At 37.8% G+C, this 144,179-nt stretch overlaps 3 protein-coding genes across 4 annotated transcripts; 1 reads left to right on the forward strand and 2 right to left on the reverse strand.

The window, feature by feature from the left end:
• Positions 1-9,758: 9,758 nt before the first annotated feature.
• PLEKHB2 (pleckstrin homology domain containing B2) lies at positions 9,759-31,880 on the reverse strand. Its single transcript, XM_081328665.1, has 8 exons — positions 31,752-31,880; positions 28,037-28,082; positions 25,571-25,723; positions 22,364-22,466; positions 18,492-18,531; positions 15,189-15,278; positions 14,496-14,598; positions 9,759-11,672 (listed from the first exon to the last, which is right to left on the reverse strand). The coding sequence occupies exons 2-8, from the start codon at positions 28,071-28,073 to the stop codon at positions 11,536-11,538; spliced, it is 663 nt and encodes a 220-aa protein (XP_081184791.1). The 5' UTR covers positions 28,074-28,082; positions 31,752-31,880; the 3' UTR covers positions 9,759-11,535.
• A 3,543-nt stretch (positions 31,881-35,423) lies between these two features.
• Positions 35,424-55,492, forward strand: FAM168B (family with sequence similarity 168 member B). The gene is made up of 7 exons (XM_081329813.1): positions 35,424-35,709; positions 41,772-41,852; positions 42,476-42,559; positions 48,916-49,058; positions 49,536-49,713; positions 50,741-50,868; positions 50,973-55,492. The coding sequence occupies exons 2-6, from the start codon at positions 41,783-41,785 to the stop codon at positions 50,851-50,853; spliced, it is 588 nt and encodes a 195-aa protein (XP_081185939.1). The 5' UTR covers positions 35,424-35,709; positions 41,772-41,782; the 3' UTR covers positions 50,854-50,868; positions 50,973-55,492.
• A 3,144-nt stretch (positions 55,493-58,636) lies between these two features.
• Positions 58,637-96,377, reverse strand: ARHGEF4 (Rho guanine nucleotide exchange factor 4). Of its 2 annotated transcripts, XM_081330131.1 has the most exons (10): positions 96,270-96,377; positions 76,202-76,381; positions 74,727-74,921; positions 71,685-71,864; positions 69,885-70,117; positions 68,991-69,120; positions 66,831-66,962; positions 63,426-63,669; positions 61,954-62,035; positions 58,637-60,309 (listed from the first exon to the last, which is right to left on the reverse strand). In XM_081330131.1, exons 2-10 carry the CDS (start codon positions 76,325-76,327, stop codon positions 60,162-60,164), a joined length of 1,470 nt encoding a protein of 489 aa, XP_081186257.1. In that variant the 5' UTR covers positions 76,328-76,381; positions 96,270-96,377; the 3' UTR covers positions 58,637-60,161. The 2 variants fall into 2 exon arrangements, with proteins under 2 accessions (XP_081186257.1, XP_081186256.1); XM_081330130.1 differs by lacking the exon at positions 58,637-60,309 and having other exon boundaries at positions 61,871-62,035.
• Between the last annotated feature and the right edge of the window lie 47,802 nt (positions 96,378-144,179).

Here is a 144,179-nt window from a genome sequence, read left to right on the forward strand (position 1 = left end):
CAAACGTCGGCAGGTCTCCGGACCTCCGCGCCCTGCCTGCCTGCTTCTTTCCGCAGCGGAAAGAAGCAGGCAAGCAGGGCGCGGAGGTCCGGAGACCTGCCGACGTTTGGGGAGGTTTGCGCGCGCACCTCCCCAAACCTCCCCAAACTTCGGCAGGTCTCTGGACGGCGGTGGCTTGGGAGAGGTGCGCGCGATCCCGGAAGCACCAAAGCCTCGGCCGCGCACAAGTCCTCGGTAAGTTTTTTTGTTGACTGGAGTATAAGCCGAAGTGGAATTTTTCAGCCCAAAAAGTGGGCTGAAAAATTCGGCTTATACTCAAGTATATACGGTATATTGTAAATATATACATACAAAATAGAAATCTTATAGCAGGGGTGTCAAACTCAATTTCATTGAGGGCCGCATCAGCATTGCGGTTGCCCTCAGGGGGCCGGGTGGGTGTGGCCTGGGTGGGCGTGGCCTACTGGGTGGGCATGGCCAGCTTTACATCGTTCGCCTCAAGGCTGCCTATGGGGGCCTGGGCAGGAGTGGGACAGATCTGAGGGTCTCTGGCAGGAGGAGGGTCTCTGGGCCAGGGCCAAGGCAGCGGGGGCCGTTCCCTCACTGTTTCCAGGATGGCTTCGCGGGCCGCATGAAACCACTTCGCGGGCCGGATCTGGCCCCCAGGCCTTGTGTTTGACATGTCTGTCTTATAGCATTAAATGCTGTAGTAATTCCAGCCATGCTCAAGTTTTACCCTTAAGGAAATGCCTCTATTTCTGTAATTTAATACCATATATCAAAGTATGTGTTTTATGTTTAACATATGCATTATATTAGCATCTCATACTTCCTTTAAGAGATCAAGGATATATATGGTGTTTTCTCTTGCATTCTCATATATATGATCAAGATAACATAGGAAGGGGACTTCCGGTTAGGCATCACAGGTTGATGGACGCAGGAAGATGGGGTTCTGTCTTCCATGTTCGATTTTGGCCCGCTGGGGACCCTAAAAAGGGTCGAACATTGCCCCAGAGGGAGCCACGAAGGATGGGACCCTTGTCAATAACAAAGGGGCAGAGGCCCTTCCGCTGGATCTGAGGAAGCCCTCCAAACTGGTGGGGGAAAGACTGGCTACATTCGTGTGGCCAGTCAGAAGCTGCTGACAACTGAAGATAAGCACTAACTAGCAATTTTTGAACAACCTGGATGGAACAGGGTGAGACTTTATCCTCTTTTTATGACCTTAATACTACTTTCCTGGAAAAAAGAATGCCCAAGGCAAAGTATCCTCCCCAATGAGAGAGGGAAGGGAAGTTTTTGCCCTGCTCCCTCACGAAAAGAAAAGCGGTGAATTAATTGCTTTGGGGGAAAATAGAGAAAACTGCAAGATCAATTGGAATTAATACAGATATATAGCTTTGAAAATTGGGGACTAAAAGTACCTTTGAGACTTTTTTTTAGAAAAGATATTTGAAAGTCTGTAAAATAGGCTTGGATTTGGAAAGCTGGAAGATAGTATCAATGACATCTAGTGGTTAATCATGGCACTACAATTTATTATGCTTAAAGGAAACTTGAAGCTTGAAGCCCAGACTTAGATAAGACTCTTTGTTGTTTTTGGAAACTTTCACTTTTACAGACTGCAGTTGGGAAAGGGGAAAAAAACTCTTGGGCTGCTTATCTGTGTTGGGGAGCCTATTGGACTATAAAGACTACATACAAAAACAAAATGGGTGTTCCATACTTAGCTGCAAATGGTAAAAAACCATCTTTAACACTTGTCTCCGAAGCCCCCAGCTTAATATACCAACAAATAAATGTTAATGAATCTCAGAAAGAAATTCTTTCTATGTTGAAATCAATCCAAGAGACAATTATTTTATTTCATGAGACTAAAAATAATGCAAATTAGATAAAAGAACAATTTTCTAACCTAAACTAACAAATCCAGACAATGAATACAAAGAAGGAACTAGTAATCCAGAAAACAGCAGGAAAATCAGAAGAAACAGATCCAAAGATGAAAGACCTAAAGGAAGGAATTAACAGACAGATACAGACAAATGAATAATTAGAAGATGCAGTGATAACAATGGAAATTAAAAATATATCTTACTTGTCAAGATCTCAGAACACATTTGAGGATAAGGAAGAAGAGCTGATTGAACGGATGATAAAGCTGTTAGGAGAAATGCTGAATATTGACAAACAAGAAATGAAAAGAAAAACTGAAGAAGGACGGAGGCTGTTTAATGAATATAAATGGGTTGAGCGTTCTTCCAAAAATACTTTGATCAAATTCTCTTCCTCATTCCAAACAATATATACAAAAACAGAGAAAGAATTACTTGATGATTCAAATGTACTAACTTGGAAAGTTATTAGGAAAAGGAGGAAAGCTAGAGTAAGACTGAATAAAATAGAGGTTTTAACCTATGAGATGGGATATTATACTATTAAACAAATGTTTGAATATGGTTAAGAAAATAGATAACTGTTAGAAATATAAGTATTATTATAATTAGAAGGATAGGATTTGTAACTAGAATATTATATTTTGTTATGAGATGGGAAATATGAAAATTTTAAAAGGGTGTGAATAAGGGAAGGTTTTGGTTACCCAAATATAATTTATTATGAGGAAATTATAAACGATAGAGTTATTTTGAACATTGATGGGAAATTAAAATTTTTAAAAAGGGTCTTGGTGGAGCAGTGGGCTAATGCCTCCTTACGTAACACCAGCTGCCTGCAATTATTGCAGGTTCGCATCCCACCAGGCTCAAGGTTGACTCAGCCTTCCATCCTTCCAAGGTAGGTAAAATGAGGACCCAGATTGTTGGGGGCAATTAAGCTGACTTTATAATAATGCCGCTGGGGTGTGTGTGAAAGCCCTAATAAGCAGGCATATACATAGAATGAAGGCTACTGCTAAGCTTGTAAGCCGCCCTGAGTCTTCGGAGAAGGGCGGGATATAAATGGAATTAAACTAAAATAAAAAAAATAAAAAGCGGGAAAAACAGAATATTGATTGAACAAATGGATTTAAGTGCAAATACAATTGAGATATGTTCTGGCTAAAAGGATATTATAAATTGACACTATTGATATTATGTATAACACCAGAAAAATGTGATGAAGATGTCTATATTTAATCATACATGTATTAACAGTAACAAGAATTGTATTTACCCAGTGTGGAAAAATGCATACCACCAGAAGAAGAGAGGACCAAGGAAGCACTGGATGGTGCAGTATTGGAGCTAGACTGAGAAAGTTAATATGTACCAATGAACTACCCATAGACCCAGACAACACGTTGTTTATTAAGTACTCATGATTGTAAAATTAGAAAAATAACAAAATATTTGTATATAAAAAGATAACATAGGAAGGGTGTTCTATAAACAGTGTCATAGAACTTGTGGATATCTACCATTCTTGGTGGAGGTGAAATTCAGTATCAATGTTTCCTCCTTCCTCTGCACAGGTTTTTGAGATTGGGAAATGTTGATATTTGAAAGGCCCAAGAGTAGAATGATGGAGAGGAGGCAAGGTCAATACTCTATCCTAAGTTGTTGGCATTCTGCCATTGTTCAAAATTACTAAATTTAAGCCATCTTAAAAGCTGCTATTCCAAAGTATTCCGTGTGTGTCTGACACACACACCTCTTCAAAGAAACACCATATCCTACTCCCCTCTTTCCAATTTGTGCTTTGCTAACAAGGTGCTTTGCTATGTCAAACCACATGCAGAATTAAAATCATCAATCAGGATTGTTTGTAAGGAATCCAGCATTAACTCAGGTTGGCATACTGTAGATTATTGAAAACTCTGGCCTTCTTAGTCTGAATCCTCTACTTTACTCTTTTCTCATCCCCTTTGGCATTCTGGAAATCCTCTATTTCTGCTATTTAACTGTAGCCACTACCTAATTACTGGTAGTTCTTGACTTAGACCACAATTAGGCCCAAAATTTATGTTGCTAAGCAAGACAATTGTTAAGTGAATTTTGCCCAATTTTATGACCTTTCTTGCCACAGTTGTTAAGTGAATCACTGTAATTAAGTTAATAATGTTAAGTGATTTCTGGTTTCTCCATTGACTTTGCTTGTCAGAAGATAACAAAAGGTTGACCCTGGGACACTGCAATCATCATAAATACATGCCACTTGCCAAGCATCCAAATTTGATCATGTGACCATGAGGATGTTGCAAGGGTGGTAAGTACATAAGTCATATGTTTTTAGTGCCGTCGTTAACTTCAAATGGTAACTAAATGGATGGTTGTAAGTTGAATTTAATTTGCTGGTCTCATCTTGATAATAGCTTAAGTAAAATTCAGGCAACTTTCTTTCCCTTGTTTATCACATGTGTGTTCATTTCACCTAAAATAATTTTCATAATTATTAACTCTAAATTACGGTACATTGGTTTTGGCATCAATCTACAAAAATTAGAATTATAGGAAGGTATTTTACTTTATTGCTTAGTGAAAGCTTTCCTCATTTGTGCTGAATATGTGAAATGCATCTCTAATATTGTTACATTGCTTGATTTTGGCTGCCATCTTGTGGTTCTCCTGTGCAGGAAAAGGACTGCTGATTCAATATTGGATAGAGTTTGGTTCAAGAATGACATAAAACATTTCAAAACAGGAACATTTTCTTTCACCTCTTTTTGACAAACAGAATATGTTACATATAGGATCAAAATATAGTTTTAAGACTGTGATTATTTTTATTACAGTTGAACTGTAATAAACTTATGTAAGTTAGATATGTTATCTAACTTATATTTTTATATGGTGTGGTCTTAAGATATTTTAATTAGATCAATACTACAAAAATGTATTGCAGTAGTCCTTGATTTACAAGTTCGTTTAGTCATTCAAAGTTACAACGTAACTCATAAAAAGTGACTTATGACCATTTTTCACACTTATGACATTTGCAGCATACCCATGGTCACATAATAAAAATTCAGGTGCTTGGCAACTGACTTATATTTATGAGTCTTGCAGTGTCCTGGGGTCAGGGGATCCCCTTTTACAACCTTCTAACCAGCAAAGTCAATGAGGAAGCCAGATTCACTTAACAACTGTCTAATTTAACAACCGCACTGATTCACTTAACAACTGTGGCAAGAAAGGTCGTAAAGTATGGCAAAAACAAATGTCTCACTTAGCAACAGAAATTTTGGGCTCAATTGTGGTCGTAAGTCAAGGACTGCCTGTATTGTAATTTCTCACCATCTTTGTCCCTGATCATTGTTTTTAGCTCATTTGATTGTTTTGTTTTTTTCTGTTTTCTATACAGCCCAGAGTTCATTAACTTAATTCAAGTTAAAAAAAAATCCACTGGATACTTTTATCACTATTGATAAAATTAGAAGTGATATCCTGTCTCATAGTCAACATTTATTTTTTTGTCCTATTACAAAGGGATCCAAAATTCTGCTATTTAAGAAAATAAATATTTAGATAGCTCTTCTGATCTTGGAAAAGGCAGGATCTTCCTTATTAAAACCTAAGCTAAGCTCATATAATTGGAAATAGATTCAGTGTCTTGCATGCATTTAACTGATGCTTTTATCTTTGCCTCTTCCTATCTCTCTTAATACTTGCAAAACTGTAAATCTTGCTTTGGGGCAACAGTAAATGGAAGTAATGCCAAATAATATTTTGTTGATTTTCAGCTATCTCCCTTAAGCCCTGTTTTAAAGGCCAAAGTATAAATTTTGTTTACTGACATTTGCAAACCCTCAAATGTCAATATCTTGTATATAGTAGGGAAAGGTGGGAATAATAATAATAATTTAATTTGTATACCGCCCTTCTCCCGAAGGACTCAGGGCGGTGAACAGGGCAATACATAATAAAAAACAGGATACAAAAATTAAAAAGTAATTAAACCATTATGCCCGTAATAATTAATACATATTAAAATTAAAACTATTTATAAAAACCCAACCCCATCCCGTCAGACCAGGCCAGCTTGTTCGAAAAAGGTTTTGAGATCGCGCCGGAAGGAGCGAAGGTCGGGGGCCATCCAGAGCTCAACCGGTAAGCGGTTCCAAAGGTCTGGCGCGCCCACAGAGAACGCTCTCCACCTGGGGGCCACCAATCGGCATTCTTTGATCGGCGGCACCCTGAGGAGGCCCTCTCTGTGGGAGCGCACTGGACGGAGGGAAGTTGACGCTGGCCGCAGGTGTTGCCGTAGGTAATCCGAACCCATGCCATGAAGGGCTTTGTAAGTCATCACTAACACCTTGAACCTCACCCGGAGAGCAACCGGTAGCCAATGCAGCTCGCGGAGCAAAGGTGTAACATGGGAGTATCGGGAAACCCCCAAGACAACTCGCGCGGCTGCATTCTGCACCAGTTGAAGTCTCCGGGTGGACCTCAAGGGCAGCCCCATGTAGAGAGCATTACAGTAGTCTAGACGAGAAGTCACGAGCGCATGAGTGACTGTGCGCAAGGCATCCCGGTCTAGATAGGGCCGCAACTGGTGCACCAGGCGAACCTGGGCAAAGGCCCCCCTAGTCACAGCTCCAATATGCTCTTCCAAAGAGAGCTGTGAATCTAGAAGGACCCCCAAGTTGCGAGCCCTATCTACGGGGGGTAATAGCTCACTCCCCATGGCCAAAGATGGAATAATCGGAATTTCCCGGGATGCCGGCACGAACAGCCACTCAGTCTTGTCAGGGTTGAGTCGAAGCCTGTTCCTCCCCATCCAGACCCGGACCGCCTCCAGGCAGCGGGACATCACGTCGAGGGCATCACTGGGGTGGTTTGGGGTCGAAATAAAATGCTGGGTATCATCAGCATATTGATGATACCCAACTCCGAAACCACGAATGATCTCACCCAGCGGCTTCATATAGATGTTGAACAGGAGAGGGAAGAAGCCATATTGAATTCAGAAAGTAGAACATTCCAACAGTGTAAGCTTTTGAAAGCTCTGCTGTCCCCAGAACAGAGAGAATTATTTTTCTATCCAGTTAAATTCTTTGGCTGGAAATTTTGAGCTTTATCGTTGCCTATTGGTAGAATGCCAGTGGTTTTATTTTTCCCTCTCTCTATTCTTCTGAATCTGCATTGACTCCCACCTTCCTACAGCCTGTGATCTGAAGGAATCCCAGAGAAGAGTTGCTTCATGACTATATCTTTGTATAAAACCAATTCAAGTATATGAAGCCAGGGAAGGTAAAGATGTCTGCAGTGTGATTGTACAATAGTGACAAAATATTCATATAATTTGCCTGTTAGTGTCTTGTTTTTATGTAAATTTACTGGCTGCCAAATTTCAGCGGATTCTGGGTTGTGTACAAAACTAGGATAAAAATAAAAAAACACTAAAAATATTAAATCAGAGCCCAGCCTAAAATGATTTAATAAAAAAATAAAATCAGCAAATTTATTTTGAACCCAGGCCTGGGACCACCACCAAGTTTTCAAAGCTTTCCAGTACCCCAGGAGAGAAGCCACCAACCATATCTCTGGGGGATGCTGTTTCAGAGAGTGGGAACTGGAATAGAAAAGGATCGCTTCCAAGGTCCCATAAGATGGCAATATTTAATGGAGGCGACCTGGAGCTCACCCACTCTGCCGAATACATGGGCTGGGCAGAGATGATTGGAGACAAGCAATCTCTCAGATATCCAAGCCCGATGCTAAACAGGGCACTGTAGGTAATAACATCGCACTCTGAATTGCACTCAGAGGCCAAACGGCAACCAATGCAGCTCATGTAGTTGTAGCTTCTGGGTTATCTTCAAGGGCTGTCCTATGTAGAGTGCATTGGCGTAACCCAATTATAAGATGATCAGGGCAGAGTAATTATATCACTGTTATAACACACTTCCAATTAAGTGCAAGAACACGTCAAACATGTGACCATCTTCTTCTGTTTTGTATTTTGTTTTGCAAGCAGTTTATTTTCTATCACAGTAAGTAAGACATTTAAAAAAACTGTAGAATTTTTTTCCCAATAGCTCACTACCACAATTTGCTCTTTACTCAGTTATTTAAATTGGGGCTGGAGACAATTGCCAATATATTCCTCTTATATTGAATAAAACCAAGGTTCTATTGAAAATGGATGCTCCAGTTGTATGCTAAAAAAAAAAACCAGCCAGATACCCACACAAGACTGAAGGAGGAAAAAATGATTTTCTTCTGTCTCTGACTTGATGCTCTTTCGTGTTTCCAAATGCATCTTAAAGTGAAAAAATAATTGTTGAAGCCTGAAAACTGAGATAGCAAGAACATCACAACTTTCTGGTCTCTGGAAAACATCTTACATGTCTTACTCATGAAAGCAATCTCTATCTTCCTCTATTTTCTATTTTTTGGAAGCAACTTATCAGATTTTGCCCCATATTGAAAAGAAGCAGGTAAAGACAAAGTCCTAAAATGAGTAACTTTGCCTCTTGCTCCCTCTTTATCTTTGAATGTGTCCATAAGTGGTTTCTATGCATAGAAAGTCTTCTTTCCCCAATAACTGTTTTGAAACCTAAATTGTATTTCCATATTATAGTTTGGGGAGTCTGTTTTTCAACCACTATGTACTCAGACATTTCAAGAAGAATTGCAAAATTATCTGTCATCTCCCAATTTCTTGTCCCCACTTCACTTAAATGGACTTTATTTTTTCAAAATCCAGATTTCTCACAGCAGCCAACATTCAGAATCAAAACAAAACAAATCCTGCATACATATGTTCATTATATTTTTCCCTCCTTCCAACCATCACACACACACACACACACACACACACCTTTTCAGCATTGAGTAGCCCTAAGCCTTTTGGCATATGGAAATAGCACTTCGTTCACTGTAAGTTCCCTTGCATAAACTCAGTGTCTGACCTGCCCCAAGAATTCTATAGATCAGTGGTTCTCAATTTGTGGTCCACAGACCCCCCAGGGACTGTAATGTTTTAATAAGAGAATCCACAAAGGCTTGAAGAAATGTTATGATTTAAATCTTGAGTTAAATCTTGGGGGTCCATGGTCACAAAAGGTATTTAAAGGGGGTCTGTGGTGAAGAAGAGGTTGAAAATCACTTCTAGAGATCAGGAGTCCCCAGTCCTGGGCTGCAGCCCACTACTAGGCAGAGGCCTATTCGGAATTGGGACACGTGAGTGGCTGGTTGGAGCGGTCACACAGGGCTCAACTTGCGTGAGCAGCGAGCTGGCAGGCACTTGTACGTGTGTGTGCCAGCTCGCCACTCGCGCTACCCAGTTCCCCTCTCTCCCCTCCAGCCGGGCTGCCAAGCCGCAAAGTTTGGGGACCGCTGCTATAGATGATACACAGGACTGTTTTCCTTCCTTCTATATTTAACTAAAATCCAACAGTAATTCATCTGATTTATCCACTGCAATTTAAAATCCTGTTAGAAAATTTTTTATATATATGTATTTGTAATTATTTATTTTATAAATAACTCTAAGCAGCTAACATACTTATTATTATTCTCTCTCCCCATCTTCCTTGAAACAACTCCTCTGTGAGGTGATTTGGGCTGAGAATGACTGGCCTAAAGCCGGCTTTTATGCTTAAGGTGAGACTAGAAGTCATAGTTACCTGGTTTCTAGCCTTGTGCCTTAACCATTAGATCAAACTATTAGTTCTAACTTCAAAGAATTCTGCTTAATAGAGTATAAATGTTCCAATAAAAGACTACTTTTATTGTTTTATCATGTGATAATCTTTGGTGCCTAACTTAATTATCAGGAAACACCAGGAATATGTACAATTTAAACTTGCCAGCAGTTCAAAGACTAAATTTATTTATTTTTTTCAAAGTACAAATACGGTACATAGAAATAGGGGATTCAGAGAAAACTATGAAAGACATAAAAGGTACACTTGACAAGTTACATAAAAGAGCAAAAGCTAGTATTAACTTTCACTATATAATCAATTTCTTAAATCTTAAATGCTTTCAATGTAACCTATATATTCCAAAGTAACTTATAAATTATTTAAATACGTATCATTTATTATCTTCAATTTACAGTGTGATCACATGAAATGTCCTGGACTGGATCTATTCATTAAAACAATAAAAATATCTTAGCAGAGATATTATTCATTTCTTTAAAAGAAAGCTTCCAAGTTCAACAATGATGAATGACACCCATATCTCGCATTAAATTTTGTTGTTGCATATATACCTAAGGCAAAAAGTAACCGCATATGCTTAATGGAAAGCTTACAGAAACCAGTAATAAGATTTCTTGTGCCAGCCCCCAGCTTTGATTTATTTATCCTATCTCAACAGGATATCATGCACACTGTATTAGCACTTGCCTGTATGGTACTTGGCATCACCCAAGTCTGCTTTTGTGAAAGTTTCAACTTACAAAACGAAGAACAGACAATAAGACAATTGGAAGAGTTGTATGCAGATCTTAAGATTTCAACAGGACATGCATGCGCTGTTTATAAAACTACCTTACTGTTAATATTTTGTGCTAGCTAAAAGTAGAAAATGAAACTCATCAGAAACTCCTGTGTGCAGAGCAGGCTTAATTACCAAGGACAAGCCTCTTTACAATGTCCCAGAACAGTAAATAATTTTAAAAATAATTTGCAATAAAAAGAAATGAATTTAGCCTCCATTCTGTATAATTATTCTACTTTGAACAATATAAAAAACTTAAATGCCCAGTAGAACTATAACATCTCCTACTATTTAGCACGACCCAAAGCCAAATTATTTTCACAAGAGGGTTGAAACATTTTGATACTTGATTAATTCTGGCACAGCTAAAATTCTCAAATTGAGGGTGTTAATACGTAGTCACCATTCCCTACTTAACGTCCCTGATGGAATGGCAACTCCCAGAATTCTAAATAACAATCTCCACTTGGCTAAGAGTGCACAGCACATCCAGAGGATCTTGTCCAGGCTTTTGCTAATCTTCCAACTAATTAAGATAGCAACTTATATGACACTGGCATTATTTGCATGGTCATCAAACTCCTTCAAGTACAGAATTTTGGAATTTTTTCAAACCAAAATGTTGGGAGTGTTTGTGGCTTAATGATCTAGGAGAATTTATATCTGCCTTTATGGTGAATATTTACCAACTGTTGAAATACAAGAACCACCTGAATCCACACACAGAGACTCTCCCTCTCCACAGAGTGTATACTAAGTCATTATGTTTTGTCTCTGAGGAGTGTTTAAAAAGATATTGGAGTTTTCTTCTGAGGCAGCAGCTGAAGTAATTTTACGAGAATTGTTAATAATTCACTGTAAAATGAAGTCAGTTGTGGTTGTTTAGCCACCATTAGTAATACTTCACTTGTTATTACTGCTACTTGTTTATCATTACATAGGCTCAAACTTACTTGACCTTTCTTAACTAAAGTGAACTTTCTGGATGATTAAAAATGTGATTAACTAATTCCAGTGTATCATTAGCCAAAATATTGTTAGAACTTATGAAACCCCTATACACTACTTTACCAATATATATATTATTATACACATAAGATAATAAGAATCTCCCTCAACCTGACGCTCCAAAGTAAATCTAAAACACCCAAAACAATGAGCCCAAGGCCATTCCTGTTGCTGCCCCAGCCAACATGCCCAGTGCCAGGTCTCCATCAGTATCTCGGTAACGTTCTCGAATTATGACATGGTTTGCAGGAAGCGGGCCATAGGAACCTGAAGAAAACAAAAGGGGATATCAGTGAACTAAACTTGAAATAATTTCTTTTTTTCTGTTTATTTTTGTATTGTTCTAGCACAGGGGTCGGCAACCTGAAAAAGGAAAAGAGCCACTGTGAACCGGTTCCATCACATAAAAAAAGTGGGAGCCGCGTGCGTGCGTCCATGCATGCGCAAAACGGGTTTTTCTTGCGCATGCGCGGACGCGCACGGTTGCCATTTTTTTTATGTGTGATGGAACCGGTTCCCGGTTGCGCAACGGCGACGGCCCGTTTGCAGAGCTACCGTTCGGAGAGGTGCGCGCGCACCTCTCGGAATGGGCAGCAGCGCCGCTTGTTGGGAAAGCTGCTGCGGCCCATTTGCAGAGCTGCCGCTTTCAGCAGCCTGCAAACATGCCGCGGCAGCTTTCCCAACAAGCGGCGCCGCTGCCCGTTCGCGCGGAGGTGCGCGCGCACCCCTTCAAAGGTTTGGGGAGGTGCGTGCGCACCTCCACTCGTTCGGAGAGGTGTGCGCGCACCTCTCCAAACAGGTGGTGCCACTCTCCATTTGGAGAGGTGCGCGCACATCACTGCCCGTTCGAAGAGGTGCGCGCGCACCGGGCGGCTGGGAGCCGCAGGAGACGGCTCAAAGAGCCACATGCGGCTCCAGAGCCGCGGGTTGCCGACCCGTGTTCTAGCACAAGGAATGTTAGATCTCCATAAAATTGGACACCATATCAGGAAGTAATAAAATAAGTTTTGTAGTGAATGTCAAGTAGAAGAGCTTGAATTTAATAGCAAAGAGCATGAGAGAACATACATAACGTTCTCTAACATAAGCTTGTAAGCCGCCCTGAGTCTTCGGAGAAGGGCGGGATATAAATGGAATTAAAATAAAAATAAAAATAAATAAATATTCACATATGCACAAAAGGGGTAAGTGAAGGAGCATGAGTAAAAGAGTTAAGACTGCACGTGTATTAAGATATTGCTCATTCCCAATCCTCCAAAATATTTAGGAAGAGCAGGAGGTCTTGTTTGAATGTGTTTGTCATATGGAATCAATTCTGTAACTACGAAACTAAAACTTAATCCTAAAATTACTAAGCTATTAAATAGAGTACATTTCGCTGTGAGGACAGACTCAGTAGTGTAACCTAAGTATCTACTCATAAATGATCAGTAAATTCAGTAGCAATTACTTTCACATTAGGTATGTATAAAACTGCTTCCAAAATAGTTACTGGTTCAGTGTAAACACATGAGATATAAAATAGGATAAATAAAATTCTTTCAGGTGCAAGAAATCACGTTAATCAGAACAGAGCTGGAAGGGACCTTAGAGGTCTTCTAGTCCAGCCTCCTGCTCAAGCAAAAGACCCTATACCATTTCAGACAAGTAACTGTCCAGTCTCTTATTAAAAAGCTGCAGTGATCAAGCACCCACAACATCTGAAGGCAAGCTGTTCCACTGGTTAATTGTCCTCACTGTTAGGAAATTTCTCCTTAATTCCAGCTTGCTTCTCTCCTTGATTAGTTTCCATCCATTGTTTCTTGTCCTGCCCTCTGGTGCTTTGGAAAATAAATTGACCTCTTCCTCTTTGTGGCAACCTCTCAAATACTGGAATACTGCTATCGTGTCCCCCTAGTCCTTCTTTTCTCTAGACTAGCCAAATCCAAATCCTGAAAACATTCTTCATTCTTCTTTTAGTCTCCAGGCTTTTAATCATCTTAGTTGCTCTTTTTTGCCCTTTTTTAAAAGTCTCAATATCCTTTTTGTAATGTGGTGACCAAAACTGGATGCAGTATTCCAAGTGTGGTCTTACTAAGGCTTTATATAAAGCAGTGATTTTGATTCTGTGCCTCTGTTTATACAACCAAGGACTGTTGTAGCTTTTTTGGCTGCTAGGACTCCAAGATCCCTCTCATAGTTACTGTTTTTGAGCGAGGTTTCGCCTGATTTGTACTTGTAGCTTTGGTTTTTCCTGCCTAAGTATAAAATCTTGCTTTTCTCCACATTAAATTTCATGTTGTTGGATAGGGCCCATTGTTCAAGTCTGTCAAGATCTTTTTGGGTCCTGAGCTTGTCTTCTGAAGTGTTGGCTATTCCTGCCAGCTTAGTGTCATCTGCAAATTTGATGAGTTCCCCTTCTATTCCCTCATCTAAGTCATTGATGAAGATACTGAGGAGTACTGGGCCTAAGATAGAACTTGTGTTAACCCACTGCTTACTTCCCTCCATGTAGATGTAGCACCATTAAGGTCAATTCATTTGAATATGAAATGACACCATGAGCTAAATAGAGGTGCTTCCTTATTATTGCTAGCCTATTTATAATAATCTCACCAAACTGCATTCTCTTGGTAACAACAGATAAAGGCTTCAGGAATTTTAGGAGGCTCTGGCCTCAGCTGCTTTCTCCCCTGGAGCGATTCCAAGCTTGCCAATGTCTTTACTCCACCCTTCTCTCCACTCCAATTGGAGATTCCACCCCACTTTCTCCCCATTTCCTAATAAACAGCAAAAGCAGACAACCTCTAGGCTACATAGGATTCCTTGCCTGGTGTTGCAAGATTACACGGCTCAAATTTCAATAACAAATTATTCATTAAAAAACCAATAACTCTAAAATAAGAGTATTAAGCTTCTCAGTAGACCTAATCCAACTATTTTGCTTAGCCTTCTCTAATTTGAAACAACGAGAGGGAGGGGTTTTTACAGCTTTGGATTGCAAAAGGATTGCTCTCCCCTAAGGTAGCATAAAACAATACTTGTACATAATCTATTAAAATGACTCTAAACTATGAATCAGTTCAAGAGAAAAATAAAAAGAGCAAGTACCTTGGTTTGGGTACTGGTAAGGTATAGCATATGTCTGCCCATTAGAAGTGTAGATGATCTGAGGTGCTGGATATGCACCATTGTATTGTGGGTAACCATAAACCTAAGGAAATTATAGTCACGTTAGAAGCATTTGTGAAAGAAATGTTGAGATTGAATATAGCCAATTACAAAACACTTATTTACCAGAAAGTCAAGCAGATTAGGCTGTTCCCCACCACCACTTTTACCTTTTTAGGATGCTCTCTCTGTCATTAGTATCTAGGCCTTTTTTTTCAGGACTGGCTAGCACTCACAAAGGCCACCATTCAATTTACATTTATTAAGAGTGCTTTTAGGATCTAACGGGGACCAGATTAATCCTCAGAAACAAAGGATAAACTTGAGATAAATACTTTGTACACCTCCACTTCACATTTATTGGCTTTCAATCAAAATAATCAAGTGGACAGGGAAGGGAAGGCTGAGTTATATCCACTGGTGCCCACAAGTGTCTGGGTGGGTCCCAGGACTAGGAAGCCACAGGCTATGCTTTAATTAGGAATTGGGGCATAAAGCACCTGTATGAAGAAATAAATAGTTCTAACAGTCCTGCTTCAAGTCAGAGATCCTGCTGGCAAGTTTAATGCAATGATGATGTAAACATGTCAATTACTATCATTTTAAATTATTTACACATTTGGTTTTAAGTACCTCAGGTGATGGTGTTGCATACACTGTGTATGGAGGGGGTGCTGAAGAAATCACATTGTCATCATACATCACCTCAGGAGCAACATAAGCCTGAGCAGATAAACATAAAAATACAGCAAAATTTGGTCATGTTATTAAACGACAACTGCAACTAAGCAGGTCAAACCTAAGAAAGGCAAAGAAACTAATACCTTTTGCACAAAGAAGGTGTTTGTTGAAAAAGACAAAGATAGGTTATTTTTCAACCAGTGCTTCTAACTAATAGCTGGATAACTTAGTATAAATTATTATACAAGTTAAGCCTCTCGGTTTTGCTTTCTATTTAATATCAGAAATATGACAAATGTAACAGTGCATACAAAAATCCAGAGGAATACAATAGGAGATACCGCTGTAAAGTAACACAGATCAGGCTGGCCAGTAGTTGCGATAGTAAAATTAATCTTATGGTCACACAACAGACTTCTTACAAAAAAGAGAAGACCTTCAAAATTCTGGGTGTCTTTAATTACTCAATTATTTCAGCAGGTGAGAAATGCTACAATGAATGGCACTGTGCAGGAAACTATTTTCGAGAGCCCACTCTGCCATTCAGATAAGTACCGTAAGAATGAGAATAAGAATCCCAATCAGGAGCCCCACCAGGTTTTGAAAAATTGTTTTGTTCTTCAAAAACAACTTGATTTTTGTTAGCTTTGTGCAGGTAATGACTGAATCCGTTGTTTGTTTTTAAAGTATTACATAACCCACTATTTATAATAATAATAATAAAAAAGGCTCTTGCTATATTGCTCTCCCTGGGGCTATTTCTTTCCCTCTTTTCACTTCTCCAAACAAAACAAGTTGTTATTTTACAAACCTCACATTCAACTGACACTGAAGTCTCCTTGCATAATCCTGGTTCTCCTTTCAAGTGTATTGGATTACAGGTCCCACCACCTCATTCAGCAAAGTGACAGGACCTGTAATCCAACAAACCTTGAGTAGACCAGTCACCAGAGCTGCTTGAATTGGTAGAACAGACCTATTCATGAACTTAACTCTGCCTCCACTGTCCCTTACCCAAGGTTTACTTTAGATTCATGAGCAAGGGAAGGGAAAGGCCTCTTTAAAAAGTTCCCTACCGTCTAACTTCGGGAAAGTAAATAGTTGGCCATATATATGGAATGTTCACTTCTTTCTTTTATCCCCAAATGCTTGTTTTATTATACATATACAGGGGACTTGAATTGCATATTCTGCTCTTGCATTTAAATAATCCCTTTTAATCACAATCTCTAACAAACATGATGAAAAGTGGTAAGCAGCGTCATTATGTTCTACTCCCCCCCCCCTCAGATTGGGCTACTCAATAAATGCAATAATGAACAATGTTAAATGTGGCATCGATCCTAGCAATTTGCCAATTTTCTTCAATGAAACAATGCACATTGTCAACTAGCACTGCTCAGATATTGCCCAGTGTGTTGCTTTTGAAAGACTTATACTTAGTCATACAGCTAACCTGCTCTGCAAGTTCTTTCTCAACAGTCCCAAATGGAAAAGTGAGCTAATTGTTATTGTTCATCAATAAACAGCAAAGCGATCCAATACTGTTGGTCTTGATGGGGTTGTGCTCTTCCTAAAGGAGGGGATTCACAACTTGGAGATACTACTAGTGGACTCCCAGTTAAAGCAACTGTGCTTTAACAACAGTGGAAGCCACAGCCATGGGAGCTTCTACCCAGCATGACTGGTGTGCCATTTAATGCCCTACCTATGCCAGGATGCCCTGGTGTCAGTAGCTCAAGTCTTATTCATCACTTGACTTGATTACCAAAATACTTTATAGGTGGTTTGCCACTGGAGGTGACCAAGATTCTAGAAGTAATACAAAATACAGCATCTTGGGGTGTCATGACGAGATGGGCAAAAGAAATCAGGGCTCTGGTTTCCTAATCCGATTTCGCTCTGTCTGAAGTCAGAAAGTTGCCCTGGGGAGGCGACAAAGAGGAAGGGAAGCCTTGGGAGCTTGGAGCCGATGACGGTCAGCCCAAACAAACCAAGGAACTTCTTCAAAAGGCCAGGAGAAAGGCTGCAGGTAAATGCACAGGCAGCCCAGAAAGAAGTGAAGAACTGCAACGTGCCACGGCATGCCGCCAAAAAGCTGATTGTCAAAAAGTGCTAAGATCTGGGTGAGACTATTTTTTATTTCTCTTCCCTGTGGACTTAAAAATATAAATCCCCAGATTTGATAATTTCCAAAGCAAAGACCCCAGGAAGACTTGGGAAGAAGGTAGCTAAAAGCGGCAAAAAATTTTAAACTGGGGAACAAAATTAAGGAATATAAAAGAATATACAAAAATGAAACTGGGACTGATTTAAAGAAAATTTTGCTAACCTTTATGATGTGGGAATTGTTTATTTTTTTTGTGAGAAAGCATTTTAAAAAATCTTTTTAAACCTGGACATAGACATTACCATTAATACGGACATCTAGTGGTGAGAGGAGATACTACAATACAAAAAGAATTGGAGAAGTTGCTGACCTTGGACTAACACCTGTTGTAAACAAAAAAGAATTGTGTGTGACTTTATACTGAAAAGGGATGCGGTGGCTCAGTGGGTTAGGATGCTGAGCTTGTCGATCAGAAGGTCGGCAGTTTGGCAGGTCAAATCCCGAGTGCCACGTAACAGAGTGAGTGCCTGTTACTCGTCCCAGCTTCTGCCAACCTAGCAGTTCGAAAGCACGTAAAAATGCAAGTAGAAAAATAGGGACCACTCCGGTGGGAAAGTAACAGCGTTCCATGCGCCTTTGGCATCTAGTCATGCCGGCCACATGACCGCGGAGACGTCCTCGGACAAGCGCTGGCTCTTCGGCTTTGAAAAGGAGATGAGCACCGCCCCCTAGAGTTGGAAACGACTAGCACGCATGTGTGGGGGAACCTTTTTATACTAGAAAAGATTTTTTACAATCATATCTTCTGACCCTGGATATAACTATAATAGAAACTATTTGGAAATAGAGGGCTTATTATATTTTTGAAATAATGGGAACATTTGGATTAGCCTAAAGCAGTTGGCTTTTTTTTTCCTTTTCTCTTTGTGGATTTACAAAAACTGTTCAACTGAAAAATGAGTGCACCGAATCTCACTAAAAAAGACTTCTGAAACATCTATTTATTACGTTTTTACTAATTATTAAAATATCAGTAACAGTAAAGCTTGTAAGCAGCCTAGAATTATATTACTAAAGTGGAATAAAATTCATAACAAATAAATAGTTATGTCTCTCACCACAGATAACAACAGAAAAATACTCACTTCATTTGTTCTGGCATCCTGAAGAGCAATTTTCCAAGCCCTACAAGAAACATGAGCTAAGTAAAGCATGAAAAGGAAACAAATCACTAGCAAAGATCAAATTATGTATGCAATTACCAGTTATAACTGAACCAGTTTAATAATAAAAATTCTAATGTTTGAATTATTTATATAGCAATGTATGAATATGGAATAATATTAAAAGTGAAACTATATGTGATGTGTTCAGGATGCATTATAAAGACTTATGACATCAGTAAAGACCAAGGCCACAATTCAGGCTGGGATGTGGGTTAATCATCTGAATCTGATATATCAAACCACAGTGGAAGGCAGCATACAGCATATGTTAACTCTCCCATGTCTAGACACTGTGACTCTATTCCAATGCATTAAAATCTCATGCTCAAAAGATTGAATGGTAGATTTAACAGTGCTATGAAGTTTTTCTTTGGTCACCAGTTCATAGATCTTATAGAAAATTGTTAACTATTCTTTTTTAAATTCCTTTTTATTAAAGAGTTAAAAGATAAACCAAAATCAGAAAAGAAAATAAAGTAAAAAGAAATGAAATATAAAGTGCACAAAAGAATGGAAAAAGAAAAAAAATTATTACAAATATTTAAAGAAGTAATTCCTTGCAATAAGTGCAGGAATGTTTAATATGTCCCCACCCACATAACATTACATACATAATTCACTTCTTCTGATAACCCCCTCCTCCATACACTTGCAAACCCGTCATTATTTCTGTCCAGGTTTTGGCAAAAAGTCCATAAAGGGTTTCCACAATTTTATAGAAATATTTATTTTAACTCTGATGAAACAAGTCAACTTTATATTCCTTTCTTTTACTTCTGACAATTTTGATCTTTAATTCATCAAGCTGCTGTAGTAGGATTGAATCTCCAATCAATTTTTCCTTCTCCCATCTCAGAGATCTCTTTAAGGCTTAGAAAATCTCATCTCTAAATCCAGTAAGTCTTGCCCAAGTCATTTTTCATCTCTTGACTTATTTCATCTCTTGACGTATTTCAATCTGGCTGTTATCTCTATCTTGTAATCCACAATTTCTTTATTTTCCATTATTTCTACATCAGTTGGAATTTGTTTCACTTTTTCATTCTGTCAGTTTATAAATTCTTTCATGTTATTTTCTTTCCCATCTTTCATTTCTTCTTTAGAATATATTAACAGGTGCAATAATTATTGCTGTCAATTTATAAATTTCTCAAAACTTTTCAAAAATTTTTTTAAATGTCTCAAATTTATCATTTTGTATGTTTCACAGTTTCATTGTTCCTCTTTTGGTTCAAGAATAAAAGCTAGGCCTCTCTCTCTCTCTTTCCTTTTTTTACTACTGGATCTTTAGTCCCTCTAGTTTCCCATTTTCAGGTATTTTTTTTCCAAAATTGTTGCTTGGAAGACCTCTTTCAACTTTAAAATAATAAATCCAAAAGTGTTTAAAAAGTGAGTTTGGTTGAGCCCAGTATCCTTAAATGCTTAAACTCAAAGGTAAATTATCCAGCAGCCATTTCATAAGGAGTAGCTATCTGGAGTACAAATAGGTGCTCTCTCATTTTCTCCTTAGCCAGAGAGGTTCCTTTGACCCAAACTCATCACCAGTCCATTGGTCTTAGCTACGTTGTCATTTCCAATTCTCCCGAGTCATCTCAGATCACCAATGGTCAACTATTCTTCATTTGAGAAGACAGGTCCAAAAAGAATTTCTTCTCAGTCACAGGAATCCATTTCAGCCATATATAATACATTACTTATAAACCATTTCTCACTACTCTAAGGACAATATATAAAAAGTAAAACAGATACACATCCTGTCTAAAATATAAGTTAAGATTAATTTTTCTTTTTGGCAGATCAAAAAGATGATCAAATCTAAGTTCTTGATTATCATACCAATGCTGCTGACCTGAAAATGTACTATGGTACCATCCTCTAGGATAGACAAGGGCAACATACAGCATATTCTGACAGCCTATGTTGCCAAAAAGCTGCTTAGAAGCAATAAAATTGTACCTTGGCTATTTGCTTGATAATTATGGGAAGACTGGCCCAAGTTATTTGTTGCTTTCCTGAGTCATCTCAATATCCTTGAAATCTCCCTACAATTTGTGGAATAAAGCAATGTAATATGTTTAATAGTGGAGTAAAGAACCAGTTTTTCTTTAAATAGTAATGAACAAATAGCTCGTTGAAAATTAACTCACTATCTGGACAGTCAAAATTTCAGTATTTGCTTAGATAAATTCTTCATGCGCAAGCCATGTTATCTGGCACCCAATAAGTACGGGTAGATACTGGACAGCACGGTGTCTTTTGATTTCTAAAGGCATTAGAAGGGAAAGGGTTCAATCCCTCATTATCATTATGAAAAATTCACACCCCTTAATGACAATGCACACAGTCCCATTTTCCCCACTGAGGTTCACACTATCATGAAAACATCTTCCATTTATGTTAATGTTAAATATTAGGAAAACAAAACTAATGTCACCCAGTATGTTTAGTAATTCTGAGCATGGAACTGCCCATATTTGGTAGTCTCAAGAATAAAAAACGGGGGGGGGAATTAACTTGAAAGGAATGAAAGAAAGCAGAGTGAAAGTAGAAAGGCTGCAGGAAGAAAACATTATGAACTCTATATGAAAAAAATGTTGAAAGATTAGTATTTCATAGAATGGAACCAAATTTCTATTACCTCATGTGTGTGGGGATGTGTATTTATGTCAGAGAGACTCAGAGAGAAAGAGAGACTCTGGGAGACATACAATAAATATTAGAGGTTGTGTCATTGCTCTCAGCAAACTGTAATGGCTTGAAGGGGCAGAGAACTAGAAGCAGTCCACTGAAAATAGGCCCTTATCTCAAAAGCCCTCACCAACTACAACTTCCCCTTAAGACATCTTTCATGCATTGGGACCACAGGACTAAGAGCAGTCCTAAAAAACAGAGAACCAAGCCATAATTGAGCTGACAACTGCTACGTGCTTTGTTAGAGATGCCACTCATAGTGAATGCCTCAGAGCAACTTCAGTTCACCTGTCACTGCCACTGTCAATCTGCTCCTTAGGTATCACAAGACATTAAGGCTCAGATCAAGGTTTCTATGGATGAACTCGGTATTTCAAATGTCACCTTTGAGAATATATAAAATGGGTTGGCTAAAGAGGGAGAGGAGGGGAAGGATTCTTTATCAGCCTGCCTTTTCACCCCCAAAAGAGTTAATCCTTTCCTAATGACTCTGGTGACCAACAGTTTCTATAACAAAACATTTGCAACATATGATTTGATATTCACCTTGAGGATTTAGAGGATCGCAACATAATGTTGGTGACATTCCAACTTATGTTTGTTTTAGCAGCTATGTACTATTATATGGTAAACTTGAAAGAAGAAAGCAAATACAATTGCTAACAAAGCAATTGAATACTCAGGATAATCTAGCATGATTCATTTCCTGAACTTCAAAAGTCATCAGGGAAAGTCAACAGGTCATGGAAGGTAGGATTAACATCTATATCTTCATGAAGTACAGCAATACGTTTTAAAAATTATGTACAACTATATTTAGCTGCTGATAAGATGCACAAACAGATACAGGAAAATAAAAAAATAAAGAATTTGGGGGTTATAAAAAAGAGCAAACAAAAAGAGTAGCATTTTGCAATTGGCAAAACTGTTACCGTTTTACCTAATTCATATATGTATACATATATAATCTCTGTGTGTGTGTGTGTGTGTGTGTGTGTGTGTGTGTGTGAATTGTGCAAATATGAGCTACTTCCATTATGAAAGTAACTAAGCTCCTATATTTGAATCAAAGCAGAAAAGGCAAATCATTCAAAACTCACAAGCAATCATCGGTACTTTCTGCACAGAGATTGAGCACCTTCCCATCACGGCAAATTATCTGCAGCAAGCAGTCTTTAGCTTTGCCCTCTGGAGGCTGAAAACCTGTCCAAAATAGAGATGGTTTTACACCTTGTGATGAAAAGTTAATAGTTCAAGATAAAAACCAAACTGTCAAAAATCCAAACAGATATTTTACCTTTAACAATTGGTAAAACAAAAAAGATTTTATAAAAAATTAATTAAATTAAATTAAATTAAAATTAAAAAGTTCAGAAACTGCAAAAGTTGATAGTAATTGAGATTTGGAAAAATAAGATTGATTTGCCTACATGAGACTTATAATTGAGTACTGCATTCTTTTCATCAACCAGCTTTCTTAATTTTCTTTCTGAAAACTAGCAATTTCTATATCTGTAGAAAACAAAATCTGTTCATACAGAATCTTCTTTACTTTGGGGAGTTTCTAAATGTGTTGGTGGTTTTTTTGCCACTCATTTTCAGGGCTAACTTTTTGTCTGCCTAATTCTTCTAAATAAAAAGAAGAGAAAAGATGCTGCAGTGTTGGCAATTCAGTAACTGCCATTTCCAGTTTTTAATAAAGATTAAAACTATTTTAAAATATACTGGTAGATGACCTGACAATATTCAATCAATAAATTATTGTCTCAATAATATATGCTTTTCATACAGCAATAAAGCTTTTATAAGCAAACCAAGAATTAATGTAGATGACCAGGCTGAGCCCAAGGAAGGGGTCAAACACATCATCAGTCATGAATCCCTTCACGCCCACAAGAGATTTAAGTGCAGCCCACTTTGAATTCTTTCTGACTCTTAAATTTCCCTTTGCCATTGAACTTTCTGGATCTCCTGATTTTCCTGGCACTTGACAATTAAAATGGGAAAAATACTTGTTTTTTCACGCTATATATCTTTCACCAGTCAAAGCAAAATCCAGAAACCATGACTGACAAATATAAGAAATATATACATTTTCTTTGCTTTAAACAGGTAGTCCTTGATTTACAACCACAAATGCAGTGGTGGTATTCAGCCAGTTTGCACCGGTTCAGTAAAACTGGTACCTAATTTTTTGTTGACTTCGGCAAACCGGCTGATGCCTAGCCCTTTTTCATAAGGCCCAGAACGGACCGCCAGAAGTGTGTGGACGCCATTTTTGGAAGTTCGTTCTGAGCCTGGAAGGCCTCCTCTAGGCCTCCGAGGCTTAGAACAGACTTCCGGAAGTGGCGTCCATGCACTTCCGATGGGCTGTTCTGGGCCTGGGAGGCTTCTCCGGCTCAGAACGGACTTCCGGAAGTGGTGTCCACAGAGAGAACTGGTTGTTCAGGTATTTGAATCCCACCACTTCACAAATGGAATCAGTTGTTAAGCAAGCAAGACTCCCACGTGACTGCTTTGCTAAATGACCACAAATCCAGCATTCTCAGTTGTGATCATTAAGCAATCTCCCAGATCATTTAAGCAGACAAAGTGAAAGAGCTGCCTGTCAAATTCAGTTCCCCTCCATACATGAAGAGTCCTCCTCCGAAGCATTGCAGGAACATAACTCAGATATTTGGGATCTACCCTCCACTTGTGCAGCACTCCAAAGGCATCCTGTTTCACTTGGCAGGCAGTCTTTTCACTCTTGAAGAGCTGCTTGCAGGGGGTAGGAGTAATCTCAGCAAAAGGAGCTGAGATTCCAAGCCAAGATTCCCCCCAAAATGTTGGTTCCCTAATAAAATAGAAATATCTCCCCTGACAGAGTCCAAAATGCAAGCTCATAATACCCATACAAAATACTAAATAACACAAAAACAGAAATTTGTATTTTAAAAATCATAACTAAAATAAGACATTTGAACTTGAGATGCAATATGGACAACCATTCAACTCAAAATAATTTCCAGAATCACAAGGGAGGAGTTATCTAGACTAGCCCTTCCCAGCCTAGGCACCTTGCAAATGTGTCCACTTTAACTGCAGAATCCTCAACATTTTCCCAGGATCTAACAAAGTTTGAACTGGAGTGTGTTACTTCCTCAGATGTATCTGAAATCAGCATGCAATTTCCACTCATCAGTTCTAATCCTATCCTCTGCAACAGCAGAAAACAAATCTGTTCTACCTCCTATGGAGCACTGTTTCAAATATTCCTTATTTTTTCTCTTTTCTAAGTAAACACAACCCAGCAGTCTTTCAACTCTTTTAAGCAGAAGGCAGTAAAGAAGAGTTGGGCAGTCATCATCCACATTATATAACATGAAACTGTTGCCAAGTGGGGCAAAATAATTGCTTTAATGGTCATTAAATATATTTATTTATTTATTAATGGGATTTATATCCCGCCGAAGGACTCAGGGCGGCTAACAACAAAACATATAATAAGTACAGAAATTAAAATAAAATTAAAATTAAAATCATCTGTGCAATAAATTAAAATTAAAAATAAATTAAAAATTGTAAATATAATTAAAATGCCTGTCAGTCCAGGTCAGCCAGGTGGAAAAGGAGTGTTTTGAGACCGCGGCGAAAGGACTGGAGATTTTGGGCCATCCGAAGCTCAGGGGGGAGCTGATTCTATAGGACTGGCGCTCCCACAGAGAAGGCCCCCCCCGGGGGTCGCCAGCCAACATTGTCTAGCCGACGGTACCCTGAGGAGGCCTTCTCTGTGTCAGCGTACTGGGCGATGGGAATTCGTTCCTGGTAGCAGATGGTCCTGCAAGTATCCTGGGCCTAAGCCATGTAGGGCTTTAAAGGTAAATACCAGTATATTCCTTTAGTTACAAAATATATAAGCTGAAACTTCCAATATCCTTTTATTTCTCTTGTGAAATAAAAACCAAATAATCAAAGACAGATATACAAATTCTATCCTTAAAAAAATAAAGGGAATTGTCATCACTGCGGGCAAACCAATTATTATAACACTAAAATTTTATCCAAGCCTACATAAGGAGTAAGTCCCACTAAATCAATGAAGACTATGATTCTGTGTGCTTGAAAACACACACACACACCAAAAAAAAAACAGCCATCACTTATCTCCATTTAAAACAATTTCTCTGCATTTAATTAGTTCTAGACCTACGCCACTAACACTGTTATTACAGGTGACACTAAGTTCTCTTAGATATTGGCGGGGGGGGGAGTAGACACAGGCATGTGAAGGGAAATGGAAAGTCATATAAAAAGGACATACTCACCCCGGCATTCATTTCCCCCTCTAACATTGATACAGTCGATTTTCATGTGAATTCTATCTTCTAGATCATGTCGATGATGATCATCATAAAATAATAAATGCCCATCAGACCACAAATCAAACCAATTTTTTTTCCAGCGTCGTAATATAGTACCTAAAGAAATACATATAGAATAATCATGGAAGGTGAAGGTGACTTGTAACTTATTCGTACTGTGTATAGGTTTTGAATCGTTTTATCCTTTTAAGCCACCCAGCCAATAAATTAATTTAATTTTTTAATTTAATTTTATTAGATTTATATACCGCCCTTTCCCGAAGGACTCAGGGCGGTTTACAGGGCATTTTAAAATCACACCAATACAAAATACAAAAGTTAAAAAAACAATTAAAAAGATTAAATTATCCCTGAAAATAAAAACCCCAGTTAAAAATTCTCAGCCTGGGCTGGAGAGCTCAAAGAGCCAAGTCTTCAGGTCCTGGCGGAATGAACGCAGGTCAGGGGCAGTCCTGAGCTCCACGGGCAGCTGGTTCCAGAGGGCAGGCGCACCCACAGAGAAGGCCCTCCCCCTGGGTGTTAGCCGCCGGCAATCTTTTACCGGTGGCACCCTGAGAAGACCCTCCCTGTGTGAGCGCACTGGACGAAGGGAACTTGATGCTGGCAGCAGGTGTTCCCTCAAATTAAATAAATGAGTTAGCAAAAAAACTGGGTCTCAAGTCTGAGGAACTGGGTATGTCCACTTTAACAAAGACAAGGACTAGGAGTGACATGACAGCAGTCTTCCAATACTTAAGGGGCTGTCCTAAAGAAGAGGGGGGGTTTCAACATATTCCCCAAAGGCCTCAGGGCAGGAGAAGAAGTAACAGATGGAAATCCAATCTAGAACTAAGGAGAAATTTTCTAACCATGAGAACAATTTATCAGTGAAATGGCTTGCCTCCAAAAGTTGTGGGTGCTCCACCACTGGAGTTTTTAACAAGACACTGGACAACTATAGGATCTTCTGTTTAAGCAAGGATCTGGACTAGAAGACCTCCATGGTCCCTTCCAACTCTATTATTCAATTATTCTATTATTTGTTATACTTAAGTAACTAAAATCATTAATAGGTTTGAACATTCTACAATGCTTTAAGAAAAATTCAAACACTTTCAGACACTTTGAAAAAGGTACTAGAATGTATTACCTCAGGATATAGGAATAGCCATTAACTTTGTAATCTTTGAAAGATTAAAATTGCTCATGGAAGATGAGGCTATCCCTGGATATTGAACAATAAACCTACACGTTATATTATCTTCAGGATCACAGGAAGGTTGTTGATTCCTCTGAATATCAACTACTGTGAAACATAAGCAAGTGAGCTTCCCATAATTAGAGATGTAGGAAACAAATTCTGCAAACTCTGAGTCTGCTAAGTTATTCTTATATTTTTAAGACACAGCTTGGATGCCAGGAAATAATTCCTGGCTCTTCCTAAGAGCTAGCTGACTCATTCTGACAAACCATTCATCAAAGCCAGCAATTAAGTTTTCTCCTCTAACACCAGTGAAGGAGACAGACATCTCTACAATCACTGTGTGGCCAAAATGCTACATAATATTTTTTAATAATGGCAATCATTAAAATATGATAATGCAAACATAAAAGCCTTTTCACATGCTTTTCTGAAAGACAGAAGAACCAAATTATAGATCAGGTAAGAACTAAAATAAACTAAGAAGTTATTGGCTTACCTGACATTTTCTACCTTAGTCCATGCAGCCACCAAGACCATTGCCAAGCAGCACTTTTTGAAGTGCTTTTTGAATCCAAAGAGCCCTATTTTGGGAGGATACATCTAATCCACTATTCCCAGCATCATATTCTCCTACTATGTTGTCCACAACTCCAGAATTCCATCTCCCAAATAGAAATCAAAGGAGTTGTATCTTAAAAAGTTAAATCATGGAAATTGGACCAAAGCTTATTAAACTGAGACATTTTGTTACTCATCCAAGTAACTTCAGTCAAAATGAAAAATTTAAGTTAGACAGAGAGTCATTGGAATGTACTAACTCTTGCCATACCAATTGCAGGGGTTTCTCCTCAAAATGTATTGCAAATGTAAATGAAGACTCAATCATTCAGGTCAAAAGCTTGGATGATTGAGTCTTCATTTACATAGGAGTTGTAGCTCTGCATATCTGGAGGTATCTGCTGGGAACAGCTGTTTAATCCCTTTCTCCCCAATGTGAGAGTTCTTCCCCACTACCATGGCCATTGTAATTTGTCCTGTAGGAAGAAAATACTTCTTACTGATTGGAAGAAGAGGGGTAAAAAAAGGAAGAAAATCCTTGCATAGAGGATGCTGTCTGCTGTAGTTGCAGACTTTTTAAAACAAACAATATGAAGTGATCCAATCATTATTTCTTAATATCAAGCTATTTGGCCCCAAAGCAAAGAGTGGAAAATAAAATTACTTACTTTGTCGGAGCAACCATCCACTTTTCACCAATGCCATCACCAATCCCTAGAGCAAAAAGAATATGATAGACCTCTGAGATAAAGCAAAACATAGCAGTAATGACATTAACATAATGGATCAATGTTACAATTGTCAAAGAGGATCCCAACTCTGGAAGTGATTAACATATATAAAGGATGCCAAATTCATGAAAGTTGATATAAAATGCATTCTTCTCTCTTGATAGGTTAAAAGAATAACTGAAATTATTGTGGACATTTATTACTTATTTTTATCCCACCTTTATTATTTTTATAAATAACTCAAGGCAGCAACATAACTAATATTTTTTTCCTCCTGTTTCCCTACAACAACAACAACCCTGTGAGGTGGGTTGAGCTGAGAGAAAGTGACTGGACCAAACTTTACCAGCCAGCTTTCATGACTAATTCAGGACTAGAGATCAGTGTCTCCTGGTTTCTGGCCTGGTGCCTTAACCAATCAAACTGGCTCCTGTCCATAATTTTTAGGACTATTTTTAATTAGGCTATTTCATTTAAGAATCCAAAATATCATACCATATGAAGGACTTTTCTGTTTCTAAAGAATAAACAGTTAAAAATTTTAACATTCTAGACTCAGGAAAATCATAAGCAAGATTTAACAACAATGCTGAATGTACATACATCTCCCTTTCCTTCCATTATTTCCTTTTAATTATTTAATCAGAACAGCTAGGAAATTTGCACCATAACTGACTTGCCAAGCACCATCCGAACATGGCAGACCAAATTAGCCTAGATGTTACTTAATGTTATAATTCTAAGACAATGAATTTTTAAAAGTTGTAAATTAAAATTGAGAAATATATTAATTGATTACCTATATGCAAGTTGATTTAATCCATGTGTACTTTAGAGATTTAACCTATTTTCAAGTTTCTGAAATCAATTTAGAAACTGAAATTACCGTAATTTCGAAAGTAATAAATATGTCTAATTTTGCAGTCTCAGCTGAGAAAAACAAGGTCTTCAAACCATGGACACTACTCCAAGACCCACTGCTGCTAATGTCCATGATTTTGTGTATGTGTGTGCGCATATGAGTGCCTTCGAGTCAGTTTTTAACTCCTAGCAATTGCTTGGGTTAGTGCCTACAGTTTTATTGGCAACGTTTTTCAAAAGTGATTTGCCATTGCCTGTGTAGGAAGAAAGGTCTCCATCATGGTTCCTCCAAGCGGGGAATAAAAATGGCAACTGCTTTGGGAAGAAGGTTGTAGTTTATTGCAGAGGAAAGGCAGACAGAAAGATGGATCCAACAGGAAAAGAAGGGCTGAGCACATGTGGGTAGTGGGTTTTTATACCCCCTGGACTGGAGTTATTTCCTGTTTCAAGCTTTGTATTTCCTTTGTCATGTATTCTGTCCTGAGCCTAGGTGTGCCACTCTAGGATTCTTGCTGGTTGTCTGTCCCAGCCCACCTCCCTGGGGCTGGGGTATGTAGATTTCAGAAGTCTTCTTAGCTTCAACCTTCCTGAATGGTTTACATCTGCATTTCTATAGAGTTGGTTTCTGCTTGGGGGAGGGAGACTTGGGGCTATTAAGAAAACCTGGGCCTGCTTTTCTGCCTTTTAACTTCTTTTTAGGAAATGTATTTTCCTGCCCTTTTAATATTTTCTTCTCTGGGGAGATGACTTCCCACACCTGCTTCCTAAATTTGAGGGAGAGTCATTGGCCCAATGTCCCCCAGTTTCTTTGTGCCTAAGGAGGGACTAGAGCCCAGTCACCTGCTTTCTACTTGGGGTCTTAACCACTACACCAAACTGGCTGTAAACAACCACCAATACTGGACAAGAAATAAAACAATTATATTAGGCTTAATGCTATGGTTAATGCTGAAGTGGGGGTTGATTGAAAAGGAGAATAAAAACACCTGCCATCCTAAATTTTCCATTCAGCCCAGGTATAGATTTGTCAAAAACCACTTTTGGGCACAAATTTTGCCTGCCCCTGTTTTAAAGGCAAATTCAATGGATAAGCAGCAAAAGCCCAAAAAGTAGATGAAAGGTAAACCACAATTGTATTTGAAAATAGAGGATTTACACCTGCAGCCTGAAAAATTCTCATCGGTAAATTAACAAGAAATTTCCAATGCAATTTTTCTCAAACAGATAGAATAGGGTTTTCCCCCCCAGACTCTCACAGCTGCTTTGGAAGCTGTTTCCAATTGTCTCTACATGATTATTGTGTTGGGAAACAAAAGTAGTGTGAAAAGTTCATGTGCCTTTTAAATACCCCTTTCAAAGAAGTCGCACATCTCTGATATATTCTGTGTAAAAGATTTGCTCTACAATTCAATCATGTTCCTTATTACTGGCATAAGCTCTTTAAAACAAGATTTAGAACCATAAATATTCCTGGAATTTCTTTCGGCTAGAGACACCAATATATTGACCACTCGGTTAAACTTTACCTCATAAAAACTGATAGACATTAATGGCTTGATCTTAGTGGATTAAAAATTGTATCTAGGTAAATTGAATATATAATTCATCCTAACAATGGATATTTCTAAATTACTATAATGACCCACCAAACTTGAGACAATACATCTGTATCCATTTGAGATGGAAACTGCACTATTCAAAATAAATCACTTTACTGAGGAAAAAAATGCTAACTTTCTATCAGCCCCTTGAATGCTAAATGATTTATTTCATAATTACTTTATTTCAGGCTTGCTTCTTCCAGATAGTTCAGGATCACAAATATAATTATCACCAATCATTATCAATCAAAATATATTTACCGTACTGTCTAATCAAAGACATCATACAATATAACTATAAAACCATCCTAATATCTTGACTAGTGATAATGGGAATCATAATCAATGTATCTAGGAAATAAAATCACATTTATTTCTGTAGATGTCAGTAATAATTTCCCAATCTTTGTTTCGTCAGATTTATAAAAGAGAATCTTACATCTGATTGTGCTGTACTTTTTCTTAATGGCAAAGTACAGAGTCCCAGCTCTTTTCTTTTGTTTTGAGCTGGATTTGTTAAACTTTGGACATGGCAGTAACATCAAGCAAAAACTTAAAACAGGTAAGCATTTTTTTCTATTACAGTCCAATGTTTGTTTATATTACGCAGTTCTTAAGAAACAGATCAGCGCATCACTACAGTCTCGAATTATCTTCTGCGGCAATTCAGAAATTACTTCACCTGAGTCTGAAATTCTATACCGGTGAAAGTTGGTTTTAAAACCTGCAAACCCTCTCTTCCTTCTGCTAAAAAGGCTACGCTGAAGTGCCATTAAACTATCTTCCCTTTCCGGATTTAAAACTCCACAGCCGCCTTCTCTGACATTAAGATGGGGAAAAAATATAAATAAGCGATTCAGACTCCGTGAGCTCGAAGGATTACAAAACAGGATGGCGTGACCTCGTTGGATTTGTCTCTGCCTCCTCTAGACGAGTTATACCCGGTGGGGCAAACAGCCGCCCTCCCACCCCACCACGGTAGTACGGCTTTCTTTCCGTCCTCCCCTCCGCTAGTAAGGACCCACACAAAGCGCACCACCGCCCCGTCGTTCGGCTGTCTAGAAAAACACGACCTCCAGCGCAGCTAAACTTCCGAGCCCTAAAAAGTTACCCCTGGAGCCTCCGCTTGCTAGAAACCATAGAAGCGGTTATTCACTTCAACAAGAGGAGGCAAAAGCGACTTCACTGACCTCTTACACTTTGGAAAGAGCGCACAACTCCTAGAATTCCGGCTTCCCTTCTTCCTTGTTGCGGAGAAATGGAAAAGCTTCCACAGAACCACCTCCCAACGCCCAGGACACTCTCGTCAGATGGGTCCTGTGATCGCTTGCGTCACTTAATGCATCTGCACATGCTCATAACTGTAGGTGGGAATTGTAGTTTCCCAAAGCAAAAGAAGGAAGGTGACACACATGTCATTATTTTAAGTAAATCATTGTGCAATATAGTATTATATTGCAATAATAAAGGGGAGGTCTATATGGAACCATTTGCAGTCTTTCTCAAACTAAGCAACTTTAAAATCTGTGGACTTAAAACTCAGAATTCCCAGCCAGCATCCGTGGGGGAATTCTGGGAGTAGAAGTTCATACATCTTAAAATTACTAAGTCTGAGAAATACTGCTCTTCAACAATTTTCTGCTAATATCTAAACACAAGTTGAAAAAAAAACTATGCCAAGAAGAGATTGTAACAATTATCTGCTAAGGGATAGTGTCAGGAGGCTGGCTAACTCCCCAAAATGAAGGATGCTAAAAGTGAACTCATATCTGTAGTGCTCCCTTTTGTTAATGAGTGGCAGAAATGTATATTAAGAAAAAAAACATTATGAAGAATGCTTAATGTAATGTAAGAATGCTTAATTAATGTAAAAATTAATCTATTTAAAAAATTGAAGATGTAAAACTTGCACAACTTAACAGCTTCTAGCGATAGCAACTTCTATAGCACTGCTACTATCAAGGGCAGTGTATTAAAAATAATCCATAAAATGATATAAGAGAAAGTAAGAGTGTTGAGCATAAATATACAGTGATTTAATGGCTTGCTGTTGTTTGGACATCTTGGGGATATTGAGGTCCTAAAATGTATAAGAATGCAACTATACAGATCAATGTGTACAAAATATGAAACTGGGCAATAATTACAATATTAATATATCAGATACCAAAAAAACCACTCAAATAGCAATCTATATTAAAATAACATCTGCAGAAACAACCACCAAGGAGAATATTATTCCTAGTTGCTCCAAAAGTGTATTAACATCAATAGGTGGAGAAACAGAATGTTATTTCTTCAACTACCATGACAAACATTTTTTTTGCCAATGTTAGCCTAAGAAAAAGTTCTGAAAATTTGAAGTAATATACACATGGCGCTTCTGATGTAGTCAATCCTGTCTTCAATCAATAAGTGTCTCTTGAAGGGATTTTATGGTACATTATTTACCTTATAGGCCACCCATCTCACCAGAGGGGCAACTTTAGGTGGCTTACAATCAATAAAACACTAAACAATTAAAACAACAAATAGTAATATTACAACTGTTTTAAATTGCTGCTGCTTAAGAAGTCTACTATCATCCAACAAACATAAATGTTGGCTAATAAACACACATAATTGCGGTCATCCATACATATAATTGCTATAACTACTTATATATACAGCTATCAACCAGCCACACAGGCAGATCAAATTAGAAGCAAATCTACTTGAATCTCATGTAGGAAACTGATAATCACATGAGTGAATGCGTTGACATCAATGTTTTGTTGCCCAGTGCTTGATGTTCTGTCGTACATGTTGGCAATATTATTCATTTCTGGAAAACCCAAGGGCCAATGGATGTCTTTCCATACAAACAATTACCTTTGGAGATGACACTTACCTGATGCACTGGTGGCTTATAAAGCTGTTTTTAGGCAAATCAGCATACATATTCAACCAGCGCAGGAACTTAGCAGAGAGTGCCTTTGGAAGGCTGAATGTTAATACTGCCTCAGTACAAGGTTGCCTGTGGCTGGTGAAAATGTGAGTGCCATAACATTCATTCCCTCTTCTGGGTGCAAACACTTACCATATTGATTGACAAGGATCAATATGAAGGGCAGTACTAAGTCAGGCTATGTTTTATTATCTCAAACATCACAGCTGTGATGTGAGCTCTATGCCCGGCCCTCTTCAGTGTGACTTTCTAGCATTAGGTCCATCTCTGCACTTCCCCCCCCCACTCCCCCACTATCCAGACCCTAATGGAGATTACAGAGAAAATGACACAGGTTGTTATTTTAATAAAAGCATTATCTCCTTGCACACAAAGCAGCCTTGGGGAATTTGTGGGCTTGGTTTGCAGCCTTGGTAGGGAAAGATGCACTGTGGCAGACGAAACTAGGGGAATTTCATGCCCTCTGGTACCATAGACCCAAAAGGCTGCAGACCAACTGTGCATTGGTGGCCCAACAGTACTGAGTATGGCCAATAGCAACCCACAACCTTCTAATGGTTTGAAACTGCAGGAGTGTGTCATTTTTCCTCTCTTCATATATGTGGCTTTCATGACAAAAACTGCAAAGTCTCCCTTTGAGGCACCTGAATTTTCCTTGTATAATCACTGTAAAAAGCTAAAACAAGGAACACTTCCTATTTGCATCTATCTTGTGTTTTGACAATTCATAATTTTACAAGGATAGCTTTACAGCTGTACAGTTTTGCATCCATTTCTCTATAATATAAATCTACTCCTCAGTTTTGATAGTACAGTAGCAACTCCCCCGCATCTGTCTATTCATGTTTAAGGACTTCAGAATCATCCTTGCACATATTTTTCATGTGCACATTTTACTTTTAGCTAGCTCATTGTATTAATGAAGGTAAAGAATAATGGAGCAGGAACATTTCAATGTTTTTTTCAGTTTTGCTGAAAGTAAAACAGTCACACCCTTCTCTGGATCAAACAGTAAGACACACAGTTTTGTGCAGCCTTTTCACGCATGTTTTGTTTTAAAATGTGTTCTAGGTTAGAGAAATTACATTGCAACAGAATATTGCAATTGTTTCTGGTAAGTTAACACTTTGTGTATCTGTGACTATAATAGGTTAATCAACTTTTGTTATATAGGTGTACATTTACATTGTACAATAAATTTATATCAGTGTTCTGAATGTATATTTTTGTAGCTGATCTTCCAACAGTTAATACTACCAGCAATAAACTTATCTATTCAGCTAACTACGGATCAGTTTTACTTAAAACTTTCTGAACGAGATACTAAACCAATTACCCCTAGAGAAGTTACACCCCGGCATGTCCTTTTCATTTAAGAAGATTATATGACTTCTGTACATATTAACAACCTCCAGTCTTTTGGCCTCTTATTATAATGTGCATATCTGTGCATAAAATTATGGCCTGAATTATCGTAAACATGGGTCTAATTAATTACCCAGGAGAGAGTAACTCTCAAATCTCTAAATTTGTTATTGGTACTTTGTAGTTATGTTAAAGGAGAGTTAAAGCATATTATGAATTTGGTTAATTGTATATTATGCATAATTTTTATTTAGAATATGATTATTGTAACTATAATCCTGTATTTAGCTCTGGGAAGTGGGGGGGAAGTAGGTGGGTTTGGGGCGGGAGGGATTTGGGGATATATTGTAAAATTTTGTTTTTGTAAAACTCTTTAATAAAAAAAATCTCTAAATTTGAAGTTCTTTTGTTTTGTTTTGAAGAAAAAAAATAAAGATGACGCTGCTTCCATTCGCAATTAATGGCAAGGGCGCCAAACCCCCTCCGACCACGTGATTGGGAACCGCGTCTCTCTCTCTCTCTCTCTCTCTCCCTCCTCCCGCATGTGACAACAGTTCTTGGCTCGCCTTTGGGGGCTTCATACGTATGCGGGCATCGTCCGTCCTTTGCACACAGCCGACGAGCGGATGTGACGTTCTGGGCCGCTGGGTTGCTGCGCAGTTCTCCGGAGAAAAGAGAAGGAGAACGAGACGGCGAGGCGCGTTCGGGAAGGCTTCGTTCTTGCTGCAGCTTTCGGCGGCAGTAGCCCTCGCCCAGGCTTGGCCCCCTCCCGCCTCAGGCCCCGAGAGCGAGAGAGCGACCGCCGGGCAGGGGCCGCCGCGACCAAACGCTGTGGGGTGAGTGAGGGAGCGCCACCTCGGCCCTCCCCTTTCCCTAACCGCTGCCTGAGGGGACGGGGGGGGGCTATAGGTGGTTTTCAGGCTGGCTCCCTTTGCCGAGGGGCCCATCGCGAATGAAAGTCGACCCGAGGAGTTGCCTCCTCTGCTCCCGGCCTTCTCGCTCACCAGCTTTGCGGATGCTTGGCCGAGCTGAGGCCTCGGCGGCAGACCCCGCGTTTTGTGGGCGCCCTTGCGCTCTCGAAACGTTTCTGAGGCACCCGCTTGCCTTCACGTCTCTTGGCCTTCCAGCTCTGCAGCTCATTGTGGGTCTGCCAAGCGATGCTTGCAAAGAGTGTAGATAGACCTCGCTGTTGTTTTCCTATTCGAAGGGCTGCTGATAAAGGGTGGATTTTTTTTTGGGGGGGGGGGAGAGCAGCTTTTGATGCTAAGCTGGAAGGTGAGGTAGCAGAACAGTTACTTGGAGGTAGATTAAATTCAGATTTATTAGCCTGGGTTATTGGGAGCAATTGAATCTAATCTGTATTTCAGTGCTGACAAAAAATTACATAAGAATTAAAATAGATTTGTATTCAAATTTGTACTTAGTATGTTTGTTGAGAGTCAAAATCATGCCCTTATATGTTGGGTGTACTAAACTTGAAGTGTAGGTGCTTCAGCTCTAATCTGGCATATTTATATGGACTTTTTGAACTAGTTCATAATCATTCCAAGGTCACAGCCCAACTGCATAAAATATGTTTCTTAAGTGGAATCTCCATCTATTTTATTTCTAGTTTTTTTTATCCAGAATTTGTATCTATTCTGGTTGTATATTTGAATGACTTGCAGGAAAAAAGTGCACCTTTCTCAAAATATAGCTTGAAAACTGAAATGTTTTAATTTAGGACATCAAAATTAAAATGATGAGCAAGTTGTGTAAAATCAATTAGCACCATTGATTTTATCGTAAAACAGTGAATGAATGCATACATTCATTTATTCAGCTTCATCCATAGATATTTGTAAAGAAGAATGTATAAGTAACTGATTAGATTGCTGTAGATTGTTGGCATTTATCCTTCTATTTCCCTATCAAAATAGAAAATAAAATGAATTGTGCAGCTCATGTTTGAGTTGTTCTAATACTAATGTTAATATTAAGCTACTGGCAGTTACTAGAATTTAAAATTAAAATTAACAGTGATGGTACTAGAGAAGACATACACATGGTTTTCTCATCCAGTTGCTTGACCAATTGAAGTATAATTCAATATTATGCTTATACATTGTGCAAAACAAAAGTAATTGGCACACTGATTCGTTGTGTTGTATGATTACAGCCAGCAATAGGACAAACTTGGGCAATGCTATTTGTTTTGTGTCCTGCTCTAACAGTGGATGACTGGAAATTCTTCTACACTTTAGATTATGCCATCAAAACAGCTGTATGTCATCCTCTCCCTGGAGGGACAAAATAATGATTTTTCAAACTCAAGTTAATTTTGCCCTTAGGGAAATTAAGTCCCTGAATAAACATAATTTCTTACAAATGTATGTTATTTTTATAGCCTTATATATTAACTCTTTATTTTTTGCCAGTGAAAATGAAATGACTTGCTAAGATTGCTGAGACTATGTCTTTTTCAACTGCTTTTGTACATTACAGTTAAAGACTAGAAAGCTTCAGGATACTGGGAGGGAAAAAACCTTTCTCCCCCCTCCCTTGATTTTTTTACCAACAAATGTTCCTGCTTTGAAGTCTATTAAAATAAATCATATGTAATGCTTTTATGATAAACTTTTATTCATTTAAATAGTTTATCAGTGTTTATACACTGATGCAAACTACAAAAGAATTTGATCTTTGAAAATGAAACTTAAGCAGCCTATGGTGAATCTATAGTGATGTGGAACTATCTAAATAATAACTTTTGATTAATTATTATAAAATTTGTGGTTTTTATTTTCAGCTTCAGTTTCCACCTTAAAAATGCAGATTCACATGCTTAAGTATTATAGGGTGCAGCAGTTGGTATCTGTGCATCTAATATTGGATGCTGGATGTTTTGCTACTGTTAAACTAAAACATAATACTTAATGTGGAAAGGACCAACTAATCAGAATGGTTCTTGTGTGTAGGATTTTTTTAAAAAACCAAGCTTCCTTGCAAAGGGACCTAAATTATGGTTTTATGGCCAATAGAACAGTAATCCAAACCTTCTCCTTATTTCTGTATATAAATGTACAGAGATCATTGTAATATCTTACAGCAAGACACATTCTACACACATTCAAGGAAGATCACGACAGTTGATTCATTTGTTGTTAAAATGCAGGACACCAAAATTATTTTTATATATTTAAGTGTGAATGAGACTGGTAACTTAGTTCCAAAAGCTCCTGGGTGCCAGAGAGATAACCTACCAGAATTTGGACTGGATGGCTGCAGTGCAACTTATCATGGCCCTCTGTATTATTAAACACTTGAACAAGGTCATAGAGGTTTTTGCAGGGTTCTGTCTTGTCCTGTACAGTTTCTAATAGGACTGTGTAAAGCATTTGAAAGGAGCATCTTGGAAACTACATTGATACAAGCTAAGCATCTTTCAAAAAGGTTAAAGAAGCTATATTCTCTGGAATGATTAGAGCATTGAAGCAACTGTGTCATGTTACTGCACTCAGTGGGAAAGCTTTTAAAGCAATTGAACTGAGAATGTAGGTGCTTTAATGCTTCAAGGAGGAGTGTGCTTCACTCATGGCAACTTATTTTGCAAAGCACCTCTTAAATGTTTTGTGTAATATTTGTTTCTAAATAAATTAGCTGGGATAAGCTATGTGAATATTTTTAGTCGAATTTTATATTGTTTGTAATTGTCTAGAAAGATGTTGAATTCTTGAGCAGATGCTTAGGAATCCGTTTTTAAATACAATGAAGTTTGAAGTTATTTGCCAGCTAAAACTTCAACTAGAGAAAACATTAGTCTCTGTTAAGTTCACAGTAATTACATCAAAATTAATCAAATTATTTGTCTTTGAAAGCTATGTGAAAATTTCTGCTAATGCAACCTGGTGAATTAGATATAGTGTAGTTCCCTGATTCAGTATTAGTTTTCCTAGTTATAGTTAATTTTGTAAGGGATAATTCAGTGCGGTATTTGACTAATAAATCCCTTTCCCCTCCCCCCCCAACCTGTCCTTAGACATTAGAAGTTCTTAATATCAGCTTGGTTGGTAGCTGGTAGGAATAGACTTTTTTCCCATTAAATAGCATGACTCTACTCCAAAATAGAAGCACAGTTTGTTCCCCAAATTAGAATACAGGTGGTCTTCAACTTACAATCACAATGGAGCCCAAACTTTCTGTTGCTAAGTGGCAGTTTTTAAGTGAGTTTTTTGCCCATATTACAACCTTTCTTGCCACAATTGTTAATGAATCACTGCATTTGTTAAGTTAATAACACAGTTGTTAGTGAATCTGGCTTCCCCGTTGACTTTGTCAAGATCACAAAAGGTGATCACATGACCCCAGAAAACTACAATTATCATAAATATGAGTCAGTTGCCAAGGGTCTGAATTTTGATCACATGACCATGGAGAAGCTGCAGTGATTGTAATGTAAAAATTGGTCATACAGTTGCAAGAAAAAGTATGTGAACCCTTTAGGATTACGTGGAGTTTTGCATGAATTGGCCATAAAATGCGCTCTAAACAAGTCGCAACAATAGAAAAACACAGTCTGCTTAAAATAATACTACACAAACATTAGTTCTTGTCATGTTTTAATTGAACATAAGATGGAAACATTCACAGTGCAGGGTGGAAAAAGTATGTGAACCCCTAGCCTAATGACTTCTCCAAGAGCTAATTGGAGCCAGGAGCGAGTCAACCTTGACTCCAATCAGTGTGATGATATTGGATGTGTTGCTGACAGCTGTCCTGCCCTTTAAAAACACACACCTGTTTTGGGTTTACTGGTCTCAAGAAGCACTGTCTGATGTGAACCATGCCTCGCAGAAAAGAGCTCTCAGAAGACCTACGATCAAGAATTGTTGACTTGCATGAAGCTGGAAAGGGTTACAAAGTATCTCCAAAAGCCTTGATGTTCATGTGTCCACGGTAAGACAGACTGTCTACAAATGGAGAAAGTTTAGCATTGTTGCTACTCTCCCTAGGCGTGGTCATCCTGTAAAAATGACTGCAAGAGCACAGCACATAATGCTTAATGAGGTAAAAAAGAATCCTAGAGTGTCAGCTAAAGACCTACAGAAATCTCTGGCACATGCTAACATTTTTGTTGACACATCTACAATAAGGAAAACATTAAACAAGAATGGAGTACATGGGAGGACACCACGGAGGAAGCCATTGCTGTCCACAAAAAATATTGCAGCATGTTTGAAGTTTGCAAAAGAGCACCTGGATGTTCCACAGCACTACTGGCAAAATATACTGTGGACAGATGAAACCAAAATTGAGTTGTTTGGGAAAAACACACAACACTATGTGTGGAGAAAAAAAGGCACAGCACACCAACATCAAAACCTCATCCCCACTGTAAAACATGGCGGAGGGAGCATCATGGTTTGGGGCTGCTTTGCTGCCTCAGGGCCTGGACAGATTGTTGTCATTGATGGGAAAATGAATTCCAGAGTTTATCAGGACATTTTGTAGGAAAACATACGACCATCTGTCCGCCAACTGAAGCTCCGCAGAGGATGGGTGATGCAACAGGACAATGACCCAAAGCATACAAGTAATTCAACAAAACAGTGGCTTCAACAGAACAGAATACACCTTCTGGAGTGGCCCAGTCTGAGTCCTGACCTCAACCCAATTGAAATGCTGTGGCATGACCTTAAGAGAGCGATTCACACCAGACATCCCAAGAATATTGCTACACTGAAACAGTTTTGTGAAGAGGAGTGGTCCAAAATTACTCCAGATCGTTGTGCAGGTCTGATCTGCAACTACAGGAAACGTTTGGTTGAGGTTATTGCTGCCAAAGGAGGGTCAACCAGTTATTAAGTCCAAAGGTTCACATACTTTTTCCACCCTGCACTGTGAATGTTTCCATCTTATGTTCAATTAAAACATGACAACAGCTAATATTTGTGTAGTATTATTTTAAGCAGACTGTGTTTTTCTATTGTTGTGACTTACATGATGTTTAGAGCACATTTTATGGCCAATTCATGCAAAACTCCACATAATCCCAAAGGGTTCACTTACTTTTTCCTGCAACTGTAAGTGCCGTTGTAACTTTGAACAGTTACTAAAATGACTGTTATAAGTCAAGTACCATCTGTATTGTATTTTTTTAAATTAAAACCTATCTTCAAAATTTATAACACAAATGGATATATTACAGGGTTATATTTACAATATAGTATCCATAATCCAACTCCAAAAAAGTATTTTATAGCTATTGAAATCTTGCAGATTATAGGAATTGCTTATTCGTTGATGTGAAATGTACTTGTAAATATCTTTTGTTTGCAATTTTAAGTGTACTAATTTATGAAAATATTTAATAACATTCAGTACTTTGGACTTGGATATAGAAAGGTACTTTGGAGCATACTTGGGGCTCATGCATAAGTTCTGCAACTTACTGAAGCATTTGCATATTTTCTGTGATTGAATGGCTGCCTTCCATGCTGAAGCACAAACACAAGAAAAGGTGCTTCATGCTTGCCCAGTAAATTACTTTTTTGTTTTCAGTTACGAAGTCCTATGAAACCCAAATATTTATAACTAACCCTATATCTAAGTTGTCATGAGACAGTAAGTTCTGTTGAAATCTGAGATGGAATAAATGTCAGTCTCACAGTTGCACTGTTAGACATATTATCAGTTAATCTATTTGGTTCAATATAAAATTGTTCAAATATCACTACTACTTTCACAGTCATACCTAGTTGTGAATTACAGGATGCACTACTAGCTAGGTATTTGAATATTTTTTTCAGAGATGTGCTTTGTAATAATCTCATATTCATAGTAGAGAAGGGAACAGATTTAAATAATTCATACTGTTAAAGCATTATAGTCTACTAATTGTGTGACTTTTCCCCTTCAGTTATTGAAATCATGAATCCTGTTTATAGTCCTGGATCCTCTGGGGTACCCTTTGCAAATGCCAAAGGAATTGGGTATCCAGGTAGGCAACTTAATCCATAAAACTTTCTTGCCATTTCTTATTTATCAGACCAGATGCTATTATTATCTCAATTCTGAATTGAGTTTGCACAAATGACCTACAGACTTCCCGAACATGATAGCATCAAGATGTATTGGGACTAAGTTCCCTAAATTCCAAACCCATCTGAGAGTTCTATGTTGGAATTGTTAAATAGCTTTAAAGAAAGTATTGACTTGGGAGTGTGCCATCAACTTCTGTCCTTTTTACGTAAGGACATGAAAATTTAAAATAGTTTTGTTTATGTATATGCTGAAGTTAAAAGATGAATTTTGATCAGATTTCCCCAATGTTAGTTTCCACCAGATATATGAACCAGTTCTCATTATTCCATGGCATATCCATTGTTGGGAATTCTGAGTTGCAAGTCACAACTATGGAGAGCATCCAGCTGAACAAAGCTCTTTTTGAAAAGCATCAAAGAGCTAATTAAATAAATAGTTCAGGCATTTAAATGATGTATGACAAAATATAAGATATTACTTCATGTTATGGATTGAAATTATGTTAAATAATAGTATTAAGTTTATTGTACAGGTACAATATTGATACATCTGAAAATAATTTTCAACTGTTCCTTTCAGCTGGATTCCCAATGGGCTATGCAGCTGCTGCTCCTGCTTATTCTCCTAATATATATCCTGCAGCAAATCCAACATTCCAAACAGGTATATAGTACTACTCCACATTTCAGTAATGTAAACTTTTAAGTTATTTCCAATATTGAATATGATGATATCTGTGATAGTGTAAGAGACATATAAACACTAAGTAGCCAAATACTTTCATGCAGAATCTCTTATGTCTGAAATGTCAAACACAAAGGAGAGCAGGAAAATGTAATATGCTGGATATTTCTTCATTGGTTACATTTCTCCATCTTGTAGTTTAGAAAAGCATGGTAACTCTCAGAGGGTTAAGCATTGTGCTTAATGTGTAAGTGGGATTTGAATCCCCAAATTATTTGTTAGAAAGGGTATTGCCTTCAGAGTAGCTTTTTCACTACGTTTTTGATAATAGGAACATACAGTCCATTTTCATTCAGTCCATTTCTTTGTCATGATATGGAAAGAGCAGTTTAAAACTGAGAAGGGATGGAGCGCCTTGTTATATTAGCCCTCTTTTTTTACAATTATAGAACGTTAAAGACAAGATTTTGTGTTGAGTTGAAGTTCCCATTGGGCATTATATTTAAGTTCTGACAAGTCCTTTAGGCAATGATGTCAGGAACAGGATTGGACTTTAAGGCGGGTTATATCCTTGTTCCCATCCAAAGTACCCAGTTGTCATATCAGTGCAGGCTAAACTAAGACCATCTCCATAGAAACATTCCTTCATCAAACCAGAGATACTTTAAGATAATCTTACCTTGAGAGCCATTTTGCCCTCAATACACATTCACCATTATTTCTTAGGCTTAGTATGACAGCCACAGATTGCTATGATTCACAAGTACACAATGGCAAAGAACAAGGAGGAATCATCTTGGAAAAGGTGGATTTTACTGGAAGCCCTAGGAGTTGAATGGAATGACTAGAATAATCTGAACTTTTTAGTCCTCTTTTTTGTCTCATAAGATCAAAGCTTGGCCATTATCAGGAAGAAAGCAGTGCAGGTTTTTCTTCCTGTATATGTTGATATATAAACTTTCTTCCTCTAAGTTTGAGAATTCCTGATGATTGTTCAAGGAATTAGTACATTAAGGGAGTTCGGAGTTTAGTTGTGAATTAGGATGTATCTGGTCTATCTGCATCATGAACTGAATTCTGTTCCACTTACTGGTGGTCTCAAATAGTTTATTGAGATAATGGTATAGAACTACCCATTGTGGTTTTAAAATAGTGTAACATTGTATTGATGGAAAACAAATGTAAATTGAAAACCAGGTCACCCCAAAGGGAAGGGTAGATACACTAACATGCATACTTCCCCACTTTGTCAATGAAGTTACAGTTAACCTTAATTCTGGAAATTTCTGCTTCTATGTATATATGCATGTTTTCAAGTGTATCTCAGAAATTTGTATGTGATTCCAGGATAAATGTTACATTAATAACATCCAATAAAAATTACCTGTTTATGAAGTACAGTGCTCTGTTTACAAAATTAATTTCTGGAGAACAGAAGTGCCAGATAACTAGAAAAAGGCTAATGTTGTCATTCTTCAAAAATGAGAATATATATAATAATTGACTCTTGGTCTGAATTGATACCTGAAAAAAATATGAGAACAACTGGTAAAGAAATTATCTACAAACATCTTAAAAACAATTGAAGGATTTTTCATGCACAGGTATTAGTACTTGTACTTGCCAGAGTAATTGATCTGATAAATTTAAATAGATTGTCTGAATATTGTAGTCATTATATATCTTAACTTCAGCAAAACATTTGACAGTACGCCATGACGCTCTGATAAACAAGCTAATTGTGAACTGTAAGGTATGACAAGTGTATAGAACTAACTGGAAAAACATAGAATGTTCCTCAATAATTCTGCATCAGAGTGGACTAGATAATTAATTGCACAGGGTCGAATCTAGTGCTGTAGAAACTTTATTAATTAACCATATCATATATAAAACTGATACAAAAATACAAAAAAATGCATAGAAAATAAACGCTTTCATAATGTTATCACCCCTATAATTAACTCCAGTCTGATCTGGATATTTTCTCTTGTTCATAATGGCCTTTGAAATGAAGACTGCAGTCTTATTAGTGTTTCCTGCAATAAATAACATGTTTCCCCGAAAATAAGACTTAACCAGAAAATAAGCCCTAGCATGATTTTTCAGGATGCTCATAATATAAGCCCACCCCCAAAATAAGCCCCAGTTAAGATTATCAACCAGAAGGCTGCATCTACTACCATATTGCCCCGAATATAAGCCCTAACCAGAAAATAAGCCCTAATGTGTCTTTTGGAGCAAAAATTCATATAAGACCTGTTCTTATTTTGGGGAAAACACAGTGTTATTGTTTCTCCTAGGTCAGGGGAGAGCATAGCTGACTCAGGAATTCTGGGAGTTGAAGTCCATGTATCATAAAAGAGCCGAGGTTGCCTACCCCTGTCCTAGGTGCTCCAATATTTTTTTGTTTTTAAATAGGAATCTAAGTACACAACAGACACAGTTTGCAGTCAACAAGAATGTATCCAGTGTCTTCAATGGCTGGTGCTCCACAAATGCAGTGTCTTTTTTTAAGTGGGACTCCATGAAATCTCCCATGTCTGATGGAGTTCAGTTGTTTAAACTGAGCTCTAGAGAGAAAGCTCTTCTGAAATGTTGAGACATGTAACATTTTTCTAACCAAGAGGCTGATTTGTATTGAATCAGCCACTTCAAAGATGTGACACATTTAAGTATTGCAGCCATATCAATAACTCTTTGTTTGAAAGCTTCCTTGGGCTTTAGATCTGATTTGACTAGGATATTGAAAGATTACATTTGAAAATTGGGTGTGGTTGAGGTAGAAAGTATGGTTATCAACTTAGGTAACACAAAATAGGTACAGTAGGTAATATATAATAGGGAAAAAATCAGGAATAGTTTGATAGGAAAGAAAATGGGCTAGAAATAATAGGATGTAATAGACACAAAGTTCTTCACCTAGGAAAAAGAAGATATATGATAGGAAAGTACTTTGATGATAATGCTTATAAAAATTGCAATTGTTCATTTATAAATATGAATCTGTAGGGGTTTTTTTACTGCAAAGAAGACAAATGCAGTTTTAAAGTATATTAGTACTGGTAGTTTCTGAATCAGAGGAAGTAATAGTTGTACTTTATTCTTCTTTGGTCAGGCCCCCAATTTGAGTATTGTGTCCAGTTCTGATTACTGCATATTAAAGAGGATTCAGACAAACTGGAACAGTCTCAGAAGAGCAACGCGGATGATCAGGGGACAAGAAACTAAGTCCCATGAAGAGAGATTGAAGAAATTGGGAATGTTTAGCCTTGAGAAATGAAGACACAGGGGGGGGGCATAATATTATTCTTCAAATACCTGAGAGGATGTGATACTGAAGAAGATAAAGACTGTTCTCCGATATTCCAGAGCTCAGGATGCTTAATAATGGATTTAAGTTACAGGAAGGCAGATTCTGATTCAGTATTCAATCCAAAAAAAATTGTAACAGTAAAAGCAATTCAACAATGTCATTATTTGTACCTTCTGCAGTAAGAGCAGTTCAGTGTTACACTGTAAGCACCTCCAGGTTGGTGGTATGTGTGCAACAGTATATTGGGTCACAAATTAGTTTCTAGATTAAATCTCCTAATTTGCATGGAATAGTGTGACCATGCTTGGGGTAAAGCTGGGCCTTGGTTGTGTTGGTGGCATGTTATTCAAAATATGCCAGAACTGACTGTCCACATTAGTAACAGAGAACTTGGTTTTCACACAGATCTGACTAAGTAAAATAATACAGCCTTCTCTATATTATTCACTAAAAATTTCATGTGAAAACCTTGATTGTCCAAAGCTATATTAACTGGCAGAGATCTATATGGGGCCATTTGGTGATGACCATGGTACATAGAATATTGTAATTTAGAACATTAGAAGAGTGAACGCTTAAGAACAAGAAGGTAATAGAATGGAAGGGAGGAACGTTACATGTCTGTATACTAAGAAAAGATGCAATAGGTTTGAATGAAGATAATCTAAATACACGAAGGAAAGTACAATTAGTCCTCTTATTGACGGCGACTGTTCAAAGTTACAATAGCGCTGAAAAAAGAGTTTTACGATCAGTCCTCCAAATTGTGAATATCACAAAGTCCCCACCTCGCACAATCATGATCACCATCACCATTTGACAACTGGTGTGCATTTATAAGAGTTGCAGTGTCCCACAATCAAGTGATTGCCATGTGGGTGAGAAAAAATGCATGTAAGAAAATTATGGCTGAAAAAAAAGTGAGGATGAAAGAAATACATCGTATAATATATATAAGGGATGGTTAAGATGAAAATAGGGAGACAAAAGGAAGCACAATTTTGATGAAAGCAAAAAGATTTGGTTTTGCACAAAAGGGCTGCACAAAGAAACTTCAGCAATGAAACAGGTGAAGGAATGCCAGTTATTTTAGAGCTTTTTGTGGGAATTATAGTGATATGTTGAGCAATATATAAATGAATATTTTTAATTCTTAATGCCCAAGAAAAAAAATGATGAAGAGAATGTCCCAACTGCTGTAATTGAAATTGAAAAATGGTAATACTGCAAGTGTAGAAAATAAATCTAAAGAAAGGTTAAAATACGTAGTTTAAAGCTAGTTGAAAGAAAGGAAAAGGAAAGGGAAGAAACTGAATGATGAACTAAGTGGACAAACAGTATTTAGGTACTATAGAAAGAACTACATTCAGTAGGTAAGCAATTTATGATCTAGGTTTAAAAACACCCACAGTCAGCAAGGAATGTTTCCAATCATTTGACCTTTAACAGCTTTGTTCTTTCTAATTTATATCAGATGTTCCTATATCCATTCTGAATCAGTTTCTAGACTTCAAATCTATACTAGAATGTTCCAAAATAAACTATAAATCTAATTTCAACCATAATTTAACCCACAGTAGTAGAGATAGTCCTAGGTTAACAACCACTCCTTTAGCAGCAGTTCTAAGTTACAGTGGTGCTGAATGAAGGTGGCTATGATTGTTTCTTGAAGTTCCAGTTGTCCCAGCACCCCAGTGATAAAGTAATGTGATCATGATCTGGACTTTTGGCAACTGGCTCTCACTTAGGACAGTTGTGTCCTGCATTCATGTAATCACAATTTGCAATTTTTCCTGCCAATTTCTACAAGCAAGTCAATGGGGAAGGCCAGAATCACTTAGGCAAGTTTGGCCAGCTGGTGCACATTCCCCAGCTCCTTTAATTTGCTCTGGCCACCTGCACACCCATGAGCAGTTGTTATGATCACATCATACCTCCCCAGCCACTCGTGTACCCCCTGAGCCTCACTGACCTTACACCCTCCCCATGCCACCCTCCCTGAGATGACACTCTTCCATCACCACACACCCTCCCCAAGCCTCACAGCACTCCTGCCACACCTCCCCAGTAACACACACACCCTCTCCTACCCAGCAGCAACCATCCCAAGCCCTACTGCATTTGTGCCACGCCTTCCTGGTCACAAATGCATTCTCTCACTCCCTCTCCCATTCAGCAGCCACTTATCTGTCTGCTGATTTGGTTGCAAGCCACCTGGGACTTGTAACTTTCTGCTAGCTTCCCCACTAACTTGGTTGTTAGAAACCAGCAGGATGTTGCAGGGAGATGCTTACTTGACACCCCAGGATCCTCACTAACAACAAAAGCAGGAATTGTTGCTACTAAGCAATGTGGTCATGTGACATTGCTCTTTATGACTGGATCACTTAGCAATGGGAATTCCAGTCCCAAAAGCCCTTGTAACTGGAGGACTACCTGTAAATACTTTTTATCAAATTTTTTAATTGCAATAATCCAGAATTTATGACAATAGTAGTAATGTAGAATGTAGTTTTATGCCATAACATACTATGCATTTTGTGAACATCCCAGAGTCATTGAGAGTCGGGCAACATACAAATTGATGAATAAATGATAAGAAACATTACTTTTTACATTGTGCTCATTATTTTGTTTTTCTAAATATTAAACAGTACTTTTTTAACTATTCTTGATCATTGCACATATTTTAATGTTCTATTTGTCCTTATAGAGATTCCATCTCTGGGCATGAGGGCTGAGCCTGCAGGATGATTATACTGATTGTAGGGTTTTTAACTTTGGCTGCCAATTTATATTTATTTTAATATTGTGTTTTTAACTGTTGTTAGCTGCCCACAATTGTCGTGTTGAAATATGGGTAGTCATTTAAATAAATAAATAATACTTTGTGGTGGGCAGCAATTTCTTCCTATTTTAATTAGGGGAAAAATGGATCATGCTGTTTCTCATTGTTTAATAATATGAATATTGCAAATTATTGAAACACAACTTGACACTTGGCTATCTTTTAATATAGGTTATACACCAGGCACACCATATAAAGTCTCTTGCTCACCTACCAGTGGTACAGTGCCTCCTTATTCTTCATCTCCCAATCCTTACCAAACTGCAGTATACCCAGTTCGAAGTGCCTATCCACAGCAGAATCCATATGCACAGGTAAAAAGAGTTCTTTGAGTTAATTATATAACAAGTGGAACTGTTGTCATTTTCTAGATTCTTAGTGCTGTGATGGTTTGGGGTGGGGGTTTAATCATTAATCATTTGTATATTATAAATCAGAATTTTAGTGAATTCTGGCTTATAGTTGATAATCTGCCTTCAAAACAACATGATTGTTGGCTTCTTGTTTCTGGGTTGTTTAGAGATACAAGCCAGCAATTCTGATTAACATGCTTCTGCTTCCCAATTAGTTCAGATTGATTGAGCAGTTAATTAGGAATAGTTTTGAGAGAACTGAAAACTCATTATTACTGATGTACAGTAATCAGTTCTTTTTTTTCCTTTTTGAAGGGCCCGACTCATACCTGATGTGTATAAATAAAATAATGGCATTTCCTTGAAACCATGTGGCCTTTTAATATGTATCAGTAGTACTGGAAAGAATTTTAGTAAACCAATCATTTTTTTCAACAGCAAGGCACTTACTACACACAGCCTTTATATGCAGCACCACCCCACGTAATCCATCACACTACAGTTGTGCAGCCCAATGGAATGCCTGCAACTATGTATCCAGCACCAATTCCACCTCCCAGAGGAAATGGTGTCACCATGGGAATGGTGGCTGGGACCACAATGGCAATGTCTGCAGGTATGTGAATTTTCTTTCATTCCAACAGTCTGTGATGTATTGGTGTTTTAGAGCAGTTGATACTCATTAGTGTGGCCAGTTCGGTGCTACATTTAAATTCTCAGACAACCACTGAGCATAATCTCTTTGGCACATAGCACTAACATTCTTGATTCTTGTAACTAATAATCTTTCATCTATCAAACACAGTTTAAAATGCAGGCCCTTCTGTGACAGCCTCACAAGTCAATTGTATACAAAGTACTGGTAGTTACTTAACAACAGTTTGTTTAGTGACCATTCAAAGTTACAGAGGCGCTGAAAAAAGTGACTTATGACTGTTTTTCACACATAGAACAATTGCAGCATTCCCATGGTCAAATGATCAAAATTCAGATGCTTGGCAACTAACTCATATTTATGATGGCTGTAATGTTCCCGGATCATGTGATCACCTTTTGTGACCTTCTGACAAGCAAAGTCAATGGAGAGGCCAGATTCACTTAACAATGGGTTACTGACTTAACAACTGCAGTGATTAGCTTAACAACTGGCAAGAAACATCATAAAATGGGGCAAAACTCACTTAACTGTCACTTAGCAACAGAAATTTTGAGCTCAATTATGGTCATAAATGGAAGACTACCTGTATTCTGATTTGTAGAAATTTTGGGCTCAATTATGGTCATAAATGGAAGACTACCTGTATTCTGATTTGTAGAATATTTATTAGTTGTCTGTCAAAGTGCAGAGAGAACCTTTAACATGGTAATGCAAGAAGTTAATTTAATTCTGTGCCATGTCTTAATATAATTTTAATTGGGAATTCTGGGACTTAGAGTCCTAAAATATTTCGAAGACATAGGCTGTATAAGACTGATACAAAATGCTGGGGAAACAAAAACAGGATGGCAGAGTTTGCAAACATAATTTCTTTAATTTCTGTAACAGAAATTCTGGTGACTGTGCCAACTTCAAAATTACTTATAAATCTCAAAGAGTGTTAATTATGAAGCAATTAAGTGTGGAAATATTTTTGTCTCCCCAGGTACCTTGTTGACAACACATTCCCCAACTCCCGTAGCCCCCCACCCAGTTACAATGCCCACTTATCGAGCTCCAGGAACTCCAACCTATAGTTATGTGCCCCCACAGTGGTGATCACCATTACCCAGTGTAAGTATTCATGTATTTATTGCTGTAGTGATTTCGCCAGTGTAGGACTATCAAAAGTCAGACTGGATGTTTAGCTCTCTTTTTTTGCCTCCTTTTGAATGCAGATTTGAAGATGGGAGATATGCAATCAAGTAATTGAGGTTTAAAAGTTGGTGCTGAAGCCTTCATGCCTCCAACCAGGACTTGTTTCTTCTGAATGCTTGCAATCCTTTGCTAAACACTAATTCCACTGAAGACTTCCCAGTGCTGCATATCTTACATCTTGGAACTCCAGCAGTTAGTCTTAAAGCAAATCCTGTTTCGTGGACTGTCTTGCAATTTTTAGCTAATTATAATGATTAAAGGGAGTATAAATTTATTGATTCATATCTAGTTGAATGCATGTCTAAAACTCGCAAAGCTTGCTCAACCTACCTGCTCTGACTGATGCAAAAATTGTCATATGCAAAACCCAAAGGAGCCGAAAAGTATTTTACAGTTTATATCACTAATGCACTGTTGTAATGTTTGCAGGGTCTTAAAGAGGTAGAATTGTGACAGTGATTTATTTTTCATCATTCTAATTAGCAAGTGTGTTAACCTTTTAAGGCACCAGGTAAAGGGAGAAAAAAATGGTGGTATTTTTCTTTCCGGTTCAGTGATTGGAAAATGATTTTGTAGAAGTCTTGCAAAAGGAACCATTTGTTATTTGTAAGTTCTTTCCATTTCCACATTTTGGATTCAGTGTTACTATAGACATTCTCAAGGACAAAAACATATTACAGGAAAAATATGGTTAAAAGTCTTGCTATTTAAATCGTTAATCATCATTGGAATGTTTAGTGGAAAATCATCCACATAATGATTTACCTCCTAAGAACAGTCTTAAGTGATTGATGTCAATGATTTCCACACTGCTGTAAAATAGAATTTTGTTCAGGTCCACCCTTCCAACAAAAATGGGCTGATCTTGGCCAGATTGATAGTTTGAGCAGCTTTCTTTTGTAAAAGCATAGTCATATCAATATTTCAATAGAAAAGAATTCAACATATTCTGAAGAAAAATGTCCTTTTTATATATATATAAGGGGAACAAACTAATTAAATCATTTTATTGACTTATTTTCCTTGCAGCATGGATATGAACTAAGTATGGAAGCAATTGTTAGAATATACCTAAAAAGTAGGACTAAATTCAAAAGTGATCAAGTACAAAGATTCTTATTGGTAATATTCTTTTGGCATAATCTTGGGCATATACTTTTTTACCTCCTAAATTGCATTTGGAAAAATTGAAATTAAAACAGATGCAGTATTTCATTGCAGCGAACCACTTCTGAACTCCTTACCTGCAGCTTTGAATCTTTTAGAAGTACCTCAGTCAATGCTGTGGCGATATAGGGCTAGTCTTGGAACCAGTTTGTGCACCAAAATTATTATGGGATTTTTAAATTTTTATTTTAGCTTTTAATTTCAGTGCTAAAAGCAATCAAGGGCTTTCTTTGAATTGGCACCAATTATTACTCCCAGTATTTCCTCTCTGCAATAAATAGTGTAGTCAAAGGTTAAAATGTTCCCTTTTAAACTTAACATTTGTAGATTAGTTTATAGTATTGGTAAAATATTTGCAAGTTGTTGGTGTTTTTTAATGGTGAGACTGAGCATCCCAACTTTGGGATGATAAGTTTTTAAATCAGATATTACAACTACTTAATATGTAGCTTGGAAACTGATTTTAGTACTACCATCCTATTTTTTCCTCTGGGGCAAGAATCTTGTGTGCCTCAATTCCCTTTGAAACAGCTTTTACGATGTTTGAACAATAACATGCTCTTTTGTTTTACATAAAATGTATTTTCTTTGGATCATTATATAACATCTTTATCCAAATGCCAGTGACACAACATAATTGTATGTATTCTTACATTTTAAACTTGAGCACTTATTGCAGCCAAGAAAGTTCTGTATCCATAGAACAAGCAAATTCTTTCTTTCTTGCCATTTGGGTCTGCTTAGCTATTCCATTTGTGACCTTGTCATCATTCTGAAGAGTGCTCCTTAAACTTATTGATTATTCAGTATGGAGACTTAGCCAGTGTAGCAGGCTTTTAAAGTTAAATGTTTCTTGCCACATTATCACAGATTTGAGTTTTGAAAAATAGTTTTGCCAGGGACATGTTGAAAATAAAAGCTTATCTCTATATAAATGTCCTGATGTCTGTAGCCAGTGCAGCACTTTGTATATGGTAAAGATAAATTGTACTTGATTTTCCTCAAGTTTCAGTTTCCAAATACTTCCTTGGTTGTTGTTTTTTTTAAAATACAGTGATAGTAACAGCTTTTAGGGTAATCAGACTTTGAGCACTTTTTTCTGAGTTGTGTTGTGGGATTCATCTGCAATGGAGGAATAGTACTATGCTGTCTGTTGAGGAATAGTACTTCTTGCAAAAATTACTGCACCTTCCAGAATTTGGGGGGAGGGGGCAATGATATTTTCTTGGAGATAAGTCCATATCTCCGATAGCGTCAGTAGGAAAGTAACCAAAAGCACAGTGATGAGAGGATGTATATAGCTTGGTATATTGTTGCAAATAATTAAAAAAGCATGACTATGAAACAAAGTTTGTACTTCAAATGGATGTACTAGACAGGATATTGTGGATTTTTTTTTCTCCTTCTGGTTGTTAGTTCCCTGGTTAGAATTCCTATATGGGAGGGTGACTGAGTGAGGTAAAGCCTCTAATTCTTAGTATGTAGCTGCGTTGAAACTCTTCCTTCAAAGGAGGTTGATGCAGCAGAGACAAGGCTCCAATCAAGCTGCTTTCAAACAAATGCAGCCTCTAGAGGGGAATACAGTAACATATTACAGCAATAAAAGAGAAAACAAAAGATCTGAGTTTGATTTCAAAGGCTATGTTTTAAATAATACTGAAGGCATTGTTTAGGAGACATTTTCAAACTAGATAACACAATATTTGTAATGTCTTTTTTTTTTTTGAAAATAGCAAAATAGAAAAATTCTACTTTATATTTGGCCAAGAAATACTTGTAGATGTAATCAGTGGTATTAATGCTAACCAACTGACATGAAACTGAATCTCCCATTTTTAATTGAGGTAATAAATGTATAACTAAAATATTATTGTAGACATACAGTGAAATACTCTGAGAAGCTCATACATTACCACAAAATGTGTCTTGATGCCACGATGGAGATAATGGAGGGAAGAAGTTTTGCTTTATTTGGATTCCTGAAATGTAACCCAGTGAGAGCAGAGTTTTTAATCTGTCACGACTAAAACTTGGCACAGATTCCATATAGTCAATATTCCATGACCATTGCAAAGTAATTTTAACTTCAGTGGAAAATTTTGAATTTATTAGGGAAAACCTTTTATTCCTATGTGTTTCTAGTGAGCATTCTTATCGCTTGGTTTTGGCATTATAAAACTAAGTTAATTTTGTTCCAGTCAAAATGCAGGGAAGCAAAACATTTTCAACTAGTTTGTATTACATTGTTGTGTTGATTCTATGAAGCAAACACCCAACACTAGGTCTGTTCTGGGGCAAGAAAAAAAATAGATATTGATAATCATTTTCTGACAGTGAAGGTTAATACTGCATTCTGCATTAGGTGGTTTGCTAATTTAGTACTTTCCCTTTCTGCCTCTGCCTGCAAACACTGAGCCCCAATCTAGATATCACTTTGTGATTTGCTTTTAACCAGTGCAGTGTTTGTTTGCACTTGGCCTTCCCTCTCAACTTTTTCCTCTGTAGTCATTCTCAGTATATCTAACAATCCCATCCATGTGGAATAATAACAAAAGGGAGACAGCAGGGCAGCAAGGGAGCTGCATTTATATTAAACATCTAATTCTTATTCAACCTGTCAGTAGAGATTGAAAGACAGCAAGTGACAAGTAACTTTGGGATTGTATTATCCTTGAATTTTCTCTTCAGCCTACCGAAGACATTGGTATTTAGGAGATACTGAGGTAGCTATTTTAAATGAAATGGGCACTCTTTCTAAAATGACATGGAGCTATTTGAGCATCCCAATATCAGGAGCCAACATGCCAAGATAGTCTGAACAGTTTGACTTCCAATTCTCTGTCATCAGTATCTGTATGACTTTTTCTAATCTGATATGACTTTTGAGCACTTAGCAAGCAAACTGTGGAAGTTTCACTTAGCTTGCTGCTGTACAAACTTGTTTTTAGTAGAATGGATTTGTTAGTGGGATTTTATTGTAGTGCTATTATTGGCTGCCCTTGTGGGGTGAAAAGGGGAGTGCATGCAACAGAAGTGCAAGAGGCCCCAGTAATAGTGTTGTTATGAAATAGGCACAGGTTTCCTTTTTATATAACTTTTTTTTTAAAAAAAGAAACTGTCTTAAAACAGTTGTATTGGTACTTTTTCCCAAGTTTAGGTCAATGTTGTCTTCCAGAAGTTTAAAGCATCACATCTTTTGCATCAACACATAGGAGTGGCAATTCCATTCTGAGCCAATTGTGTAAAATTCATTTCTATTATACAATCGAATGAGTAGATGAGCTCAAGAGTTAAATTCTTAAAAGCACGTTTATGTAACAGGAATTGTTATGTATTAATACTTCAGTTTTCAATAAAGATTGACTGTGTTGCTTATTGTTTTTTTCTTTTGCAACTACAATCCTCAAAAATATGTTGTTACATTTAAATGCTGTTTAGGCCTTTCAATATGCACTGTGCTAGAAACTGTTCATCCCTGACAAATAGGCAATCTGGCACATTCTACAAATTGTGGATCACAATTGTCATCGGTCTCAGCCAGCAAAGCTATTAATAGTGGATTGTGGGAATTGTGATTTAAAACATCTGAAGGAATTCACATTACCTGCCTCTAATTTACTAAGGAACAGTAGTTTCATTCACATCTTACATAGGCCGGATGCATCATCCAGAAGCCTTGCCCACCCATTGCCGGCAATGGCAAAACTGTCCTGATACATTGCGCAGTGTCACGTGATGTCACGAGTTTGACATGTCTGTCTTACACCATAAAATTATAAAACAATTTGCAGGTTTCAATGAAAGAAAAACATTAAAGTGAGATTAGCAGGTTTTTTCCTTTCTTGGCAATAAATTTCACATACTTTTAGAGAATTGAAATTTTACCATGTTTAATGAAAGTTGGGAGGGAGATTGATATTAGAAGGAATAATTTAGGTCAGTAAATTCAACTGCCTATTCAGGGTAGGGATTTAAATTAGCATTCCAGAAAAATGCCTACCTAACCACTGAAATACATACTAGAACCCACCACCCTCCAGGTAATTGATTCTTGTCAAATGAAAACTTTTTCTAACAATCTGCCTTCCTGTAACTTACATCTGTTTCGTGCCATGCACTCTCTAATGAGAATTCAGAGTTCATGTCACTTGTGACATTTATCTAGTTTATATAGCTGCTCATCTCACAAAGAAGTGACTGGGGCGGGGTACAATAGATATTTGGAAAATGCCACTGTCAACTTCTCAAGGCTGTACACATCCAGCTCTTTCAGCCTCTTCATAGGGTTTAATTTCATCATCTTTCCCTGAACCTGTTCTGATTTCTCTGAATCCTTAAATGTGTGAGGCCTAGAATTCAAGGCAAAGCCTGCTCAAAGCCAAGTAGAGTGACCAATTATTTGCCACACTCCTTATTTGATGCAAATAATGCTATTTAGAAGAATGTGAGGTGAAACAGGTGACAAAGCACTAAGCAACAAAAAGAATTAATGATTTTATTTCACCTTTCTTCAAGTCTGATTACTATTATATAGAACAGTTTATAGCCTTGCCTGTGTTGCAATTACAGTACCACTGGACCCCAAATTTAGGTTGTAGACTTTGGTGTAGGCCACGGGTGCCAAACTCGCCACATCACATGACACAGTGGTGGGATTCAAATATGTGAACAACCGGTTTTCTGGATGCCACTTCCAGAAGTCCATTCTAGGCCTGGGCAACAGAAAATTAGCTACCGGTTCTGCTGAAGTGCGAACTGGCTGAATCCCACCACTGCGTGTCGCAATGTATCATGACTTTTTTTGCATTGTCAGAATGGGTGGGCACAGCCTCAGCATGATGCAACTGGCCCACGGGCTCGCAGTTTGACACCCCTGGTGCAGGCTAAAACTAGTTTCATACAGTATTGCATCATTTCATGAAATGCTTTGAAATATGACAAATGCTTTCAACTAAAACAATTTGTACATTGCAGCCTCTAATAAGTCATTCTAGAGAATTTTTTTCAGTTAGATCTTTTGCAGACAATATGGAGAACTGATATATATATACTTTATCCTATTTTTGTTAATGATTTCTGAAGAATACTGTTCTTTCCTAATTAAGGAGTATATGTTTTCCCCTTTTCCTGCAAGAGATAATTTGCAAATTCATTTATCTAATAGTCAAAATTATCCAAATAAAACAAATTCTTTCCATTTAAATGAAAGAAAGAGCGTTAAGTTCTGTAATCTGGCCTATTTCCAGATAATCTCAGAACAATGTTTATGGCTGTATACATATGCTAGCTTTTTTAAAACAAAATTGTGAAATTGTAGTATTGTTAAAATATGCCATTCAATTTGTCAAAGTCTCAGCTGACTCAGACTTTCATTTGTTATTCCTCTCAATTATTGTAGAAGCAACCAATGACCTTTGAGGTTTTAAATGTAACCATATAAATATAAAAATACCTTGGGCCATGACACTAGCAACACTGCCAGCTTTCTTTTACTACTTGCTGTATTCTTGAGTGATTAAACTGCTACCTTATAATATCTTTATAAAAAAAACCTCAAGCAAGTGCATAGATGTTATCTCTCCCACATCACAGTTTAATTAGCTTTATGCTTCATTATATCATTCTAACCAGAATGACCACTTTTAGGTTTTGGAAAACTGGAATGTTTTGTTACAGACTACAGTTCCTAATTTCCAGATAGCAGTAGGTTCAGGCAACCTGGAAAGTCTCAAAGAATGGTTAAAACATCTGATGTGTGTTTGTGGCATATGTGCCTACTGAACGAGCTTTCAAGCTAAGCATATTGTGTTAGCATTGCAGCAGGACACAGCACTTGTCTGAAGGTAGCTAATGTTAAAAAATATTAGTAAACCTCAGACCCGATTATTTGAGGTGGGGGATGGAAGGAATTCCAGGACTGTAGATTGGATTGGAAAGCTGAAAAGTTACCCTAGAAGACAGTGGTGATCCCTTTCTGCATTCAGGCAAGAAAACAATATGATTGTGTCTATGTGGTTATGACAATTGAGTGTTAATTCAAAGACAAAATATCTGGCCATTATCTGCAATTTTCCCTGATCATTGTGAATCTATTGAAATTGTATTCTGATGTATGTATTCATACACTAACACAAGAGTGAGTGACCTGCATAATTAACATGATTGCTATTTGAGACTCAGCATGACCAGATGTTAATTTATTCTTATATTATTTTTAAGGTAAAAGATGAGCTTTGACGGCCTAGAAACTTTGGGTATATGCTTCTGTTATCCTACCCTTTGTTTGGTTTTCTTGGGAATGAAACTACAATTTCAATATGTAGAACTACAGATACATAATGATACATACTAAACAAGGATGCACCCAGTATGAAATAAAAACTGCTGATTGCTCCAAGGCAAACTACTACTTGTTCATTTAAGGGTAATCAAATGCAGAGGACATGCTTATTGGGTTACAAGACATTTTTGAATAAGAAAAAAAGACACAGAGTGAAAGTCAGTTTTACAATTTTCTTTATGAAATTAAATGTAACCCCTCCAAAGAGGGAAAGAGAAAGTGCAAGAATGATTCTGTACATGCTTCTAGCTTTCTATAACTGAAGGCTGGTCAGCTACAGTTAGACCCTGCAACTTTTTGCATCACATTGCTGAATGCTCACTCCCCTGGAGTAATGTCATGCCAGGGTAGATTGGGTTCTTCACTTTAATTTCACAGTACCAGGAAATCCCTAAACAATGGGATTCAGTCAGTTATGGCTTCTATCTATTTCACTATTGTAAGGCAAAACTTTATCTAATCAAAAGATTATATTGAAAGAGAGAGAGTGCCATCAATTTTAAGTGGTTAGTATCTGAATATACACTCTCCATAAAAATTGGCGAATCTGTGTCCCTGTCTTACGCACCCTCACTTCCTCTGCACAGTGTTGCATAGGTGATATAGTTCCAAATAATACTGCTTAGTTTGTAAGTGCCTGGCATGTCTGAAATTAATCTTTAGATAAATCTACGTATTGTATCTTTAGGAATATAGGTCAGCCTTTCTTCCATATTGTGCCTCCTAGATATGCCTGGACTATAACTCCCAGAATCCACAAAAGCTCACTGCACCTATTTTGGAATTCTTGGAATGGGACTTCCACACAATTAGAGGACATCAAGTTGTGGAAGGTTGATACAAGCTTCCGAATGTTGGCTTTCTTCAGTGGAAAAAAGAGGCAAAAGAGGCATCAAGTTAAAACCTGACAAGACAGATTACAAACTTACAAAATACAGTTATTTGCACTGTTACATAAATAAACATTTTATAAACACTGGAAAAAAAGTATTGTTGGCCAGGAGTTATGAGAAAATGTTTATAGAAAGTAAAAGAAATTAAAAGGTAATTTAGGCTTATTTCGCCTCCCCTATATACATTAACTCAATTAGGCTAAAAATGTCCTGGCTGTTAGCCACACTTCAGGTTGTTTAGTCAAGTACTGGTTCCAGATCAGCTGTTTGACATAAGAGAAGGTGACGTTTGATCTCCGGGAATGTTCAGGCTGTTCTGGATTTCTGAAAATTTGGATAAAGAGGAAGGGAGAACCTCATCATCCCAGGAAAATGGGCACCAGTAAGAATGTCAAACAGCTGCTCAGAGCAAATGACCGAGAAGTGGTGGTAGCTGCTCATCTACCGTTGTCTTTTCCTGTCAGTCTTTTTGAATTCCCAGATAAAGGTTCCCAGATGAAAGGGTGGTCCAGAATAAAAGGGACAAAAGAAAGAATTTAAAAATACATATATTCTGACATCCATCTTCTCCTAGGTACTCATCTATATGGGCAGTCTCAGTTCATTTTCACCGCCATACACACATGCACACGTACACAACAGGATCATAACACTTTGAAGCTCTTCCAGTTGATCCAAAGGAAAGGAGTGAAGGGGGGGAGGAAGGAGAGGATGCTAAGCCAGAGGTGGAGGCAGTGCTTGGGCTTGCAGGACGAAGCATAAAGTGCTGTCTCAAAAGGGATTCAGGCACAAGGTCAGCCTGCTTCCCTTTATTTTCGAAACGGTGCCAGCCTGCTGATATTCTGCCAGAAGTTTGAAGGTTTGCGTTTGGGCTCTGCCAACATGAAGACTTGCTGCTGGGGAAGGTTTGTAGGCAGAGTAGGGTGTTTCTGGCGCATCAAGAAATCGTAGTACGTCCTAGTGATCACTGCTGATGAAATGAGCAAAGAAAAATATATATATTTTACAGCTGTATCTTCTGCTCTGCCTCCTCTGAGAACAGGAGTGTCCCGTTCTCAATATGTTTTTTACTCAAATTGCAACCTTTAAGCACTGTTGTTCAGCAGCAGGCTGTTATTGTGAATACATGGGAAGAAAGGAGGAGGACTACATCGTCTGGAGGTTGTTTCTTGGTTTATGTCTCTGCGGATTCTCAGTCATCCAGGTCATAGTTATCCCAAAGATGCTTTTTTCACGAGGCAACTGGACTTTCTTGTTTTTCTTTGAAGATGCTTCGCTTCTCATCCATTCCCCACCATCCAGTTAGAGCTGAAGAAGCTTCTTGAATGAGAAGCGAAATGTTTTCAAAGAAAAATAAGAAAATCCTATTGTCTCATGAAAAAAGCATCTTTGGCATTGTTTCTCGGTTATTTCTCTCTAAATTTATTTACCAGATTTCTTCACTCTCACACCTCTAGATGTGGTGGGACCACAACTCCTACTGAATTTGCATTTGGCGTACATTTGGAGACTGCCAGCTATTCTAGGATATGAAGCCTAATTATTAGGTTGTAAAACAACCCAAAACACATTAGGATGTCAAACTGAAAAATAGCATTCTTTAAAATGGGCAATTAAAGATTTGTCATATCTGAGTTTTGGAAACTAACATACTCTTAATACAGACTCCAATTAACTCAGTTTGGAGTTTATCACTGCTACAATTCAAGGGGGTCCTAATGATGTTATGCCTACCATGAAATTTAAGCAGCTCGAAACATGAGTCCAGCTTGTCCTTACCCTGGAAATGACATGTGAGAAACTTAGCACTTATTGCACGGCTCTTGTTTCTCCAGACAAGTGCCGTCTCCTCATTACATTTAAAATTTAAAAATACTTCCCTACTAGAAAGATAAATAATGAGCAAAATGCTGGCATTTACAGGAGGGGTGGGGGCAGAGTTGAAGATTTGACTTAGAAAGGCCCACCAAGTTCCCTCTTCACGTTTTAAAATAGTTAGAAAGTCAGTAAAATCAAGATGATGTAAAATCCTGCATGCATGACTATTTTCAGTAAAAGAGTCTATGCTATGACTTTCCTGCCCCAGCAGGGGGCAGCATCCAGCCAACCCTGTCTAGGCTCAAAAGTTAGGCAAAGGCAATAATTTAATTATTATTTGTCTGGGCTGGGGAATGTCTAATACTGGAGCTATAACCCAGTCACTGGGAATTCTGGCTGTTGATCCCCACATGAAGTTGTCAAGTTTAAGAAATGCTGATCTAGCCTGACACGTTAAAAAGCACATTCTCCAAGAAGGCAGTGGTAAAGTGTTTCCTAATTACTGCCATGAAAATTACATGGATATGGCCTTGACGTTACCTGGGATTAAGTTCAGCTTGACAAAGATGTTACCTTTCTGATTCCTGTACCACCAAATAAAGCCAAAATATTCTAAAGTAATTACTTGGCTTCTAAATAGATCTTTAAAAAAAACAACCTGCAGCTTCTGAAGATAACCAAGAATTGGATCATAGGCTTTTAACTCAAATAATTTTAGGCCATTAAGCTGTGATACTTATTTTAGGGGAGAGGTTAACAAGGAGGGCAGACATCTCTCTTGACTTGCCTTTTGGCTTTCCACTCTGATTTTGTTTGCTGGCATTAAGCATAGCTTGTTTCTTCTGCATTTCAGTGATGGAAAAACCTTGAACATAAAAGAGAAGCTGTTAATCCAGATAGGCGTTTCTAGCTATGTAATGTAAACATATGCATGGGGGGGACGAGGGGCATATCAAGCAGAAAATCCCAATGTGTGCAATATAAACTATACCAAGCAGTTCAATTTTATATCTCCAAAATAAGTTCATTATTATTTCAAAGTCCATACTGTATATCACGACAATCTAATTAATGTACTATTTTGTTCACCTTCCACAAATAAGTATTATTGTAAAGAACATACAGTCTATGCAATCCTTAACTAAATGGAGGAGAGGAGATAGGAATTAACAAATATAGATTACGGTCTGAGAAGGAAAGCGATAGGAATGGAAACTATGAAAAAATTAGACTAAAACTGTTAAGAAAACAGTCTAGTTTTCAGGAAGGATTTTTTTAAGAGGAAGAACTCGATTGGTAAGGCTAAAAAGTTGCTTCAGGGAATGGGTCTCCATGAGACCAGATAGATATGCTACTGCAGTCTTCTTCAAACTGGTGTACTCTAGATATATTGACCCTACAATCCCTATAATTCCCTGTCAGCCTAACAATCCACAGTGCTGGCTGGCAATTCTAGGAGTTATAGACCCAACAGACTGGAAGTGCATTAGCCTGGAAGATACTAATTTAGTGTGTCCTTGTGGCTTTCCAGATTTTACTGAACTCTACCTCTCAGCATTCCTCATCATTGGCCATACAGGTAGTCCTCAATTTATGTTCATAATTGAGCCCAGAATTTTGGTCGTTAAGTTGTGGTAATTGTATGTTGAGTCATTTTGTGACTGGATTCAATTTTACAACCATTTTTATGATGGCCGTTAAGTGAATTACCTTGGTTGTTAAGCAAACCATGTAATCATAAATCTAAGTTCATTTTTTTGCCAGAAAAACAGCAAAAAAACTCACATGACCCTATGATACTGCAGCCATCCATAAATGCCATCAGTTGCCAAGCCTGCGAAATGCAGTCATAGAACCACTGAGGTGATATGGCAATTGTAACAAGGATGGGTCATAATTAACTTTTTTTTCAGTTTGTTGTAACTTCAAAATTTTGTTAAGCGACCAGTCATAAGTTGAGGACTGCCTTGCTCACTGATAACTCCGCAGCATATTAAGGGCCACTGTTCTCTGTCTTTTACTCATAAGTACTCTGCAAACCTAGATTTATAAAATAAGCACTTGAGTAAGATTAGGAAAAATTTAAAAATTATATGTGATCGAAATTTTTGCAGTATGTGACTCTTGAGAATGTAGAGTCAATAATGAAGTGGGAACATTTTAAAAATTTAATACATAGTTAAGGTATAGGAAAGTTCAGTGAAAGACATTCTCAGCATAGTGGCTCACAGTGATAGTTCATGGCTATTGCATACCTGTTTCCTGGTCAAGCTGAACTTGCTTCCTTTCATTCTCAAATGCCTTGAGCCAGCGTTGCTTCTGTTCTGGTTTCTTTGCACAGAATAAATGAACTTCTTCAGTGTGCTGGCAATACAGTTTGAATGCATTTTTAATAGTAATATTAAAATCTTTATCCTTTCCATCTTCCACATCCAGAATCTCCATAAGATCCATGTTGATCCGACTCTTATAATAGAGGATGTCACGCCGTAGGAGATCCTAAGAAAAATAAAAAAGCAAGCATATTTTAGTGCACACTTCTCAGATGCAACAATGGTTAGCCAAAGAACACCAATTTCCCATGTACAGAATAATGGTACAGAGTTTTTTTAAACCCTTATCTGAAACAAAAATTACTTTCAGGATTTACATTAAATTCCTTTTCCAGGAAAGATTTGGGGGAGATTTCACTTAGTGAGAGGGTAGGTGCCATTCAGAAGTTCTAGAACATAAACCCCAGCCAAAGGCAAGACATTATGGAAACTGTAGTCCAAAATAGCCTTACACTGTAAGATTGACTAAATGAGATTGCCTACAAACTCTGCTTCTAAAAGATATTTTGCTATAGTCATATGGACACCTAGTTTGTCTCTAGAATGATTCAAACTTTAAGAAATTCATACAGTTCTGAAGAACATTTACTTAGGTTAGGAAGCATCTGGTCCAAAATGCTCTCTGAAGACAAAGTGTTTCTGTTTTTAAATATACTTCGGTATATACGTACTTTAAGGACAACTGATAAAGGAAATATATATCAAATCATTATGTGAATGTTCCACCTCAAGAAACTCTTCTGATAATCTTGTAGATAGATTGTATGTTCTATGAGGACATGTCCTACTTTTCTTTCCTTCAAAGACTGGAATGCTATTTGGATATGAAATTCTCCAAGCAGGAAAGAAGAAATTAGCAAATTATGTAAAGCAAATCATGTCCCTATTGCAAGCTTGAGGCCTTGAAGCCCCTCAATTATCCAAGGAAATCAAACATCTGAAAAAGATCTCCTAATGAGAAGAAAATTCTGTTTTGTTTGTTGATATTGGCAAAGATTGATATTAATATTTAATATTTAAATATTTATTGGCTTTAGTGAAGCCAATACTACCTAATGGAACCAATCGTATATCACCTGGGAAGCCTTCGCCAACCAGGAGGGACATGGATCTAACAAACGGTTGGGTTAGCAATACTGAGGATTCTGTCCACCTCGTCATGAGCTACTATCTGAAGCTCATTCCAGCTAACCATGCAGGGCTTTGTTTCCCTCACTTCATTTAGATAAGCTCTACTCTGAACAAATCTGAATTATCTGCCAAATCCCTAGCATATTCCTCACAAACATCCTCATCCCTCCCCAACAGGTCATATTTAAAAGGAATGCTGAATCCTACAGAAAGCCTCCAAGTTTCCTCTGGAATCCAGCAAGGTCTATTAATCAGAACAAGTGGAGCTGCATGCATGCACAAGCCTGCCTGGCAGTTTGGTTCTGAACAGGACAGGGCACAGTAGTGGGCTGCAGCCTGGGGGGTGGAAACCCGTTTTAAGTAGCATCCCAGCCACCCGCTCACGGTAACAGCTGGTGCTAAACTTAAACCCAGATGGCATTATCTCCAAATGGAAACTCTCCCTTCTAAGGCCACACAGGCATTTGTTATGATGCCAGTTTGGCTGCCTCATCCACAATTTAATCACAAATGTGTTCTTATTACAATATGGTATTCAAGAGCCACAACCAGAATCCACATTCACCAAAGATCCAACAACCAGAATGATGGCTGGCACAAATCCTGTCCTAAGGATGAGCAACCTACCCTGAACCTCCCTTCTTATTTTCTTTTGTCTGTCACAACTATGTTGGAACCACCTGCCCTCTTCCCTCATTGCCAACCTCCAGTTATCCCATTCTCATAGCTGACACTATAAACAACCACTCCCAGTTGTTCGTGCCTCCAACACTCACCAAATAGGGGGAATATCAATATGGGTCACTGATGTGGATCCAATTCAGTCCAATCACATACATTCACCACTGAACCACACTTTTTCACTATCCACCCCTACCTATAATTAATTTCCTATTCATGTGATTTGTTTTGCAAATATAAGATATTTGGAGGTATACTTTTGTAGAAAAATGCATAAAAACACTTTTTTGTTGTTTTATACACTGACATATTACCACTTAAAGATTGTGCTTTATGACTGTGCTTTATGAAAAGATGTATAGTATACAGGAAAGCACCACATCTAACATTTTTATTGATAAGAATAGCTTATCGGCACTTGGGAAATAAAAGTAAGTAACATACAAAAGTTATGCAGAGCTTAGAAAAGGACAAAGATAAGCAGGGATACAGACATGCTGAAGGGCTAGAGGAAATGGCAACAATATTCTCACTAATTTGTCTTTTATGGCAACCATTTTGTAAACAGACACCTCTTCCCATGATAGCCATTTTAGGGGAGTAATTATGATTTACAGTACTCCAGGAATTTGTATATGCTCATTGGTTAAATGGATTGCCTCTTCTCACTAGCTATGAGAGTATGGGGAGGGAAGGAAAAATGCAACACCCAGGTTTTCTTTAAAGTTTGCATAAATGTAGAAGTTCAAATAGTTCAAATAGTCAATTTTATTAATCTGATTTACAAATTCAGCAATTTTAAAAAGTCACTATTAATTTTGGTTTACAGAATCAGAATATTGCCCCCAACAGTCTGGGTCCTCATTTTACTGACCTCAGAATGATGGACAGCTGAGTCAACCTTGAGCCGGTCAGGATCAAACTCCTGGCAGTGGGCACAGTTAGTATGCAATATTGCATTCTAACTACTCCACCACCACAGCATATCCTTTCAGGATTCTCACTTAGGCATGTACTTTAATGCTTAACTGGATGGATACATATATAGTTGGAAATATTTGTAGAATTCTTTGTTTTACCATACATCAGTAGAATTTAAATTCTAAGGAAGAACATGGGTGGCAATTCTGGTGGATTTAATTTGATAGCATTTTCATCTGCATCTTTTCTTTTATAAATGCTAAATACATAACTTTCCTGCAGCATTGCAAAATAGTTCACAGCAGGCTTTTTCATTAATGACCTTAGTACAAATCCACAGAAAGCCAGCCTGAAAGAAACTTCAGCCTTATAGGCATTGTTGTAGAGTTCTCTCTCTGCCTCTCTTTCAGATTCTTTCCTTGATTTATTTAAACAGTGATGCTTAGTGTAATAAGTCAGCCGCCAACACGCTGTCATGTTCTTTAAACAAAATACTTGAATGCTAAATGTTAAAAGCAATTGAGAAAAGATGTAATTTTGCTGCCACCAGGAGACAGTATATGTGGGCAGAGGCAGCAGTTGCTCTTAGCTTACCTTCTTGCAGCATACAAGTTGGTGATCGAAGAGGAAGAACATTCTTTGATGGCTTTTTGCTTGAGGCTGGGAAATTTTGGTTAACTCTCCAGAGTAGATGAGTTCAGAACTCTTAACAAGGACATCTTCACCCTGTCAATCAAAACAGAAGGGCATGCACTTTCTTTTCCACAGAAGAAGATAAGCAACATACAGCAGCTTAGTACTGAAACTCTCTAGGGTCACAAATGTCTTATTATCCATCTTCCAACTTTCACACTCTGGGTTAGTTTCATTAAGACTAAAAATCAGGGCATCCACATAAAAGAGGCAATACGTTTGCTACTATTCTAAATCAATTTTTCTTCCTTTCTCCACTGCCCTTTGGAAATATGGAAAGTGTTTGAAACAATGTGTGATGATCTTAGTGTTATTTTTTAAGCTATTCTTATTTTAAGACTCCACTTGGGAAGTGCCTAACTGGGAAGTGCCTACATAAATCAGTTAGTCTATTTCAGGTGACATATCATTGCCAATCATTTAATTTGTATTTTGTTATGGAGAGGTAGACAAATGATCTTGCAAATCAAAAATTAGTTGGAATTACTAAGTATCTATAACTTTGAAAATAAGTCTAAGCCATACTTTCCTGAGGCTTCCCATAGGTTTTACATCATCTCTCTTATGTAAGTCAGACTGAAATGGCTCTTTCACTCAAGCTTAGTGAGGATAATCTTTTGTTGAGATTTTTTACTCTAAGCTGACTCCCTATTCTAAAGTAAGTGTTGAAAATAATCTAGTTGGAGTAATATTTTCTACTAAGCAATGTGCTTTGAGAATAAAGGGATCTGTGATCCAACATAACTAGAGGATGCTACTTTTGGCAAATGAGAGCAGAAGGGCTTCTAGAGCTAAATTTAGACAAGCATGCTTCAATGATAATAAGCCTCCCTGAAGTTGAGCCACACCACAGAGCAGATTCAGAACTTTGGTACAAGTATGTCTTCTATTCTATTATTGAGCCTTGGTGGAGCAGTGGGCTAATGCCTCCTTAAGTAACACCAGCTGCCTGCAATTACTGCAGGTTCGCATGCCACCAGGCTCAAGGTTGACTCAGCCTTCCATCCTTCCGAGGTAGGTAAAATGAGGACCCAGATTGTTGGGGGCAATAAGCTAACTTTGTAATAATGCTTGTTGGGGGGGGGGGCGAAAGCCCTAATAAGCAGGCATATACATAGAGTGAAGGCTATTGCTAAGCACACTGGTTTGTGCTTAAATTGTAAGCCGCCCTGAGTCTTCGGAGAAGGGTGGGATATAAATGGGATTAAAATAAAATAAATAAATAAATAAATATTCCCATGGAGTATATGATTTTATTATTGTACTTCAATTGACTTTATTTCCCAAAATGGTATGATGACCAATTGTACAGTAAATCTACACTGTATTTTAATCTTCATTTATGGTGTCTAAAAGGTCACAATCCAAACAGAGAGGAGATCCAAAGCACATGTACAGTATATATGTACAGGCTCGTCCATTTACGGTACTCAAAAGCTCTAACAGCATTTACTGTGGACGGCTTCAGTGCATTTAACTTTGTGTTAGATTGTGGCCAGTGTATGACTAACTAAAAAGAAGATCTTCCCTTTATCCACCCTGTTTTGTTTTTTCCAGATAGAAGAAAATACTTCTCAACTTTTTTTATCCTTTGACAGATGACCATATGATGTGCTTGTGTTGATACCTATTAAGAAAACAGTGACAATTCATATCACTTAAGGCTCTGAAGTATAGAACATTATAAATAGAAGCAGAGTCTATTTTCAACAAATGCAGTCCATTTGAAAACAAACCGGAAGGCATTCATTACAGTCAAAACATTCCTGGGTAACTGTAATTCAGACTAAGAATTAATTTAACTTAATTGTGTTTTTTATTGCTAAGCATTTGGCCCCAACATATAGGAATATTTGCAAACCTATAAATAGGGTTATTTAATTTAATAACAAGCAGACAGAAATAGCGGATTAATTCATCAACTAAAATATGTAAAGTGTTATTAATTTGGGTGAGATAGTATATGATATTCCCTTGCCCAGTAGAAGAGTTATGAGTTTGTGCACATAAGCAAGGATAATGTTCATGTGGCTCCTTGTTTTAAAGACGTTTGCATTTTACCTCCCAGTCCTCTATTGAGCTCTGCCACTGAGCAATTTTGTCTATATTTTCCAAACGCCTCTTCCTTTCATTGATGAGCCGTGCTACATTTTTCATGGCATTCAAAGCAGCTTCAACATCTTTAAAATCCCTACAGAAGAAATAGATTCCTTTAGAGATATGAGCAAACATGGAACAAAAATGTAAAGAACTAGCCTTCTACTGCAATGTACCAGAAATTTGCAAGAAAATTATGGGTCAGAATGAAATATATCTACCTCTATCTCATTTGATAGAGAAAGAAGGGGGGGAGGGAGGGAGGGAGGGAGGGAAGGCGGAAGAGGGAGAGAAAAAAGAGAGCAATGAAGATGTAATCATCCCAATTTTGATTTTCTCTCTAGTTATTTGGAGAACTAACAATTCTATACTTAACATTTTGATACTGGATTATTCTTTTTTCTAAACTATGAACCTTTACAATGGCTGCGTTATGCTGATTGTTCTTAAAGATTCATTTTTCCAAGTGTTGAAGTAGTATTAACCCTCCCTCACTCTGTTGATTCTGCAGAGAAATGGATTATTATTTTCCTATCTCTGTTGCAATTTATGCCGCTTTCTGATAAAGGCAATGGAAATTGTGGGCAGAATCTCAGGATTTTATAGAAAGAGCTTCTCAAACCTACACTAATCACTTGCAATCATTGTTCTGTTACAAGGCAACTAGTTTTTAAATGCTATCAGAAAAGAATGAAATGTGCCCATCAAGATGAATAACGTGTTAGGTCTCTGAGAAAAATACTGCTTTAATTTAATTACAAAGGAATGTTATCAGTAGGTAATAAACAAAAGTTGTTAGGATAACTAAAACATAATGAAATTTTTCTTTCCATTTTTTTAATCCTCACTTCTCCTTACCTATGCTGTGAATTGGTATATTTCAGCAATTCTGCAAGCTGTAGGGGATACTTGCAAATTTTCTGCACTGGTGTTAGGAGGAAACCATCCAGAGAGATATCAATCATCTTCTGAAGGAGCCGGCATGCTTCGAAGAAATAGACGTATTTGTTCACTTTGGTAAGCCGGGAAAGTTCCATACAAGCATTTGGGTGATTGTTGCAGTACTCCGAATAGATCTGGAACTCATTTTGCTGAATTGGAAGCCAAAAGATTGTATTATGGAGAACAGGATCAATTTTATTTTTGAAATCACAATAATCCAGCCTAACACAAAATACAAATGAAAGTACTGTAGTTTAAAATAAATGAATAGAACACCATGTGAAATCTTGAACAATAACATTAATTCAATTGGACAACAGAATACCTTAGGTCAGCCTTTCTCAGTTGGAGTTCCACAAGAGGTGGTGATTTTTTTAAAAAACACACACATTGTTTTTGATTTCACATGTCACACAATACAAGTTCTCACAGTAATAGGAATTTTTACACACCTCAACTCAGCTTGCAGTGTATGCTAATGTTTCTTGAACTGTCAATATAATAATTTTTATGTAGGGGTTCCCTGGAAATTATGTCAAGGGTTTTCTCTAGGGAGGAAAGGTTAAGAAAAGCTGCCTTAGATGGACATTATGACACCTTAGTTAGTTATTTCTTATTTTTATGGACAAGTGAAAATAGTCACTTGTTTCCTAAGCTAAAGAGCCAGCATTGTCTAGAAATGTTTCCATGGTCATTTGGCCAGGATGACATCACACCCCAGCAAAGAGAGCATGGTGAAACATGGAATGCTGTTACATTCCTGCATGCTTATGTGCAGTACCAATTCATCTACTTGCATTTGCATGCTTTGAATTGCTAGGTTGGGAGGAGCTGGGACAAGGGATGGCAGCTCACTCTGTCTTGCAGCATTCAGATCTTGAACTGCTGAGCTGTAGACCTTTAATGATCTAAGAGTGTCTTAACCACTGAGCCACAGTGTCCCAGTTAAGAGAGAGAAAGAGGCAAAAATGGTGTATCTTGTAGATACAGCCAGCTCTGCAACCATGCATATGGGAGGCACTCAAACATTCCAGTCTACGGCTTAAGACTGAGGCAGACATTTTCTAAATGTAGTACTATTTCCAATAATTCTCCTTGAATTTAAAGCAATGTTTTTCAAACTTAGAAACTTTAAAATGTATGGATTGCAACACTAGTATTCACTGCTAGGTAAAATAATGGAAATTGGTCAATACTCTTTCTTTAGTCCTCATTTTTTTTCTGTTGTCAGAGTTTAAGCTTTAGCATAGATTTATTTATTTATTTATCTACTTATCTATCTGTCATCTTATCTCAGGGTAACTTGGCTTACAATCATAAAAGATAAACATTGTATAAACTAAAAACATGAAGTTAATGCAAAACTTCATTATTTAAACATTTTATTGTTTAAATAAAAACAATAATTTACTACAATTATCTAAATGTCTTTGTCAATGGTTTCTTCTTTCGGGCTACAACTGTAAATATAATTTCCAAGAATAGGGTTGACTGAGCTTAATGAAACTTTGCATTGAGCATTCTTAATACATCAGCCACTCCATCACAGGTGTGTGAATTTTTTCTCTTAGAATTTCCTGTCCAGAATAGAAATAGCTCGGAATTCTTGGAGTGAAGTTCATGCACCTGAAGGGTATGGATAATCACTTGAGTGCAATTTCCAGAACCTGATAAACCTGGCCTTTAGCTTACTTACTTGCACAAATGCCAACTTACATATTCCAAGAAGCAGGAGCCAACCTCACTTAGATGCGGGCAATCTTTGTTGAATTTCTTCTCCAAGGCTTTAACAAATTTTTTCTGGCATTTGTAGATATCCTCAATATTCCCAAATATAGTCTTCAACTGCTCTTCAGTGAACATATCTGCTCGTTTACGGCATTGTTTTATATAGCCCTAGAAAGGATCAAAATGTGTAATGCAGAGTCAAAATAATCTGCAGTTCCACTCTGTCTTAGTCAAAAGGCTACATAGATAGAAGAACAATACAATGATGCTACAGCAACTTTTTTTTAAAATCCCATTTATATCCCACCCTTCTCCGAAGACTCAGGGCGGCTTACAATTTAAAGCACAAATCAATGTGCTTAGCACATTATTGACATGCAATGAAAAAAACCACCTATTATAAAAACAAAACCTGGAATTTCTGCATTCAAAACTCAAAAGACTGATGCCTCTACTTTTAAGATGCCCATAATTAGAGACAGACCTAATTCACGTCTTGTATTAAATAAAACTAAATTGCATCTACATGTCATACTCAAAGAAACATACTCTACAATTGAAAAAAAAATGATTCACTGGCATTTTATTCAGTTTGGTTTTCTCAGGTTCCTGATAAAATTTTATATAGGATGATGATAAGTCACAAAGGAAATATGCATATTTCAGCAAAAAAAAAACTTATTTTCTCTTCTGTTCTAAATAGCTAGTTAATCAAGTTTTGGGATTCTATAATCTTCTAGCACTTGAAATGAACACTTAATATTAGAACCATCATTAAAAAGGCACAACAAAGAATGTTCTTCCTGCATCAACTCAGGAGGCTGAGATTGCCCCAGGATACAGCTGTTGAAACATTTAAGAGAGCATACCTTGATGGACCCAAAGCAGGATGGCTTTACTGAGGGTAGATCACATCAAACTAATCTGATTGACTTTTTAAACTATGTCAGAAATGTTTTGGATGAAGGTGGTGCTGTGGACATAGCCTATCTCGATTTTAGCAGAGCATCTGATACAGTTCCATATAATGAGCTCCTTGGTTCAGTAGAAAGGAAGTTGGCTCAGGGATAGATCCCAGGGTGTGATGTTAATGGGACACTCTCTGAGGAAAGACCAGTCACCAGTTGTGTACCACAAGGCTCTGTCCTAGGTCCTGTTTTGTTCAATTTATTTGTATTTGTAAGGATTGCTAGGTAAGGTTTGTCTTTATGCTGATGACATGAAGATGTGTATAGAGTTGACATTCCTGGGAGTATTCGTATTATGGAAAACAATTTTGCATTGATGGAAAATTAGTCAGAAAATGTGGAGACTGCAGTTCAATGTTTCTAAGATAATGGTCAAAATGAATCCTCTGGCGGGGTACAGTATTGGGGGTACAGTGTTGGAACAACAGAAGAAAGTGATTTAGGTGTGTTCATAACAGATTATTGCAGTGTGGTGAGTCCTCGCCTGCCAGCAGATCCAGCAGCCGAGTCAGATGAATCGGATGAGGGGGAAGGGTTGCCAGGGGTCACATCGGAGTCTGTGGAAGGCTCTGAGGAGCACAAAGACTCAGAGCTAGATGTGACACCAGGCCCATCTACTCACGCTCAGGCAGAGAGAGACCTAGGTTGGGGGCCTGAACCAAGCAAAGATGAGGAGCAGCTGGGGCCTGTTCCAGATGCACAGAGAGGAAAGGCATGCAGGACAGCAAAGGAGAGTGGGTCGACTCTCCAGGAAAGGTAAAAGACTCTAAGAAGCCATGCCTTGGCTGGACTATAAAGAGGAGAGGCATGGGAGGGACCAGTTGCCAAAGGCAACCATTCATGCTACGGCTTTGTGCTTCTGTTATTGGATTTCTTGCCTCAGGATTCTTGGATATTTAACCAGGTTTGTCAGATTTCTGTGTATTTGAGTGGCTTAAACCTTGAGCATTCCAGCTGAGAACTCAGAGACTGATCTTGTTCATTTCAACAACTAAAGGACTGGTTGGAGTTTGTTCCATAAAAGCTGTGTCAAAATGAAAGGGTTTTATTTTATCAAGTCCTGCTTTGTTCAATGCAAGGGGTACTTTTTTCTTGCGTGTAAGCAGTTGAGCAGTATTCGCGTAGGCAGGGACAGAACACTACAGAATGTGTAAACAGTATGGACAGGCAGTTGCAAAGGAAAACAAAATTCTGGGATATATCACAAGAGGAAACATCAGCAAAAAAGGAGGTCTTAATCCTGCGATATAGGACTTTAGTTAGACCCCATTTGGAAAACTGTGTCCAGCTCTGGAGAGATTACTTTAAAAAAGATATTGATAAGATTGAGTGAGTCCAGAGATGAGTAACAAAAATGGTACAAGCTCTGAGAGACAAAACATATCAGGAAAGAGGGAGGAACTGAGTATGTACAGTCTGGAGGACAGAAGAGAAAGGGGGGATATGATTGAAATCTTTAAATATATTAAGGGTGGGAATAAGGATCTATAAGGCAGTATTTTCAATATTAAGCAAAAATCAAGAACACCGGGGGGGGCATAACCTTAAACTGACAGGAGGGAAGTTCAAAAGTAATGTTAGAAAGTATTACTTCACAGAAAGAATAGTGGAAGCTTGGAATCAATTTCCAGTGGTGATATTAAGTTAATCATCAGTAACTGAATTTAAACATGCTTGGGATAAACACATGTCCATAATCTGACAAAAATTAAAAAATAAAATTAAAAAAATGAAATTAAAAGTCATAAATACATTAAAAAGAAAACAAAAACAACAAAAATAAAAACAAAGGGCAGACTCAATAGATCACTAGGTCTTTTTCTGCTGTCAGTTTTCTATGTTTCTAGAGCTTTTTAGAATTCTTATTTTTTTCTTAAACATCAGCCAATTAACATCTTCGACCAAAGTACACTAGCAAACAAGATGGATCGATGACATCAGCAAGTATTACAGGCCAAATTGACATGCTGGATAAAGAGGCCTTCATCCTGCAGTGGATAGACAATGTCTAAAACGATGCTGACACTAGCAAACAACACATATTATTTATATGTCTCTTTACCTCACAGATGTCTTTTAGGTGTTTGATGTAATCTCTCTCTGTGCTTAGAATTTCATTAATAACATTGGTTCTCATTTGATCCTTTGTTGTATGCCCCATTCCATAGCGATGAGCAGCATTTCTTCCATCTTCTTCCCGACCTTCTTCTAACTTCAGAGGATAGTCTTCAATTGGTTCATCCTGGTTTACTCGGAGCTATATCAAATATGCATTATTATCTTAACATTATTTAATTACTGAGAGGAAGGTGGAGTTTGGGTATCCATGTAAAAATATCAAACCTGAGAGATGTATTCTGTCTAATAAGAATTTGAAAAGCCTTGGCTTACGGTATGGACCTAAAAATCCCTAATTAATTTCTGCTCTATTTCATATAGTAATCCATTTGTTTGTTTTGCTATTATTACATCTATTTCAACAGTAATACAGTAATTTTGCTTTCTAAAACCATTAAAGTACTCTGACTATCCTTTCTCCAATATCTGTAGTACTGCTGCATTCAATTATTTTTTTCAAGAATAACAAACTTTTTTAAGCATCTTAGAAGGTACAGGTAACAGAGTTAGATGTAATTGTAATGAGCCACAGCCATATCACAGATGTGAAGAAGAAGAAAGAAACTTTTACTAATAAAGAGATACAGAAGCTATCTTAATAAAGGATATGGGGTTCACAAGGAGGGGTTCTATGTTCCAGAAGTCAAGGATTAGAGCTGGCTATGTTTTTAAAATTGCATAGTTCAAATTTTCTTACTGTATCCCTGTACTTCAGCACCTCCTGAATATCCAGTGCAATATCACAATTTATGATATTAAAGGTTAAGTATTTACTTGGTGGTGAATTAGGTAATTGGCTGGTAGGATCATTGATCAATGTTTTATCTTAGAAAAAAAATCAAGGACTTTATCTCCAGTATATAAAGAATCCATTGGAAGTACTTATCCAACAGTGTCTTTACTAATGTGGATACAGAGCAAATGACAGCATATTATATGAATAACATAAGACAGCTGTATAACATGTATTCAACTTTGCATGTTCATCCTAAAATATGTTTTTGTTTTATACATCAAGTATTTATAACTTTTCCTCTTCCACTCAAACTAAGCACCATAGACAGGTAACTACAAATTATTGCTGTATAAAAGGGAACATTAAGGATATCGTTAACAATCTTGGATTGCATCCACAGAGATATGGTGTTGAAATCATGGGAAATGACAGTTCTTCTAGGACCAATGCAATTGCCAAACTTTTTTTTGTCTTTCTCAATAAACATGGGAAATATACAAAACATCCACTATAAATCCAAAGATACGTTTACACAGTTTAAAAATAAAGACAAGTAACTACTAATTATTGCTGTATGAAAACTATATTAAAACTAGTAGGCAGCAGTATTTAAACCACACAACGATGCATTCAAATTATCTTCTCTCCCCAGTTCATTGATGAAAAGTTACATGGGTTCTTACCCGTATGAAGCTGGCTGGGAACCAGCCTTCATTCTCCATTATCCTGCCCCACCACCATTCTTTGTTAGTAGCATCCATTACTTCAACAACATCGCCAGCCTTGAAACCTAGCTCTTGGTCATCCATAGTGACATGATCCCAGAGTGCTTCTGCATAGACCACACCACCATCACTGATGAGCTGAAACAGAGAACACAAACATTTTCACAAAGTTATATTGGAGAGATGATCCAGTTTGCTGGGGAGGGAAAAAGCAAAAAGGGGGAGGGGTGGTTTTACCCTATCTATTCAGTAGGCTTTAATGGAGATGTTGTCACTGATCTAACAAACAACAAAATTATGGCTTTGCTAATATAAGTGCTGTTAAGTTTCTCTTTTCTGTCAAACCAGGAACTTAAAGTTTACAAATGATTAGAAACTGATTAGCAGCTACTTAGTTTTGTAATGAAAAGCTTGCTTTGTTGTTAAAACTTGCATCCACTGCGTTCAAACTACTTTTTTTTTCTTCTGTTCAGTCATGTCCAATTCTCGGAGACTGCCTGGACAAGTCTCTGCAGTTTTCTTGGCAAGATTCTTCAGAAGTGATTTGCCATTGCCTCCTTCATATGGATGAAAAGTGACTGGTCCAAGGTCATCTAGCAGGCTTTGTGCCTAAGACTAAAATTCATAGCCACACACTTCATAATTATAGCATCTGGTCTCATTCTTAGGATTTCCAACTCTCCAGCCTGTACAGGTGAAACTCAAAAAATTAGAATATCGTGCAAAAGTTCATTTATTTCAGTAATGCAACTTAAAAAGGGAAACTAATATATGAGATAGACTCATTACATGCAAAGCAAAATAGCTCAAGCCGTAATTTGTCATAATTGTGATGATTATGGCATACAGCTCATGAAAACCCCAAATCCACAATCTCAGAAAATTAGAATATTGTGAAAAGGTGCAATATTCTAGGCTCAAAGTGTCCCATTCTAATCAGCTAATTAAGCCATAACACCTGCAAAGGGTTCCTGAGCCTTTAAATGGTCTCTCAGTCTGGTTCAGTAGGAATCACAATCATGGGGAAGACTGCTGGCCTGACAGTTGTGCAGAAAACCATCATTGACACCCTCCATAGGGAGGGAAAGCCTCAAAAGGTAATTGCAAAAGAAGTTGGATGTTCCCAAAGTGCTGTATCAAAGCACATTAATAGAAAGTTATGTGGAAGGGAAAAGTGTGAAAGAAAAAGGTGCACAAGCAGCAAGGATGACCACAGCCTGGAGAGGATTGTCAGGAAAAGGCCATTCAAAAGTGTTGGGGACTTTCACAAGGAGTGGACTGAGGCTGGAGTCAGTGCATCAAGAGCCACCACACACAGACGGATCCTGGACATGGGCTTCAAATGTCGTATTCCTCTTGTCAAGCCGCTCCTGAACAACAAACAACGTCAGAAGCGTCTTACCTGGGCTAAAGAAAAACAGACCTGGTCTGTTGCTCAGTGGTCCAAAGTCCTCTTTTCTGATGAGAGCAACTTTTGCATCTCATTTGGAAACCAAGGACCCAGAGTCTGGAGGAAGAATGGAGAGGCACACACTGCAAGATGCTTGAAGTCCAGTGTGAAGTTTCCACAGTCTGTGTTGATTTGGGGAGCCATGTCATCTGCTGGTGTTGGTCCACTGTGCTTCATTAAGTCCAGGGTCAACGCAGCCGTCTATCAGGAGATTTTGGAGCACTTCATGCTTTCTTCTGCAGACGAGCTTTATGGGGATGCTGACTTCATTTTCCAGCAGGACTTGGCACCTGCCCACACTGCCAAAAGCACCAAAACCTGGTTCAATGACCGTGGGATTACTGTGCTTGATTGGCCAGCAAACTCGGCTGACCTGAACCCCATAGAGAATCTATGGGGCATTGCCAAGAGAAAGATGAGAGACATGAGACCGAACAATGCAGAAGAGCTGAAGGCCGCTATTGAAGCATCCTGGTCTTCCACAACACCTCAGCAGTGCTGCTTCCATGCCACGCCGCATTGAGGCAGTAATTGCTGCAAAAGGGGCCCAAACCAAGTACTGAGTACATATGCATGCTTATACTTTTCAGAGGTCCGATATTGTTCTATGTACACTCCTTGTTTTATTGATTGCATGTAATATTCTAATTTTCTGAGATTGTGGATTTGGGGTTTTCATGAGCTGTACGCCATAATCATCACAATTATGACAAATCATGGCTTGAACTATCTTGCTTTGCATGTAATGAGTCTATCTCATATATTAGTTTCCCCTTTTAAGTTGCATTACTGAAATAAATGAACTTTTGCACGATATTCTAATTTTTCAAGTTTCACCTGTATGTTTTGTAACATCCTACATAATGAAGAATTTTGGAGATCATGAAAACTGTTAGTTAATCCTAATAAAGTCATTACCAAATTATGATTCAGAAATTAAAATGTTTGCTCTTTCCTCAAAGTGAAATTCAGCTTGGAATAGATAGCTGAAGGATATGGCTGACAGAATATATATATTTCTAGAATTGAGGCAAATAATATTTCAAATAGTATTTAGACTGTCCTATATTACAAAAAAAACTGATTGATCATTTGTCATCAAGTTGTTTTGACTCTTAATGACCACCTAAATATTTTTCATGATCTATCCTTAACCTGATTATTTAGGTCCTGCAACGGCACCCACATCACCACTGTATCTGAGTTTATTCACCTGGCTGAGAATTGTCCTCTGAAGGCAGCTCTTCAAGGTAGACCATACTAGGAAACCAAAGTCATGCCAGCCAGTACTACCTTTACTATAAACTTACTGTAACAGTATCTTCAAGTCGGAATGCAGTTCCCCTCTCCCTCCCTTTATCACCATGAGAATAAACAAGGGACAGTTTCGTCTGAGACATTTTCTTGGGTTATGTTCTGTTTCTTTTATCTGACTGTTACCTTGATAGTAGCTGATTTTGTCTACTCATACCATCGGATCTGGCCGGAGGGATATGCTACTGAATTTCTGTTAAAGAGTTCCATCAGGGGGACCCAGGAAAATAGTATTTTCTGTCACATGCTGTTTGAAACACTGTCCCTCTGGAGATCAGATGAACCCCCAAACCTGTATAATGTATATACTATATATACTCTGTATACATTATTTTAGAATTATTTTACAATTTCGTCAATATAGGATCACAGATTCCCATCTCCTGCATCCTAAAAACCAGAAACGGTAATGTCTTTGGCATTTAAAATACTAAAGATTATTCTAACAAAATAACAATCACTACACATACCAAATACTTGTAAACATCTGGGACTCTCATTTCATAATTTCCTCTGGTTATAGAAGCTCAGGAATGCTGGAAGGCTGTTCGCATGTATTTTGAAGCCTTATGCTGGACTAAAATTACCCCAAAATTCTTGTGACAAAAATTTCAGCATATTTGCATTTCTGTTCAGGATGAGTGGCCCAGCTGAGAAAGAATAGTTGAATAATCATTCTTTATGACTTTAGGTGTGCTCTTGCGAATAATTGAATTAAGAAGATGATGAAAACCTGCCTCTGCTAAAGAGATAGCAGAAATTTGCATTGAACTGCTAATTAAGAGTCTACAAGTATGCAACAGTAAGCATTTTTCAATTTTTCTTTTTATGGGAAAGACTTAGTGCTAAACACAGACTTCATTCCTGCTTGCATTTATCCAACCATCAATCAGCTGATATGAGAGGGGACAAGAAGGGATCTAGACTGAAGTCAGAAATCTGGGTTGCCAGCATATATTCTTTTCTTCCCCAGAAAAGAAATATTTGAAATTCATATATAATAGGTAAATCAAATTAATCTGAGGAGTTCTTTTTTCCAAAGAAGCTCATATCAATGCAGTCCTGATGATGATGACTACACAGCCCTTCTAAGAATAAAATTTTCTATTTCATTGATCCACATTTGGGGATTTACAGCAATAAGCTGTGTGTGTGTATTTGGGTGCACTTCTCCAAGGAATCTACCCACATTTCTGGTGTCAGTACTGTAAGAAAAACCTGCAGAATGCCTTTGCAATCATATACTGTAACAGCAATATCTTCATTTTTAGGAGTCAAGATTACAATTATAAGAATCAACTTTTATAAGCAAAATGAAGGAATTATTTTTACACTACACCTTTTTTGATCTCACAGTTGATTAAACTGATGCAAATTGACAATTGTTTCATTTTACTTCCAAATTAATTTTTATAAGCAAATCATGAAAATTAAGCATATTATCACAGAGCCTTCCTGTTAGTGAATACTAGGTTGCACTAGAATATCCATTCATTCCACAGAATATTTCTAGAAAAGAATGAAGGCTTTAAAAATAATCTCACAAGCATATTATGTATTCCTATTGTTTACTACAGTAAAACTATTTCAATGTATTATTCTTACAGTGGTTTGTTTATTTGTTCAATTTATGTAGCCACCCATTTCACCTGTGACCCTAGGCAGCATACACAATATAAATGCAAAAGCAAACAACTGTCTAGCAATTATAATAAAATTATTAAAACAATTAGAAACTATAACCAGAAAACACGAGAGACTTCAATTAGACTCTTGCACACAATACAGCTTTTTGGGGGACTCCATCTTTCCACAGGATCCCCAACCAAGTTTTCAGGGTCTTCCAGAAGGCCAATAGATTCAGGGCTAATCTCTTCTTGGGAGATGATGGTTCAAAGAAAGGATGCCACAGCAGAAAAGTCTTTCCTGGTTCCCATCCTAATGAAAATAGCTGCAATTTTTAATATAAATTTTAAAGGCTAAATACTGTCTGCTCATGCTTGTTTCATTTCATTTATTTACAGTATTTGAAATTACACCATATTAATGTTTCTCAAAGTGACTTTAAGCAGCAAGTAATAATGGTCTCTTTCCCAGCAAAACCTGTTAATATGTCCCCATACACAGAGATAGCCTAGCAAATATTAATACCTAATGAATGGGGCCTGAACATGCTGCATTCTTAGGACAATTCATTGGCCCAATATCCTTTCTTAATAGTCATGAGAGGATGTGGGTCCGCACTTTACCAACCTCAGAAGGATGGAACCCATTAGGATCAAATTCCAGACTGTGGGTAGAATTATCCTGCAATACTGCATTCTAACCATTGTGCCACCAGCACAAAAAACATAGGTACAACCCTAGTATAAAATTCGAAAGACAGAGAGAGTAATGCTAAATGGAAAAATACAGATGCTTCCTATAGCCACTCATAGTGAAGTGGCTAGAAAGAATCCTAGAAGTCATGTTCTATATACTTTTCCCAATTTTTATTGCCTCCATGAACAAAAAGGAAAAGTAAACAAAAAATGGATAAAGTTTGTGATCCTCTGGTTCATACTGTCTTTCTAACATCAAAGAATAATTGCTATTCAGCAAATCCATAATTCTTCACATCATATGAATGCCAAAACATTGGAATAAAGTTCAAAAATATAAAAGGTAAAGGTAAAGGTTCCCCCGCACGTGCGTGCTAGTCGTTTCCGACTCTAGGGGCCGGTGCTCATCTCCGTTTCAAAGCCGAAGAGCCAGCGCTTGTCCGAGGACGTCTCCGTGGTCATGTGGCCAGCATGACTAGACGCCAAAGGCGCACGGAACGCTGTTACCTTCCCACCGTAGTGGTCCCTATTTTTCTACTTGCATTTTTTTTACGTGCTTTCGAACTGCTAGGTTGGCAGAAGCTGGGACGAGTAACAGGCGCTCACTCTGCTACGCGGCACTCGGGATTCGACCCGCCAAACTGCCGACCTTCTGATCGACAAGCTCAGCGTCCTAACCCACTGAGCCACCGCGTCCCTTATATATATTCACATTTAAATGATATCAATCTTTCTAACGTTGTTATCAATGAATTTAAAAATATAACAACAAATAATAGGACAAGTCCAAAACCTTGGAGTACATGTTTTCTCCCCATGTAATTTTACAATTCCATCATAATGAAATTCACCATCAGTCTTTCTTAAATATGTCCCAAGGTATCCAGTAAACATGCAATAAAATATTTAGTGTATGTCTAAACTAGATTAATGAGATGGAAAAAAATTCACCAGTCTTTTTCAGATTTCTCAATCTAAATATTGCTAATAGCTAAAGAGCAGTTAACAAGCAATTTCCAAAATTTATTAGAAAAGGAACTAAGTGAACCTTAAAGGCGCCAACCATTGTTTGAGAAAGATGGCTATTCCCTTATCCCCCAAAGCAATAAACATGCCAGAGATAGGTTGGGGTCTCCTTGCAAGGAGCAACTGTATGGAGCAATATGGGTGATCTCAAGTCCTCTCTTTGTCCAGAGAGGAATTACAAAGAACCAGTCTACTTGCCCACTCTTCACTCAGCCATAGTGGACAGCTCTGCTTTTAGCAGACCTGTCTTCAGTACACTATTTCTTCCCCCAAAGTCCCAATTTTTTCCCCAAAGTCCTGATTTTTAGGCTCAAAAATGTATAGGGATAGTAATTCTAGCCATAAAATAAAGATATATCTGCTGCTTGGGAGAAAGAACATGAGGAATCTAGAAAAAAAACATTAAAATACTAAGACATTAAGTGAATGATATAAACTGACCACAGCTTTTCTCTATGTAGCACAAAGCTTTGCAAGTTGGAGCATCAGAAGGTTGAATGAATGGAGACTGCAGGAGAAACCTGTTGAAAATATTTTGGCATGTAGAAAGAACAAATCATTTCATACTAGATGAAGTGAAACAAAACTCCTCATTGGAAGTGCTAATAACAAAGTCAATGCTTAAAAGTTTAGGGCACAATATATAATACCAAGAGTCAACGGAGAAACCCCTAGACCTGGAAAAATCAAAGGCAATAAAAAATAGGCCAACAGAAGAGATAAGGTAGATAGACATTACCAGTGATGACAAAAGCATGAGCATACAAGAATTCAAGGAAGCAGTTTCTGAAAGTTTCCTTCTGAACTCATGTCTATTGTGTCCCCAAAAAGTCAGAACTGACCGAACAACAAAAATGTAAACAGAAAATGCTGAATATTTGGGAATGCTGGAATATCTACAGCTTTTCAGAATCAGACCAGCATTTCAAAATAATTTTAGGGAACTTTATTCAAAGCTTTGTATGCTCATGAAAAGTACCAACACACAGGTACCTGACATAGAGCCGCAACTGAACCTGGAATTTCAGTTGTAAGTTGTTGCAGTCATAAGTGACTGGTCACTATGTGACCAGATTCAATTTTATGATAATTTTTACAACAGTCACCACAGTTGTTAAGCATTGTCAGAAGTCCAAATCAAGCTTATTCAAATGGCCAGTTTTTGCTGGAAAATGGCAAAATGTGATCGCATGATTGCAGGACTCAACAATCAGTCATAAATGTTAGCCTGTTACCAAGCATCCTAAATGTAATTACATTACAGTGGGTGTGATACAGCAGTCATAACTTTGAGGACAGGTTGTAAGTAACATTTTTGAGTCCACTGTAACTCTGAATAGTCCTTAAACAATTGGTTCTAAGTCAACAACCATCTTGTATATGCTTCTTATGCTTCTCATTCTGCCTATGATTAATGCCATGCTGTGAATCCTTTAGCTAACAATAACAGCCATTTCAAATATTTCTTACAGCATCATTTGTTCATTTCAAAACAAACTTCCCTTAGGTTGCAGAATAAATCAGGAAGCCCCCTTTATAGATACCCCTTTATAGATTTTAATCTTAAATAATGACTAAAATCAGCAACTAATTGACTCAGTATTCTTTTACACACTGGAAAGTGTACAGAGGATAATCTAAATAAGAAGCTCTTGAGAACAGTTTAATTATGGAAAATATACAATTTTCCTTTCTTGCAGATATTTATACTTTGCTGCAAACATACATATTTGCACTAAAGCTCTGTTCAAACATATGGAAAATAAACCAAATAAATCTGTGAACATGGATTGATTTACATGGCCAAACTGGAGATAAATGCAATTTGTACATAGATATCTTTGGGCAAAATTGAATACTGAATATGGGAGCAATGGGGGAAGAGTAGATACAATGCTTATCTATGAGTTTTTATTATAAGAAGCCCAGGAACAGAAAGTCTCCCCTACACATCTGCAATGTATTTATAGCTGTATAATTACAGTATGAAAACCTTTACCAGGGTTCTTCAAATTATAACTATTCCAGGACAAAACCACATGTAAGCTGCAATCTTATATTCATGTAGTAGGAGTTCCATACAATTCATTTTGACTTATATTTGAGCAGATGGAGTAACGCTGCACTCTTGATTTTATTTCTAAATACAATATTAGAACATTCTTCTCAACCACAATATTGACAATAATTTAAATATGAGCCAGCAATGTGCTGCAGCTGCCAAAAAGCCAACACAGTCCAACAAAGAATGGTTGCAAGAATTGGGTATGCCTAGTTTAATGAAAAAAAGGACTAGGGGTGACATGATAGCAGTGTTCCAATATCTCAGTTGCTGCGACAAAGAAGAAAGGGTAAACCTATTCTCCAAAGCATCTGAAGGCAGGACAAGAAGCAATGGATGGAAACTAATCGAGGAAGGAATCAACCTAGAGATAAGGAGAAATTTCCTGACAGTTAGAACAATTAATCAGTGGAACAATTTGCTTCCAGAAGTTGTGGTTGCTCCAAAACACTGGAGATTTTTGAGAAGAGATTGGACAACCATTTCTCTGAAATGGTATAGTGTTTCCTGCTTGAGCAGGAGGTTGGACTAGAAGACCTCCAAGGTCCCTTCCAACTCTGTTGTTCTCTTATAATCACATTTCTTTGAAAGTACAATTGTTTCCTACTGTAGCTCTACTTTACTAAACCCTTACTAACCTGTCTTTGTTCCCTCAGGTTGCCTTACAGCTTTTCTCACCCATTGCTTTCTGCTACCTCAGTAGTTCTTGGTTCTTTCCTCTTTGCAGGGTTACTTTCCATCTTCCCACTGGATCACCTATATTCTTCCTGCTACCTTCAAATCCCTCCAGACTAGCTTGAAATATTTCAAAACGATGCACTCATTTCCAGCCACCTTTCTTATTTTTTAATGAAAGTCTTTGTTTCCCATGGCAGTTGGTTGTAGACCAGATTTTCCTTTGAAGTAGTTCTAGAGCCCAGGTGGGGGGCAGGGGGAGAATAGAATAGAATAGAATAGAATAGAATAGAATAGAATAGAATAGAATAGAGTAGAGTAGAGTAGAGTAGAGTAGAGTAGAGTAGAGTAGAGTAGAGTAGAGTAGAGTAGAGTAGAGTAGAGTAGAGTAGAGTAGAATAGAGCTGGAAGGGACCTTGGAGGTCTTCTAGTCTAGCCTCCTGCTCAGGCAGGAGAACCTATATCATCTAAGACAGGTGACTGTCTAGTCTCTTCTTTAAAATCTCCAGTGATGGAGTGACCATGATTTCTTGGGGTAAGCTGTTCCATTGATTGATGTCCTCACTGTCAGGAAGTTTCTCCTTAATTCCAGGTTGCTTGTCTCTTTGATCAGTTTCCAACCATTGTTTCTTGTCCTTCCCTCTGGTGCTTTGGTGAATAATGTGACCCCCTCTGCCTTGTGGCAACCCCTCAGATACTGGAACACTGCTATTATGTCTCCCCTATTTCTTTTTTTCTTTGGACTAGCCAAACCTAAGTCCCGTAACTGTTCTTCCTATGCTTTAGTCTCCAGGCCTTTGATCATCTTAGTTGCTCTTCTCTGAATTTTTTCCAAACTCTCAATATCTTTTTTGTGATGTGATGAGCAAAATTGGCTGCAGTGTTCCAGGTGTAGTCTTACTAGGGTTTAATAAAGTGGTACTAATACTCCATGTGACTTTGATTCTATGCCTCTGTTTATACAACCCAGGATTGTATTTGCTTTTTTGGTTACTACTACACACTGCTGGCTCATAGTCAAGTGATCGTCCACTAAGACGCCAAGGTCCCTTTCACAGTTACTATTTTTAAGCCAGGCCTCACCCAATCTGTTTTTGCACCTTTGGTTTTTCCTGCCTAAATGTAAGACTTTGCTTTTCTCCACATTGAAACTCATTTTGTTGGATAGGGACCATTGTTCAAGTTTATGAAGATCTTTTTGGATTCTGAGTTTACCTTCTGGGATGTTGGCTACTCCTGTCAGTTTGGTGTCGTCTGCAAATTTGATACTCACAAATTTATACTCACAGATAGAATGGAATACACCACAGAGATTAAGGCCCTTCATCAGCAGAGTTAAAATTCCCTGCAAAATGTTTCTCCCTAATCATATCCTCCATGCAGTTTGTGAGTCCCCAGGCAGGACATAAAGGCAAGGAAAGAGGCTCTGTTTACTCCTGGGTCTTGCTCACACTACCACAAAAACTAAGCTCCAGCAGCATAGTACTTCTGAATATTTAGCTTCAAGCCACAGATTGGCCTGTTCTCTAGGAGCCTTAGGGCATCCATGGAATATAGCTAACAATTTGATAAAGCCACAATTACATTTCGTGAAGATATCCAAGGAAACAGTCCTTTATTTATTTATTTATTTTTTGCAGGAAGATAAGCTAGACTGCTTTTTCTATTGCCAAGGTATCAATTAAATGTACTTAGTAGCTAGTATTGTGTGCTCAAAAATAAAACCAACTTCCTTTGCCCTTCCAGCTTCTTTTGCTATGCCACCCCTACTGCAACTTGCAACATCGGGGGTCCTGATTTTATTTTTTTGTTGTTCTGATCTGTAACTTTCTTCAAAGTTCTGCTCATCCTCAACAAAGAACCTGTCATAGGTTCGTTTTTGTTTGTTTGTTTTTGTTTGTTTTTTGTAGTAAAGTCTTATCATACAATGTTTAATGTCTGGAAGGAGAAAAGGCTTTGTTCTGAATACCTTATCTTATACATTGTATTTTTTTATTTATTTATTTTAATTCCATTTATATCCCACCCTTCTCCGAAGACTCAGGGCGGCTTACAAGCTTAGCAGTAGCCTTCATTCTATGTATATGCCTGCTTATTAGGGCTTTCACACACACCCCAAGCGGCATTATTACAAAGTCAGCTTATTCCTTATTTCATAATTCAAGATTTTAATAGCAATGACTACCAATAAAATTCTGGTTCCCCCTGCTCTACCTTCACATCTGTCATTGATTATTTCACTACTTCTTGAATAATATAAGTCTAGCCTATATTATAAAAAAACAGAGAAAAATTGCATTTAGCACTGGATTTCAGTTCTTTTAGAATCAGTGCTGAACTCCTAGGAAAAAACAGTAGTTCCATTAGCAAACATGGGATCAAACAAAAAGATATCATAGTTTTTTTAGTAACTTTAGGCTAAGAAGGGGGTTGTTGAGTTTCTAGAGATTGGAGGATTTATTCAAAGGCTTGATAACAAGTAGCACATTCATATTTTCCATTTAACATTACTGCAGGATTATTTTGAACTTGAAGTATTTGTTGAAGAATTAATGGCTTTTGCTGATAAAGTCCAAATCCTCTTCCTTACCTTTCTCCTATACACTTATACATCAATGTCTGAATTTCTGAATGGAACTAAGTAGGCAATAAAAATATATCATTATTTTTTTAAAAAAATGATTTTTCCATATTATAGAAGGCTTGTTTCAGCTATTATGCCTTTTTGCTAGAGAAAAAGGGGAAAGAAATCACTTTTGTGTCCAAAGTTCCCACTGGTCATTTTGTTCATGCCCTTCTACACACAAATGCTCTAAAATAATTAAGAGAATGGGATAATCACCATTGAAGACATACATTCCACAGTGCAGCTGTCAGTTGTAAACACAGATTCCTAATGTACTCTAATGATCCATCATTAATCCATTACAGCTAATTGAGCATTACTTATATTTCTGCACATATATTCTCAGAGGCCCAATAGTCTCAATTATAAAGCAGTCCTGGTTCTAGCAGTTTGAGGTTTTCTTACAGTAGTTGCAGACAAAGAGCCATTTTCTTGTGTAATAGTTCGTCAATTAAGTGCTCCTTAAAAAACCCATTGACCCAGCCTTTGGGCACTTTAAAGCCCACTCGCCAAAGAGGGGGAGCACCTCTGCATTCAGCAATGTAGGGATCCATCCAGAAGTTATTGGCACCTGCTCAATTTACCATCTAGCTGCAGTCTTTTTTCCTTGCAGAAGGATAGGCAAGAGGAACAGGGTGAGCTGGGAGACAACGTGCTGATGAATAACAGGAGACAGGCGCAGGTAGACAGTTATGACAGAAGAGATGCCAAACCAGAATCAGACAAGGAAGAGCTGATCTGCTGATTAATCTTGGAAGCCCTCATACAGTCCTGCTTCTCAGTAAAATGCCAGAAGAAACATAAGCACAACGTTAATGATGATGAGAAAAAGCAAAATGACAAACACCACCACACGTTGAGTGTCCGGGTTCATATTGCACCGGAGGAATGTGTGAAGAGCACTCCATCGGTGCCTGCTCTGATTAGATCCCTTTGCCATGCTGACAATAGCTCTGGCTCTAGAAAAACAATATTTTAGCAGCTTAGCAGCACTGTCTCTGGAAGGAAAGCCAAGGAAGAGGGGGGGAGGGTACAAACAATGGAGTCAGCTTTCAGAAAGCAAAACTTAATCAATTTCCTGCAACCATTATTATCAACTTTCAAGCATAATGCATGCACATGCTGGAACGCTGTCTTCCCTTTCCAAGAAATTCTTATCTTTGTTTTATCTCAGCAAATCATCAGCTTTTCATTTTATCTTCCAGAAAAGAGCTGCCTCATTGCATTAGCTGAGTGAAGCTCCTGTAGCAGGAAGCCTCTGTGTGCTGGAACTCAGGGATCTCAGCAGTTGGACTGGCTTCCCAAAGAGCTTGTCGGCTATTTGCTAAGCACTGTAGCTAGGATACAGGCAATCCTTAGCAACTAGAGAAAGGGTGGGCATGAGGCTTTCCAGGAGAGCTGCAGAAATGGATGTCATATCATTCTCACAATATAGCTATATACACACGCACATAAGATATACATAAATTACTAGATGCTTTTCTGCAGATGTAGATAGAAATATATTGAAATATATTGCAACTAAAACAAGGAGAAGCTTTTGGTACCTTAACATGCCATTAATTAATTAATTAATTACATTTCTATACCGCCCACCTCAAGGGACACGGTGGCTCAGTGGGTTAGGATGCTGAGCTTGTCGATCAAAAGGTCGGCAGTTTGGCGGGTCGAATCCTGAGTGCCGCGTAACAGAGTGAGCGCCTGTTACTCGTCCCAGCTTCTGCCAACCTAGCAGTTCAAAAGCACGTAAAAATGCAAGTAGAAAAATAGGGACCACTACAGTGGGAAGGTAACAGCGTTCCGTGCACCTTTGGCATCTAGTCATGCCAGCCACATGACCATGGAGACGTCCTTGGACAAGCGCTGGCTCTTCGGCTTTGAAACGGAGATGAGCACCGGCCCCTAGAGTCGGAAACGACTAGCACGCATGTGCGGGGGAACCTTTACCTTTACCTTTTACCGCCCACCTCTTCTCTATCCTATCAGTAGGCCCGTTGGGCCACCAGAAGGCCATGAGTATGGGGGAAGATCTCACCTCCAATGGGCGAATATTTCTGAAGGCAGGGTCACACCAGAAAAGGCTCTCCTCCTGGACCCTGCAAGTCAAAATTCTTTGGCCAATGGTGTAATGTATTGGGATTTTTACTTGAACTGTTTCACGTGTCTGTTTGAATGCTGCTTAAGGTTGCTCAATGGTGTGTCTGTGTAACAGTCACTGGCTAAGCCAGACTTCATGTCTCCAAGAAGATCATTGGATGATTTGGGGCGGGAATGGGTTCCTTAGTGGCCAACCATATAAGTAGCTGCACAGCAGCCTCTGTTTCAGTTCTGTTTCTGTTTGCCTAAATAAAGCATGTTCCTGTTTGCAACCTTCCATCTCGCTTATTGCCTGCAAAGAACTGGCTATACAACACTGGCGACGAGGATGGGATGATGCTTCTTTGAAAGAGCTTGAAGTCACTAGGGGTGAGGCCAGCACAGAGCTTGGCAGGGACCGCGTTTCCCCCCCCCCTTGATCTGCTTAGCAAGCCACACTAGAGACCACCCCGCCCTGTGGACCAGTTCCAGGGCCTATGAAGAAGAAGCAGCACGAGGCAATGCGAGACACAAGCCGCGAAGACGTCTAACCATGTCAAAGGTCGGAAAGCTTGAGGAATTCAATGTCACACACCCAGAAAGATGGTCATCCTACATTTCAAGAGTAGAGAACTACCTCCACGTAAACCAAATCACCGAAGATGGCCTGAAGGCTGCAACACGTCTCTGTGTCTGTGGGCCTGCAACATTCGACATCACAGAGAACTTAGTCGCACTGGCACAGCTGGAGTCCATTACTTATGCGGACCTGAAGAAATGGCTCAGTGACCATTTTCAACTGAAGCTGTGGGTGATAGCTTGGAGGTATGCCTTCGAACAGTGAGTACAACAACCCGGCGAGACGGCCACAGAGTTCATCGCAGCATTGAGACAAGCTTTGCACCTCTGCCAATTCTCAGACTTGGAAGAAAGTCTTCAAGATTGTCTCCTCTGTGGACTAAGGAGTAGAGAGCTCCAACAAAAACTCTCTTGCTCCAAGAAGCCTTAAAAGAAGTTATGGCAGATGAAGCCGCCGCCGGGCCGTGAAGGCATTGTGGCCCACCAAAAGCACTCCACATGAAGAAGCCGCCAACATGAGGACGCCAAACATCAAGAAGACATTGACTCCAACCACATAGTTGACAAGATCCAGTGGCACCACAACAAGGAACTGAAGCCCCCTTACAAGGCAGTTCCCTTCCTTCAATTTTTGGGCTGTGGCGGCTGCCAGCAATAAGCAGACTGCCGATTCCGGACAGCCACGTATCAGGCCTATGGGAAATCCAGCCACATTGCAGCTCTCTGTAGAGGTCACTACAAGGACCGACAACTGGATGAGCCATACAGGAGAGGTACCAGGGCACTGGGACAGCATAGAATAGGGTTCTGCTCCAGTTGCAGGATTGTCTGCCACATGGGAGCTTGCCGCCCACTTAAACCAAAACTTTGGCTTCAAGTCGAGCTGCAAGGCGTTCCTTTCAGGATGGAACTGGACACTGGTTCAGGAGTATCCATTATTTCACTTGAGACTTTCCGGTTCGTGTGCAACTGCAGCAAGAGGTGGGCCAACCTTAGGCTGTCCAACATCATTTTAACTGACTTCCAAAATTCCCAGGTAGCCATCAAAGGCAAGGCCACTTTGGCTGTCAAGTTCAAAGGGTTTTCGGGCCTCCTAGATGTAATTGTGGTGGAGGGCCAGAGAATGAGTTTAATTGGGCTTGATTGGTTTGATGCACTGGGTATTCAAGTAACCATCGTGATTTAATAATTCTAGAGCAGGGCTTTTCAACCAGTGGTATGCGTACCACTGGTGGTACGCGAGCACCTGGCTGGTGGTACGCGGCGTCGCCTTCCTCCCTCCCCCCGCTTCCACCCCTGCTCCGCTTTTTCCCAGCTCACTTGCTTGCAGAAAACATGCTGCTTGGCAGCAGCCTGCAAAAACCCTACCGAGGGTGCGCCAAGAGCGCAGGTGCAGAGTGAGGCCCCGCCCTCCCCAGGGACTCGTTGTTCAGCAACCTGATTGACTTCTTCTCATGTTGCCCTTCCCCCACTCTTCTTACTTTACAAGTAAGCTGTTCTCCAAAGTGCCTCCTGGGTGCACGGGGTCGACGCAGCAAGGCCGGTGCATGGGCGTGACTTTATTTCCTCCCAGAGGACACTCCCCAGGGCTGAAGGAGTGACCATGGTGAGGTGGGACCACCGCGCCTTCCCAGAGGGAGTGGAGGAGGGGGTTGTGGGGGAAGTGTGTCTGCCAGCTGGCCGACACGGCCCTGCAGAGAGTGGGCTTTGCCCGGGACAGTGTGCATGCCTGCCCCAGCATGCCATGTTCAGGAAAGCAGGGGTGTGAGACACTGGTCCCTGCGGCCGGGGTCCCGGGAAGGCTGCAGCAGGTTGGACCGCCCAACCAGCCCGCCTGTCAGCCGGGAAGGTGAGAGGTTGCAGCGGCTCTCAGCGCAAGCCAGTCTCAGCTCTGCCTGCCTGAAGGTGATCTTTACTTACATCAAGCTTCCTCCCGCCACCGCCTCACTTTGGTCTCCTCATCAAAGACACCCTGCTTCCCTTCACCTCGGGGGGGGAGCATTGGGGGCCCGCCCCCTTTCCATCAGTGGAGTTCCGTGTTCACCTGGAGCACCTTGAACATGTGGAGAGAAATGTAGGGACAATGGGAGAAAGGGAGGGAAGGAAGGCACCCACGCCAGTCCCACCCCCCTCTACCAGAGACCCATGGATTCCCCACACACAGGCACCCTGCAACCTGGATGATTTTTATTTTTTTTAATTTTTATTTTAATCCCATTTATATCCCGCCCTTCTCTGAAGACTCAGGGCGGCTTACAATTTAAGCACAAATCAATGTGCTTAGCAATAACCTTCATTCTATGTATATGCCTGCTTATTAGGGCTTTCGGGGGGCCCCGCAGCGGCATTATTACAAAGTCAGCTTATTGCCCACAACAATCTGGGTCCTCATTTTACCTACCTCGGAAGGATGGAAGGCTGGGTCAACCTTGAGCCTGGTGGGATGCGAACCTGCACTAATTGCAGGCAGCTGGTGTTACTTAAGGAGGCATTAGCCCACTGCTCCACCAAGGATGATGAGCTGCCCCCCCCCCCCAGCCATTGACTTCGCTTGTCAAAAAGTTGATCACATGACTCTGGGACACAGAATGTCATAAGTATGAATCAGTTTCCAAGCATCCAAATGTAAATCACATAACCCTGGGGATGCTGTAATAGTCATAAGTGTGAAAAATGGTCATAAGTCACTTTTTCAGTGCCCTTGTAACTTCAAACAGTCACTAAGTGAATTGTTGTAAGTCGAGGACTACCTGTATTTTATCATTTTTTTTCCTTTTTTTTGGTCAAGTTTTTGACACCTTGCTGGGGGACTGGTGGTACTCGGATATTGTCTTATCCTAAAAGTGGTTCAATGGGTGAAAAATTGAAAAGCCCTGCTCTAGAGGACATTATAAAATGCTAGTGTGGAAAGAACCTTACCCTTCTCTCAGATGAACCATTTTTAAAAAATAACACCAACTTTCCTCTTTATGTTGAAGATACTTGTTTATAAAGTACCAAGACTTGTATGATAGGTTTATCATGTGCTGCTGGTAACTGAGTGGTGAATATAGAAGCAGATCCCACATGAAGATAAACAGTACTCACCTGTTCAATATTTAGATGATCTGTCAAGGTTGTTCTGTGGACATTGCCAGGAAAAGGGATATTAATTATTTTAATGTTGTGATTTGCTTTGAACCTGTTAAAATTATTATTATTCTGTAATGATGCATAATAAGGAACAAAACAAGGTAGTCTCTAATTTTTTAAAAAATATATAATAATCATGTCCAATGATGAAAATCAGATTTCAGAGAAATAAATAAGATTTGTTTACTCTCTCTGTACCAGCAATATCAGAGTTATGTCTGTCAAAATCTTTGGAAGAAAAAAAATACCCAAGGTCACTGCATCATTGTAGTCAAGAAATGGAAGGAAACCAGTATTGCAAATTTCAGAGATTTGGTACTTCATATTATTAGAAACCATTTCATAGGAATAACTCAAGGGTACATTAGGCAATATGCAAGATATTAGGATTAGTGTCCCTTTTCTCAAGCTTGGAAAGATTTTATTCCATTTGCTAAAAGTTCAGACTGAATTAAGAGACCTTTGTCAATAACAATGAAGAGGATTTTGCAGGCAAAAGAAAATGATTATTTTGAAGTGAAGAGATGTCATGAATTGACATTTGAATCGACATTTACTTTGGCTCCTTAATTAATTGTGTGATGTTTCTGAATACAATGCTTTTATTCTAATCTTTTAATTGCCAAAAGTGTGATTTTATGTATGTATTATCTATAACAAGACAAATATTATTTTGGTAGCTTAGCTTGATATTTTGGTATTATATATTTGGAGAACCAATATGGTGTAGTGATTAAATCAGAGGAATATAGCTTTTGCTCATAAAATCTCTACATAATATCACAAGAATTTCTGTTATTTTCCTTTTATATGAAGCAAGAATGATTTAATCCATCTCACACACACACACACACACACACACAGCCTTGACAAATACTTAACATTATATATATATATATATATATATATATATATATATATATATATATATATATATATATATACAGTATATATATATATATATATATATACACAACTTAGATTCATTCATGGAAGAGCTAAGCATCTTAGCACCATTTTTGAAGTAAATCTTGCATCAGATAAATATCAAAATGTTTAGAACCCTTTACTGTGCATCTACTAGATTACATCATACTCACTACAGACCAATCAGTTAATTCAAAACAGGCTATTAATTGGAGATGATGATCATGAAGCAATAATTTTAGGTCAGCAAATTGCTAGGTTTACTGATTGACTCAGGGCTCTGTTCTGGGCCCAGTGCTCTTCAACATCTTCATGAGGGAATAGATGGGGAACCCATCAAATTTGCAGATGACACCAAGCTGGCAGGAATAGCCAACACTCCAGAAGACAGGCTTAAGATACAGGAAGATCTGGACAGACTTGAACATTGGGCACTATCTAACAAAATGAAATTCAATGGTGAAAAAAGTAACGTTCTACATTTAGGCAAGAAAAACCAAACATACAGGTATAGTATAGGTGGTGCCTTGCTCAATAGTAGCAACTATTGGAGTCCTAGTGGACAATTACTTAAATATGAGCCAGCAGTGTGCTGCAGCTGCCAAAAAAGCCAACACAAAGTTGCATTAACAGAGGGATGGAATCAAGATCACATGAAGTGTTAATACCACTTTACAATTCTTTGGTAAGGCCACACTTGGAATACTGCATCCAGTTTTGATCACCATGATGCAAAAAAGATGTTGAGACTCTAGAAAGAGTACAGAGAAGAGCAGGAAAGATGATCAGGTGACTGGAGGCTAAAACATATAAGGAACGGTTGCTGGAATTGGTTGTGTTTAGTCTAATGAAGAGAAGGACGAGAGGTGACATGATAGCAGTGTTCCAATATCTCAGGGGCTACCACAAAGAAGAGGGAGTCAAGCTATTCTCCAAAGCATCTGAAGGCAGGACAAGAAGCAATGGATGGAAACTAACCAAAAAGAGAAGCAACCTAGAACTAAGGAGAAAATTCCTGACAGTTAGAACAATTAATCAGTGGAACAACCTGCCTCCAGAAGCTGTGAATGCTCCAACACTGGAAGTTTTTAAGAAGAGACTGGACAGCCATTTGTCTGAAATGGTATAGTGTTTCCTGCCTGAGCAGGGGGTTGGACTAGATGACTTCCAAGGTCCCTTCCAACTTTATTATTATTGTTGTTATTGTTATTCATACAGTATTGTCTTAAGGACTGACTTTCCTCTGCTTGCCAATCCAAGAATAAACTGAGATTTTTTTTTTCAAACTCCTCCCAGCAAGATGAGTCAGATAGAATATAAAATGTCCTTTCCTGAAAAGTTATCTATTGCCTACTTTACATGGTAGCAATTTGACACCTAGTGGTCTTTCACTCCAATCTTCCAAAAAATTAAAAACAGATCAAATAAAAAAAATGTTTATGTCACTTCCACCAATTATGAGATATGTTCCTGTAATTCTTCAGAAGATAAGGATGCCAAATGTGGCCCTTGACTCCTTTGAACTTATGGGTGATACTTCATTATTAAAAGGACTGCTTTATAATTGGTGACATGGGCTCACTGGTAGGTTTAGACATTTATTGCTTTGGCATTGTGGAACCCATCTCTCCTGGGAGGTGTTTTAAGCATTGTTACTAAGTATTTTCTTTTTGAAGTGTTAATGATAGGGATGTTTAAATATGTTTTCAGTTTCATAAGGATATCAGTCTATACATTTAAGCTACAATTTTAAGTCCTGCCATGAGATAAATGAATTTCTAGAAAATGCACAACATGAAATGTATTTTATTTGCCTTAGTTACTAAGAGCTGCAGTACCTCATTGATAGCAAGTTGTTCTCCTCCACCACCTGGGTGGCCATAACGATGACTTGAACTTCGGAAATCTTCATATAAATCCTCTTCACTCCCAATGTCATCACTGGTTTTCTCTAGTGATCCATCAGCAATTACTAAAATGACAAATACATACATATATAGGCATATTTGTTTAAAGATGTTGGCAAAATCAGGATGGAAGTATTGTGATTAAGCAATAATTTTAGGGCTATGAAGTGCTTTAGATGTGCAGGCAAAAATATATTGCAAAGCATGTGCTCTGTCACAGCAGAATCCCAGGAAAAGTCACCTTTGTCTTAACGAGTTGCAGATACAATACGATACGATAATCTTTATTGTCACTGTCCCATACAGAACAACAAAATTGAAAAATCCACATCAACCCCACAAAACCCAACAAAAACAACAAAATACATATCAACATACCACCCACTCCACATATACACATTTAACCCCTAAAAACACCCTAACACTCTAAAAACTAAATACAGAAGTTCTCTCAGAAACTGCATTCTGCTGCATTCAAAGCCAAAACCGCTTTTGGATAAAAACTATTTCTCAAGCGGCTGGTCCTGGTCTTTATGACCCTATACCTCCTTCTAGAAGGCAGAAGCTGAAAGAGATCATTTCCGGGGTGCGTGCAATCCTGCACAATCTCCACAGCTTTCTTATAACACCTGGAGGCATAGATTTGATCTAAAGTAGGAAGAGTACACCCAGTTATTCTCTCCGCAGTCTTTACGACCCTGGACAGCATTGTTTTTTCCCTGACTGTACAACTCCCAAACCACACACAGAGACCATAGGTTAACATGCTCTCTATGGTACAGTGGTAGAATGCCAACAACAGGTCCTTTGAGAGATTATGCTTCCTGAGAATTCTCAAGAAGTATAACCTCTGCTGTGCTCTCTTCATCACAACTTTGGTGTTTGCTCCCCATGTCAGATCATCTCTTAACTCCATTCCCAGAAATCAAAACATGATGTATGCAACCCCACACTCTGAAGCATCTTTTTTGCTACTGAATCCAGCATGTTTCCCTGTCAATAATTTATAAAAAATATAATAGGAGTGTTTTACAGAGGTCTTACGAGGAAAGCGCATTAGCTAGTACTCCTTGGAAAAAGAATAAAAAATTGGAATCTATTATACCATAGCATGCATCTTCTTATAATAAATTAATTTCTTCTAAGGGCACTTCTGCTTCAGCAGCATTTCACCCCAATCCCACATACAACAGCTTGAAACCAGACATAATTGTATTTCCATCTGCCAATCTCAAAATGCAGAGAATGTTCAACATCCTGAACAGTGTTTATCTCCCCATCACCACCAACCCTGACCAATGACAAAATACAAAGACCTATCTCTGACTGGGGAAAAAAATCCCATTATAAAATAAACTGCAATTGAATTTCTCCTTTCTCTATATTTCAGAATATGTGTAGGTGTGCAATCAGGTGATTTGTAAAAAAAAAAAGTTAACAAAAACATTGAGATCCTTTGCTGTCATTTCTCTGTTGCATTAACAACCACCCCATGGCCAAAAAAAAGTAGTTAAGATGGAAATTTAAGTTCACAAGCAATTTAGAACCAGGCTTTCCCCAATAATTGACACTAACACTTTATGTTTCTAGGCAGCTGAATGATGGTGGTAAGAGATAACTAAGTTTTACACTTCCATCTATTGGAAGTTACAAGTTCAACAGGATGCTAATCTCTATGGGATAGCTTGAATCTTGGAGCCAAAAGTAGAATGAGGCAGAAGTTTCTACAAATTGGAAAACAGATTGCTCATACAGTATGTATAGTCACAGAAATTCCAAGAAAAGGATGAAATTTTCTGTTAATAAACAGAATACAATAAGAAAACAAACCATTATCTAAAATAGTTGACATTGTGAGTACCATAAGGTGCAGAGAAGATTCTAAAGTGGTGCAAAGCATTAGCATGAAATACCCGAAGATCCTAGTCCATTGGCTGGCCTTAAAAGAAGCTGCAATCTGTTAAACACAAGGACCACAAAGATAGTAACAGTATCTGGCCTCAAAAGGACTGTTATTTGGATTATTAAAATGTTACAGCTGAGAAAGAGTGAGAAACAATTGCTCAGCCCTGCCCTATCTCAGGAGAATGCATACAGGCAGTCCTCAACGTACGACCACAATTGAGCCCAAAATTTATGTTGCTAAGTGAAATATTTGTTAAGTGAGTTTTGCCCCATTTTACGACCTTTCTTGCTATTGCAGTTGTTAAGTTAGTAACATGGTCGTCGAGTGAATCTGGCTTCCGCATTGACTTTGCTTGTGAGTAGGTTGTAAAAGGTACTCACATGACCCTGGGACACTGCAACCATCATAAATATGAACCTGTTGCCAAGGATCCAAACTTTGAACATGTGACCATGGAGATGCTGCAACGGTCATAAGCATGAAAAACAGTCATAAGTACCTTTTTTCAGTGCTGTTGTAACTTTGAATGGGCACTAAATGAATTGTTGTAAGTTGAGGACTACATTTATGGAGATCACAAGTTGCCCTTCTTTTTCAGTTCTTGCCTCAGTGAAAACTTTTGTTGCACACCAATCATCCTAATTCAGTCACAGAAGCACCATAGAGTACTGAGAGATACATCCATTTGAAATAGTAGGAAAGACACTCCTGGTTAATGAACCTGAAAAAGCAATAGTATACGGTAACTAGGAAAAAGCCAGCTTTGTAGTTTTTGTTATAGGAAGAAGAAAATATTTCCTGCCTAGGTGTTGAACTTTCCCCCCATCTACTTATCCTTGATTCCTGGAATCCTTCCAGGTCTGGATATCTCATTTTTCTGCTTGTCTTATCTCCTTCCATTTATTTATGACAACACAGGCTTTCCAATGTTTTAAATACCAACAACAGTGATATACAAAGCAACATCCAAATGAAAATTGTAGCATGACAAGGATGCTGAGATCGATCAGAAGCTGTGTGCAAAAGAATACAGTAAGTAGAAACATCAGAAGCTTTGTGCAAAGATCAACTGCATAATAGAAGTAACAATTGCTGGTCTATAGTGATAATTGGGATAGGTTAATCTCAATAGATCAATCTTTCCAGGAGACTCCCTATCAAGACTACTGTTCATCATTGCATTGATTCTTCCACAATAATATTGAACAAGTCAAGCCAGGGCTATCAAATATCAAAAACATCTGCTAGGCTATTCATTTCCTTTTCATGTATGATCTGAAGCTGTATGGGAAAACATCATCTCAAATAGAATCACTGCTCAATACTGTCCATATATATAATCAAGATATTGAAATAGAATTTTGATTGGACAAATGTTCCCCCCTTATCATCAACAAGGGGAAAATAGTGAAAACTAAAGGAATCAAGAGGCCCTATGGAAATAACATCAGGGTCTAGATCAGGGGTGTCAAACTAGCAATGTCATGTGATGTGTCATGACGTATTGCGAATTTTTTTCCATTGCTGGCAATGGGGTGGGTGTGGTTTTAGCAGACACATCTGGCCCAGGGGCCAGCAGTTTGACACTCCTGGTCTAGATGAAGATCACTACAAATACTCAGGCATTCTTCAAGTTTATAACATCAAGCACACTGAAGTCAATAAGAAGATTAGAAGTAAATACATTATATGAAAAATATCTTAAAAAGTCCAAATTCACTGGTGGAAATACAATCAGTGCAATTAACATATGGGTATTCCAGTCATTAGATACATAGCTGGAATAATGGACTGTACTCAAGCAGACTTAAAAGCTCTGGATATGAAAACTAGAAAAATAATGACAATGAATTATGCCCTTTATCCACTGAGCAATACTGATGTACTCTACTTACCAAGGAACATAGGTGGGCATGGAATGTTGCAAGTACATAAGACAGTTGACAAAGAAATAAAAAAGCATTGGAAGAATATCTGAAGAGCAGTGAAGAAGATGCACTAAAGTTAGTATACCATGAAGGCTTCCTGAACAGTGGAGAGTCCAAACTGGCCCACAAGAAAGACCAAATAAAGAACAAAAAAAGATATGGCAAGGCAGAATTACATGGCCAATAAATACACACACACACACTAGCAGGCAAAACAGATAAGTCCTGGCAATTACTAAGAGCAGGAAAGTTGAAGAATCCTTGGCAATATGAGAACAAGCTGTAAGAACAAATGCATACTAAGTCAGAATTGGGAAAAGAGTGACAGCAAATGCTGGCTCTGCAAAGAAGCTGAAGAAACAGTGCACTATCTAGTTAGTTGCTGCAAGAAGATTGCACAGACTGTCTAAAAACAATGACATGACAAAGTCATGCCTGCAAGCATAAACTGGCAGGACCTCAAAATCCAATATAAATGGTCTTGCTGAATATATGACCAACTATTTTATAAAAATACAGCATTGACTAATTTATATTGGTTACAATATTTAAAAACAAAAACAAGACAAAAAACACAGAAACAGCACAAGACAAAAGAACAATTGCGAAGTTAATAAACTCAGAAGAGAAAGGAAGGAAGGTGCATTAATTGTCCAATTTGTAAGAAGTGAAGTTGCTTATTCTACCTAAACCTCCATGCCTGCCTGCACTACTACTATTTCCACTGTCATGCCACTATGTTATCAGAGTCAACCATGAGGCAATAACCACCTGCTTGAACAAGGGGTTGGACCAGAAGACCTCCAAGGTACCTTCCAAATCTGTTATTTTGTTAAAGTCTGTGTTTATATGCTATTGCTAAAAACCCCACCCTAGCCTACTAATACAGTAATGGGCAAGTCTGATTATATGTGTGTGAGAGAAAAAGCACAGCCTAGGCCCCTCTGTGTTATTTTCCACATGTCCAGAATAACCATCTGTATTGCATCATTATCCTATATACAACTGATCACTATCAAAACCAACAACTACGAATGATTGTACTCTTAACATTTCAGTGGCATTCACAAGTCACTTCTGCACTCTTGCCAAGAAAACTGCAGGGACTTATCCAGGTAGTAACAAGGAGTCAACCCTGATGCAGACTCAAACACACACACACAAACACAATAACAATGAAGGGCTGCAGAATTAGCAATGTTATCCTTGCACCTCCTGAACATGAGTCGATTGCTACTTGTCTGAATAATGCCTGAAGAGGGTTTCTTTGTATGAACAATAGTACATCAGTATAGTGTGTGTGCAATCATATGCATGTTGCAATAATGAAACTTTGGTGTGTTGCACATACACATATAGAGACTATAGTGTGTGTATACATACTGTAAAACATATGAATAGTATTAAGGCACATGCAGGTTTGCCTCTGCCCACTAAGCCACTAAGCAATGTTCTCCAACTCAGTAAACCCCATTTTGTCAGTTCTTTGCACCCCCCCACCTCTAATGGGAAAAAAATCATTCTAACAAGATCAGTTACTAAACCAAGCCATTGAAGCTTTTGAAAAAATAAATGGTTGATGTGGGAGGAATGTCTTCTTAGATCAAAGTATTTCCTTTTGAACTGTTCCCTTTTCCACAGCATGGAATTTTATTGTTTCATCAAATGTTTCATTATTTTCTTCTTTAAAGTGCTGTCTCTGCCTGTTCCATTACTGAGCTATATAATTTTCAGCTTTAAGACAAATCTCTCCTGCCATTTTTACAGCTTTCTGCTCTCTCCTTTGTTGCTGTTCTTGCCCACTCTGTTGCTATATGAATCGTATTGATATGAAAATAAAAAATTATAATGTATGCTAAAATCTATTCCATCTATCCTAAGCCCCGTTGTAACCCAATGTGTCAAGCACATATTTTGTTTTTTTGGATTAACCCTCATTTAGGGGTCAGCTCCTTCAGTGTGCTAAGCAATCCTACAAAATGTTATTTCACTCTGGATTAGCTGTTCAAGCTTAATTAAAGAAAACTGCAGTGGCAGGTTTCAGCCAACTGTTCTGCTGCTTGCAGCAACTGCAAAAAAGCTGCTTCAAATAGTAAGATGAAAATAAGAGTCAGTCAATTTATGCTCTAAACTTGGAGGCAGGAAAAAAAGTTGACAAGCCATTGCATTCCAATCACATTTTTATACAATTTGCACCCCACCTTTCTGATCAGGGCACTTAATGTGGATCAGATTTTTTTTCAAAAAAGCATAAAACAATTATGTCATTAAAATTGCTATAAATCCACTATTAAAATTAAACTAGAAAGATCTGGCTGAATAGAGATTCAACACTTTTATTTTATTTATTTTTATTATAATCCCATTTATATCCCGCCCTTCTCCGAAGACTCAGGGCGGCTTACAATTTAAGCACAAACCAATGTGCTTAGCAATAGCCTTCATTCTATGTATATGCCTGCTTATTAGGGCTTTCCCCCCCCCCAAGCAGCATTATTACAAAGTCAGCTTATTGCCCCCAACAGTCTGGGTCCTCATTTTACCTACCTCGGAAGGATGGAAGGCTGAGTCAACCTTGAGCCTGGTGGGATGCGAACCTGCACTAATTGCAGGCAGCTGGTGTTACTTAAGGAGGCATTAGCCCACTGCTCCACCAAGGCTCTCATAAGCAGATATCCAAAAGAAGTGTATGGGAAGTCATCCCCCCAGAGAAGGAAATATTAAAATGGCAGAAAAATATAATAATAATAATAATAATAATAATAATAATAATAATAATAATAATAATAATAATAATAATAATAATAATAATAATAATAATAATAATAATAATAATAGTAATAGTAATATAAAGTTGGAAGGGACCTTGGAGGTCATCTAGTCCAACCCCCTGCTCAGGCAGGAAACCCTATACCATTTCAGGCAAATGGCTGTCCAGTCTCTTCTTAAAAACCTCCAGTGTTGGAGCATTCACCACCTCTGGAGGCAGGTTGTTCCACTGGTTAATTGTTCTAACTGTCAGGAAGTTTCTCCTTAGTTCTAGGTTGCTTCTCTCCTTGACTAGTTTCCATCCGTTGCTTCTTGTCCTGCTTTCAGGTGCTTTGGAGAATAGCTTGACTCCCTCTTCTTTGTGGTAGCCCCTGAGATATTGGAACACTGCTATCATGTCACCCCTCACCCTTCTCTTCATTAAACTACACATACCCAATTCCAGCAACTGTTCCCTATATGTTTTAGCCTCCAGCCCCTTAATCATCTTGGTTGCTCTTCTCTGTACCCTTTCTAGAGTCTCGACATATATTTCCTCAAGGGATCTTTAAAAGGCAGAAAAGCATGCCCAGTTTTTCTTAATAGCCCCAAGTCTCACTCCCACAAGCAGAAACCAGCTCTGTAGAAATGCAGATGTAAACCATTCAGGAACCTTGAAGCTAGAAGATTAAGAAGACAAAGACACCTAAAATCTACATACCCCACCCAAACTCTAAGACAGGACATAATAGGATTAACCCACAGATGCCAAAGGGACACAGGTCAAAATACATGACACAGGAAATATAAAGCCTCAAACAGGAACAGGAAACAACCTCAAGAGCCCCACAGGGTATAAAACCCCACTTCCTACATGTGCTCTCTCTCTTTTCTTCCAGAGCCATCTTTCTGTCTGGCTCTCCTCTTCAATAAACTGCAACTTTCTTTCTAAAGCAGTCGCCATGTTGTTAATTCCTGGCTTGGACTGAACCATGATGAAGACTTTTCCTTCAACAAGTGTTTACCTAGTTTTGAATCAACACCCACTCCCATTCTTACAAAAGAATGGATTTCTGAAAATGACAATTTTTTAGGATAGCCTGTCCTTCTTATCTTCTTTACATCAAAAGAAGTAATTCCTCTGATAATCACATCCTAAATGATTTAGAGTTGTAATGCTACAATTGCGTCCAAGGAATGAATGGCAATCAGTGCAAGGTTTTGAGATGTCCATAATACACCCCAGTATTTGGGATAATCAGAAACCTAAATGGTACTTTTTGAATCAGCTGAAGCTTTTGGCTATGCCTTAGAGGTGGCCACAAGAGAATCCATTGTAGTACACCAACTGGATTATAACTGAAGCATCTTTAATTGTTAACAGGTTTAAGGCTTCAGGAATGGTTGCAGTTCCTGTGCTAGATATATTTGTGCAAATGTATTTCTTACCATTGATGTCCCTAGGAATTCAGAAACAGCGGGAGGTAAAGGAGCACTTTCAGGGTGCAGATACAATCTCCCCAAAGAAGGACTGCAATCAAATGGATCTAAGGAGAAACAATTGACACAAAGGGAGTGGCAATCCAAGATAAGTACAGATGAAACTCGAAAAATTAGAATATCGTGCAAAAGTTCATTTATTTCAGTAATGCAACTTAAAAGGGGAAACTAATATATGAGATAGACTCATTACATGCAAAGCAAGATAGTTCAAGCCGTGATTTGTCATAATTGTGATGATTATGGCGTACAGCTCATGAAAACCCCAAATCCACAATCTCAGAAAATTAGAATATTACATGCAATCAATAAAACAAAGAGTGTACATAGAACAATATCGGACCTCTGAAAAGTATAAGCATGCATATGGACTCAGTACTTGGTTTGGGCCCCTTTCGCAGCAATTACTGCCTCAATGCGGCGTGGCATGAAAGCTATCAGCCTGTGGCACTGCTGAGGTGTTACGGAAGACCAGGATGCTTCAATAGCGGCCTTCAGCTCTTCTGCATTGTTTGGTCTCATGTCTCTCATCTTTCTCTTGGCAATGCCCCATAGATTCTCTATGGGGTTCAGGTCAGGCGAGTTTGCTGGCCAATCAAGCACAGTAATCCCACGGTCATTGAACCAGGTTTTGGTGCTTTTGGCAGTGTGGGCAGGTGCCAAGTCCTGCTGGAAAATGAAGTCAGCATCCCCATAAAGCTCGTCTGCAGAAGAAAGCATGAAGTGCTCCAAAATCTCCTGGTAGACGGCTGCGTTGACCCTGGACTTAATGAAGCACAGTGGACCAACACCAGCAGATGACATGGCTCCCCAAATCAACACAGACTGTGGAAACTTCACACTGGACTTCAAGCATCTTGCAGTGTGTGCCTCTCCATTCTTCCTCCAGACTCTGGGTCCTTGGTTTCCAAATGAGATGCAAAAGTTGCTCTCATCAGAAAAGAGGACTTTGGACCACTGAGCAACAGACCAGGTCTGTTTTTTCTTTAGCCCAGGTAAGACACTTCTGACGTTGTTTGTTGTTCAGGAGCGGCTTGACAAGAGGAATACGACATTTGAAGCCCATGTCCAGGATCCATCTCTGTGTGGTGGCTCTTGATGCACTGACTCCAGCCTCAGTCCACTCCTTGTGAAAGTCCCCAACACTTTTGAATGGCCTTTTCCTGACAATCCTCTCCAGGCTGCGGTCATCCCTGCTGCTTGTGCACCTTTTTCTTCCACACTTTTCCCTTCCACATAACTTTCTATTAATGTGCTTTGATACAACACTTGGGGAACATCCAACTTCTTTTGCAATTACCTTTTCAGGCTTTCCCTCCTTATGGAGGGTGTCAATGATGGTTTTCTGCACAACTGTCAGGTCAGCAGTCTTCCCCATGATTGTGATTTCTACTGAACCAGACTGAGAGACCATTTAAAGGCTCAGGAACCCTTTGCAAGTGTTATGGCTTAATTAGCTGATTAGAGTGGGACACTTTGAGCCTAGAATATTGCACCTTTTCACAATATTCTAATTTTCTGAGATTGTGGATTTGGGGTTTTCATGAGCTGTACGCCATAATCATCACAACTATGACAAATCACGGCTTGAACTATCTTGCTTTGCATGTAATGAGTCTATCTCATATATTAGTTTCCCCTTTTAAGTTGCATTACTGAAATAAATGAACTTTTGCACGATATTCTAATTTTTCGAGTTTCACCTGTAATGTGTCTAAGTGGTGACAACCAGGCCACTTACACCCATGGATTTTGAAGGAGTTTGTGGTTGTTATTTTAATAGTACTTTCTATATAATGTTGTAAGTAGCTCTGAATCACCTTGCAATGAGATGGGCAGCAAACAAATTTAAAATAAAATAAAAATATCTGAGAAATCATTGTGAATGACCATAGTTCCAGAAGAATGGAAAAGACTAAATACTGTTTCTATCTTCAAAGGAAAAAAAGACCTGGGACCAGTCAACTTGTCATTAGTGGACCAAAACAGTGAAACAAAATGTAATCAGTTTGTGCTTATTTAGAAACCAATGCCCTGCTTAGTAAGAACTAGCATGGTTTTATCAATAACAAGTCAAATCAAACTAACACAATCTTCTTTTTTACTAGTTCATATGAGATAATGTGCCCTGACTTCAGCAAAGCTTCAACAAATTCTTAATAATATGAAGATTCATGAGCATTTTGAAAAACTGGACCAATATGGTAGAAATTAATCAGATGAATTTCAGCAGAGAGAAGTGCAAAGTCCAATAGTTCAGTAAGAAAAATTAAATGCATGAATATAGGATGACAGGACTCATACTGGGCAGCAATGCATACACAAGGTGGTTAAGCTGCAATACATGAGCAATGTGATAAAACTGCAAAACAAGCAAACATAATCCAAGTTCATGTCAATGGAAGTACATAGCATCAAGATCAAGTTAATTCAGTTTCTTTCTATGCTGCTTTGGTCAGAACATATTTATAATATTACATCCAGTTCTTCAATTTAGAAAGAAAGATGACAAACTAGAGTGTGTCCAAAGGAGTGCAACCAAAAGAAAAGGCACATGGAGAAAAAAAACTATGAGGAACTGTTGGGGGTATTGAGTATATTTAGCCTCAAGAAGATAAGATTGTGGAGAGACATGATAGCTGTTTTCAAATACCTACAGAGCTGTTATGAAGAGAGTGGAGAATTGTTCAGAGTTGTTACAAAAAGAGGTGAAGGATAAATAATGGATTTAAATCATAAGGAAGCAGATATCAGGAATCATTTCCTAATGGTAAGAACTATTCAACAGTGGAATAGGCTGCATCAGTTGTAGTGGAATCTCCTTCACTGTAAACATTTAAGTAGATAGATGACCATCTGTTGAAAATGTTATAGCAATGAATTCCTGCCATAAGCAAGAGGCTGAACTAGATGATCTTTCAAGTCTTACATTCTATTATTCTAAGAAAAACTATTTTTCAGCATATTAATTGAAAATTGAGCACCACTGAATTGCTTTCTTTTCTCAATCTCTTCCCAGTTGCCACAGTAATGCAAAGAATGTTCAGGTTTAATTGTCATGATAAAACTGTTTTAATGATAATCATAACAAACTGTTTCCAAGGATCTACTTTGGATCTAAATACAGTCATTATTCATTCTATTTCTATTTTACACTGCATGCCTAAATCGGTACAGTTGTTGTTGGAGATGGAAACTTCACTGTAATTTCACACAGTTTTATCAAGAATACATTAGTTTCTACAGGAGCCTCTGTGACTTGATCTTCCTAGAGATAGGTTGAAGAAAGCCTTCAACACAGAAATCAGACAAAGTAATAATGAGTCAGAGTCTCAAATAAATTCTCCAGGGTCACTCTTATAAACCTCAAGGTATCTGATCCATTGCTTCTTTATGCATTTCTAAACATTTCTAAATATATAAAGTTAGAAAGATCAAAGGTTATCTCCAGTATTATCAGCCAAGAAGGCAAACAGCAACTAACAAGGGAGACCATTTGTAGCAGAGACCAGATTTAGCTTCCCCTGTACTTTAACTATTTATACTTGTAGACCGTGGGTATCAAACTCACCTCGTTGCGTGATGTGTCGCGACATATTGCGACTTTTTTTTTTTGCATTGCCAGAGCTGGGGTGGGCATGGCCTCCGTATGATGCAAGCGGCCCACAGGCTGGCAGTTTGACACCCCTGTTCTAGACTATATAATACATAGTTGTTTTTTTTGTAAAAGAAAGAGATTTAAAACTGCCAAATGATGTTAAAAGAATGGTTAATGTTAAGGGATACAAGGTTACTAGCTCTAGAAAGCCAGGATTTGAGATTTGGTTAGCATGCGTATCTGTGATACGATAAAATTAAAGTTAACTTTGATTTTAGAAACTACTTTATTGGGCTAGCCATTTTGAGAATTTGGAATAAATATAGAATGAGACTATGCCCAAAAATACCTTTATGTCCCCTTAAGAATCAAAGAGTTTTAGTGAGAATAATAGTGAGAAAAATAGTTTTAAATACCTAAGCCAATAAAACATTCAAAAGGAACACATCATAACTGATACCCCCCCCCCCCGAGAGCATTCAGTGCTGGAGCACCAGACATAACTAAACAAAGGGAATGCTTTTACACACAATTAGTTTGGATTGTGATTTGGGGGCTTTTCTTTTTCTTTCACAAACCCATGCATGATGTCCTTTTTCTCTGAATTGATTGTAAGTAGCTAACACAGAGATATTTGAATATTGAGATTATCAAGTGTTATACCATATCTCTGTCAGGGATTAAAAATAATTTCACCACAAAATAAAACATAAAAAGAACAAATAAATATTGATGTTTTGCATTCAGTAAACACTAGGTTGAATGAATGGAGTCTGGCTAGCATTTGTTCTTCCTTGGAAAAGAAATGCACTCTTGTAATCTGAGTAACACAAGTTCACCTGTTTTGTGTTTAATAACCTTCACAGCAATATCCCATCTAAGTCTAGTGTCCTATTGATATTACTAAGCATATTCATGTATATTCAAGTTCTACCATACTTTGTTTCTGTGAACACAAACTCTCCTAAGTGTTTTAAAGCATTTATTTCTGGATCTTTTTTATTCTACCTGTTCATTTAGCATGGAGGTGAATGCTTAAATGATTTTTTATCTACATACATGCTAACAAAAATACAATGGGAACATATACATCTCTATAACAGATTGAGGTTTGAAGAGTTCAGGGCTGTGCAAACAATATATATTGCAAACTGGGAAGTAAATTGGTATTTGCACCCATAACACTGTTTACCAAAATATATTGGGGGGAGGCAAAAACAGGCAGCTGATGCATAGGATGTGAAAGCCCAACCATGTGTCCTATCAAATGATGAAGGAAGTTATTATATTATGATAGCAGTCTAGAACAAGGAACAGGATGTGGTGCAGACTGCACATTGTACTCACAATGTTTATTGGAATAAACAGCATAAAAAAATCACACGAAATGGGATACTTATAATAAAAACAAGACAGCAAAGAAGTATAGATTTGAGACTTTGGATCTGTCTACTTCCTTTGCCCAGCAGGGTGTTCTATCATTAAAAAGGAGAAAAAATAAGGGTTTTTTTTCTTCATTATTTTCACATTGTCTGATTCTCTTTCCTGCAGAAACTTTAATGGCAGTTATCAAAGTGTCCTGGAGTTATCACATAATTCTTCACTTGCTATAATTCATTTTAAGAATAAATTCAGAAGTTTTTATAACAGCAAGTATTGCTTGAGGCTACAGCTCTTGGCCAACTGCAATTTGTCAGCCATTGCATTTTGAACATTGTATAGTTTCATTACTATTTATTTTTCATTTCATTTAAATGTATATGACCACCAAATCTGGGTAGCAAAGTGTGTGTGTGTGTGTGTGTGTGTGTGTGTGTGTGTGTGTGTGTGTGTGTGAAACCCTTATATGTGAATATAGCCCTTGAAGTATACAACCTACAATCCAATAACTGGTAGCTGAGAATTTAAAAATAATCAAAAATAGTATCAAACCAACAGAACTTCACCAATTAGCCTTTAGAAACTTTTTTTTAAAAAAGCTACCGGTAATTCTTTGAGGATGTTATTCCAATGGTCACACTGCATGAGCTCTCAAATAATTCCATACAAATCAGTCAAGGAGAAGAAGCACAATTGTGGTTTCTCAAAGGTTGTGCTTGCAAAATCCTAAGAATGCAAAATAGTTATAGTTTTAAAAGATGTGGTGCCTTTTACACTAAAAGTAGAATAACTCAAAATCAATGAAATAACAGAACTGCATACAAAATGAACAGCTGACCAGGGTAAGAATAGGAAAAAAACATGTTTGGGGGAAAATATTAACAGGAACTTTTTATAAACAGGTCCTGCACTCTTCATATAAATTAGCAACATAAACAATATCAAAGGATATGAAAGCCTTTTTATGGAACATTGATCATTCTGACACCATTCACAGACTATATTAATAAATCAGTTTCCCATAACTGGACACTCTTCAGATAGGCTGAAATTAGAACTCAGATTTCTGAACCACCCCAAACTATAAAACACAATATAGTAGGCAGTTGCCTTGCAGCATGTTGAAAGAGCCACCATCAGAAAGCGAAACTACTCTATTTGTTCCCTTCAGCGTGCCAGGCATTACCTATGTTTATTTTTGGGTTTGATTTCTTTACACACATGTCTTTGAATGGCATTAATAATCCAAGAAGTGTGTCACTTTTACTCATCTATCAAAGGCCCAATCATCTCCTGGGCAAAGATGCTGTCAGTTCTTATTGTGTTGAAGCTAGTGACACCAAGAGAAAATGCTAGCTGCTGTTTTTGTTTATTAAAGTTCAGAAATTCCTAAGGGGAAGTAAACAGCAATGTATTCTTTCTCAGAGCATAAAGGTCCTTAAAATAACCCTCAATACCCAAAGGAAACCCAGTGCATTTTCTATTCCCTTTCTATTCCCCTTACACTTGAAAAGAGAAATAGGCAAATTTACTGCCAAACATTTTTCATCCTAAAATACTTTTTTTAAAAAAAGTAATGACTACAACAACAATAATAATACATAACACCCCAAACTTAAATCATTGTCAATAGGAAAGACAAAAAGGTCTGGATAGTGAATGCAGCAGAAACTGGAGAAAGCAGAATAGAAGAAAAAGAAGAAATAAATGTAAAGACCTGCAAATGGAAGTAGAAAGTCTGTGGCAAAAGAAAGGAAAGGCAGTACCAACTGTAGGTGCCATGGGTGAAATCCAAAACATGTGGAGCATCACTTGAATACCACTGGAATTGACAGTCACCATCAGTCAGTTGCAAAAGGCAGCTTTACTTGGAACAGGACAGGTACAGACTCCAACAAATAGGTCTGCAGAAAAAAAACAATTGCAACCAGGCTGCCTTCCATAAAAGACTAGTATATTTCATGGGTCAGAAAGAGGGCTGAGAAAATATCTGCAAACCCCTAACATCCTGGACACAAAGTGTTTCAACTACTTCCCTCAGGACATCCTTATAGCACATTGCATGCCAAAACAACTCTACACAGGAACATTTTTCCCCCTGCTACCATTACTCTGCTGAACACCTAATTCTCACAGGACTATCTTATGTCTAAGTATATTTTATAAGTATATGTTGTATGGCTTAGTATTATTATCCTTCTCATCTTCTTTACTAACCCCTCTTATTGGCATCATTATTATGATTATTGTTACTTTGTTGCTTTACATGTACACTGAGAACTCCACACCAGGGACAAATTCCCTATGTGTCTTAATCACACTTGAAAAGTGTTCTGTTCTGTTCTGTTCTGCTCTGCTCTGCTCTGCTCTGCTCTATACAGTTTACAACCTCAAACGAAATCTTTAACACCATCAAACATTTGCCTATCCCAGGTCATTGAGAAGGACTCAGTATGTGGATAAAATTGCCAAATCTAGTCTAAACATCTAGCTGATATGCAACAAACCATAATAATGGTCATTGTTACCCAGCTACTGTACTACAAACCATGTAGCACAGTCTTCACAGTGGCATGTGAAATATTAGTAAAACTGGCTTATGTATTACAGTTGTTCAATCTTTATATTTAAGATTGATGAAAAGTACCTGCATTAGTCCATTTGAAGCAGAAAAAGCAAAGTAACCTTAAAAAGTAAAAACACCTATTGTATGATACGATGAAAACAGTATTTTATGCCATATTAAACAGGTATCCTAAAGACTTTCTGTTTCTATAAGCAATCCTATTACGACAGCTAGTGAACTGGCCTGTCTTAGATTGGCTGAAACTTGACAAAACTCTTGCTATTCTAAGTGGCTTTGGACATGGGACATAGAGAAACAGAGACAACACAACAAAAGTTGCCGGCTTCAACTCCCCTCCGCCCTGTGCGTTCCCACAGAGAGGGCCTCCTCAGGGTGCCTCCGGTCAGGGAATGTCGACTGGCGGCCCCCAGGGGGAGAGCCTTCTCTGTGGGTGCCCCGGCTTTGTGGAACCAACTGCCGGTGGAGCTCCGGACGGCATCGGACCTCCGAACTTTCCGTCGTGGTCTGAAGACCCATTTGTTTGAATTGGCCGGTCTGGCCTGATGGGGGAGCTGTGTTTTAAATTGTCATTTTAGATTGCATTATTGTTTTTAATTGGGCATTGATTTAATCTTTGTTTTAACTTTTGTATAGTATTGTATTTTTATTTATATGCCCTGTGAACCGCCCTGAGTCCCCAGGGAGAAGGGCGGTATATAAATTAAATAAAACATAAAAAACATAAACATAAAAGGTCCCAAGCTGTCATGCATTTACATGAAGGGGAAAGAATCCAAATATTTGTTTCTGCTGATAATTAGAACAGCGTTTCCCAACCTTAGGAACTTGAAGATGCGTGGACTTCAACTCCCAGAATTCCCCAGCCAGCATAGCTGGCTGGGGAATTCTGGGAGTTGAAGTCCACGCATCTTCAAGTTTCTAAGGTTGGGAAACACTGAATTAGAAGATGAAACTACAAAAAGAAAGAAATGAATATGTAGATTCAAGAACACTAACTTGCAAAAAAAAATTTATTTTTTGTTTTGATATCTGATTAGGTCATAACCTAGCTAAAAATAAAGTTTGCTTGTCCAGTAATCACTTGCCCAATGTCAGATGACCTGGGGAACCCAGAATGGGATGGAGCCCATCAAGTGGCTCATTTGACTATGGGTGGTCACCAGGGGATGGGGGGGGGGGTATTGTTTTTTTATTTTTTATACTGGGTTTTTACTGTTTGTAAGCCACCCAGTGTCACTGTGCGTGAGTGGATGGCCATATAAATCTTCCAAATAAATAAATAGGAAGAAGTGGAAGATACACAAGGTTAGGTTTTAGAGCAAGGCAGTTGTGCAGGAAACAGGACTGAGCAGCACTTTTCCAGCTGATTTCTGTTTCTATTATTAAAATCATAACATTAACAGATGTCATCAAAGGTCTCTCATGTCACATCTGCTTCCAGAAGAATAATGAATTTCTAAACAAAAACAAAAACAAACATAACAATCTAATACATGATTTTTTAAAAAAACAACAACAACTCTGTTTTCAGCAGTTTTCGACCCTAGGGGAAGTCAGTTGTTCTGTCAAAACATCTCAAGTAGAATTTCAAAACTATCAGCATACTTTCATTTTACTTTAGGAGGGAGGGAAATTAAGAAATTAAGACTGGGGCTTAAAAGATTATTGTTTTCATTTCAAAGTGGTTTAAGCTATCTAAAGTATATCTTGGAAATACTGGAGCATAAAGTGCTTCTAAAATCTGAGTCTGAGCAATTTGCAGACTGATTTTTGAATTCATTGGAGAAGACATTTCTCTGCACTCATGGATGATTTGGCCTACAATTAAGTAGGTTGCTCTCTATTCATATACTTTTGCATGGAAAAAGTACTACAATTGATGTCTGTGGAGGTTCTCACTCATTCAGGTCTAATTTATGGGAATTCTGCCTGGAATTGCCATGCCTGGAATACATAAAATGCTGGGACAGAAAATCTTTCTGTGATCTAATCCCAAAGATGCTTAAGGAGCAAAATAAAATTAATTTCTCCCTGAATATGTTCATCGTTATGCTCAGTAATATCAAACATGATACCACAGTACATTAAGGTTCCGTGATCATCCCTTCTTTATGACCAAGGTTAAGTTGAAGGGTCATTATCCAAACTAGGTAACTACATCAGCGGTGATGAAGTTACCTAGTTTGGGTAATGAAACATCTGCAAGAAATCAAACACACTCATAGAGCACCAAGGACCCCTCACTGCAACCCCGAGCTACAAATATTCTTCTTTATGGAAGATTAAGTTGTATTAGACTAAGCGGAACAAGCATCCACCTTACAATATGTTGCTGAACAAATAGAACTTGTGTACTACACAAGACATGATTCACTAAACAATTAAGCAGCTGAAAGAAATTTCTTTTAACAAAGTGCACATAAAAAGTTCATTATCACAAATGAGAAATGGAATCTAAATGTCAGATGTGTGGGGGTGGGATACAGAATGATTTGTTTCAGGCAATCTTTTAACGCTGTGTGTCTATATATTTATGAAGGATATGCAGCTTCTGGCTTGGGTCGAACATAATAGAATGGAGTGATTCTTTTAAAAAAAATCCGCACAACATATTGATTTAATAGTCATGAGACAGCTCACCTTCAGTAGAATGTAGGTTCTTAAATAGCAAGAAGAGAAAGGCAGAAAATACTAGAACAGCAAGAATTACAATCTTGCTTAAGATTGACTTTTTTTTCGGCAGCAGTTTTAGAAAGCCTTTAGATTGGAGGAAAGATAAGTTTCAGCTGGCAAAACTAATTGGAGCTAGCAGAACAAAAGGCATAACTGAATTGTACCTATGATAGAAGGTTTAAAAAATCAGCAAGTTCTGTTACAATAAGTTGACCTGGATTTATGGATAAAAAACTAAAATTTCCTTTGAGCTGAATCATTTCATGACTTTATGGAACATCCATGTTGTTTCCTTGGTAACAAAAAGAAAGTGATTTGTCAGTGTCCTTTGTAAGCTTTTTTCCAATATCTTAATGTACCCTACCAGATCCAACTTTGTTTCACTTTTGAGAGTACCCAAAGGCATTTAGAATTGAATACAAATGCCCTTGTATTCTGATATTAGAGGAAAAATAGCTAACCCATTTCATTACAACTATGAAATGCTGGTCAACTAAGAAAAATCAGTATGAAATGAATGAAGGCAAATATATGTGTCCCAGGATAATGTTGTAGGATCCAGTCTGGATTGGTCACTGGGACCAGAAGTTTAGTATTCCAAGCCTTCAGACTTGTGCTGGAGATCCATCCTCAAGGAACTGAAGGATGGGCTCCAGTACAAGTCCAAAAGCTCAGAAAACTAACCCTTTGGTTCAGGTGACCAACACAGATTGGATCCTGCATCAGTATAAAATGTTAACAAATTATGATGTGTTATTGTTGTACACTGGAGAGTTTTTCATATAATGAAAAAGAAGAGTAGTTTACACATGTTTTAATACTCTACTTTAAATGATTTTCAGTGACTATGAGCTCTTGTTTCATGAACACACTTATTGCATTTTATTTGCAATGCAATGTACTGATTTTATACAACCATGCATAAAATACAGAGTGGATGATTAGGAGTCACTACATCATCCATTAATGTGCACAGCATTTAATACATATCCCAATTCTACATGTGATTTTATAGACTTCAAAAACTTTAAAGATAATATCCATAGGAGCCATAACTTAATGAGAACCATATCCAATATTAATCAGTAGGAAATCTGTACATGCAACGGAAATAGCTGCACTAAACTCACCAGATTTGATACATACATACAGTACATAACTAGTTTACATCAATACCATTATACTCTTCCAAGTATTTCTGCTATTGCAAATCATTCTTGCTCATACCTTGTCCATATGCCAATTCATATATGCCTTTTATTCTTTAGTGGTTTTTTTTTACTCTTTCTGATGATCTCATCAACTGTATCTAGACACAACTTTCTTGATTGGATAAAGAGATAACATCCATTTCTCCAGTTACAAATGCAGCCTTACCATTTTTCAGAATTCTCATAGCTTTCATTACTTCATTTTATTCAATTGTTCATGGACTCTAACATTTATGGCATTCATTTAAATTCCAAATTTACAAAAATATATAGGTAGTCCTCAACTTACAACAGTTCATTTAGTGACCTTTCAAAGTGACAATGGCACTGAAAAAAGTGACTCATGACCTTTTTCACACTTACAACTGTTGCAGCCATGTGATCAGAATTCAGATCCTTGGCAACTCCCTCATATTTATGATGGTTGTAATGTCCCAGGGTCATGTGATCACTTTTTGTGAACTTCCAACAAAGTCAATGGGGAAGCCAGATTCACTTAACAACCATGATACTAACTGAAGTGACTCACTTAACAACTGCGACAAGAAAGGTCGTAACATGGTGCAAAATTCACTTATCGACTTTCTCAACTGTGCAACAGAAATGTTGGACTCAATTGTAGTCGTAAGTCGAGGGCTACATGTACTATAATTCTCATACAAATGTGCAATGCAAAAGTCCTCCTAGACTCACAACTCCTGCTTGATGAACAAGTGGCATACATAGCTAAGAGGGCCTTTGCAGAGCTTCATCGACAAGTTGCACCTCTCCCTGGATTGGCAGACCGTGCTCACAGTCATTCATGTCCTAGTCACACCCAGATTAGACTGCCACAATGTGCTCTTTATAAGGCTGCCCTTGAAGGGTATGCAGAAGCTTCATTTGATACATAATGCAGTAGCACAGATGGTTATGTGCACTCCTAGAACAATGTTGTATACCTCTATGCTATGAAATGCATTGTTTGCCAGTTTGCCTCCAGTTCAAGGTGCTGCTTTAGATCTTTAAAGCCCTTTAAAGGGAACCTGGGGAAACACCTCTCCCCAGTTTTACCAGCCCTCGCCATTAGGTCTGGCAGAGAAGGCATGCAACATATAGCATCAGTCAGGGACTTGACTTTGGTGGGTTCCAGGAGATGTTCATTCTCTGCCATGCATCTGAGTTATGAAATATTATCCCACCTCTTCCCTGAAAGTAAATTAACACCATCCTTTTTAACAGTCCAGAAGGCCCTGAAGACTTGGTTATGTTATCATGCCTATTAGGCAACTGGAGAGTAGCTCAGATGCTCCATTGCTGATTCTTATCATCTTTTTGCATAGGGTTGGTATCTGTAATTTTTATATTTGTTCTTTTTATATGTGATTTTATCTGTTTGTTGTGTACCAGCCAAAGTCATCTTTGGTGAGATGGATGGCCATATACATTTGATTAATAAATGAATAATAAATAAAATAAATACTTTGAATGCACAGTGTGCTCAAATAACTGCTTCATTCCTCCAAATCATTCAGAAGTTCATTTTGGGCTTTGAAAGGTCTAACATTTTGGCTAACAAACACATCATTCTCAAAACACAGAAGATTTTTTTACATCTTATTAAAATAATAAATGGTCAGTTTATACCAAAATTGGATTGTTTCATCCAATAAAAATGTCAAGCATCTTTAGCAGTTGTTAAGAGTAATTGAGTTTGAAAATCTTGTCTGAAAAGGAAAAGAATCTCAAAGATAATCCCAAGGAATGATTCTCCATGATGATTAGCATATTTAATGCATATTATGTAACAAGATTGCAGGAAGAAACAAGAACAGGAAATATACCTGTAGATCAAACAGCTCAGGTGATTCAACCCAATAATTTCATCTTGAAAGTAATATAAACTGCTATTTCCATGTTAATATGAGAAACAATACTGTAATGCTTCATTGGAAGATAAACACTAATTAGAATTTTCATGAGCAAATGCTACCTTCAGTTTGAAATAACTAGGTGGTCTTCAACAATCCAGCAGTTATAAAACGAAAACAAAGCAATAAAGCCTTGAAGATCAGGAAGACAAACCATAAAACACTTTGTTGATTAGAGCTATAGTCATAAAAACACTCACCTAAAACACACAGTGTGTAAGCCTTTTGTCTTAATGAAATTCTGCTATTGTCATTTGTACTGGTGGCTTATAATTTAATAAGCTGTGTAATGCAGTCAATTGTGGTTTATTCAGCCAGTCATGGATATGCAAAGTACTGATTCATACAACCACTACTTCAGTCACTAAAAAGGAATTTAAATAAATTACATGTCAGGTGACTTTAGATGGCCTTTTACCTTGGCTATTAACAAAAATGATTAAGGGATCATTTGTTAACTTGACTTACAACCATTAAGGTAGGGACAACAGCTCTTCTTGTGACTCTTGCTGCATCTCCAGAGTCATGTGATCAAAAAACTTTGGACAGTTGACAATTGGCAAGTATTTACAACAGTTACAGTGATGTGATTGCTATTTGCAACCTTTCCCAGTCAGCTTCTGATAAGCAAAATCAATGGTGGTACCTGGATTTGCTTAACAACTGCTTGATTCATTTAACAACTGTGGCAAAAATGTCCGAAAATTGGGTGCAATTCATGAAACAACTGCCTCGCTTAGTAACAGAAATGCTATTTCAATTGTGGTCATAAGTTGAGGACTGCCTTTTTAGTGCGAAACACCACAAGTGATCTGTCCATAAATACCTACATAACATAGATGAGCATCGAGTGCTAAGTATTCTATTAAAAAACTGCTGGGGGGCAAAAATCTGGAAAGCCAGACAATTAGTACTCCATGGATAACTACAATTGATTCCTTTAGCAGGGAAATCAACATAAAGGGTAAAGCAAGAAAGGTAACTTTGAAGACATATAGTTTTCTTTTGTTAATTTGCATCTATTTTTTCTTCAGACCAATTTTCTTTTCTGCTTATAACATAGAAAGATATATTTTAGCAAATGATGACATTTTGTAGATTATAACCACCAAAGTATGTTATCTTGCATATTTAAGTCCTTATCCCCATGTTGTGTTCTTGCACCAATTTTATTTGAAGAAATCTTTAAAAATTAAAATATTATTAATAAAAAATTAGCTATGATGTGAGTGATTTTTTTTATATTTAACTTGCCACTAGAAAAGGAATGCAATGCTTCTGGTTAACAGCCAGGGTCTGAAAATAATCAGGGCTGCTTCAGACGGAGCAGAAATTCTTTTTTGTAATTATTTTTGCTCTTCACAAGTACATCTCATTTGCTCTAAGCCATGGCCAGTAATCTTGGATATAGACAAGAAAGTGTCCTCTATATGTAATTCATATATTTGTATCCCACTTTCCAAGAAATAAGAAATAAGAGCTTGTATTTTACAGTATCTCAGTGGACCAACAGGTAACAGAGAAAAGCTATGTAGACCTATATTTTTTGTTTTAATGATGTGTAAGTAAATAAGATTTTAGGCTGACTTGTGATGTCCTTGTAGCGATAGAGAAGAATGTTTATAGTCAAATAGTTTGTCAATTGTAGCATTCACCCTGTCAATGAGGAATGCAATCTGCAATTATAATAGCAGAATAAAGGGAATATGATAGGGGATAAAGGTGGTATTTTAAATGATAATAATGGTACTATTCTTGAATTACAAAGGGAAGTATCCCGGTTTCACTGAAATATCAAAAACTAGCATTCCTTTAGAATTGCGAAGGTGAAAGATGTGTAGGGCCTTGGGGGACCCCATTTAAAGAAAACACTGCCATACAACAACAAGCCCTACAGAACATTCATCCCAGAAATGTTGGGCTTATCCTCAAGTTCTGCTACTTATGGTATGAAAATATCTTATTACCTTTTTTAAAAAATCTGCCTTACATAGAGTCTTTCCCTTGGATCTGGGATAGACAGATGTGGATGCTTGATGGTGTTAAAGCTATTGCTGCAGGATGTAAGTTGTTCCAAGTAAAGCTGCCACTGTCATAATCTTTGACAGCGATTTTGTCCATGCCAATAATAATCAAGTGGTGCTTCAGTTGTTTTGGGATTATACCCAAGACACCTATTACTATTGATACTGTACTAGCTTTGATTTTGATTTTGACTTTTGCCACAGTCATTCTATTTTTATTTGCAGGTATTTGTAATTTGTTATCTTCTTTGGTTCCTTCCCTTCCACTTTGCCGTCTCCAAGCACTGTCATATCCAGTATCCAGACTTTTTTTGCCTTTCTTAGCAACTATAATTAATTCTGGGGTGTTATGTGGCAGGTCCCTATCGGTTTAAATTCTAAAGTCCCAGAGCACTTTAGCTTCTTCATTTTTTATTACTTTCTCAGTCTTACGATGGCATCAGTTTTTTGCCTGCAAGCAGATAGTATTTTTTGCAGATCTTCAGGCAGAAATTGGGGGGTGGGTGGGGTGGATAGCAGATCAAAAAGGTTACCATGCAGACGTATCATATCTACCTTTGTCTCTCTATCAGACAATTCAAAAGTTCAGAAAATTTTAAAAAAAGAATCAGACTGACATTCTCAGTATAATGTAAAAACAACAGTCAGGCACATACAAATCTCAGCAAACTTTCTCTACTCTGACCCGCTGGAGATTTTCTGGCTCTAGGGCCAACAGCCCCCATATCTGAGTAGTCCATGCTTCTCTTTCAACAAGATATCTTACATAAGAATTTCCTGTTACCGTATCTTTTATCAAATGATAGTTTTATAGCCTTGTTCTATTTGTAGTTTTATTCTTGGTTAATGCTGGTTTTGCATGTAGATTCTTCCCTCCAAGTATTTAACTGATTGCATGTTTTAAACAAAGAAAAATAAATTAAACAAAGCAGGAAGCAAAAAATAATGTATGAAGAAGGTTACGAGGTGACTTATTCTATTAAGGAACTTCTATGTGGGCTGAGATTGATAAAGGATGCTTAAAGTAATAGACCTCTGTGAGTTAGTAACGGCATAAAGATTATAAGAGCCCTCTTCCAAATATGATTTACAATATTATTCATTTTTACAAAATTAGGTTTTTTGAAAAGGCTAGCTGAAAAGACTAATTCACTGTACTATATAAGCTCTTTATTGTAAACATGGGCAATCTATTTCTGTTAGGACTGTTTTAGCATGCCTGCTAGGAAGAGGCAGATTGGGGGGACTGATACCAGCATTGGGAGAACCCTAAAAAAAAGTGGGTGGTATCAGTCATTCCCTTTCTGATACCATCTTATTCTTTATTTCTGCTATCCTTACTGTTTTCTTTCTGGCTGGCTGGATAAAACAAACCAAAGGAATGAAGTAATGACTTGCACACAGAAGTCTAAATTAAATTGGGAGTCTTTTGAAATCAGCCTGAGTCATGAAGATTGCCTAATTCTGGTTAACACAACAAATTCTATGCTTTGTGGCAGCTGAACAATTATGAGACGGAATTCAGTACTCAAGATATGTGGTAGAAAGCTAGGGCTTATATCTTACCTCTGTTCCTCTTAACTTGCACTGAACAGCTAACAATTCTGTATTGCCTTTAAGGGGAAAAATTCTGTTGGGAAGATTGCAGTTTACAGATAAATGGCTGGATGACAAATTCTGGGAGCTGAAATCCACAAGTCTTAAAACTGCCACACTTGGAGACCACTGCGCTAAGCTAAGTCTACCGAATTTGAGTTCCAAAAACACGTACCACTACTAATTGGCACCTGTCACTCCCTATTGTCACCTAGTTATTGTTAAGATTTTTGCAACCCAGATCTGGTAGTCATACTCTAAGCAAGATACTTAGCTCTTTTTCTCATGTCTGCCTCCTTAAAAGTCTTAGAGAATGAACAAAGAAGAGCAAACAAGAAATTCACCAAATTTCACACAACTTTCTTTCTTGCTCTTATTTCTTTTCCCCATCAATTCAAAAAGGGTTATAATGTCATCTTATCAAATAATCGAATTACAAATAAGATATTATAAGAGAATGTTTAATTAACAAAGGTTCTGTTAAGAAGAAGAAAAACAAGGGAGTACTTCCCATATACTTCTAAAACTCTAGGCAGAAATATTTACATAACTATTGCAGAGACAATGATCCTGATAAATATAATCAGTGGCATATTTGTAGTTTCTCAAACCACTTTTTCAAACATGTAGGCAAGGATAGGACTTGGACTAAAACTAATTATTTCCCAGGAGCCAACAAACAATCTCCTTGACTCTGTCAAAAAAAACATGAAATGAACGTTTCTCCTGGTCAGAGGGCAGTATTAGATATTGCCTCTGTACAGCTCTTTACACAACTAGGGGGGAAAAACTATGTGGGTATGAAAAGGCCAAAATTACAATAGGATTGCAATAATCAGTCAGAACATTTAAAGGATTAAAGAGCTAGAAAAGGGAAAATGGGGTATCTATTTGTCAGGAGGAACATACAGTAAAGGTAAAGGTTCCCCCGCACATGCGTGCTAGTCGTTTCCGACTCTATGGGCCGGTGCTCATCTCTGTTTCAAAGCTGAAGAGCCAGCGCTTGTCCAAGGACGTCTCCGTGGTCATGTGGCCAGCATGACTAGACGCCAAAGGTGCAAGGAACGCTGTTACCTTCCCACCGTAGTGGTCCCTATTTTTCTACTTGCATTTTTTTATGTGCTTTCAAACTGCTAGGTTGGCAGAAGCTGGGACGAGTAACAGGCGCACACTCTGCTACGCAGCACTCGGGATTCGACCCGCCAAACTGCCGATCTTCTGATCGACAAGCTTAGTGTCCTAACCCACTGAGCCACCGCGTCCCTATACAGTAAGTAAGGCATTTCCTATGGCATTTTCATTGGTATGTATGATTGGTGAGCTGGTTCTTCATGGAATCACAGATAGTTTTACAGCTTAGTCACCTAGTCACTTAGATGAGTTATAAAGAAAATGTTCATGTATCAGAAAAAGCCTTCTTGCATACAAATAATATAACTGTGTAGATACTTTGTCAAAGAAAAAGACATCAAGAGTGTGATTTCAGGTATCTCCATGCCTTCAAGCAATTACAACTTTACGCAATATGGAATGAAGGTTTTAAAACTGCCAGATATTTACAATTGGTCTGAAGAGAAAGAAGTTTGCTATCTTGTCTAGAATTATCCCTACCCAAAGTAACATCCAAATCTAGAAAATATGACTACACTATTTATTTTTGATATGACCAGTATTTGTTTTTCTAAGCAATTATATATCCATCTGATGATGGGTAGATAGGCTACAATTACTACCCCAAAAAATAGTTTAGGTGCCACTGCAACAATCATAACAAAGGGCTTTTAAAAATAAATAGAAAGACTGTATAAATGAAAATTATATTTATAGATATTTTTAGTTCTCAGGTGTATTTCCCTGAAGAAACAAAATGAAAGTATCTGTCAGCATTTCATTTGTATTATGTTGCATAACAAATTTATATTTTGTTCGATAAGAGTTAATGTTTTTTTCTAAAATAAATAGATGAACAAGAAGATGTATCAATTTAGAATTTAGACTAAACATAGACTAGATCAAGATTAGAGGGTCTAACCAGAAAAAAAGCAAAATAATTGGCTCAAAATGACAAACATAAGTTGTTAAATTATTTCCTCCAACATGATCTTTCAAAAAAGAAAGCAATGCTTCCAAATTTGTTGAAAGGGGGGGAGCTGTGTCAAATAGGTTTTCTACCAATGTTCTAATGTTAATGGCTTATTAGGTTCAAATAACAGCTTCAGACAAATTTCATGGAACTATATTATCAAGGCAATTTTAACTGATGCTAGGAAGAAGAGTGACCAGCAAACACACATATGACTTGTTTCACTATGAACAAGTACTATGGTATCCAGTAGGAAGACATTCTATATGACTTCTTGAATGTTTACCAAACTAGGCCTAAGATCATTGATCCAAGTAATTAATAAGCATTTCTCCTTATTCCACTATGTTGCAGTGATGATGAAATGGGGACAGTAAGAGGAGGAGACATCAGCAAAATTAGACCATGATACTTGTCCTCATGTCTGGAAATAACTCTTAAGTCATTCTGACATAAATGCTCATCAATTATATTTTTGAAGCCTTGCAGAATGGTTGACCTCTCTGTAGATCAGAATATAAAGGCTCCCTAATATGCCTGCAACATAAAGAATAGAACAACAGATGCCTTTAGAAGCAAAGCCTCCAGAATCTGAACCAATATAAAATAAAATAAAGAAACTTGTGTCTGCCATATGGTGACACAGTCGTTCTAACCCCAACCTTGTAAGACACCCCGGGCATCAACTAAGCAAGTGAATGTCAACACTTCATTAAATAGTCTTCTGGCTACTTGAATGCTGTCATGAACTGAGCCAGCTCCTTGTATACCATGAAGTTATTTCTTTCAAAGTCAAGAGGAAAACCTAGGGACTTGCTATCCATGTTTTAGCCCCAACTGAATCCAGATGATACTTTATAATGGTTAAGTGTCACATAATTTGTCCCTGGCCATTTCCATTCTGTTTTCTCACTATGTCAGAAAATCATCAACAGAGAAAAGGACAAAAGTAGACAATATTTTGTCCTCCATGAAATATTTTTATTTATTCTATTAATAACAAAGAATCTTGGAACATCTTTAAAATATGACATAAACTTTCATGCATTAATTTACTAAACTCATACCACCAACTATCCTGTTGGTTTTCTGAAAGAGCTTAAAAATAACTCTTCTCTTAAATTAGTCTCTTTTGTATACTTGGTATTGCATTGTTAATGAATAGAAAACAATTATTTATATCTGTTGTTCTTTTTACCTTTTTAATAAGGATGCTTTTGTTTATGCTTTGTTACCTGCCTAAAGTTATTTAAGATGGGCCATATACTTTGCAAAAAAAACCCCACATAAATAAAAACTAACAAGTTGCCCCAGCGACTTTACAATAATAACAAAATTAAAATCTGAGACACTAAAAACAATTAAAATCATATGTTTTAATTGTTTTGAAGGCCTTTTGTAGAAGTGGATTCTAGAAAACTAGAGCAGTTACAAAATCTGTTTCATCAGTTGCCTGCAGTATTATTCTAACTTGATAGATACATATAGAATTCTCAAAGTGGAATGAGTTGCAAGGATTAAGGTCAGCAGAAATCAAATCAAATCAAAAAGCATGAAAGCTTATTTCTGTCTGAGACCACTTCACCACTACTGACTTCTAGCTATTACTAAAGTAAGATTGTGCACACTTTGGATTTCATTCATAGTCTACTGGTTAGAAACATAACACCTATCTATAATTATTTAAAGCTGGGGTTCTCAGCCCAGGATCAAATCTATCGCACTGAACAAGCTGAATGCAAAATTTGTTCTTAATGCATTGGTATAATGTTGGTTGAATGACTTTACAAGACACAGTTAGTGACCATTCCATCTTCATGCATGGGTAGCTTTAAAAAATAAAGAAACAATTTCTATCACTAAAGTTAATGGGAAAAAGGTCCTGTATCAAATAAATTTGTCACAGTCTTCTAGACTATGCTTCACTTTCAAATCATTTTAAATTGAGGTATCAGCAATTTCAAATGGAGGTATCAGCAATTTCCTTTAGACTTTTTAAAATAATAATTATGAATTATTATTGCAAATTAATCTGAGATAAAGAAGGGGATTGGTATAATGATTACTGACATCATACATATATGAATGGCTCTCTTCTAAATGCAAGATTGTCCAACAATACCCTGAGTTCACATGTCAGACTAAATGACAATGCAATTTTCTTGTTTGTTTTCTTGCTTAAATGATTTTGAATTCAACTATTGAAGGGCTGTAATCCATGGTTTATGTTTAGCTATTCTCTAAACCCAGCTAACTGAGATATATTTAGTAAACCATGGCTAGAGCATAGAACAACACAATGTCTCACTCCAATCATAATTTATTGCCTTTATTTCCTGTAGCAACATTGCTCTTTTTCTCTGATACAATGTGGCTAAGAGAGATGATGGTTACAGCCACATGTTCATAGATCTATAGCAGGGGTGTCAAACTGCTGGCCCGTGGGCTGGATGCATTATAGCAAAACCGCGCCCACCCCATTGCCAGCAATGCAATGTGACATTGCAAGTTTGACATCCCTGATCTATAGGATAAATGTATTACAGAAGTAATATTTGTTTTCTTAACTGATTTTCTGCAGTAAAAGAATGTACCTTTCAATATATCACATCATTTCCATGAAATTATTTTCCAAATACTTCCTGCAGGTGCTTCTACAAGAACAAGTGTCTCCTGCTGTGGGAATCCTGGAATTTAAGAAAAGTGTTTTGTTTTTTTCTTCCAGGAACCCTCTTTGCTACATTGGCTTCTGGACTTGCAGCTCTTGCTTGAAGAGTAGGTGTCAGCTGTGGTTAGGAAGGTCTTTGCATAATTCCACCTAGTGCACCTGTTGCACACTCTCCTAGATCAGAGAGCCTCTCTGAAAGTCACTCAGACCTTAGTCACTTTGCAGTTTGACTACTATAATATACTCTACATGGGGATGCCCCTGAAGACCACCTAGAAGCTTGAACTAGTTCAGAATGCAGCAGCACAAGCAATACTTGGGCAAGACTTGGTGTGTCCATGTAACACTTGTGCTTCATGAGCAACACCAGTTGCTTCCAGGTGCAATTCAAGCTGCTAATTGTTACCTATAAAGTCCTACACAGCATAGTCCCTGGTTACTTGCAGGGCAACCTGTGTCCCATAATACCTTCTAGTCAAATTCATGCTTTCCTGACTCTTCCCATCCCTAAATGATAACAATTCTCTTCTCAGCAATAATTAGGGATACACCATGAAATATCCAAAAGTAGATCCAAGCAGAACCATGAAATATTTTTCTCCAATCTAAGTGAGAGCTAAAAATATGGGAGAAAGGAGTCAATATGTGAGCTTTTCTGGTGCCAGGTTAAGAAACAGATGCTATAAGAATTGCAAGAATGCTCCTTTAATGTTGTAGGGTATAACAGCAGAATCTTAAAAACCTGCTAGAATTTCCCTCTGCCCTCTTTAATACCAAACAGAATCAAGACACAGTTAATTTGAGTCTCTTTCTCGTGTTTTCTATTTTCCCAGGACTAATTGTCATTTCATCTCCCTTCATGGTTTCTGCTTTGCTTCATCAAGGTCATTTCCACATTTCTGTACTGAATATTTGCACCAGTTTATCAACTAACATGCTACGCTATGGTAGTTATGCATATGTAGTCTACTTGTAACTACTGAAATCCAGAGAGCCAAGTCACTGCATTCTATTATTATGCTCACTTTCTTCAGAAAGTACATAAATGGTTGAGAAGGAAGAAATTCAGATAACATTGAATAACTTTATTAATTATTGTCTTATCAAAGAATTACTTTGGTTATTTGCTTTTGTTTTCTTTTCCCAAATGCAATTGTAACAGGCCATCAACAGCCTGTTGATGCATTGCATTGAGTACCAAACAAACAATGAGTACTGGACATTTTCATGTCAAAATGCACTGAGTACCAAATTCAACAAGTTTTGAAGTAGTCAAGTACTGAGGTATCACTGTACATCATTAATGGGGAAATGAGTGTAGACAGGAATGGAATTTCCATTGAACAATTTGATGTCACATATTATAGCACTATTGATAATCCTTGATGCTACAATATAAAAACCTGAAGTTAAAAAAAGTCTTTAGGAAATAGAAAAGCAAGAATAACATGTAACCCCTTTCACACTGAAGAATAGCTGTTTAATAATGGTTATTAAATAGACCTAAATTTCAATGAATCATTTTGATCACCTATCATGGCATCAAGTCATATTAATGTAACAGTAACAAATGCAATTATTTCCATGACAACAGAATTGCTTATTCCAAGTATAGACATGTAAAAACCTAAGTAGTAAAGATAGAAAAGGAAGACAGATTATTATGACAGTTTAAAAGAGCAGTCAGATTACCAGCCCTTTAAGTATGAGTCAAATATTATGAAGGGAATCACAGAACTGGAAGGGACTCTTTAGGCCTTGAATCCAACTTCTATCTCAGCACAAGAATCCACATTCAACCACTACAACCCTTATAGCCTGCAGCTCACCAGCCCTCTATTTCATTGGCTTTCCTGCAAACTACACATATTACTGGGATGTTTTTTTTCCTACCATTCACTTGTAATCAGCCAGCCTGTAAATTGACCTGATTATTTTATGTCCTATCCTCTGGAGTGATGGAGAACAAGTCTGTTAATTATTATTAATTAACAGATCAATCATTTTTTAAATTGCATGTCTAATTTTTCAATGGAAGAGCAGCACAGGGGCCAGTTTTTCTCTTATTATTGCCAAAAGTACCTCATAATTTGCTAATGCTTTGGAATATGATATGGATATTAGTTTATTTACAAAATCATTTAAAAGTCCTTCTCCAAAGTCAGAACAATGCAGCATGCCCTTAATACTTTCTGGGTAGAGACTAATAGGATGAAACTAAAAAGGAGTACCATTTGTTCTTTCTTTAACATTAGTTTTTCCTTAAAAACAGAAATTCTTTCCACTGCACTGAGAAAAAAAGAAAAGTTTGTCTTGGAGGCCTCTCGTGTCAGGCTTCCTATTAAAACTTGATACCAAATCACAGATCTCCTGACATTATGCAGTACATGGTGTGACTTGACAGAGGACTCTAGGGCATGAGTCTCTTCTAGATCAGAACCCTTATGACAGAAAAGAAAGAAGCCTCAAATACAAGAGTTGATTGTGCACTATAGAGGAAAGAATTTGGAGTCAACAGTATATATGCATTTCTCCAGATTAAAATTCTCATCTTCTCCCCCCCCCACCCCCAATATTTTCAAGTTAATATCTACTTCAATTGGAGGCCTTGGTCCTTTTAGTCTTGGTATCACCAGTTCCTATTTTGCCAGGTTTCAGCAAAAGGCAAGGGAATATCCAAGATCAGAGGCCCTGTCTGAAGCCAGAAGTTTCCCCCAATCCCAAAAGGGAAGTTCAGCAAATTCTGTGGCCTGCAGGATGCCGTCCCAGGGAACACAGGCCTGCCATGTGCTTATTTATTTTGAGAGTTATTCTGGGAATATAGTTATTTTGCTTGTTTTCTTGAATTCTTGACTCTCTGATCCTGAATATTTCACATACCTAAACTGTATAATTGCTAGGAATGTAAAATTAAGCTTATGACTAGTACTTTATTGTTGTACTGATAATATTCTTTACAAATTGAAAAGATATATTGAAAAACAAGAAAAAATCACTCTCCACTCTATCATATATTTAAATCAAAATCTTTACAAAAGAGCTGTCCAAATGTAATATTCCTGTCTGCATTACTAGAAGCAAAGTTGGACAGAGTCTCTCAACATTAATTTTGGGGAAGGATCCACTTCCGGATTAAAAATGTGTATTTTCTTTGTGTTCTTCATGCCTCATATAATGGAAATGTTATTGTTGAGAAGTTCTGCCATTTAAAATTAGATTCTCTGCAAATGTACACACAAAAATGTTTTTTATATGAATTGACTATGATTAATCACTTTGATAGCACACAGTAGAGAAAAAATGAATAAGATAATTGCAGTTTTATTTGTATTATTTGTTATAAATAGGAAAATATCCTCCATTCAAGCTCTGAATCTGCCATTCATTGGGATATTGTGGGAAAATATTTTCAGTAGTAGATTCCATTTGTGCAAGCCAACTATATATACAACCATATTGCTTTTTGTACGATAGTTTGTAGGAAATAAATACTGTAAGTTTATGTTAAGAATTCAAGAAGCAGAAGGATTTACCAAAATCAGTTGATTGTCAGATATGAATTATCTGAACCAAAATTGTTTACAGGTGCTTGGGATTTCAGGGCAAGATAGGCCAAATTAAAAATTCAATCATATTATGCATATCAAAATTTTAAATAAAATTACTCAAATCATGTGTGGCCACCACCTTATTAATTCAAAGATATATTTTCTTGAACATGTAGATGTATGGTGCAAGCGTAGGAAAAGGCACAGTTACCGTATGTTAAAGAGAGCTGAGAGATACAAGAATCTAAAATACCCTTATCAGTCTCTGATCCAAATACTGCATACTAAAAGTTAACTTGCTGGAAAGAGAAACTTTTGAATTAACAATTTCTAACATCGTAAGGATAAAAATTTCATCTTAAAAGATTCACCATCTTTCTTTTTCTTTCTTTTCCTCTTCAGATGATTCCCGAATTCCCCATTATTTCTCTAGCTCTATCCTCTATGACCTGGTGATAAATACTGACCTTGCAACTTTCTGTCTCTTCTATTTTTAGGTTAGAGAATGCTATGTGAAAGTGGAGTGCCAGGGAATAATGTTTCATCCATGCCAGAACTATTACCTCTATTCAGTAGAAAATTATGTTTTGTTTTTTAATCAGCAGCACATTGTGCTAATTGCTTTTGGGTGGGACTTATCTCTCTTTTCCAACAGTGGATAAGATTGACCGGGTGTTGTGCAGGTTCTATTTTGGTGGATTTCATCAAGTCATGAATGAATAAGACAATGTGGTTTATCTCATTAAGTTCAACTCCTACTTGTAAATTGGATTCGAAAATCAAAGCCAATACATAGCTAAGGTGGGATACATGATCAAGAATTACAGGGAAAAACACCAGCATGGGCACCATAGTTTAGACAGAAAAGGAAAGACTGGGTACTATGCACAATGGAAGAATGGTTGGTGAACATTACACAACTTGCAGAAACAACCAAATTGATTTCTTTGATTAGAGAAAAGACAATGTCTGTGTTTATTGCTGACTGGAAACCTCTTATAAACCTTTTGTGTGAAACAGAAAAAATGAATTTATGATTTATGAAATTGATTGACAGGATTATATAAAAATGGAGTTATGCTGCAACCTAGAGCAAGAGGTAATTTTATAACTGTACTTATAATTGCTGTAAAGAGAATCAGAAGCTACCTGTTTGTACTTTCTTCCTTTCTTTGCTTTTGCACTTTTAGCTTTCTCTGATCTATTTCTTTGCCCTTTGCCCTCACTCTATATTATTTTTTATTAGTTTTTTATCTACTTTCTTAAAAGTTTTAATAAAAATATATGTTTAAAAACAAAATATATGTGCATTAAATAAAATTCCTACAGAGCAAACAATTTGAATCACTACAGAGTTTTTATATTGTTTTGAATTATATTCCTTAAGAAATGAAAATAAAGACCCTTAATGGCTTCCTAAAATGAGCATCAATTACCTATATCTTCAGAACAGCAGCTGTTTTTAAAATTTCATTTAATTTCAGGTTATATAACACCTTGATATAAATTACTTCAGACAGATTATTTTAAGACCTAGCTTCTAAAACTGGAAAAGATGGAAGGAAAGAGGACAACCAACAGCAAGAGACTGAGTCTCTTACAGAGGCAATGGGGACACCATTGAAAAAGCTGAAGGACCAGGTTAGGGATGGTCATCATGGAGAAAATCTATCTATGTCATCACTAAGAGATTACTACCACTTGATGGCATGTAATCAATCAAATGATGTACAGTAATAGCTAAGGGGGCAGGAGACCCCTCTCAAGCAATTCATTGGGTGACCTCTGGAATTTCAGCCCTGCCTGCCTTAAAGAGTTGCTGTGATGAAACAAAGGAGGAAAGAGGACTATGTAGACCTGAATGAAAAACAGAATATGAATCTGATAAAATAAATTGTTTCATTTTGATATAAAAGTCAGTATATTACAACGGGGAAATCCATTATTTTAAACAGAGATTAAGAATTATAACATCCTCAGACTAGAAATTTAGGTAAACTTATCTATCTAGAGATTCAAATAGTAATGCAAGTTGGGAGAAGAAGATTTAAGAAGTGTATCAGAATAAATTAGAGTAGATCAACGTTCCACCCATAATCCTTTAGCATGTTTCTCAGATTAAGCCTAAAATGTATGCTGTGATATGTGTGATGGTGTACTTGTTGCTTTGAAATGAGATTGAATGCCTATTTTATTTTCTTCCTGTTTTATCTTCCTTGCAACTTTTTTTCTGAAGACATGACTCCAATGTCCCAAAGACAATTAAGTAGAGCTTCATAGTCCATGAGTTCTATATACATCATGCTTCAATGTAGACAAAATGTCTAGAAAGAAACCCTTTTAGACCAAACAGGAATAAGGCCAGCCATGTGTTACCAGTTTTCTTATGAAAAATGTGCCTTGAAAAATTACAAGGATTGATGAAATATTGCTAGCTATTTTTCTGAAACGCATCAGAATACTTTCCTCACTCTGCTATTCAGAGAATTCCAACATTGGTAAAATTGCTAGAACATCTCCAATTTCTTTTCATCTCTGCCAAGCATGGGGATATTATTCAAAATGATGACATTTAAGTTAATCTAATAGCCCTCTCCAAGCATTCTGGAAACCAGAGCAATCTGGTTCAGCAACACAAAAGCCAAACATACCAACTGTATTATTTTGCATCAGTTTTCACATTCTTTTCCACAGTCTATTCTGGTGAATCTTCACAGGTAGAGAAGACCTCAGCTGAATGCTGGGGAATAAGCCAACATATATAATATGGGAAGGCAAAATTAGTATATACCCAAGAAATAAAATATTAGCAATAGCCATCTGAAACTGAATGAGAATAAATAATCACAATGCCACGGCATCACCCTTTGTCAACTCAATCTCTCCAGAGGTCCTGGGCAGCCTGCCAGGTATTTTTAAAACAAAATGACTATTGAACTGATAAGAGTTCTAAGAGGTTACATTCAATTTCAGTTTCTTAAGGAAAGCCCAATTCTCCTATAAAATTATAACAAAATTTTTGGCTTTATTGTTGTTGTTGTTGTTGGCTGCGAAGTCATGTCCGACCCATTGCGACCCCATGGACAATGTTCCTCCAGGTCTTCCTGTTCTCTACCATCTTCTGGAGTCCATTTAAGCTCACACCTACTGCTTCAGTGACTCCATCCAGCCACCTCATTCTCTGTCGTCCCCTTCTTCTATTGCCCTCAATCTTTCCCAGCATTAGGCTCTTCTCCACTGAGTCCTTCCTTCTCATTAGGTGGCCAAAGTATTTGAGTTTTAGCTTCAGGATCTGGCCTTCTAAAGAGCAGTCAGGGTTGATCTCCTCTAGGACTGACCGGTTTGATCGCCTTGCAGTCCAAGGGACTCGCAGGAGTCTTCTCCAGCACCAGAGTTCAAAGGCCTCAATTCTTTGGCGCTCAGCCTTTCTTATGGTCCACATTTCACTGCCATACATTGCAACTGGAAAGACCATAGCCTTGACTATACACACTTTTGTTGACAGGGTGATGTCTCTGCTTTTTAGTGTGCTGTCTAGATTTGCCATGGATGTCCTCCCCAGGAGCAAGCATCTTTTAATTTCTTGGCTACAGTCCCCATCTGCAGTGATCTTGGAGCCCAGGAAAATAAAATCTGTCACTACCTCCATTTCTTCCCCATCTATTTGCCAGGAATTGAGAGGGACGGATGCCATGATCTTAGTTTTCTTAATGTTAAGTTTCAAGCCAACTTTTGCACTCTCCTTCTTCACCCACAATAAGAGGCTCTTTAGTTCTTCTTCACTTTCTCCCATTAGAGTGGTATCATATGCATATCTTAGGTTGTTGATATTTCTCCCTGCAATCTTAATTCCAACTTTTGATTCATCTAGCCTTCTCATGATGTGCTCTGCATATACGTTAAATAGGCAGGGAGACAGTATACAGCCTTGCCGGACTCCTTTCCCAATTTTGAACCAATCAGTGGTTCCATGTCCAGTTCTCACTGTTGCTTCTTGACCCGCATATAGGTTTCTCAAGAGACAAATAAGATGGTCTGGTACTCCCATCTTTTTAAGAACTTGCCACAGTTTGTTGTGATCCACACAATCAAAGGCTTTAGCATAGTCAATGAAGCAGAAGCAGATATTTTTCTGGAAGTCCCTAGCTTTCTCCATGATCCAACGTATGTTTGCAATTTAATCTCTAGTTCCTTTGCCTCTTCGAAATCCTGCCTGTACTTCTGGTAGTTCTCGATCCACATACTGCTGGAGTCTAGCTTGTAGGATTTTAAGCATAACTTTACTAGCATGAGAAACGAGTGCAATGGTGCGATAGTTTGAACATTCTTTGGCACTGCCTTTCTTTGGAATTGGAATGTAAACTGATCTTTTCCAGTCCTGTGGCCACTGTTGAGTTTTCCAAATTTGCTGGCAAATTGAGTGTAGCACTTTTACTGCATCGTCTTTTAAGATTTTGAATAGCTCAGCTGGAATACTGTCACCTCCACTAGCTTTGTTGTTGCTCAGCTTTCCTAAGGCCCACTTCACTTCACATGCTAGGATGTCCGGCTCGAGGTCAGTGACCACCTCATGGTGGTTATCAGGGATGTTAAGCTCATTCTTGTATAGTTCTTCTGTGTAATTTTGCAACCTCTTCTTAATCTCTTCTGCCTCTGTTAGGTCCCTGCCATTTTGGTCCTTTATCATGCCCATTTTTGCATGAAATGTTCCCTTCATCTCTCCAATTTTCTTGAAGAGATCTCTGGTCCTCCCTATTCTATTGTTTTCTTCTATTTCTTTGCACTGTTCATTTAAGAAGGCATTGTTATCGCTTCTAGCTATTCTCTGGGATTCTGCATTCAATTGGGCGTATCTTTCTTTTTCACCCTTGCCTTTTGCTTCCCTCCTTTCCTCAGCTATTTGCAAAGCTTCCTCAGACAGCCATTTTGCTTTCTTGTATTTCTTTTTCTTTGGGATGGTTTTGGTTGCTACCTCTTCTACAATGTTGTGAACCTCTGTCCATAGTTCTTCAGGCACTCTGTCTATCAGATCTAATTCCTTAAATCTATTTGTCACCTCTACTATATATTCAACAGGAATATGATTTAATTCATACCTGGGTGGCCTAGTGCTTTTCCCTACTTTCTTCAGTTTAAGCCTAAACTTTGCAACGAGAAGCTCGTGGCTTTATAGTTTCAACAAAATGCAAAGAGAAAGAATCAGTGAAGGTGGGGGGGGGGAAGAATGCAATAAAGCTAACTGGCAATACATTTGGGACAGCAATAGAGGATAAAGTTAAATTATAGAATACTTATGTTTTCAATCTGAGCATGAGCCTTTCTACTTACTAAAAATTAGTAAGTAGAATATTCAAATATTTAAAATATTTCTAAGGCTAAACCCATTATTTCTGCACAGGTTTATCCCAGTTAGTGCTAGTAGAAATACAATTGCTGAATTCTTTCCAATTCAAAATAATACAAGCTGATAAAATATAAGGTGAAACATAAAGCATGGAGTCAGTTTTGGCCTCTTTCCCACTTTTTAAAATATATCTGTATAATGTAGTAGAGCCTTTCTATTCATCTGATTGTCACTAGCCAACTATGGGATGCTGTTTTAGATAACTACAGAAATGCCTCCCTTCTGGGAGACTTTGAAGTGTGATTGTTCAGTCAATTTACCATTGACAACAGCAACTTCAAGAAACTGAACATTAAGAGAAAAAGAAATTCTCCTGACAAAGTTTACAAGGTTTCACAATGGCTATATGGAATGTGAAAATGCTTTACATTATTTTTATTTATTTTGTATAGTGGTAGGTAGGACCTGCATTAATGCAGCCTTCCTAAAACTAGTATAATTCCATTCATCTGGAGGAAACCCATCTGAGGAAGATAATTATACTAATAATGGCAAGCAAAGCATTTTTCACCGGTATCAGGGAAACACCACCAGAAATGAACGAAAAAATACACACCCACAACAAACCCACACAACAAAGTATTATTTGGTACAATACAATGAAAAAACATTTTATTTATGTCATCATCAAAACATGAGGAGTGGCTAATGTGAACCAATATGAGTCTGCAACAAGGATCCTTATAGATAAGAGCATGGGGGCAGTTAAAATCTTGGCAGTTTCCATAACAGAGTAGCAAAGTGAGCCTTTCTGTATCGTACTGTGATATTTAGACCAAAGCCATAGCAGAAACTTGTCATTAATGTTGCTGCTACAATACATACATTAACTGCAATGTAGATATTGATAATGTTTCAAGAAAACTGTGGGCCTTCATGTGCCAAGGAAGTTTTCATTCTGATGCCATAATTTCTGCTAATTATATTATCCAGGCTCTATTGCTTCATTGCCAAAACAGTACCATCGGTGAACAAGATAGAGATTTTGGCAGGTTTGAAGAAGGTTTCCAGAAGACAAACATATAAAGCTTTGGAGAAACAGCTTATAAGAAATTACTTTAAAAACAGTGCAGTGAGCAATCAATAATCTCAGAAGCCATGAAATGCCAACTGACCGTTGCTGGGGGAAAAGCAATCAAATGGATGCAATCCTGAACATCAGCATGCCATGCTACAACATTCACGCTATGACATAGTTTTTCAGGTCCCACTGAAAAGGTATAATAACCATCTGCCCATGTATTTTATTTCTTCAGGGCATTATAATACCATAGAGGACACAAAAAAGATGTGAGATTATTTAATCTTTATAGATTAGAAAAGGTTTGTCATTTAAATAGGAATTAGAACAAAATGCTGTATAAAATAGCAGCAATCCTTTCAAGTCTTTTAAATTGTATCAGCTAAATTGAATGTTTTCAGGAATTCAAGCTTTTCTGATAGAACGCAGAAAATATGCCAGAGGAGAACTAATCTTTCGATGTATTTGAATACTGGTATCCAAACTATCCTGAAGGAAGTTGTTTATGTCAAGTACAGACTAGTTGAAACTGATGAGTCTATCTAAAGAGAGTAATTAGAAAGCCATGATAAGAAACATACTATTCAAACGTCAACAGTCAAAAAACGATGGGTACAATTCTCTCTAATGCATTTACATTCAGAGTTTTCATCTCTGAACATGATTTACATCACTTGAATAGCAGAAACAGAAAAGACGGAGTGAGGGCAGTGAAGTAGAAATAGTACTTAATACTACTTAAAAGATGAATAAGAAATATTTTTCAAGTAAGACAAAAAAAACCAAATCAGACTATGGCATGCAGTAATGAGCCTTGCTAATCTTCAATGACATTTCATAAGAGAGAAAATGTGCTGTATTTTGGATTTCACAGTAACTTTGCCACTATAGAAAAAGAAAGTGACTGAGCACATATGCAGCCTGCTACCAGCTTCCACATCTCCATCCCTCCTTCATTCCGGAAGAAGAATCAGGCTTTCAGTAGGAAAAGGCACAGGAATAAAGCTTGTTAACCTTTTCTTTAATGCATTTGTTGTTCATCCCCATTTCACGCAAATTCTCCCTTGCTTCCCTTTCTGTTCCACAAGATGCCAGACAGCCACCCTTTAGCTGTTCTTACCTGAAGTGGAATGAAGACTTTCAAGACTCCAGTATCTGGAAAGGACCCCTCGCATCCCACTGCTACCACCACACACCACTCCACTGCTCTCTGAATCTGAACCTGGGGAGAGGCCAGAGCTTCCACTGCTACTACAGTTGGCTCCGCTGTCTGCACCAGCAGATTCGCAGCTGGAATACTGCTGGGTCCTCATGCAGGCAGGCAGATGGAGAGCCAGGAGGCTCTGCTGCTGAGAAGGAAAAGGGAGAGTCAACTGCACCAGGCAGTTACGCACAGGGCAGTGGCCACCAGGTCCTGCTATCTAAGAGCTGTGTGGGATTCCTCTCCTCCGCGTTGCCAACTGCCTGCACGATGCAACCTGACATCATAGGGGTCCACCAGGGAGGCTCCCTTGCTGACTGTTGAAAAAGCCTCAGCTCAAATTTGCAGAAGTAGGCTTATTTCTAAGCTGATTCCAAGGGATTAAACAAACCAAGGACAGGACAGAGAGAGCTTAAATTGCAGTGGGAAGGAGAGGATATAATGCATCTCTATAGAAAAGTTTGAAACAGTTTCCAAAAGGCTTGGAGAGAGGAGAGAGAGTTGTTTCACTGGCAGCTCCCTCATCAGCAGACAGCCGTTAAACAGAATGAAGGGAGCAGCATAGCATGCCTGTAAGTAAATAGGTAAATATTAAGAGGACTAGCTTGCACTTCCCCATACTATTCTGGTTTGTATCTAGAATAAGCTAACCCTGAAGCAATGACACTATCCTGCAAAGCTACCACAGTCCGTCCTATAACAATGAATTTAGAGGTGATCAAATTCAGAGAGACAAAAAAACCAGCTCACCAGAACAATGTGATACGCCAGATAACCTCCTTACTCCGATATATATTTCATACTGGAGATCTGAGGGGGGGGATTAAAATGTTTCCTCTACAAAGGATGCTTTAAAAAAACAAACAGAGGGGCACATATTTATAGTTTGACAGGACAATGACACAGGGAGTTTCACTATTTCTTATGCTCCGTCTCTCCAGATTGCAAAGAAAAACAGAAGAGACTCCAACAAACTTAGCATGTGTGGAAAGCTTCAGGTGTATCTGAAGAGCACATTTAAGACTTGAGGAAAGATGCAAGAAAGATTTACTAAGGTTGGCAACATATTCATATGTTGGTGTCTGTTTCTTTAAGACACCTGTATTTCAAGTAAACCTTTCGAGACGAAAATATATCCCATACCTCAGTTTAGCTTTTGAAGATTTATTTTATGCAGGTTTTTTTTAAAATTAAGAATGCTCTTATCAGAAAATAGTTGACAAAACCTTAGAATTCACTAATAGATTTCATCATTATTTCATCATCATCATCATCATCATAGAGTTGGAAGGGACCTTTAAGGTCTTCTAGTCGAAACCCCTGCTCAGGCAGGAAACCCTATATCATTTCAGACAAATGGCTGTCCAGTCTCTTCTTTAAAACTTCCAGTGTTGGAGCATTTACAGCTTCTGGAGGCAGGTTCTACTGATTAATTGTTCTAACTGTCAGGAAATTTCTCCTTAGTTCTAGGTTGCTTCTCTCTTTGATTAGTTTCCATCCATTGCTTCTTGTCCTGCCTGTCAGGTGCTTTGGAGACTCCCTCTTCTTTGTGGAAACCCCTGAGATATTGGAACACTGCTATCATGTCACCCCTCATCCTTCTCTTCATCCAGATTCAGCCATAGTTTCATTCCATACCCTGAGTCTTCGGAGAAGGGCGGGATATAAATGTAATAAAAATAAAAAAATAAATAAATAAAAATTATATATTCAAGATGGACAGTATTTAATGTTATGTATATGTAGGGGTGTGGGTCTATACATATGTTGTATATAGTATGTTTTAGGTGTGTGTCATGTATGTGTTTCACTTTGAGAGCAGGCAACTAAATTTCATTTTTGATGTGTGCTGTTGTGCCCACAGTAAAAAATGACAATAAAGATTATCTTATCTTATCTTATTAAACTAAAGGTGCTAGTTGTTTCCAACTCTAGGGGCCGGTGCTCATCTCCGTTTCAAAGCTGAAGAGCCAGCGCTTGTCCGAGGACGTCTCCGTGGTCATGTGGCCGGCATGACTAGACGCCAAAGGCGCACGGAACGCTGTTACCTTCCCATCGTAGTGGTCCCTATTTTTCTACTTGCATTTTACATGCTTTTGAACTGCTAGGTTGGCAGAAGCTGGGACGAGTAACAGGCGCTCACTCTGTTACGCGGCACTCGGGATTCGACCCGCCAAACTGCCGACCTTCTGATCGACAAGCTCAGCGTCCTAACCCACTGAGCCACTGCGTCCCTTATTAAACTAGACATGCCCAATTCCAGCAACCGTTCTTATATATATATATATATATATATATATATATATATATATATATATATATATATACCCTGTAAACCGCCCTGAGTCCTTCGGGAAAGGGCGGTATATAAATCTAATAAAATAAATAAATAAATAAATAAATAAATAAATAAATAAAATATGTTTTAGCCTCCAGTCCCCTAATCATCTTTGTTGCTCTTCTCTGTACTCTTTCTAGAGTCTCAACATCTTTTTTACATCGTGGTGACCAAAACTGGATGCAGTATTCCAGGTGTGGCCTTACCAAGGCATTATAACAGTACAGTAAATATAACAGAAAATAGGAGAGTAATATGCCACCTTTTTTGAGTATCTGTTTCACTTCTCAATACGAGAAAGAAAATTAACACACCACTCTGCCATTTTTCCAATGTTTTTCTAAAGCAACTATGGAGTTGGTTTAAAAATTTTTTGAAACTAAGACTTGTATATAAAAATTGAATTCTGTGATGAAGAAGGAATTCACCTTTTAAACATCAACATGCTTTGAGCAAGGAGTCCCTGCTAATATTTCTAAGAGCAGGGATCCACAGCTTCTCCTGTGGGGCCTTGACAGAGCTGGCATGTAGCTGTCAAACATCAAAAGATAGGAATGAAGAATGCATTGAGTGCAGGGAGGAGGACTAAATCCTTTAAAAAGCCACTTATTTTTCTTCAGCATCACACAGTTTATGTCCACTGGATGTCTTTTTTCTTTAATAATTCCGTACTACAGAACAAAATCCACCCAGATTAATAGTAATGGTAAAAACAGCAGCAGAGCAAACATAAAAGTTATCTTGAATATCCAACATGCTGCCTCTCTAAAGCTTTTTGCTTTATAGAAGGCAGTGGTATTTAGAAAACATTTTCAAAACTGCTCAGGAACAGTCTTGGGTTTTTTTTCCTGAAAGTATGTATATATTGCATTTTTCACCCCAAATGAGATTTTTGAGATAGTGAACAAAATCTGAAATGAAATGACAGGGAGATAAAAACAACCTCTCCATGGAGAAAAATAATGAACAGGCACATCTTAAATCTCTCATGTTAATACTTCCTTATTATGATTCTGTATTGACATGCAATAGCAGTGACATAATAATATGAAATCTACAATTGTAATAGAGCACATGCATATATGCACACATTCACATGCATGTGATGGGTTGGCCTCTCCAGCTCTTTAAACAAAGGTCCCTAAGTCTTTTCCCCACAATTCCTATTATTGCAATCTCCCACATTCTAGTGGTTTGGGGAATGGGTTGCAGTCCTCACTTTTATTCAGAGACAATTTTCCTCCCTGTAGGAAGGAAGGAAGGAAGGAAGGAAGGAAGGAAGGAAGGAAGGAAGGAAGGAAGGAAGGAAGGAAGGAAGGAAGGAAGGAAGGAAGGACTAATTTAGCACTGAAATGATAATAGAGAAAAGAGAATAGGCATTCCTGTCAGTATCAAAGACTACATGCATATACACCCAGGTAGACTAAAACAGTAGCAAAACACAAACAATGGCTCAGATCAATCATTAATATAAATGTTTAAAAGTTCATCTGACAGAGAGGGGAAAACTTTCTGCTCCTGACTGGATGCTTTGTTTCAGGCTTCCAGGTATTGCTGGACTCTGCCCAGTATCTAAAATGATTAACTCTTTCAGATCCAATTTCCATGGGAATATTTTTCCCATTTGATAAGTATTTGGATAAGAATCAGACAAAAGGCTAGAAAAGTATGGGCAAATATAACTGGAGGGTTTGCATAATATGTTCACCCTTGTAATTCAAACTTCTTTAACAATGACCACATATATATATATACATGGGTTCAAGCGAAAAGAGTTAGCCAAGTTTATACCTGAGGCAAAATGCCTTCCCTCCCCATTCAACACACAGAAGTCAACAGTATGAATGTGGATTGCCATCCTGCCTAAGGGCAACAGAGTGTCATAGCTGTATGCAGAGATCACCTGATACATACATTTCCTTTTCTCTCAGCATCTGCTTTCTCAATTGTAGTAGAATAATATGCTTGGATAATCCTAGAAAGCATTTTAGAGCAAACCTTTATGGTTCACCACTTTTCCATAATCCAAGACAAACAAACATAATAACATAAATAGTATATTTTATTTATTTATTTATTTTAATTTCATTTATATCCCGCCCTTCTCCGAAGATTCAGGGCGGCTTATTGCTATGTTCCAAATTGTAAAGCACATGTGTCTCAAAAGTTAAGATACAGTTTTTAAATTTATTTGTATTTATTTATTAAATTTCCATAACCACCCATCTCAATCAATGACTCTAATTCAAAAATATACCACAACTAAAACACTAAATAACACAAAAAAACCACAATAAAAACCAAAATAAATATACATAGCAAAGATTACAGTTAACAATAAAGCCAGAAACAGGGCCCTTGACATTCAGGAACACAGCCAAGTTTTTAGGGCCTTACTCACTGGTTGGATAGAAATGTGGAAAGAAGCTTTACAAAAGTAGGAAAGTGGGTTTATAGAGACATTAACAGAAAATAAAACGCAACTCAATCCTGGGAAAGGAAGGAGTGTGAGAAAGAGACTCAAAATAACCCTGTCTTGATTCTGCCTGGTATAAAAGGGACCAGAGGGAAACTCTAGCAGAGTCTCAATGTTCTGTTATTATACCCTAGAACAATAAATAGTATTCCTGCAATCCTTGTAGTGTCCATTTCCTGATCTGGTCCAGCTCAAAGATTTGACCCTCATGGACAAACAGATATAATTTTATTTTCAACTTGTTCTTCTCCCAGGGGCTATCATGGCTGCTATTGTTCTACTATCATGGCAACCATTATTTTCATTTCCTAAACCCTCACAATTTATTTCAAGTTCATCTATGGTCAACCAAACCATTGATGAATTTTAAATGTGGAGGACACCTGTGAAGAAATCAGTTCAATGTTCAGCTATCTATAGGATGGTGCAGAAATCACTTCCCTCCAGTACCCTATCTACAAATGTGATATTTAGTGTTTTTTGAACAATCTGAATGTTTGCACTAGGGGGCTGCAAAACCACCAGGGACCACCCTTTTGCTTAGATTAAAATACTTGAGAAATGTTAGAATGAAGCTTCCTATACAGAGAGGAAGGGAGCACAGGAAAGTATAAGAAGAGGGTGGGATTTCCTGCCAGTGGGAAAAAGAGCAGAGCTGTGGTGCTTCTCTTGGAAAACAGAATTAAGTGATTGTAGCTGAGGCAGAAGTCAGATCAGCGGAACTGCTGAAGAATGACAAAGTTGTGTGATTACATAAATACAATCCAGGAATAGTGCATATATTGCATGACATTAGGAACCCTAAAAGCAAAGTCGTAACCCTCTTGTAATGACGCTTGGGTGTAGACTTCCAAGCCCATCATCATACATAAGAGTACTTCAGCACCAACCTGGGTGTCAGCTTTAAAGAGCTATATACTATATCACTTTGTACAGAGAGATGTTTCTTGAAAATAATGAGACGCTTCCTTTCGCATCATTTTTTTCATTATTGCCCAGTTGCCAGCATCTTGAGACAATTCACAAGGGTTAAGACACAAAGATGTTTTGCTTTTTAAGGAATAACATTGGTTCCTTAACCCTGCTGCAGAAAGAGTTTAAAGTTTATTTTAATTGTTCTATTTTTAAATTGGCATTTTTCTTTTCTTGTTACAAATATTTTCATAAACTGATTATATAACTGATGACCTCATCAGGGACTGGATCTTGTCCAGTTCCCATATTAGCCATTTCATTCTCCTGCAGGCACATCCTTTCATATCCAGTCAATGGGTACTTTCTTCTATGTGATAAGAGATATCTGCCTTTTTTTGGGCTGCATTAGCTTAGTTGTTGTTTATTTGTTTTACATAAGACTATTGATATCTAGCTGACTAGCCAGCGGAAGGGAGCCATTGAAGGGAGCACTGGCTGAAGCAAGGCTAGAGCCAGCAAGTTGCATGAGTGAGTGTGGATGGGTAAGAGACACAAAGAAAGGGGGAGGGCAGAGGATAAGTGAAGAGCTCATCTAGAATGACTACATTTCATTTTACAGCAGTTATTGAAGTTTATTTACTGAGAGAAAATCATTAAAATAAAACTGTGACAAAATACTGAGGAAATGTGATTATCTCCATCTCCCTTAAGAAAAGTTTCTGAAACACCCCAAATCTACTGCACATTATTTTGAGTTTAGAAAGATCCAAATACTTTTATCCTACATATGCGAAATGAAATTTGAAAGTAGAGAATTCATTATTACTGGCATTACATCTTGTCCTTCCTTCATGGACCTTAAAAGCCTTATCTTTTCTAATGGTATTTTAGGTTTTATACTGGTCAAATAGAGAATTCCAAAAATGACTTCCACATAGATGCCTAAGCTTGATGGGCTTCCATTAGTTGTACCTGCCCTATTTTTCCATGTGTTTACAGGCTAAGCCTGTGTCTGTTAAACTAAAGATTTTTAAATTTAGCAACTTTAAGGAATCAGAGATCTGCCTCAGGGCAATATTCCTAAACAGAGAGTGACATAAGTCTAACCTATTATCTTGCATTAATA

The sequence above is a fragment of the Vipera berus genome (assembly GCF_964194415.1).
Source record: "Vipera berus genome assembly, chromosome: 5".
Taxonomy (NCBI): domain Eukaryota; kingdom Metazoa; phylum Chordata; class Lepidosauria; order Squamata; family Viperidae; genus Vipera; species Vipera berus.

Bases quoted from the DNA above. Each gene is read 5' to 3' on its own strand.
- ARHGEF4 (XM_081330131.1), bottom strand. From the start codon at position 76,327: ATGGATGACCAAGAGCTAGGTTTCAAGGCTGGCGATGTTGTTGAAGTA. The intron at 71,865-74,726 runs GTAAAGAGACAT...GATCCTTTCTAG, and splicing joins ACCTAAAAGACATCTGTGAG to GGCTATATAAAACAATGCCG. The intron at 60,310-61,953 runs GTCAAGAGAGAT...AGTGATCACTAG, and splicing joins AGTGGAAAGCCAAAAGGCAA to GACGTACTACGATTTCTTGA.
- PLEKHB2 (XM_081328665.1), bottom strand. From the start codon at position 28,073: ATGGCATTGGTGAAAAGTGGATGGTTGCTCCGACAAA. The intron at 22,467-25,570 runs GTGAGTATGTCC...TATTTTGGACAG, and splicing joins AGGGGGAAATGAATGCCGGG to GTTTTCAGCCTCCAGAGGGC. The intron at 18,532-22,363 runs GTGAGTTTTGAA...TGTTTCTTGTAG, and splicing joins GAAAGTACCGATGATTGCTT to GGCTTGGAAAATTGCTCTTC.
- FAM168B (XM_081329813.1), top strand. From the start codon at position 41,783: ATGAATCCTGTTTATAGTCCTGGATCCTCTGGGGTACCCTTTGCAAAT. The intron at 41,853-42,475 runs GTAGGCAACTTA...TGTTCCTTTCAG, and splicing joins CAAAGGAATTGGGTATCCAG to CTGGATTCCCAATGGGCTAT. The intron at 49,059-49,535 runs GTAAAAAGAGTT...TTTTTTCAACAG, and splicing joins AGCAGAATCCATATGCACAG to CAAGGCACTTACTACACACA.